This window comes from Triticum aestivum, chromosome 6B (assembly GCF_018294505.1).
Source record: "Triticum aestivum cultivar Chinese Spring chromosome 6B, IWGSC CS RefSeq v2.1, whole genome shotgun sequence".
Classification (NCBI taxonomy): domain Eukaryota; kingdom Viridiplantae; phylum Streptophyta; class Magnoliopsida; order Poales; family Poaceae; genus Triticum; species Triticum aestivum.
Genome location: NC_057810.1, coordinates 320,633,006 through 320,777,184, shown reverse-complemented (window position 1 = coordinate 320,777,184; position 144,179 = coordinate 320,633,006). Strand labels below are relative to the sequence as shown.

Sequence of the window (144,179 nt, the reverse complement as noted above, 5' to 3'; positions counted from 1 at the left end):
ATGGTGAAGCAGCTGGTGATGACAAGAAGAAGAAGAGGGCAAGAACCACTACTGCTAAAGTTCTTGGAAAGTCAACAATGGTGAGAGATTCTGAAGAGGAAGAGGAAGAGGAAGAGGATGCTGCACCAGCACCCAAATCCCAAAAGCTTATTGGAGATGCAATCAAGTCAGGGGCTGCTCCTAAGCACAAATTTGCTCCCAAAGTTGCTGCTCCACCCACCAAGTCTGCACCCAAGAGAAGCACAAGGAACATCCCTGCTGAAGAGAAGAACAAGGCCCCAGTGCCTGAAGCTGCTGAAGAAGATGCTGAAGCCAAGTGTTGAGGAAGCTCAAACCAAAGATCCCAGACCACAATGCCACTCATCCAGTGGCAGAGGACATGAGCATCAGGAAAGATGCAGGTCTGAGACTTTGGAGGAAGAGTGATCCTTATGCTGTGAGAAGGAGAACTGCTGTGGATTACAGGTTCCACACCAAAGAACAACAAGACTTCTATGAGACCATTCTGCTTGACAAGAAGCCAATTGTCTGTGATATGAGATGGGTTGACTGGACATACATCAGAGAGAATGAAGATCATTTCCCAGGAGTATATGATAGCTTCAAGGCTTGTGGAGTTGATAAGTTTGTTGGACAAAAGCTCACTACATGGAATGATGATCTGATCATGCAATTCTACTCCACTGCTAATTTCTATCCAGATGTAAGGATAGTATGTATGTCTGAAGGTACAAGGTACCAATCAACTGTTGATGAATGGGCCAAGTTGATAAATGCCCCGGAAGCTCATGAGGATGACTTGTATGTGTATGCCAAGAAGAAGAAAGACCACAACTCAATGGCAAGTATGTACAAGGAAATCCCCGATGAAGCCCTAGAAACTCATAAGTTGGGCTCTATGAAATACTTGCTATCTGGTCTGCCTACTATCAACACCATCCCGAGGCATACTCTATTGCCCAAATCTGGAGATCACAGGATGATAAGAGGACATTCAATCAACTTGTTGCACATTTTTGATGTTCCTCAGAAATTCAAGGTGATGAGTCTGATTGTAGAGACAATCAAGAGGATAGCTGCTGATCAGAAAAGGTCTTGTGTGTATGCTCCACAAATCTAGGTTCTCATCAACTCAAAGATGGGCACAGGCACTTACTTGTTGGACAAGGAGCACTTACCTCTAAAGCCAGATTTTGAAGACAACACAATGGTCATGGATGAGAATGATCCTTCATCAGTACAAGCACATGAGAAGAGAGCAAAGGCAAGGGCAGAGAAAGATGCAAAGATGACAAGTGTTGAAGAGGCATCTCAGGTGTTCTTAAAGAGCAAACAAGATCAACTTGGATTTCTGATCCAATCTACCTTGAGGATTGAGAAGGGCTTGGCCACCCTGACTCAGAATCAAGAGAGTTTGGAGAGAATCATTGAGCAAAAATTATATGATCTTGATCTGAAAGTCACTGAGATACAGACTGTAGTTGAGCAGCTCCAGGAGGAAGCAGGGAAGAAGAAAGGCAAGGTAACCATAGAAGCTTTTCAATATGTGCCAAGAGGTCAGAGGTCTGCTGCAGTGCCAGTACCTGATACACGAGCTACTACATCTGCACCAGCAGCCACAACTTCAATGCTACCTCTAGCAGCCACTCCAGCAACTCCATCTACATCAACTGAAACCTTCGTCCTTGGAGTCATCACTACACCACCTCATGGATACCAAGCCTGAGAGACGCATAGCACTATGCATATTTGAACTTTTTGGTAACTTGTTGCCAAAGGGGGAGAAATATGTATAGATCATAGCCTTTGAGAGAGAGAGAGTGTTGCTTTTTGTCTCTCTTGCACTTTATTTGGTTGAACTTTATTGTATGCTTGCTTGATACATTATGTCCTTATGTGAAATACTTGGATGATCATGTGTTTGATCATATGCTACTTTAATGTGTGCTTGAATGACATTATCTCTTATATCCCTATATGATCATTCACTTTGCTTGGTGATGAGTGCATGGTTTTTAATTGTTATCATTTTGAGCGCTCCACCAAGATGTATGTGACATGTAAGAGTAGCCCATGATACTAATCGATTGTGCATTTGCATTCAAAAGCAAATCTTAAATAATGCACAAATTTAGGGGGAGCTCTTTCTTATCACATACTTCTCAAAGCGATGATGTATTTCAATCTTACTATCATTTGTCGAAGCTTTGATCTATATGTTGTCATCAATTACCAAAAAGGGGGAGATTGGAAGTGCAACTATCCCTGGGTGGTTTTGGTAATGATTAACAACATATAGCTCATTGAACTAACGCTATTTCAAGATGAATATTTCAGGAAAGTTCAATGATTGGCATGGCATGGATTAGGATGTGGACCCCTCAAAATGCTAAGGACAAAGGATTGGCTCAAGCTCTAAAAGCTCAAGACTCTACATTTTACTTTTAGTGATCCAAGATCACATTGAGTCTATAGGAAAAGCTAATACTGTTAAAGGGGGATGAGGTGTTGCTTAATGGCTTGCTTGCTCAAAATGCTTAGTGATATGCTCCAAAGCCCTCAACCACTTTCTCATATCCACATATGTCCCAAACCAAAAGTCAAACTCGGCCCCATTGATTTGATCTATCCGGCGCCACCGAGTTCATTTGACATAGCCACTGCCAGAAACCCTAGTCACTTTGGTCTTATCGATAGGGATCTCGATCTCACAGAGATGGGATTGCAAACTCCCTGTTTCCCTTTGTAACATTTCGGCCTAACCGAGATGAGCGATCAGTCCCACCAAGTTCGCAATGCAAACTCCCTGTTTCCCTTTCATAACATTTCGGTCCCACCGAGATGAGCGAATCTGTCCCACCGAGTTTGCCTGACCAACTCTCTGGTTTGCTTATTACCAAAGTCGGTCCCACCGAGTTTGTGTAATCGGTCTCACCGATATTACGTTATGCTCTAACCCTAACGAAATCGGTCCCACCGAGTTGACATGTCAGTCCCACCGAAATGCCTAACGGTCACATTATGAACTAAACCGGTCCGACCGAGTTTTCTGATTTGGTCCCACCGACTTTGGTAAATTATGTGTAACGGTTAGATTTTGTGTGAAGGCTATATATACCCCTCCACCCTCTCCTCATTCGGGGGGAAGCCATCAGAACATGCCTACACTTCTAGCATTCATTTTCTGAGAGAGAACCACCTACTCATGTGTTGAGGCCAAGATATTCCAATCCAACCATATGAATCTTGATCTTTAACCTTCCCCAAGTTGCTTTTCACTCAAATCATCTTTCCACCAAATCCAATCCTATGAGAGAGAGTTGAGTGTTTGGGAGACTATCATTTGAAGCACAAGAGCGAGGAGTTCATCAACAACACACCATCTATTACCTTTTGGAGAGTGGTGTCTCCTAGATTGGTTAGGTGTCACTTGGGATCCTCCGTCAAGATTGTGGAGTTGAACCAAGGAGTTTGTACGGGCAAGGAGATCGCCTACTTCGTGAAGATCTACCCTAGTGAGGCAAGTCCTTCGTGGGCGATGGCGATGGTGGGATAGACAAGGTTGCTTCTTCGTGGACCCTTCGTGGGTGGAGCCCTCCATGGACTCACGCAGCTGCTTCGTGGGTGGATCCCTCCGTGGACTCACGCAGCCGTTACCCTTCGTGGGTTGAAGTCTCCATCAGCGTGGATGTACAATAGCACCACCTATCGGAACCATGCCAAAAATCTTCGTGTCAACATTGTGTTTTCTTCCTCCAAACTCCTCCCCTTTACCTTCATATGCAATGATTTACATTCTGCTGCTATACTCTTAGAATTGCATGTGTAGGTTGATTGTTTGACTTGTGCTAAGTTGCTAAAATCTGCCAAGAACTAAAATTGGGAAAATGCTAGATTTTTATTTGGTCAAATAGTCTAATCCCCCCCCCTCTAGACATACTTTCGATCCTACATAGCGCCAAACAAGAGAAAACTAATAAGCTTGGTAAGCTTCTTGCCAGCATGGTGGGTATCCAGGATATTGTTTCTTGAGCTCTTTTGAAGTGGTTTCTGTTCTGGACTTGTTTTGCTGCCGCGTTTATTTTCATTGGTGGCCAATTTAGACGCCCAGTGTACGTAATATGTTGCTTTGTTCATGACATTTGCACTGGTGGTGAACTTTGATGCCCAGTGGATGTAACATTTGTAATAGCCATAATAGCCTAGTATAAGTTGCTTGCTTATTTATTTTCTTATTGTCTTGTTTATTTTTTTTGCTTGTAGTCGTTGCAGTTCTTTTTCTGCGGTAACCTTTTTATTTAGAACTAGGCCATAATAACCATGGGCAACATACTGACCATTGTAACCATTGTCATGTTGGTTGCTGTAGTGGGCTTCCTAAGGTCCGTATGATCCATGGGCCTTCTACGGACTGCAGATTCAATGGGCCTTCTATGGGTCGTTTGATAGATTGGCCAAACATGGGTCGTACATTCGTGGACCATTAACAGACCGCAATATGGGCCGTAAACGGTCTAGTATCGGAATCGTCTATTTATAGGCCGGCCATAATGGGTCGTTAATAGGTCGATGTGTACAATGGGTTTAATTCTATCGGCAGGCATAATGGGTCGTTAATGGGCCTAATTGATGACACTATGAAAATGGCCCAATGAATTAACGGGCCACAGACGGCTGACTTTAATCACGGGCTGAATTTGGCCCATAAGGGGAACAGACCAGTAACGGACTGTAAGTAATCGAATGTCGGAATTGAGCCTAATAATAAATGGGGCCTTAGAAGGCCGAAAGGTAACACGGGCTGGAAATGACCCAATGGAATAATGGGCTGCTAATGGGTATAAAGCGATACACTATTCATTCTGGGCCAATTTCACCACAGGCCTTTTTTGGCCCAGAGTTACAAAGGGCCTCATATGGGCTAAAAGATGTCATGGGCCATACATGGGCTGGAAGTTTCAACGGGCTAGAATCATATTGGACGGCCGAGATGCCTCTACTAGGCCTAATTCAGATAAGCCATAACGGGTCGTGAGTTAGCGGGTTGTAAATGGGCTATATGCAAATAGGTCGTTAACAGGCTTTCCATGGGTTGGCCTGCTTCTTTTTGACCAAGTCATAGAGGCCGGCCTTTTAACCAGAATGGACCATTGTTGGGCCAAGCCACGTGTCGATGTATCATAGGTGCATCCCGTCGATTTGATGGATGACATCTGTCCCAACACGGAGCTGACAAGTGGTTCCTCCAGCGAATGAGAATTTTACATATGGAAAAACCCCATTGGTCCCAGCTGTTAATGGGTTATCGGATCCAAACCGGAACCAGATAGCTTAACGGCGACCCGTTAAGGTGGATGCCACGTGTCAGTTACCCTTGACGAAAGCACTTCTATGACACGCCATTTATCGTCATGGAAGTGGACACTTCCGTGATGATAATTTTGGTATTGTCATGGAACACTTCTACGACAGCACAGGTATGACTATCTTGATTCTGTCATAAAATTGTCATGGATGTACATGCATGATAGAAAATGTGACCTACTATGACAAACACGTATCATCATGGAACTGCATTTTTTTGTAGTGAGGGCGTCATACTTCCGACATTTTGGCTCTGGACAAGTGGCACCGGATTTCCAGTGGGCGTCCGTCATCCAATCACTGGGACTCGTCGGACGCTCGGTGGTCATCGGTCGTCCAGCTGCGGTAGGGCTCGTCGGCTGTAGCTCTTTTGGCCGTCTGGGCTGCATCAGGTACCGTATGTCCGGTGGTGTCCGGACGTCCAGTGGTTGTAGCTTGCAGCAGATCTGTTTCTTCCGTCTTTGCTTCCACGCTTCCCTCGCAAATGGCGTAGGTGATCCTTGGCGCTTGCACTCCTACTCGTCGTCCATGGCGTTCTGACGATACCTATGTATGCACACGAGTGCAGTGTCAAGTTGTGTACCATCCTCGAAGGGGTCAAGTGAACACGTGTAAAGGATATGATTCACCTTTATGTATGTGAAGTAGAGGTTGCGTGTGTCCCTTGCCAAACGAACCCTTGACATGGTGATGTCCATAGGATGCTCCGCATCAGGAGTTTTCCTGCAAAAAAGTCTAAAACGAGAATTATATAATAGAACATATATTCACTCACTTTGAATTCCCGTCTTTGGATTATTTTATCATGCCATCTTTTAACTTTTTCCTTGAACAATTTGGCACTTTCATAGGCTTGGGTTATCCATTCATCTAATGAGCTAATATCAAATAACCTCTTTTCACCAGCAAGTTTGAAATCATAATTGAGTTCTTTAATTGCCCAATATGCATTATGTTCTAACTCAAGAGGCAAATGACAAGCTTTTCCATAAACCATTTCATATGGAGACATGCCCATAGGATTATTATAAGTTGTTCTATAGGCCCAAAGTGAATCATCAAGTTTCTTAGACCAATTCTTCGGGACATATTGACGGGTTTTTGTAATATTAACTTTATTTATCTATTCCTCAACTCAACTTGACCACTAGATTGAGGATGATAAAGGGATGCGATTCTATGGTTGACATCATAATTGGCAAGCAATTTACGGAAAGCACCATGAATAAAATGTGAACCACCATCAGGCATTAAATATCTAGAGACCCCAAACCTCGGGAGGATAACTTCTTTAAGCATTTAACGGAGGTTTTATGATTAGCACAACTAGTTGGAATAACTTCTACCCACTTAGTGACATAATCAACAACAACCAAAATATATGTATACCCATTAGAGGAAGGAAAAGGTCCCATATAACCAAAGCCCCAAACATCAAATGGTTCAATAACAAGTGAATAATTCATAGGAATTTCTTGACATCTACCAATATTACCAATTCTTTGACATTCATCACAAGATAAAACAAACTTACGAGCATCCTTGAAGAGAGTAGGCCAATAAAAACTAGTTTGTAATACCTTGTGTGCGGTTCTATCTCCCGCATGATGCCCTCCATAGGCTTCGGAGTGACATTTCCATAGGGTTTGTTCCCGTTCATGCTCAGGCATACAACGTCCAATAATACCATATACTCCTTCGTTATAAAGATGTGGGTCATCCCAAAATTAATGTCTTAAATCAAAGAAGATTTTTTTCTTTTGTTGGTATGTGAAACTAGGTGGTATGAATTTAGCAACAATATAATTAGCATAGTGTGCATACCAAGGAGTATTACGAGAAGCATTTATGACAGCTAGTTGTTCATAGGGGAAGCTATCATCAATAGGTAGTGGGTCATCAAGGATATTTTCTAACCTAGACAAGATATCAGCTATGTGATTCTCAGCTCCCTCCCTATTAGTGATATGCAAGTCAAATTCTTGTGGCAAAAGAACCCACCTAATGAGTCTAGGTTTAGCATCTTTCTTTTCCATAAGGTATTTAATAGTGGCATGATCGATGTGAACAATTACTATAGAATCAACAATGTAAGATCTGAATTTATCACAAGCAAACACAACTACTAAAAATTCTTTCTCAGTAGTAGCATAATTTTTTTGAGCATTGTCTAGAGTCCTACTAGCATAATGGATAAAGTTTAATTTCTTACCAACACTTTGTCCTAGAACAACACTAACAGCATAATCACTTCATCACACATAATTTCAAAAGGTATATTCCAATCAGGTGGTTGAACGATAGGTGCAGAAGTTAAGGCTTTCTTAAGTGATCCAAATGCTTCTACACAATCATCATCAAAACCAAACGGAACATCCTTCTGCAAGAGATTAGTAAGAGGCCTAGAAATTTTAGAGAAGTCTTTAATAAACCTCCTATAAAAACCAGCATGACCAAGGAAACTTTGAATACCTTTAATATCTTTAGGACATGGCATTTTCTTAATTGCATCAACTTTAGCTTTATCCACCTCAGTACCTTGCTCAGAAATTTTGTGCCCCAAGACAATACCTTCATTCACCATAAAGTGGCACTTCTCCCAATTCAAGACAAGATTAGTTTGTTCACATCTCTACAAAACTTGATCAAGGTTGCTTAAGCAATCATCAAAAGAAGTTCTGTAAATGGAAAAATAATCCATGAAAACCTCAACAATCTTTAAAAAATCAGAGAATATAGCAGTCATACATCTTTGAAAGGTAGCAGGCGCACTGCATAAACCAAAAGGCATATGTCTATAAGCATAAGTTCCAAAAGGACAAGTAAAGGTGGTTTTCTCTTGATCAGGTTGTGATACATGTATTTGAGAGTAACCGGAATATCCATCAAGAAAGCAAAAGTGTGCGTGCTTTGACAATCTTTCTAACATTTGATCAATAAAAGGCAAGGGGTCATGATCTTTTCTAGTGGCTTTGTTTAATTTTCTGAAATCAATTACCATTCTATAGGCAGTCACAACTCTTTGTGGAATAAGTTCATTTTTATCATTAGGAAAATAGTAATACCTCCTTTCTTAGGGACACAATGAACAAGACTTACCCATCTACTATCAGCTATGGGATAGATTATACCTGCTTCCATAAGCTTAGTATTTTAGTTCTTACCACTTCCTTCATCTTAGGATTCAATCGTCGTTGATGATCAACAACAGGTTTAGCATCAGGTTCATATTAATCTTGTGCTGACAGAGAGTGGGACTAATGCCATTAAGATCATCAAGAGTATATCCAATAGCAGCACAATGCTTCCTCATAGTTTTTAGCAATCTCTTTTCTTCATGCTCTGTAAGGTTAGCACTAATAATAACAGGATATATCTTCTTCTCATCAAGATAAGCATATTTCACAATTTCAGGCAATTGCTTTAATTCATTTAGGTGGAAGAGGGTCTCCTAGAGTTTCAACGGGCAAATTGTGTTTGAGAATAGGTTGTTGCTCAAAGAATATTTTATCTATTTCATTTCTTTCATGCAAGTGCATATCATTTTCATGTTCTAGCAGATTAGTAGGAGGTACGACAATAGATCAAGACCAATTATTTCATCCTTACTAGGCAATTCTTTATCATGAGGATGTCTACGAAACTTAGAGAAATTAAACTCATGAGACACATCACCAAAATTGACACTCATGGTTTCTTTATGGCAATCTATCTTAGCATTAACATTGTTCAAGAAAGGTCTGCCAAATATTATGGGACAAAAATCATCTTGTGGAGAACCAAGGACTAGAAAATCAGTAGGGTATTTTATTTTCCCACACAAGACTTCAACATCTCTAACTATCCCAAGTGGTGTAATGGTGTCTTTGTTTGCAAGTTTAATAGTAACAACAATATATTCTATTTCAGCAAGTGCAATATCATTCATAATTTCTTGATATAAAGTGAAAGGGATAGCACTCACACTAGCACCCAAATCCCATAAACCATGATAGCAATGATCTCCTATTTTAACAGAGACAACAGGCATGCCAACAACGGGCTTGTTCTTATCTTTAGTATCGGGTTTGGCAATTCTTGCAGCTTCATCACAGAAATATATAACATGCCCATCAATATTATTGACTAAGATATCTTTAACCATAGCAATACTAGGTTCTACCTTAATTTGTTCAGAAGGTCTAGGTGCTCTAATATTACTTTTGTAAACCACGGTTGAGACTTTAGCATGTTCCTTTATCCTAACAGGGAAAGGTGGTTTTTCAATATAAGCAGTAGGCACAACGGGTTCAACATTCTAAATGACAGTTTCATCTTTAACTATAATTGGCTCCTCAATCTTTTCTTTAATAGGGGGGGGGTGATATTTAAACCACTTCTACTTAGGGAGATCAACATGAGTAGCAAATGATTCACAAAAAGAGAGGCTACTATCTCAGAGCCAAGTCCATATTTAGTGCTAAACTTGTGAAAAGCATCGGTATCCATAAAAGATTTAACATAATCGAACTAAAGTGTTATACTTGACTCATTACCTTTGTCGAGTTCCCAATCTTTGGAGTTGCATTTAATTCTTTCAAGAAGGTTCCACCTGAATTCAATAGTTTTCTGCATAAAAGAACCAGTTGAAGAAGAGTCGAGCATGGTACGATCATCATGAGAAAGCCGAGCATAAAAAATTTCTAAGATGATTTCCCTTGAGAGCTCATGATTGGGACATGTATACATCATGTACTTAAGCCCCCCCCCCACAAGCTTGAGCGATACTTTCTCCTTCATGAGGCCAAAAATTATATATATAACTCTGATCACGATGAACTAGATGCATAGGATAAAACTTCTCACGAAATTCCAGTTTCGATTGATTCCAATCCCAATCTCCAATATCATCGCATAGCCTATACCATGTCAATGATTTTCCTCCCAAAGATAAAGGGAAAACCTTCTTCTTAACCTCATCTCTGGGTAAACCCACAAGCTTAAATAATCCACAAACTTCATCCACATAGATTAGGTGCATATCAGGATGTAATGTTCCATCTCTTGCATAAGGATTAGCTAGCAGTTTCTCTATCATACCTGAAGGGATCTCATAACAAATATTTGCAGTAGGTGCAATAGGTTGAGGAGCAACTCTTTGTGCTTCCGGTCGAGGTGAAGATACCCCGAACAAACCCCTCAAAGGATTGTTTTCCATAGTAACAAGTGACAGCAAATTTCAGCATGTAATATAAATTTTTCCTTACCAATTTCCACTTACCAAGAGCGCTTCAATCCTCGGCAACGATGGCAGAAAAAAGTCTTGATGACCCACAAGTATAGGGGATCAATCGTAGTCCTTTCCATAAGTAGCAGTGTCGAACCCAACGAGGAGCAGAAGGAAATGACAAGCGGTTTTCCGCAAGGTAATTTCTACAAACACTGAAATTGTCGGTAACAAGTAGTTTGATAGCAAGATAATTTGTAACAAGTAATAAGTAGCAATAGTAACAATAGGTGCGGCAAGGTAGCCCAATCCTTTTTATAGACAAGAACAGGTCGGAACGGTCTCTTATAGTAAGCAAAGCATTCTCGAGGACACACGGGAATTTCATCTAGTCATTTTCATCATGTTGGTTTGATTCGCGTTCGCTACTTTGATAATTTGATATGTGGGTGGACCGGTGCTTGGTTGTTGTTCTTACTTGAACAAGCCTCCCACTTATGATTAACCCCTCTCGCAAGCATCCACAACTACGAAGGAAGAATTAAGATAAAAAATCTAACCACATCATTAAACATATGGGTTGATAACCCACAAGTATAGGGGATCGTTTGTAGCCTTCTTTGATAAATAAGAGTGTCGAACCCAATGAGGAGCTAAAGGTAGAACAAATATTCCCTCAAGTTCTATCAACCACCGATACAACTCTATGCACACTCGACGTTTGCTTTAACTAGAACAAGAATAACTAGAATTACTTTGCGAGAATAAAACTACGAATAAATTGCAAGGTAATAAAAGTGGATAGCTTTTGTCAATAAGAAATTCATTTGTCCCTAGGCAATCGATAACAAGTACCGGTAATCATTCTTGCAATTTTATGTGAGGGAGAGGCATGAGCTAACATACTTTCTCTACTTTGATCATATGCACTTATGATTGGGCCCCTAGTAAGCATCCACAACTACTAAATATCATTAAGGTCGTGAAACCCAACCATAGCATTAAGTATCAAGTCCTATTTACTCCCATACGCCATAACCACTTATCCGCGTTTAGGCTGCTGTCACCCCCGCAACACCAGCAATAAGCAAACCATGAACATATTGCAACACCCTACAGCTGGGGCCCCTCACGTTTGCATGAGACGGAGGGCATCGTAGGACAACACCATAAATAAAATATACAATCATACCAACCAAGATCACGATTAACCCACAGGACAAAACGGATCTACTCAAACATCATAGGATAACCATAGATGAATGGGAAATAATATATGGAGTTGAGAACCATGTTTAACTAGAGATTGCAGTGGGGGAGAAGGGGTGTTACACCACTGCATAGAGGGGGAGATAGTTGGTGTTGACGGTAGCAAGATTGTTGATGTAGATCGCCGTCACGATCCTAGCCCCGGCGGCACTTCGGCGCCACCGGGAAAGAGGAGGAGAGAGCCCCCCTCCTTCTTCTTCTTCCTTGGCCTCCCCCATGGGAGGAGAGTTCCCCTTCTGGTCCATGGCCCCCATGGCGACGGAGGGGCGGGAGCCCCTCCAAGATTGGATCTCCCTCTCTGTTCTCTTCTGTTTTGCGCTCCCCAGATCTGGCACTTCACCGTTTCTTAAATTCCCGGAGATCCATAACTCCGATTGCGCTGAATTTTTTCACGATTTTTTCCATAAATTATATTTCTTGTGCTAGAAGAAGGGACCCAACCGACCTTCAAGGAGGGCATAAGACACCTGGTTGCGCCTGGCACCCCCTGGCACGCCCTGGTGTATCTTGGGGGTTGTGGGCCCCCATTTGCGTTGATTCCACCTCCCAAAAGTCACATATATTCCAAAATAATTCTCCGTAAATTTTATCACGTTTGGACTTCGTGTGATAAGGATTTTTTGGGAAACAAAAAACATGCAACAAACAGGAACTAGCACTGGGCACTGGATCAATATGTTAGTCCGAATAAATCATATAAAATGTTGCCAAAAATATGTAAAAGTTGTATAATATTGGCATGAAACAATCAAAAATTATAGATACGACGGAGACGTATCAGCATCCCCAAGCTTAATTCCTGCTCGTCCTCGAGCAGGTAAATGATAAAAAAAGATAATTTTTGATGCGGAATGCTACCTATCATAAACTTGATCATATATCTAATCATGGCATGAATATTAAGACATGAGTGATTCAAATCATTAGTCTATAATTTGACATAAAGACATCAATACTCAGGCATCCCAACAAACAATCGTGTCTTTCATAAGATCAATGCTAAAGAAAGCTATCCCTACAAAATCATATGGCCTTTTCATGCTTTGTCTTCTTAACACAAAGTATTTATCATGCACAACCCCATTGACAAGACGAGCAATTGGTTCATACCTTTTAACGCGCTTCAGGTTTTTCAACTCCCACGCAATACATGAGCGCAAGCCATGGATATAACACTATAGGTGGAATAGAGTATGATGATAAGGGTAAATATAGAGAAGACAAAAAATTAAGAAAGTCTCACGTCGACGCGGCTAACCAACGGGCTATGGAGATGCCCATCAATTGATATCAATGCGAGGAGTAGGGATTGCCATGCAACGGATGCACTAAGAGCTATAAGTGTATGAAAGCTCAATATGAAAACTAAGTGGGTGTGCATCCAACTTGCTTGCTCATGAAGACCTCGGGTATTTGAGGAAGCCCGTCATCAGAATATACAAGCCAAGTTCTATAATGAAAAATTCCCACTAGTATATGAAAGTGACTACATAGGAGACTCTCTATATGAAAAACATGGTGCTACTTTGAAGCACACGTGTGGTAAAAGATAGTAACAATGCCCCTTCTCTCTTTTTTTCTTTTTTCTTTTTTTCTTTTTCTCTTTCTTCTTCTTTTTTTTCTCTCATTGTCCAGAGTCTCATCCCGACTTGTGGGGGAATCATAGTCTCCATCATCCTTCCCTCACTAGGACATGCTCTACTAATGAATAATGATGATCATCGCACTTCTATTTACTTATGACTCAAAAGAAATAAAAATTACAACTCGATACCTAGAACAAAATATGACTCTATATGAATGCCTTTGGCAGTGTACCAGGATGTGCAATGATCTAGCATAACAACGATATCAAAAAACGAACAAGCCATGGAAATATCATGCTAGTTATCTTACGATCATGCAAAGCAATATGAAAATGAATACTCAAGTCATTAAAACGGAGGCGGTGGAAGTTGCATGGCAATATATCTCGGAATGGCTATGGAAATGCCATAATAGGTAGGTATGGTGACTGTTTTGAGGAAGATATAATAAGGCTTATGTGTGACAGAGCATATCATATCATGGGGTTTGGATGCACCTGCGAAGTTTGCACCACATCTCGAGGTGAGAAAGGGCAATGCACGGTACAGTAGAGGCTAGCAAATTGCGGAAAGGTAAGAGTGTGTATAATCCATGGACTCACATTAGTCATAAAGAACTCATATACTTATTGCAAAAGTTTATTAGCCCTCGAAGCAAAGTACTACTACGCATGCCTCTAGGGGGATAGATTGGTAGGAGAAGACCATCGCTCGTACCCGACCGCCACTCATAAGGAAGACAATCAATAATAAATCATGCTCCAACTTCATAGCATAACGAGGGACTATACGTGCATGCTTTGGGAATCACAAACCTCAACACCAATATTCTTACTAACCACAGCCGTTTACTAGTACCTCCCACATATTCCATTTCTATATCGCAAAACTATTGCAAGGAATCAAACATATCATATTCAGTGATCCATAAGTTTTATGTGGGATTTCATGACTAACCATGCAATTGACCAATTCCTGTTGACTCTCCAAACAGATATAAGTGAAGTAAGAGAGTTTAGTTCTTTCTACAAAAGATCATGCTCTAATAAATACAAATGAAGCAAAAGAGCATTCTACAAATAACGGTTTTCTATGTGAAGACAAACAGGCAATCCAAACTTCAAATGATATAAGTGAAGCACATGAAGCATTCTATAAAGCCATACTCAAAAGATATAAGTGAAGTGCAATGAGCATTCTATAAATCAACCATGGAATATCTCATACCAGCATGATGCATAAAAGAAAAGAAAAATGAAAAATAAACACAAAAGACGCTCCAAGATTTGCACATATCACATGAACAAAACGAAGACGAAAACATACCGATACTTGCTGAAGAAAGATTGGATGCCTTCTGGGGCATCCCCAAGCTTAGACGCTTGAGTCTCCTTGAATATTTACTTGGGGTGCCTTTGGCATCCCCAAGATTGAGCTCTTGCCTCTCCTCCTTCTCCTCATATTGAGACCTCCTCGATCTTTGATCACTTCATCCACACAAAACTCAACAGAAAGCTCGGTAAGATCCCTTAGTATAATAAAGCAAATCACTACTCTAAGTATTGTTGCAAACCAATTCATATTTTGTTTTTGCACTGTAGCTATTGTATTATAACTTTTCCATGGCTTATACCACCGATAGTTTCATCAAAACAAGCAAAACAATGCATCAAAAACAGAATATGTCTTAAACAGGACAGTCTATAGAAATGCGAACATATACCATACTTACGGTACTCCAAAAATTCTGAATAATTACAACAAAATAAACAATTTGTATAGCAAGACTGTGCAAAAAAATTCAGAACCATTTGACGTTCCAGTAAAAAAGGAAAATTCATGCGCTATAGCCAAAGTTTCTGTTCCTGCACCGCACATACTAACAAGCAGTCTAATCATCCTAAAGGAAAATCTTGGCACATGATATAATACAATGGATTTGTACAAGGGGATAATTATTTTTGTTGAAAAGTTTCTGTAATTAAGATTCACAAAGTTTCCATGGGCATGAACAAAGTTCAAGGCTAGCTTCCACTTTCACAATGCTCATCCCTCTCACTTTCACTTTTCTTTTTGTGAAGTTTCAAGTTCCTCTATATTTTTTTGTTTTTAAACTTTATAAAAGCACTCAACAGAAATAAATGACTCTCTAAAACTTCCGGTTTGTCTCCCTGGTAGCGCTTTCCTTAAAGCCATTAAGCTAGGCATAAAGTGCTCAAGTAATGGATCCACCCGGATCCCAAGGTATATCAAAGACAATTTGAATTAACAATGATTTGGCATTTAGTAGTGAGCACAAAGCAACATATATCAAGCAACTATAAAGTCTAACTCTCTTCCTATGATCAGCATGTCATACAAGAAAAATTAATGCACATCAAGTAAAGGCCAATACATAGCATAAGCAGTTTCTTGCAATTTTATCATGTTGGAAACATAAAGAGGTGGAGATGTAGTTCCTATCTCATAATATTTGCAAGTAGGAGCAGTAAGCACATGCATATTACATTCATCAAAATTATCATGTGCAACGGTAAAAGGCAACCCGTCAATATAATCCTTAATAAGAACAAACTTCTCCGATATAGTGTAGTTTGGAGAATTCAAAAAGATAATAGGACTATCATGTGTGGGTGTAATAGCAAAAATTTCATTCTTAATATAAGGAACCACAACAAGTTCATCTCCATAAGCATAATTCATATTGGCATCATGGCCACAAGCATCAAGTTCATCAAAAAGGGATATTTCAAAAGAATTAACGGGGTCATAGCAATTATCATAGCATTCATCCTTCCGTAATAATGAATGGAAATTAAACAATGTATGAGTTGAAGAGTTACTCTCATTAGAAGGTGGGCATGGGTAGCTAATTCACTCTTCCTTCTTTTGTTCTTCGCTCTCCTCATCATTATTTTCATCCAATGAGCTCACAACTTCATCAATTTCTTCTTCCATAGACTCCTGCAAAATATTAGTCTCTTCTTGGACAGTAGAGACTTTCTCAATAAACACATCAACATCGTAATTGTATTTATAATTATCATAGCAATATTTAAGGAAAGCAAAACTTTCAGGTCTATAAACTGAATCATCACAATCTTCAAATTTTTCAAACAAAGATTCAATTTCATATGCACCCATAAAAGCAACAAATTCTTCTATTCGTTCCACATCATAGTAATCATATCTACCATTAGCATAAGAAGCTAAGGTTTTATTATTGTTAAATTCACATGAAAAGGGAAGGTGTGGAGCATTCATCCTAGAGCAACAAGTAAAATCATATCTCTGGCATAAATTCCAAGCATACCAGTGCAACATATCAATTTGATCCCATAAAAGTTTCCCTTTTTGTGTCAAGCGATAATCCCTAAATTATTCACGTTGATCCAACGTGTCTCCCATTCTCATGTTGAATGGGTTTTCTCAGGATTATCATAGTAGTGCATAATATTTTTCACATAATGAGCATCGAGGGTTTTAGGAGGTTCCCCATCTCCACGAGTAGCAAGTACTCCCTCCGTAAACTAATATAAGAGTGTTTAGAACACTACTTTAGTGATTTAAACGCGCTTATATTAGTTTACAAAGGGAGTACCACTAAATTTTTTGGTGTTTCGTGTTCCATATCCATAACTAAAGATAGAGAACAACTTAGAACAGAAATTAAAAACTACTTACTGATAAAGCAAACAAGCACACACGAGAATATTCACCCCACGCTATTGCTTCCCGGCAACGGTGCAAGAAAAAGGTCTTGATAACCCACAAGTATAGGGGATCGTATGTAGCCTTCTTTGATAAATAAGAGTGTTGAACCCAAGGAGGAGCTAAAGGTAGAACAAATATTCCCTCAAGTTCTATCGACCACCGATACAACTCTACGCACACTTGACATTTTCTTTACCTAGAACAAGAATAACTAGAAGTACTTTGCGAGAATAAAACTATGAATAAATTGCAAGGTAATAAAAGTGGATAGCTTTTGTCAATAAGAAAGACATTTTTCCCTAGGCAATCGATAACAAGTACCGGTAATTATTCTTGCAATTTTATATGAGGGAGAGACATGAGCTACCATACTTTCTCTACTTGGATCATATGCACTTATGATTGGACCCATAGCAAGCATCTGAAACTACTAAAGATCATTAAGGTCATGAAACCCAACCATAGCATTAAGTATCAAGTCCTCTTTACTCCCATACATCATAACCCACTTACCCATACGCTGCTGTCACCCCTGCAACACCGACAATAAGCAAACCATGAACATATTGCAACACCCCACAGCGGGCCCCCCCATGTTTGCGCGAGACGGAGGGCACCTTTGGACAACACCATAAATAAAATATAAATCATACCAACCAAGATCACGATTAACCCACAGGACAAAACGGATCAACTCAAACATCATAGGATAACCATAGATCATTGGGAAATAATATATGGAGTTGAGAACCATGTTTAAGTAGAGATTACAGCGGGGAGAAGGGGTGTTATACCGCTGCATAGAGGCGGAGAGAGTTGGTGTTGACGGTAGCAAGATTGTTGATGTAGATCGCCGTCACGATCCTAGCCCCGACGGCACTCCGGCGCCACCGGGAGAGAGGTGGAGAGAGCCCTCCTCCTTATTCTTCTTCCTTGGCCTCCCCCATAGATGGCAGGAGAGTTCCCTCTCTGGTCCATGGCCTTCATGGCAGCGGAGGTGCGGGAGCCCCTCCGAGATTGGATCTCCCTCTCTGTTCTCTTCTGTTTCGTGCTCCCCAGATCTGGCCCTTCACCGTTTCTTAAATTCCCGGAGATCCGTAACTCGGATTACGCTAAATTTTTTACACGATCTTTTGCATAAATCATCTGTCTTGCGCTAGAAGAAGGGCCCCAACTGACCTTCGAGGAGGGCATAAGACACCTGGGTGCGCCCTAGTGTATCTTGGGGGCCGTGGGCCCTCGTTTGCATTGATTCCACCTCCCAAAAATCACATATATTCCAAAATAATTCTCCGTAATTTTTTATCGCGTTTGTACTTTGTTTGATATGGATTTTCTGCGCATTGGATCAATATGTTAGTCAAAAGAAATCATATAAAATGTTGCCAAAAATATGTAAAAGTTGTATAATATTGGCATGAAACAATCAAAAATTATAGATACGACGGAGACGTATCATGGATCCAAATCAACCCCTTACAGAATAGCGCATAAACTAGGGTTTAAGCTTCTATCACTCTGGGAACCCACCATGTAATGTAGTCGACGTTCACATAACACCACTAAGGGAATCACAACATATATATCATCAAAATATCGAACGAATATAAAATTCACATGATTACTTATGACAAGACTTCTCCTGTGTCCTCAAGAACAAAAGTAACTACTCACACAACATATTCATGCTCAAGGTCAGAGGGGTATTGAATAGCATAATAGATCTGAACATATAATCTTCCACCAAATAAACCGGCTAGCATCAACTACAAGATGTAATCAACACTACTAGTCACCCACAGGTACCAATCTGACGTTTTGATACAAATATTGAACACAATAGATGAACTAGGGTTTTGAGATGAGATGGTGTTGTTGAAGATGTTGATGAAAATTGGCCCTCCCATGATGAGAGGGTTGTTGGTGATGAGGATGGCTTCGATTTCCCCCTCCCGGAGCGAAGATCCCCGTCGAAGAGCAAAAGGGCTCCTGCCCAAGTTCCACCTCGAGACGGCGACGCTCCGTCCTGAAAGTCCTCTCCTTATTTTTTTCTAGGGCAAATGACCTTATATACCAGAAGATGGACACCAGAGACTGGCTAGGGGGCCCACTGCCCACCAGGGCGTGTCAGGGGGGCGGGCGCACCCTGGTGCCTAGTGGGTGGTACTTCCTGAGCTTGCTTTGGTTTTTCCCTAGAAGAGGAAAGGGTGATGCAGCAATGTAGAGATAAGTATTTCCCTCAGTTTGAGAACCAAGGTATCAATTAGTAGGAGACAACACACAAATCACTGAATACCTACACAAACAATCAAACAACTTGCACCCAACGCAATAAAGGGGTTGTAAATCCCTTGACGGTTAATTGCAAAAGTGAGATCTGATAAAGATAGATAAATGATAAAGTAAATATTTCTTGGTTTATAGATCGGAAAGTAAAACATTGCAAAATAGTAGATCAGAAACTTATATGATAGAAAATAGACCCCGGGGCCATAGGTTTCACTAGAGGCTTCTCTCAAGATAGCAAATAATATGGCTGGTGAACAAATTACTGCCGAGCAATTGATAGAAAAGCACAAAGTTATGATGATATCTAAGGCAATGATCGTGAATATAGGTATCACGTCCATGTCAAGTAGACCGAAACGATTCTGCATATACTACTATTACTCCACACATCGATCGACTCCTACCTGCATCTAGAGTATTAAGTTCATGAAGCATAGAGTAACACATTAAGTAAGATGACATGATGTAGAGGAATTAACTCAAGCAATATGAGCTGCCCCTACTGTCAGTGGGAAAGGACACCACAAGATTGAACCCAAAGCTAAGCACTTCTCCCATTGCAAGAAAAACTAATCTAATTGGCCAAACCAAACCGGTGGTTCGAAGAGAATTACAAAGATATCAAGTCATGCATATAAGAATTCAGAGAAGATTCAAATAATATTCATAGATAAGTTGGTCATAAATCCACAATTCATCGGATCTCGGGAAACACACCGCCAAAAAAGAACTGCGAGGAGAACATGGTATTGAGAATCGAAGAGAGAGAGAGAGAAGAAGCCATGTAGCTACTAGCGATAGACCCGTGGGTCTCATGTAAACTACTCACGCTTCATCGGAAGGGCAATAGAGTTGATGTATAAGCCCTCCGTGATCAAATCCCCCTCTGGTGGGGTGCTGAAAAAGGTCCCTAGATGGGATCTCACGTGTACAGAAGGTTGCGGCGGTGGAAAAGTGTTTTCGTGGATGCCTCTGGTGGTTTGGGGATATATGGGAATATATAGGCGAAAGAATTAGGTCAGGAGGGTCACGGGGGGCCCACAAGGGTGGGGCGCTCCCTCCATCCTTATGGCCGCCTCGTGGCTCCTCCGACTTCATCTCCAAGTCTCCTAGTTGTCTTCTGGTCCAAGAAAAATCATCGCGAAGGTTTCATTCCGTTTGGACTCCGTTTGGTATTCCTTTACTGCAAAACTCAAAAACAAGGAAAAAACAAGAAGTGGCACTAGGCTCTAGGTTAATAGTTTAGTCCCGAAAATAATATAAAATATCATATTAATGCATATAAAATATCCAAAACAGATAATGTAATAGCATGGAACAATAAAAAATTATAGATACGTTGGAGACGTATCAGTCACCTGGGTGGTCCCCTCTGGTATTTCTTTTCTCCAATATTTTTATACATTCCAAGATAATTCTCCATAAAATTTCAGCTCATTTGGAGATGTGCAGAATAGGTATCTCTGACATAGCTTTTTCAGGTCGAGAATTCCAGTTACCGGCAATCTCCCTTTGTGTGTAAACCTTGCATATTATGAGAGAAAAGGAAGTAGAATTACTCCACAAAGTGTTATATTGCATAAAAACACTATAGATAACAGTAGGAAAACATGATGCAGAATGAACGTATCAAGTGGTCACGCTATTATTGTCTCGACGGTTGTACCGCGTGCTGCGGCGATTGTACCGACTTGCTAGTGGGACAATCGGGGTCTAGGGCGGTTGTACTGACAGGGACTTAGCGACCACCAGAGGTTGCTTCTGGGCAGTTGAACTGGCACTGTACCGTCCCAACAATCGCAAGTCGGGTGATTCCGATTGGTTTTGTGGGCGGTACCAGGCGGTAGTGGAATGGTTGTTCCGATAGTTATTTTAATTACCGGTACAACCAGAACGCCCAGCGGTTGTACCTGTAGGAGTGCAGTTTCACCTAGGGCGGTTGTACTGCTGACCCCAATGGTTGTACCGCCCGTGTACATTTCTACACATAACGGTTGGATTTGGAAACCCCTATGTAAGGAGGTGTTCCTTCCACCTCCCATTTACCTCTCTCTCTCTCTCTCCTCCATTGTTTCCTGAAGCTCATAATTGCTCGATCTCCTTCTCTAGCTAACAAAACTTGTTGTTTTGCTAGGGATTGAGGGAGAAGACCTAGATCTACACTTCCACCAAAGGAAATTTGATTCCCCCATACTTTCTCTTGTGGATCTTGTTACTCTTGGGTGTTTGGGCATGCTAGATGGAAGATGTCACCTTGGAGCCACATTCCATTGTGGTGTTAGGAGCGTCCAATTAAGTTGTGGAGAGAGCCCCAACCTTGTCTGTAAAGGTCCTGGTTTTGTTGCCGCCTTCAAGGGCGCCGCTAGTGGATTCATGGCACCTTGCATCTTGCGAGCGCTTGACGAGAATAGGGTGAGTCCTTGGGACGCTTGGGGAGGATCGTGCCTCCACACCACTCCAAATGGAGACGTACCTCCCCCAGAGGAGGAAACTTCGTAAACACATCTTCGTCTCCATTGACTCCACTTGCGGTTATTTTGGTCCTTTACTCTATACAAGTTTATTTCTTGTGTTTACGCCTGCTTGCACTTGTTACCTGTGTTGCTTGTCATACAGGTTGTCCGCCTAGTTGCATATCTAGACAACCTACTTTTTTGTTGAGCCTAAATTTGCAAACAAGGATAAAATTTTGTTAGTCATCTAATCATCCCCTTCTAGTCGACCATACCGATCCTTTCATCCATGCAAACCATTGCAATATATGCATGAAAGGGAAGTAATATATTTGTTGTAGGGCCAATGATAGAAGAAGTGAATCCATTGTTAAGGACGCGAGAGGATTTTGAAGTATGTTGGGTAAGGCATTTGGAGAATTCAGTTGCTCATCAGTTAGCTAAGGTAGGTGTCGTGGAAAGGTCATGGCAGATGTCCTAGCAAAAGGACTTAGTCGTGGAGCCATCACAACTAGGTAGCTTAAAGGGGTTAAACGGGACAAAGGACACCGGAGTTTATACTGGTTCGGCCCCTTGCAGTGATGGTAAAGGCCTAATCCAGTTTGAGGTGGTATTGCTTATGTCTCGATTACCAGGGAGCAAATCCGCTTGACCTAGCTTTCAATCTATTGTTTCTTGTCTTGAATTGTTGTCGGGTTGTCCCTTTATATGCACAAGTTGACGCCCAACGGCTCATGGAGTCCCGACCGGCTCATAGATAATGTGTCTGGCTCGGTGACTATCTTTACATGCCTTACAATACAAGTCTTTACATATATGGCAGTTTACCCCTACAGGCCTTAAGTCGCCTTTGGGCCTTGGGCCCTTAACTAAACCGCCATCTTTAATATCCTCGTGGGCTTCATATGATAAATCGCCATAGGTATAACCCGACCCCTCCTAGGCGGGCCATACCTAATAGTTATATACCCAACATTAGGCCCCAGATTGATTTGAACTAGTTTATGTCAATCTTCAATACTTAGAAAAAATCTTCCCGTCTTCATTTATGCGAGAATTCATAACCCGCCATGACGTCATCTTATGGATTTGTGATAACCCGCCATGACGTCACCTACCACTAATTCACACAATATCCAATATATCTCAATGGATCTTTACCTTAATAACCGTCCCGAGAATCGAGGCGCCTAGGCAGCTGGATAACCATGTTTTGGCCTCCTTGTTTTCCGCACCCACTTATTAGCCTTTTCCTTATAAATAGCCACGACCGGCCTCTTCTCATTCTTCCCCCTTTCCATCGTCTTCCTCCTCTCACGACTCTCTGCCACTTGAGCTCTGCTGCCGCCGCGAAGCACCTCGTCCTCCTCGTCCTTGGCCGCTGCATCAACCTATGTCGGACCAGAGTACATCGGCGCTCCACCGCAGTCGGATCGGCATCTGTAAGTGCTCCTCCTCCAGCGCTTTAGATCGCATTAGGGTTTCGGCTGTTCTTCGTGTTCTTCGTAGTTCTTTCTTAGTTCTTCCACCGTAGCACCCTTTGATCTAAAAACGGCATAGAACTTGTGCGGTAGTAGTTTTGTCTTTGCCTTCAATACCAGCGGACCCCTTTTTCTTGAAAAGATATCTCATTAGAGCTTATGAACTCCCCTGTACTGGTTTTAAGTCTTGATTTATCTCCTTTTTCTGAACTGCCGCTGATCCGAAAGAATAATTGTAATATGTGAAACCTGTTTGTACAATACTTAGCAAAAAAAACTGCATTTTGATAGATCCACCTAGTCATGGCGGCTCATATCACCGGTTGTAGTTAATTTTAATGCTCAACAGATTTCTCTTTTGATAGACATCAAACTGCTCATGGCGGCTTAGATAACCTGCTGTAACTAGCCATATACCATTAGGCCCCTTTGTAAGCCGCCATTTTGATTATGTGTTGTAATACTTTCCGTCCGGCTTAATTTGAACTGGCAAACTTTGTTTTTTTTCTTTTAGGCTTCCTTCATAATGCCACCTAAAACAACCACTTCCTATAACTGGGTTCCTTCCATTGTCACGGAAAACACTCTTCAAGTCTTTGTGAAAACCGGTTACTTGCCGAAGAAGTTTGTCATATCTTACCGCGCCCCCAAGCCGGGAGAAGAGAAACCTCAGCCCAAGGAAGGCGAAGTCATTATCTTTACTGATCATATGAACCGGGGCTTCTCACCGCCCGACTCTAAATTTTTCCGGGACGTTCTGCACTTTTTCAACCTTCATCCTCAAGACATCGGACCCAATTCCATGTCCAACATATGCAATTTTCAAGTGTTCTGCAAAGTCTACCTTCAAGAGGAGCCCACTGTGGAGTTATTCAGAGAGTACTTCTATTTGAACCGGCAAAATGAGTATTCAAACGGACCCAGTCTGGAGCTTGGTGGAATCTCAATTCAGCGCAGGAGGGATGTTATCTTCCCTTACGCCCGCCTGCCGAGTCACCCCAAGGACTGGAACCAGACATGGTTCTATTGCAAGGATACCTCTCCGGCTGACGAGAACCAGCTGCCCGGCTTTCGCGCCCTACGTCTGGAATCAAATCATCCTCTTCCTGACAAGTTGTCAACCACTGAACGCAAGAAACTCGCCCCTACCTTCACCAAGGTCAAGGCTCTATTGGGAAACGGCCTAAGTGGCATTAACTTGGTCCGATGTTGGGTTTCATGGCGGATCATTCCCTTAAGCCGTCGCTCTGGCTTAATGTGTGCTTACACGGGTGAGAAAAAAGATCCACTGCGCCACAGCTCCGTGGACTTAACTGACGAAGCCATCAACGAGATGACAAAATCCCCTTTGCATGAAAGCCTAGCAGAATGCGGCAAGGTGGGCCTAAGCCCTTTCTGCGCAGCTAACCCGACTCTAGGAGTAAGCCGCCAAACTTAGTTACTTAGTTTACCTTCATCCTTAAATACCTTGTTTTAACTCATCCTATATGATTTCCATAGGCTGATGATGATTTTTGGAAGAAAGAGTATGATCATGAAGCTGCCAAGAGAGCCATGAAGGCTAAGAAAGCCGCCAAGAGAGCCACCAAAAAGAGGGGAAAGAAGCCCAACGCTTCTGAATTGCTTCCACTGGACGACACCTCTGAGTCGGAGGTAGCCCTTGATTCTCTTAGCTCCTTTTTCAACTATCTTATTGACACTGACTATCATCAGGATGACACGGGAACGAGTCAGGCGGTTGAAGAAGAGGTAACTATCATTTCCTCCGACTCCGAGCCCTTGCTAAGACAAAAAATTTGAAGAGTAACCCGGAAAGTAAGCTTTTCACACCCCTTAGCTCATCTGGATCCTCATTTTCTTTTGAAGCAACAGCAGCACGAGAGCCGGCAACAGACTCAGACCAGCAAGGATTCAAAACTATCCTCCGGCTTACCGAACACTCCGAGGAAGCGTCAAAATGAGGTCACCCCCGACTTAAACTCTTTTTATCCTTTGGCGGGTATCACTCGTCAACCACTCAATTCTTCCGACTCAAATTATCAGGATACATCTCATTCCTCTCCTGGCGACTCAGTTCAATCTAATATGTCATTTCGAGACTGCTCCTGGGTAATGGCGATTTACTTATCATTTATTCATTATGATCCTTTTATACTTATACTGACTTCTATGAATCATGCAGTGGAAAAGCCAAGCCCAGCAAGAGGGCAAAGATGAATAAGCCGGTCGAAGATCCGAAAGTCAATGAACCGGGGCAGCAGACCCCAGTGCCTGAAATCTCCGTCCCTCAATCATCTGAGCCGGTTCTTGATATTCCATCAATGACTCATGTACCTCCCGTTGATCAAGTCTGTGACGACACTTTGAACCCTGAAGCACCAAGCCCTATCAAGATGACCGACACACAAGGCGATGATGTAGTGGTCACCAAGACCGGCTTTATAGAGCCGGGAAGACCTACTGTCTTGGCCAAGCACTCTGCTAAGGAAGAGCATTTTGAGCAGCGCAAAGTGCATTTTGATGACGCCAATTATGCTCAACTGAGCATTGGAAAAATATACTCTGGGCTTCTCAGTCAAGTACACAGCAGCCGTGAGCTTGAAGTTGACATGGTGAAGCAGATGCACCAAAAATTTGAGGTATAGGCCCCACAATTCTTTAAGTTATGCATATCCTGTCAGCCCCCAATTTTACTGCTTATTTTGAATATGCTGTAGACTTGATCACCATGAACATGAATAACAACCTATGAAACAATCCTTTCAAAATCCGGCTTAAAGTTGTGTAGTTCTCATGAGTCGGCTATGGCCGGTTGTAGCACCAAGGGGTCATCGTAAAATTGCAACAAGACAAGCAATATGCATTAGCCCCCAAGTGCCAAGTACTTTTGCTCGCAAAGTGCTTGGGACTTATTCACATAAGCCGCCACATAAATAGAGCTTTCGGTAGACATTAGCCCCCAAGTGCCAAGTGTTTTTGCTTGCAAAAGGCTTGGGACTTAATGTTTTGAACTAACGTTGAATTATGATTTTGATCCGGTGTATGAATAGACCACCACTGCTCAACTTCAATCAGAGCTGTCTGACTTGAAGACTCGTCTGGAGCTGCAAGAGGCTGAGACCCAGAAGGCGAATCAAAGTTTGAATTTAGTGTAGCTGAAGCGAAAAAAGTGTGGAGCGGCTTTGAAGTTGAGAAAAACGCCTGGGATGAAGAGAAAATAGCCTTGACACAACGGGCTGAGAAGGCGGAGGTGGCTCTCTAGGAAGCGACCACTGAACTCACCGGCTTAAAGTGCCAGGTGTCTCAGATGGTTTCTGCTTTCTTTGGTAAGTCACCTTATGATTATCAAATTTGAATATCTTCCTTGATGATATGAACCACTTTTAACCCATCCAATGATTATTTTGCAGGCCCTAGAAGCACCAATCTCAACCAAGATATGCTTGTGAAGCTGAAGGCGGTTTACACATTAGTGGAGCAGCTTTACGCCGGTGCTCAGCACGCATTGGCCACAATTTCTCCATCTAATGAAGCCCCCACACTCTTGGTTGATGTGTTAAGGAAACTTTACGTCCTGCCCGAGAGGTTTAGTGAAATGAAGCGATCATCTGCGAGAGCTGGAGCTGTGACTGCCTTAAGCCAGGCCAAAGCATGGTTACCGGAGTTAGACTCAGCCGATATCTCTATCGGGTATCCAAGCTTCAAGGAAGACGGCACTCCATTTGACCAAAAGGACTTTGCTGCTTGCGTGAAGGATACACGCCCTCTGGCCAGTCTGATTGCCAATGAGACAGACCTCACCAAGTATCAACCGGCTTATGACATGGGAAATCAGAAGATGCCAACACCATCTTACAAAGTGAAAGCCCTGACCCCCCCCCAATCCATAAGCACACTTTTGCTCTTGAAGTTGACCCGCCCAAGCTAATTGATGATGAAGCTAAGTTGAAGCTTTGAGTAGCATTGACTGGTCGTCACCAACCTTCCAGGACGTAGAACATGATGAAGAAGCGGAGAGGGATGATCCGGAAGCGTCAGGCCATCAAGAAGATTGATCCACTGGGCGGTTCATATTTGTGACCTTCTAAAAAACAGTTAATCATTTGGACTCCGGGAGTCATGTAATAGGGTAGCAATAACTTTGCTCTGTTGTGCCATCGTGCACATTTGTGTTATGCTCAACGCTTTTAAGCCACCGCTTTATAATCATCATCTTTACACTTATCATATTGTTTGACTCGTGCGGATGAAAATTCCAAATTATCCTGCACACAAAATAGATCACAAGATCCCTTGGCGGTTTACCGTTGGGCGGGTCATAATACCTCGCACATAACCACTGATGTTTTAAAACAGTTATGGATAAGGCTGGCTAACCCAAATTGAAATATAATAATAACAATATCATACCTGTGATATTAAATTTCACTGCCGGTTCATGATACCTTGTGCAGTAAGGGTGAGGACCCAAAGCTTCAGAAGCCAATATGTCCAAGTGCTGGATATCATCATGTAAGGGCGAGTTATCGCCTCTCATTAAACCGGGTAATAGAAACCACGGGTAAGCTTCAAATATGAGCTGTGAAAGTAAAGGCTGCATGGCCGGAATTACTTTAAACCAAAAGGCAATATAGTATCAAGAAGAACCAGAAAAAACTTCAAGAAATCAAACCAAATGTCAAAAGCGAGGCTATGCTTAGAATACGAGCAGGAGGCCGGACCATAAGGGTTAACAACTATGATTCGAATACGATCAGGAAACCCCCAAATAGTTTTTGGCATTGCACCGATCAAAGGGGTACCGACAGCTATGATTCGAATACGATCAGGAAGCCCCCCAGTGACCAAAGTATTTAACGGCTATGATTCGAACACGGTCATGAGACGGACCAAGAGGGGTTATCAGCTATGATCCGAATACGATCAAGAAGCCCCCAAATAGTTTTTGGCATTGCGCCAATCAAAGAGGTACCGACATCTATGATTCGAATACGATCAGGAAGCCCCCCGGTAACCAAAGTATTTAACGGCTATGATTCGAATATGAACATGAGCCGGACCAAGAGGGGTTCATAGCTGTGATTCGAATACGATCCAGCACCCAAGTGATCTAAGTGTTTATGGCTATGGTTTGAATACAACCAGGAAGCCAGACCAAATGGGTTAATAGCCATGATTCAAATACGATCAAGCCCCCAATGATCAAATTGTTTAACGGCTATGATTCGAATACGATCAATAAGCCGGACCAAAAGGGGTTAATAGTTGTGATTCGAATATGACCAAGCCCCCAGATGATCAAAATGTTTATGGCTATGGTTCGAATACGACCAGGAAGCCGGCCAAAAGGGGTTAATAGCTATGATTCGAATACGGTCCAGCCCCCATTTGGTGTTTTGAACTTATGATGACGAAGACACATGATTGTTGAAGATGAAACAACAGAGACCCTGCTTTATTATAATCATCATAATATATACATCGTCAAAAAATATGTACATCATAAGAGCCGGTGGCTCAAGTGTAGTAAGGCCGAAGATGAGCGATATTCCACGGCCGGCGGGTCTCCTCTTCCGACTTACGTGAGTCCTTGTGCTCTCGAATATCGATAAGGTAGTATGACCCGTTGTTCAAGTTCTTGCTGACAGGGTCCTTCCCAAGGTGGGGATAACTTATGCATATCAATTTGATCCTGGATGAGCCGAAGCACCAAATCACCTTCTTGAAAGGTTCTGGACTTAACCCGGCGGCTGTGGTAACAACGCAGGTCTTGTTGGTAAACCGTCGAATGAGTCGCCGCAAGGTCACGCTCCTTGTCTAACAGGTCAAGTGCATCCTGGCGTGCTTGTTCATTATCAGCTTCAACGTAAGCCGCCACGCGGGGCGAATCATGACGGCTGTCACTAGGGAGAACCGCCTCTGCTCCGTAAACCATGAAGAAAGGCGTGTAACCCGTAGACCTGTTGGGAGTAGTATTGATACTCCATATCACAGAAGGTAACTCTTCCACCCAACAACCCGGCGCTCTGCAACGGAACCATAAGCCGGGGCTTGATGCCTCTCGGAATTTCTTGATTGGCTCTTTCAGCTTGACCATTGGATTGAGGGTGAGCTACTAACGAAACGTCAAGTCGAATATGCTCACATTGACAAAATTCTTTCATAGCACCCTTGGACAAATTAGTGCCATTATCAGTTATGATGCTGTAGGGAAAGCCAAAGCGAAAAATCACCTTTTTAATGAATTGAACCACTGTTGTCGCGTCATACTTACTGACCGGCTCTGCTTCAACCCACTTTGTGAATTTGTCAACCGCCACCAAGAGGTGGGTCTTTTTATCTTTGGACCTTTTGAAAGGCCCAACCATATCAAGCCCCCAAACTACAAACGGCCAAGTAATTGGAATCATCCTCAATTCTTGAGTCGGCACATGAGCTCGCCGTGAAAATTTCTGACAACCATCACATTTACTGACCAAATCCTCTGCATCAGCATGAGCTGTCAGCCAATAAAATCCGTGACGAAAAGCTTTGGCCACAAGGGATTTTGAGCCGGCATGATGACCACAATCTCCCTCATGGATCTCACGAAGAATCTCACGACCTTCCTCACGAGAGACACAACGCTGAAACGCCCCAGTGACACTGCGATGGTGTAACTTGCCGTTGGCAATTGTCATGGACTTAGACCGTCGGGTTATCTGCCTGGCCAAAGTTTCATCCTCAGGTAACTCGTCCCGGGTCATGTAAGCCAAATATGGTACTGTCCAATCCGGGATAGCATGAAGAGCCGCCACCAATTGTGCCTCCGGGTCAAGGACAGCCAGATCTTCTCTGTAGGTAACTTGACAGAAGGGTTATGCAGAATATCCAAAAAAGTGTTAGGTGGCACTGGCTTATGTTGAGACCCCAACCGTCTTAAAGCATCAACCGCCTCATTTTTCCTGCGATCAATGTGCTCCACTTGATAACCCTTGAAGTACCCAGCAATAGCATCAACTTCGCGGCGATAAGCCGCCATGAGTGGATCCTTAGAATCCCATGTGCCTGAGACTTGTTGAGCCACCAAGTCTGAGTCGCCGAAACATCTCACCCGGCTTAAATTCATCTCTTTAGCCATCCGAAGACCATGGAGCAAGGCTTCATACTCAGCTGCATTGTTAGTACAGGGGAACATCAACCTTAGAACATAACAAAACTTGTCACCTCGAGGGGAAGCTAAGACAACTCCAGCCTCCGAGCCCTCCAACTGCCTGGACCCATCAAAGTGAATAGTCCAATATGTGTTATCTGGCTTCTCTTCAGGCATCTGCAGCTCTGTCCAGTCGTTGATGAAATCCACCAGTGCTTGAGATTTAATGGCAGCGCGAGGCATATATTTTAAACGATGAGGCCCAAGTTCAATGGCCCACTTGGCGACTCGTCCTGTGGCTTCTCTGTTTTGAATAATATCTCCTAAAGGAGAAGAACTAACCACAGTGATGGGATGACCAGAAAATATTGCTTAAGCTTCCGGCTGGCCATGAACACCCCATAAACGAGCTTCTGCCAATGTGGATATCTCTGCTTGGACTTAATAAGCACTTCACTGATATAATAAACCGGCCACTAAATAGGATACTCCTTGCCAGCCTCCTTCCGTTCCACCACAATGGCTACATTGACGGCACGGGTGTTAGCAGCCACATATAACAATAATGGCTCCTTATTAATGGGAGCAGCAAGGACTGGCATCTCAGCTAGCTGCCTCTTCAAGTCTTCAAACGCGTCATTAGCAGCATCACTCCAGACGAAGTTATCTATTTTCTTCATCATCTGATATAGCAGTATGGCCTTCTCACCCAACCGGCTTAAGGCAGCAATATGACCCGCCAGACGCTGAACATCATTGATACACGCCGGCTTTGCCAGGGAGGTGATGGCCTTGATCTTCTCCGGGTTAGCCTCAATGCCTCTGTTAGAAACCAGAAAACCCAAAAGCTTGCCTGCTGGCACACCAAAAACGCACTTGGCCGGGTTAAGCATCATCTTGTAGACCCGGAGATTATCGAAGGTTTCTTTCAAATGATCTTTGAAAGTTTCCTTCTCTCTGGATTTCACCACAATGTCGTCCACATAAGCATGAACATTGCGTCCAATCTGACTGTGAAGACAATTCTGCACACATCGCTGATAAGTCACCTGGGCACTCTTGAGCCCAAAAGGCATAGACACATAGCAGAAATCTCCAAAGGGAGTAATGAAATATGTCTTCTTCTGGTCCTTCACTGCCATCTTGATATGATGATAACCAGAGTAAGTATCCAAAACTCAAACGCTCACAACCCGCCGTAGCATCAATGATTTGATCAATACGAGGGAGAGCAAAAGGATTAGCCAGACAAGCCTGGTTTAAGTCCGTGTAATCCACACACATGCCCCAAGTGCCATTCTTCTTAAGCACTAGCACCGGGTTAGCCAACCACTCTGGATGAAAAACTTCAACAATGAACCCAGCCGCCAAGAGCCGGGCCACTTCTTCACCAATGGCCTTACGCCTCTCTTCGTTGAAACGACGAAGGAATTTCTTGACCGACTTAAATTTTGGATCAATATTGAGAGTGTCCTCAGCGAGTTCCCTCGGTACACCCGGCATGTCAGAAGGTTTCCATGCAAAGATGTCCCGGTTCTCATGGATGGACTCGATGAGCGCGCTTTCCTATTTTGGATCCAAGTTAGCACTGATACTGAACTGCTTGGATGAGTCGCCAGGAACAAAATCAACTAGCTTGGTGTCATCAGCCGACTTAAACTTCAGCACCAGATCATGCTCTGTAGTTGGCTTTTTCAAAGATGTCATATCCGTTGGGTCAACATTGTCCTTGTAAAACTTCAATTCCTCTGTCGCACAGACGGACTCAGCATAAGCGGCATCACCTTCTTCACATTCCAGGGCTATCTTCCGACTCCCATGCACTGTGATGGTCCCTATATAACCCGACATCTTGAGCTATAGATAAACATAACACGGCCGTGCCATGAACTTGGCATAAGCTGGCCGTCCAAACAAAGCGTTGTACGGGCTCCTGATTTTGACCACTTCAAAGGTTAACTTCTCAGCCCTGGAATCATGCTCATCTCCAAAGGCCACCTCTAGCTCAATCTTGCCCATCGGGTACGCCAACTTGCCAGGCACCACTTCATGGAAAACAGTGTTGGATGTCTTGAGATTTTTATCAGTTAACCCCATGCGACGGAAAGTCTCATAATAAAGGATGTTGATGCTACTACCTCCATCCATGAGTACCTTAGTGAATTTGTATCCACCAACTTGAGGCACCACCACCAAGGCTAAGTGACCCGGATTGTCAACCCGGGGAGGGTGATCCGCTCTACTCCACATAATGGGCTGCTCAGACCATCACAAGTAATGAGGAACTGCCGGCTCAATGGCGTCCACGACTCGCTTGTGGAGCTTCTGGTCCCGCTTGCATAAACTTGTGGTGAAAACATGACACTGCCCACTATTCAGCTGCTTCGGGTTACTCTGATATCCAGATTGCTGCTGCTGCTGACCCCCCTGGCCGGATTGCTGATTATAACCACCCTGATTACCTTGATTACAACCACCCTGATTACCTTGGTGGCCCTGGAAGCTATAATTAGAACCGCCACCTCCATAACCCCGGCCATGAAAACCGCCACCGCCTGAGCCGTCGCCTGGCCCATAATTGCTGTGAAACGAGTCAGAATTTTTGAAAGCCCTCGTAATGGAACAATCCTTCCAAAGCTGAGTAGCTGGTTTCTCCTGCGTGCCATGCTTTGGATAGGTCTCGTTAAGCAACTGCTCAAGAGTAGGACCTGGTCCACTGTTCCGAGGAGGCGGCCTCCCCTTACGACGCTGATTATTGCCCCGTGCATTGGAGTTAGCCACAAACTCCGAGCTACCATCAGCCTTGCATTTATCGTTGCCCCATGATTCGCCGGGTTATGCTACTGACCCTTGGCGTTGTCGTTCTTCTTTCCCTTCCCTGTCTTTTCATCGTCAGACTCAGGGTCTTTGGTACTATCAGAGTCGGCATATTTGATTAGAGCCGCCATCAGCTGCCCCATATCATTACAATCACGCTTGAGCCGCCCCAGCTTCTGTTTAAGAGGCAAAAAACGGCAATTTTTCTCCAACATTAAGACCGCAGAGCCGGCATTCATGTTATTAGATGAATGTATGATAGCTTTGACCCAGCGCACCTAATGAGTCGTTGATTCACCCTCCTCTTGGGCGCAAGTAGCCAAGTCCCCAATCGACATGGGCTGCTTGCATGTGTCCTTAAAGTTTTGGATAACCCGGGCCTTTAACTCAGCCCATGACCCGATGGGATTAGCCGGCAGCCCCTTTAACCAAGTACGGGCCGTTCCATCCAGCGTCACGGTGAAGTACTTAGCACACGCAGCGTCACTAACTTCCAATAACTCCATGGCCATCTCATAACTTTCAATCCACGCCTCAGGGGGTAAGTCGGCTATGTAATTAGGCACCTTTCGAGGTCCTTTGAAATCCTTGGGCAAACGCTCATTACGCAGAGCTGACACCAAACAGGGTACACCTGTAGATCTAGAGGTCATGCCCGCCTCAATCAAAGTCGTTGGATAAACCGGAAGGGGCTGGTGAGCCGCCCGCTGAGCCGGCTGCTTGGCTTCTTGACGCACTCTGTCCTGATCAACCAAGTTAAGAGCTCCATCAGGCGCCGGGTCATGCCCACGCGGCTGGTCACGGCGCTGGACGTTGCTTGAAATGGCTGGTGAGTCCATGTGCCTGCTATAACTCCGGCTTGGGCGAGGGGTCGAGTGAATCCTATCTCGACTGTAAGAATATGCCTCCTGATCCGCCAATGCTATCTGAAGAAGTTCTCTGACCCTTCGTGTTTCAACTGCCGTTGGAGAGTCGCCGTCCACTGGGAGAGCCGCCAATCGTGCCGCCGCAACAATCATGTTCTCCAAAGAATTAGAATAGTGACCCGGTGGTGTCGGTACATGCTGAGGCGGAGCGGTATTCAGACGAGGGGGTTCCGTCATGCATGATTGAACCGGCGTCCCAACCCCGGGTGCCGCAGCCCAGTTTATCTCCTGCGGGGTACTGGGCCCTGCACCAGGCGTGCGGAAGAGGTCTCTAGCCTCGTAAACCAGAGGTAGACGGGACTGGTGCCTCCTCCTCATGATTTCATTTGAAGCGTTTTGATCCATCATAAGCTGGAAAGCCTCCGACTGAATCCGTTGGGCCCGAGCATCCAAAGCAGCCCGTTTCGTGACTATCCTGACATCCTCTGCCGCCAGGTCTTCCTTGGCTAGTGCTACCTCATCACGTAACTTTGCCACCTCCGCATCATGCCGAGCTTGATTCAACGGGTTGACCACAGCTGTTAACAGAGCCGTCAATTTATCCATTAAAGCCATCAAAACCTGAGCCGACGGGCGCGCAGGGCCTCCTGCCCCGGCTGCCGTCACCGTCGCTGACCCGGAAGTCATCGCCGCTGCGGTTGAAGAATTTTGCCCAGGCTGGGTACTAGCCATGAAGATCCCGACTCTGTTTGGTGGCTCGTAGGGGTCCGGAATACTGTCGCCATCGAAATAGCCCCCAAGCCCGCCATCTTGTAGTTGATACAACGAAGTAGTCTCGCCCTTGGACGACTCACCATCAGAGTAGATGGTCATCTCACCGCCAGACATAGATCCTTCATCAAGTTTCGCCTCCATGGATGCATCCCACGAAGGCACGCTTCACGGCGGGCTAAGCTCGGGTGGGTCTCGCACGTTGAGCCGTCTCGATGATGTCGGTGTAGATGTTCGACTCAGGGCCCGGCTTGTCGATCTTGCCAAATAAGACGTGGATTCCACCGAAGGGGACCCGGTACCCGTACTCAATTGAGCCGGCCTCGGGTCCCCAGCCTGCATCGTCGATGTAGAGCTTGCCGCGACGACTCTTGGTCATCCGACCCACAGCGTATCCCTTGAGCCCTTCGAAGCTACCCTTTAAGAACTCGAAACCACCATGCGTTGGCCCCATGATGGGCGCCAACTGTCGTGGAAAGGTTATGGCAGATGTCCTAGCAAAAGGACTTAGTCGTGGAGCCATCACAACTAGGTAGCTTAAAGGGGTTAAATGGGGCAAGGACACAGGAGTTTATACTGGTTCGGCCCCTTGTAGTGAAGGTAAAGGCCTAATCCAGTTTGAGGTGGTATTGCTTATGTCTTGATTACGAGGGAGCGAATCCGCTTGACCTAGCTTTCGATCTGTTGTTTCTTGTCTTGAACCGTCGTCGGGTCGTCCCTTTATATACACAGGTTGACGCCCAACGACTCATGGAGTCCCGACCGGCTCATAGATAATGTGTCCGGCTCGGTGACTATCTTTACATGCCTTACAATACAAGTCTTTACATATATGGCGGTTTACCCCTACAGGCCTTAAGTCGACTTTGGGCATTGGGCCCTTAACTAAACCGCCATCTTTAATATCCTCGTGGGCTTCATATGATAGATCGCCATAGGTATAACCCGGCCCCTCCTGGGCGGGTCATACCTAATAGTTATATCCCCAACAGTAGGTGTTAGTCGGGAGGTGTGCAATGTGTATTGTTAATAAAGAGTAGATTTTATTAACTCAAAATGAAGCACCAAGAGGATACAAATACGATGAACACACACCCGACCTAGCTGCATAGCTAGGATGCACATGACACACACACACACACACAACATGCTAGAAAATAGCAAAGTCATATAAGACCAAAACTATGCATATGCGGGGCAAAATAAAGAAAAAACCCAAAGTGATCAGATCCGTAATCATCAAACTACAGGAAAGACCATATCCACACCAACCATCTCATTACAGCACACGTAGGACGAGGTTCTTCAACAGAACGCCTTAAGGAATGAAGCGATACTTAAGCGCCGCCGTCATCATACCCAAACACTAAAGAACAAAATTTAGGTTTTCACCCTGAGAAACAGTCCGAGCATATTCAAGCACTGCCTTCAACAAGGTAACGCCGTACGAATTCGCCATTGCCAGGTATAATCATCTCGGGTCAGACTTGGGCTTTCACACCGGAGCTCAAAACCGGGTGCTCGAGAAACACCACCATTGTAGTCACTCATGTGATGCCGCCATCACTTTTCCATGGTCCCAGTAGCTACACGCGATGCAATCGACGCAACTGCACAACCATCCCTCCGCGTCAAGCCTTCGTCAATAGTTTGCATCCCATCGCCGAAGCACCAGATTCAGAGAGTAGCCTACGTGGAACCGTATGAGGTTCGGAAGCCACGTGGAGCCGTAGGAGGTCGGTGCAGTGCAATCTTCAACCACCACCAATAGTTCGATCCGAATCTGGATCACCACCACCGGACGAGGCCCCCGCGCGCCAGCGAGTGAAGGCCGATACGACATCCAACAAGGAATGATGCCCCAAGCGCCGCCGGAGGACGCATGCACTTGCAGGGACAAATCCACACCTGGCCCGTCCGAGAACGCATCCACGTTCCGCCGGAACAAAAGTCCTCTCCTGAACCGCGACACTACTCCGGCCAGCGCACGCCTGCACGCGTCCGCCATCGCCGCCAAGGAAAGCTACCACCATGCATCCAACCACTGAGCCGCACCGTCGATCACTAGGACCTTGCGTCCCAGTGCGCGGATGCATCGCCTGCATTTGTGCCCACCAGATTCGGGTGTTGCCGCGGGAGGACGACCGCCGCCGCCGTTGGCCGCACTGGCATCGCCCGGCGGCGTCCTCTAGTTGCGGTGCAACATAGGGGGGCGGGGGGAAGGTTGGCGGCGTTAGGGTTAGGCGATGGACGCATGCTAATTGCATTTTACATATTGTATCATATGAAATCCCAGACTAGATTAAGTAATGAAGCGGTTATTCTCGAAGAAAAAAGCAGATTTGAGATGATCGAAACTACAGTGTATATCTGATGCGCATCTCTTGAAATATAAAAAACGTCTCTAAACTAAATTTTGGTTCAGTTCAATTCATTCTGTGAAAAACTGTGCAAATCTCGAAATTAAATGGGATATTTTGGGGGCTTCTGCTACACTGCACTCCCGTCTCGTCTTCCCTCGTCACCGTCCCACCTCCTGTACCAAGGTCCCCGTCAGCCCGCCTAGACCCTACGGCCTACGCAGTGATACCACACGAACACGGCAAGCACACACCGTCTTTAGTCCGATCCGGCGGACCATTGGAGGATGGCAATAATGAGAAGTACGCGGGATCTGCTGATGGAGGGTTTCGAGGGGCTCGTGCGGGACGGGTCTTTCAAGTGGCCCGTCCCCCGCCGCGGCGTGGACGACGACGATGACCCCTACCGCTCGCCCTCGGCCTGCAAGAGCACGTCCGTTGCCGGCCTCTCCCCCATGGTCAGCGCCGTCGTCTCTCGCTGCTCCCGGTAATATCTTAAAGAACTGGGCGTTGGTTTTCTTCAGTTTGGAAAGAGGAAATGTTGCTCTCGGATGTTATAATTTTCGTTATCACTTAGGCCTTGAGATTAAGAGATGCTGATTCTCGAAGCTTCTGTAGACTGTTTAATTCACGAGCTTCTTTCTTTTTGTAATGGAATTAGATCATCGCATAATCCTGGATAGTACCACTGCTCTCTAAACTGCAGACATGGCGACGTAGGTTAAAATTCTCAGAAAATATCGTTTTCTGAGCAGTGTCGTACTTTATTATAATAAGTTAGTAATACTCCCTTCGTAAACTAATATAAGAGCGTTTAGAATACTAAAATAGTGATCTAAACGCTCTTATATTAGTTTACGGAGGGAGTACCATATAACAAATTTGCCTTTTCTTAGTTATGTAATGCCTATTTTGTGTCCATTGGATGTTGAACAGCCTTTTTTGGCGCTAATTACCTTTCAGAGTTCTTGATGTATCCATTGAAGACCTGCAATATGACTTTGATATGCAAGCATCTGACTCTATAAAGCACCCAAGAAACTATGCGAGAAACTTTTTGGAATATTGCTGCTTTAGGGCACTTGCACAGGTCTCACAAGTTGCGGGATATCTTGCTGACAAAAGCCTTCGTCGCCTGACATTTGATATGATGTTAGCTTGGGAAGTTCCCTCTTCTTCAAGCCAGCTCACTGTTAAGGTAGAAGCTTTCTTTTGATTGCTTTCCCGAAATAATTTGTTGGTCATACAGAATGAGCTGGGCCTGCATTACAATCATCTGTACAAGGTCTTTTCTTGCATTAAAGTTTTGTAATAACATCCCTTTTATACTGAATTTCATCTCTCCTCATTTGTAGGTTGATGTTGATAGCACAGTTAGTTTGGAGGCTTTCTCAAGAATAGCACCTGCCATTCCAACAATCGCTGATGTAGTAACTTCTTCAAATCTCTTTGATGTGCTTTCATCAACAACTGGAGGCCGTCTTCCATTTCCTGTATATGATAAGTATCTTGCAGGATTGGACAGGTCACCTTCTGTACTGTAATGTTTTCATAGTAATCATATACTTTTCCTTGTTCAAATACCCGAGTACTTACAATTTTATCTTTTGTATACCCTCTTATTCTTTAAAACATTAAATTTTGTTCCTTGTCTTGGATGAAATCATTATTAGTTCTTAAATAAACTAAACTAAATGTAAGACAATTTTCCTAGATATCAGGTCTTGAGTGCACAATCTGAAATTTTTGTTTGGCGTTCGTGACATTGTCTTTCCTTCTGCTGTAAAGTATTTCTTGCAGAGTTTAGACATGACGTCATTCTGTTTGGCGTTCATGACATTGTCTTTCCTTGTGCTATAAAGTATTACCTCTGTCCCAAATTACTTCTCTTAGATTTGTCTAGATACATATGTATCTAACACTAAAACATGTCTAGATACATCCGTATCTAGACAAATTTAAGACAAGTAATTCGGGATGGAGGGAGTATTTCTTGCAGAGTTTAGATATGACGTCATTCAGTACTTCTTATAATGGATGTGCATGTGTAGTACTACATATCTTTTTTCTTATTTCTTATAAGATATTGTAACTCGATCAGTTTAAGCAATTATGCTGATGTATTGTTACAACTGGTCATCGCTTTATCGGTATAAATACAGAAATGGAGATATATCGTGTACTGTTGTCAATGTCAGCTAATTTTCTTGCGCACCCCTTGATGTGTATGTCTGTTCTTAATTGTTTCCCAAATGAATAAAAGCACATAATTGCATCACACATCTGATGTCCTCTGTTCTTGCTGCTTATTCTCAACAAACAGAGGCTACCTTCATATACAAAGATGGAAGTTTTTTGGGCAATCACTAACTAGGTTTTGTCTCTTAAAAGTCTTGCTTGTACGACATTTTATTAGATTCCATTATATAGTGATTCACTACCTCATTCATGCTGAGTTATAGACTCCTGGCATGCATTGAAAAGGTTGTATGTGTTAAGGAGTATTAGTATATATAGGTCTAGGTCTAAATTTCCTTCGTTGTACCCCGAGTCTATTGTACTACATATTTACCCCATGGGCTGTGCAATACAATCAAGTTGCATCCATAACATGGTATCACGAGCCAGTTTTTTCTCGCACGCGTAACTCATGCTCCTCTAGATCGAATCCTTCGGTCTCCAGCCCACCCTCCCAGTCGATTTATCCGTCTCCACCTTTGCCCATCGATCTCCGGATCAGATTGGTCCCGTCCTCTCACCTCTGTCTCGTTGGCTGCATCGTTCCCAGGTCGTCTGCTCCGCTCGACAGATCATGCCAGATCGGACCCAAGCTGGACCTTCAAATGCAATGCTATTGTGTACACTTTGCATTTGGTGGTTGTGTGTGTTCGCGCGTGGGGGCGGGGGTTAAGGAGTATTAATATAGGTCTAAGGTCTCTTTGCGTAGTTGTATTAGTATAGGTTTCCTTGTACCCCAAGTATATTGTACAAGATATTTGCCCCATGGGTTGTGCAATACAATCAAGTTTTGCATCCATAACAGTATGACGAGCAAATAACAACTATACATTTTCTTGCTTCTGTAGGTGTACAGTAATGTAACGTTGAGGCTGTAGAGCGAAAGGGCATAGTTTAAAAGCCATGTTCGTAATGTTCTTGATATCAAAGGATCGTAGTGTATAGTGTACCATGGTACAAACATGGACATGGCTTCCTTCTCCCAAATGCCATTGTGGGAAGCAGATTTTGTCATTGTTAACGATATATAACTTGTTCATATAGGCATTTAAGTGTCAATGCATATTCTGAAGTGTTATCACTATCTGAAATAGGATGGTAATTGACATTCCTTCACTATCTGAAATAAGATGGTAGTTGACATTCCTTCACTATCTGAAATAGGATGGTAGTTGACATTCCTTTTTAATTTTAAATTATTTGCCAATGATATACTCCTTTTTTAAAGTTCAATGCATCGGAAGCATGTCTATAAACTTTTATTTTCAAATAAAGTTCAGTTATGCTATTTCGTTTCCTCTTAATATAGGATATGTAAGGATGAATTTCTACTGGTTCCTTTTTGGTAAAGGTGACTCTGAATGTGTTTTGTCCATATAGAGCATTTAAGAAAATGAAGACACAGTCTGAGTCATCGCTTCTATCGGGCTTCCGATCACAGAGAGGAGAAAGGGTTCTAGAAGTCGATGGAACATTGACAACTCAACCAGTACTTGAGCATGTTGGGATTTCAACATGGCCAGGTTTGTCTGGTTTACTGATGGGGCTGATCAAGTTGATGGCATGTTTGATTACTTACAGCTTAATTTATGTTTTCGCCTTGTTCCTTTTGTTGTATTTATATCACTGGTTTCAACCTTTGGTGATGCAGGAAGATTGACACTGACGGATCATGCCCTTTACTTTGAAGCTGTAAAGGTTGTGACATTTGATAAGCCCAAATCTTATGAACTTGCAGAAGATGCAAAGCAGATTGTTAAACCTGAGCTAACTGGCCCATGGGGTTCACGGCTGTTTGACAAAGCCGTTATGTATAAATCAACAGCCTTGTAAGTTTAAAACAAAGCAAATACTCAATATTACATTAGATGAACATAGGTTGTGCTTACGGCGGTCTTTTACTAATTATTTAACATACAACTGATTGCTATTTATTTTGAGAAAAAGTCTGTTCTGTTAAGACTGGTGTTCTACTTACGATTAGCATATATATATATATATATATATATATTTGTTCTACTTATGATTACTCATCTCTGACTATATAATATTGAATGCAGAACTGAACCAGTGATCATAGAATTTCCAGAGCTGGCCGGGCACTCTCGCCGTGATTACTGGTTGGCAATTATATCTGAAGTTCTTTATGTTCACAGGTTTGTTAGGAAGTTCAACATAAGTGGAGTCGATAAAGAGGAAATAATTCTGAAGGCCTCGCTTGGTATCTTGCGGTTGCAAGCCATCGAAGAATTAGCTTTTCCAGCTTCCAATCGATACGAATCTCTTTTGTTGTTCAATCTTTGTGACAAACTTCCTGGAGGAGATGTAATACTTGAAACACTAGCCAGTACTATATCATCAAGAAGTTCAGCTCATGCCAATCAACCAGGCATGAGCATTGGAATGCGTTCCATGTCTGCCTTCGCTGTCCTGTCAAACCTGGGCATGGTATCACCAGGTAATAATAGTGAGAGACTCTTTGTTGGTGAGATAGTCGTTGGGGAAATGAGTTCCTTGCAGAAGGCAGTTACTGAGTCAATGAACAACTACAAGAAGGTTGAACTGGCCCAAGCCACAGTTGATGGAGTCAAAGTTGATGGGCTTGATACAAACCTGGTAGTGATGAAGGTAAACTAAGAACAACATAATCTCTTCATCTTTTCAATTACTTTAGATTGTTTGGCCTTTTCGAGCATTATCGCCTGTTCAATCTGGTCACTTAATTTTACTGCACTTTGGACTTGTATTTCTGGAGCCAGGTTCTTGTTTCAGTCCCTATTGTAACATTGGTTTAATTAAAATTCTCGAAACTGGAAATATACAGAGGCATATATGTTGTCTCATGGAAGTCCAGATGAGAGTGGGGAGTGTTCAGGGTTGCAATCATTCTGTCATCCTCTTTATGGTCAAAACATGTTGTTTTGAGGACTTGCATGACAAAGAGCAGGAGTAGTCTTATCCTTGGTACAATATGCGGTGGCCGGCAGCGGGGGTGCGGCCAGCAGAAATAGGGGATCTACAGCAGGTTAAGGCAGCAGCAGTACGTAAGGGGAGGCAGCAGCGGCTGTGTGTAGAGTAATGTGCCCTGCTCTTGTCCAAGGCTGCTCATCTGGCTGGACGAGATGCGTGCCCAGGAGCTGCTGCTGTGTTGCACAGCAGGAAAAAAAAAGTGCATCCACTTGCTCTGTACGGGAGCTACATGTTGAAGGGGAGCCTTGGCGCAGTGGTAAAGCTGCTGCCTTGTGACCATGAGGTCATGGGTTCAAGTCCTGGAAACAGCCTCTTACAGAAATGTAGGGAAAGGCTGCGTACTATAGACCCAAAGTGGTCGGACCCTTCCCTGGACCCTGCGCAAGCGGGAGCTACATGCACCAGGTTGCCCACTTGCTCTGTACGGAAGAGGAGATAGCTGCAGAGGAGTATAAGTGGTCAGGCAGGCAGTGCAGCCAGGAGTGTGCGTGTACTGCAGTGGACGAGCAGTTTGGGTGTCTGGTGCTCGTGCATTTGCCTGCGAGGAGAAGAGTGCGTGTGGCCCGGACATTGGGAGCAGCGTGCTGGATTCTCGGCTTTGGCGTGTGCCAGGGAGAAGATTGGTTTCTTGTGCTCTTCCATTTAGCAGCTGCTTGGGGTTCAGCTGTAGTGCTGTACTTGTTAGCTGCGCAAGAGAACTTGTTTTGTGCTGCTTCGAGGCTCTGTTTGTTAGTCGCCGACTAATCACCGAGCCGGAAATCACCAATTATGTCCAACTAATCGCTGAGGCGGAGGCATGGTGACTCGACTTGACTTGTTGACTCAAAAACCTTACTCTGAGGTGATTCGCAATCATGGAGGAAAATCAAAGAATTGAGAAGCTACTTGAGAAATTGACTCAATTGAGGGTGGAGAAAAATAAGGCTAATCTAATTTAACCCCGGAAGGACAGTTGTTTTTCCACTTTCTGAATTTCTGCACTCATTAACTGTCTCAATTTTTCAACGACGCCCATCGAGCACCATTCGTGGGATTGTGAACAACCGGATAACCACGACTTCCATGAAGAGCAACCGAAGGAGACAGAGCATGGAAGGCACGGCACCACATGAAATCTTGAGGAAAACAGAGGTCACAATGATGGGAGAAGTCGTGATGTGCTTGCACAAGGAACGGGTGAAACAATCGCCGCTCCCTGCCACCTAGCGACGAAGACCAGAAGGAAGGCGTGGACGAGCGGGAACATGGCCCACCTGAGGTAACAACAATAAGAGAAGCAAACGATCCCGTCAAGACTCACCTGGTCCACCATCTAATGATAACAGTGATGACCCTAGTCGACCGCGCACCGAAGGCCATCACACCTACCCAATGAACGTGTCGTCCTGGCAACGATACTATGGGATGTCAAGCTTTCTCCCACGAAATCACCAGCGTGAGGGTGCCACGCCATGTACAGACTCAACTTCGAGAGTGACTCACTAACCCCGTCGCCTTCCTTACGAAGTTTCCCCGGCGTTACGTGTCATGGGCGGCAATACGGCAATACCTCTGACATGGCAAACATCCAACCACCCATCTACAAGGCAACACCCTTGCATGTCTTAGGAACCTACCTTTTTACCAAAAAAGTCTTTCGCCCCGCGTTTACATATAAAGCAACAACCTCATACGGCCGAGCAAACCACAACACAACACACCCACAACCACACTCACCCAAGGCCAGATACGAAGGTGCTAGAAGCTACAACAACCACACACTGAACGACTCGAAGTAGACTAGAAGATGACAGTAAGCACTCCTCGGAGATACCAAGAAGAGGTGAAGTTGAGGGTCGACGACAGCGTGAGCTCCAAGACGGTGCCTTCAGGAAGGATACGACACCGAAGCACCGACGCCGCCTGATCCAAGGATCTAGATTTTCATCCGAAGCACGACGAAGAGAAAGGAGCAACCTTAACGGAGACTTCAGGAAGATGACGATGCCCACGGGCGCCGCTTCCGTCGGCCTGGCCGAAGCCAGACAGGGTTTTCACCTCAGCATGCATGCTCCTTCGCCTAGTGTGTGGCCAGGCATGAGTACCCTAGCGGCACACCTACACGAAACGTCAAAACGCCATCCACCACACAGCCCATGCGGCCATGGCCGCTAGCTGCACGCACCTGAGCTGCGAGCTTAGCCCACGAGCACCGCAACTCCCACCACTGAGCCGCTGCCCAGGAAACACGACGACCAATAGGGCCTCCATGGCTGCAAGCGATGAACCGACCGGAAAGCTCCGACCGCCGATAGAGCCGCCAGCAACCGGGACAATCAGATTGATCGGGGAGCCACCAGGTCGGAGAAGAAGTGACATGGGAGCGGACCACGTTGACGACAGGCACCCCTGCCGGTGACGGTGGCCCGATCGCATCGGCGCCACCCATCACTCCCAACAGCTCTCCATACGCCACCTCCTGTGGCGCCTGACCGTAGCTCCTGGCCTGGATCCGCATCTGGCTTGTACCACGTCGACGACAGGCACCCCTACCGGTGACGGGTGGCCCGATCGCATCGGCGCCACCCATCAGTCCCAACACCTCTCCATACGCCACCTCCTGTGGCGCTTGACCATAGCTCCTGGCCTGGATCCGCATCTAGCTTGTCCCTGCCACCCGCTCCATGACGTGAGGTGACGGACCGACCACACCAGCAACCGCGAAGGACCCCAGCGACCTCCACCAGGACCGCGCGCCAACAGACCGACACCAGAGGAAGTTCAGCCGCCGCTGCGACGCGACCCGCACTGCCACCATGGGCTTGCCACCACGCTGTCGCAGCCCATAACCAAGCCACGACCAGGGTGAGCGTGACCACCACCCCTGAGCCGCCAGCGGCGATCAGGGGGCAAATCTGGGCGGATGACCGGCAACCACCGCACCTACCAGTAGCTGCCGGCGCGCTGCCGTGGGCCACAGCCAAAGTCGAACCCGTCAATCACCGCCCGCCCCCGTGCCGCCCGCCGCCAGGAACCCATCAGAATGGATCTGACATGGGCCGCCGCTGCCAAGCATGCCCCGCCTCCGCCAGGCATGCGCAGCCGCCACCACCACGGGCACGAGCCACCGCCGCTAACAAGCAGTCCTCCACGTCAAGGCATAGCTGCCGGCGCTGCCGCGCCCCACACGTAGCGCCACGCCCCCGCGCGAAGAAGGCATCCTCGCCGCCCACACGGAGAGGAGAGGAGGCCCCGTCGCCGCCGCTACCAAGTGGGCTTTGCCCATCAGCGAGCGGCGGCGAAGTGGTTTAAGAGTAGGCGGCGGCTAGGGTTTCCCCCCGTCACTCGCGGGAGTGACGCGGGGGGGGGGGGGTGAGGAGGAGAGCTTCGGATTAGGAACCTATTGCCCTATCGACTGTTGGAACACCTTTTGTGAACCTCTTCATTAGAAGCCTTTCTACCACGGGGGACAACAAGGAGATAAAAGAGGATTTTAAGCTCATCAAGATGGCAGGCAATGAAAAGCTACATGACTACCTCCACCATACCGCTTGGAATGGCATTGGAATGGCACAAAGTCCCTTACCTCCCGGACGAAGAAGTAACCGAAACATTCAAGGTTGCGTGCGGTCCACAAGGATCGAGGCACCACCTCCATATATGAAGGAGACCTACCACATGAACCAACTTGTCAAAATCGTCAGAAAAGCGATAGCTATCGATGTTGCCATCACACGGAAGGCCGAAGATGGTAGGGACTGAAGTCCAAATGACCCGAACATGAGAAAGAACACCAGCAGAAATGATGGAGGAGCGACTCGAACGTCATGGTCGGATGCATTAGCAATGACTTTGAACGTTGAGGTGAGCCACATGTGCAGCGCAAAGTGTGCCACAAGAAGGGTCAATTGCAGTCAAAATCCAAGTTCTAGGGCTCAAAGGATAAATGCACCCCTTTTTGATTTGAAGAAGGCAGAGGTAAATGGTAGGAGATATGCAACTTGTGTTCCCTTGGGGCCATAGGCCAGTACATATACATGTACAGGTGCATGAAATATGCAAAAAAAACCTTATAGAATGGAACAAATAAAAGGGTACATGGCTAAAATATATAACTCAACCCCATTCCCTGTCAAAATCATGGTGGATCAACAACATTGAGTTTGGAGAGATACTCTGCTCTATTCTGGGCCTTCATAAAGAAATCCGCCAACTATAACTTGGAAGCTACATACTGAAGAGAATAACCTTATCCCACACACCCGAGCGCACAAAAGAAGCCTCAACACCATTATGCTTGGTGAGCTCATGCTTCAAGGGTTGCGCGCAGTGTTGATAGCACATGTACTGGTTGATGAGAGGAGTAGGTGTAGTGACAGAAACACCAAGATCTTCAAGCAGCCATCGTAGCCAATCCTCCTCTACTATTAAAAGAGCCATAGCTCGCAACTCAGTCTCTGAACTCGAATAGGAAGCTGACAACTTCAGTCAGTTTCTTCGTCTTCCAGGCAATGAGAGAACCATAAAGAAAAACACAGTAAGTAGAAAGGGACCGTCAATCTAAAGGATCACTAGCCCAATAGCATTCAAATAGGCCTGAAGCTGGAACGAACTGGATCGTGGGAAGAAGAGATGGCGAGAGATAGGCCCACGAAGATACCGTAGAACACACAGGAGGTGACTGTAGTGGACCAAAGTGGGAGCAGAGACAAATTGACTTAGAATCTGAATGAGATAGGAAATTTCCGGACGAGTGATGACTAGATAGACAAGACTTCCAACAAGACAACGACAACGCGTAGGATCAGACAAAGGCTCATTGTTAGAAGCACAAAGGTGGACTTTGAGCTCCATCAAATCAACCATGTGCTCAAGCAAGAAGATCTGGATATACTTCCCTTGGGAAGTAAAGAAACCGACAGAGGTAGAAGAAACCTCAATCCTAAGGAAGTAGCGAAGAGCACCAAAATCAGACATAAGAAATTGCTCACTAAGACGAGCCTTCACAAACACAATGTACTTAAAGTCGTTGCCAGTGATGATCATGTCGTCGACATATAGAAGAAGAGTCTGTCAATGAGCTGAAAGGTGGACAAAAACGCTGGATCATGAGCACTCATCGGAAAACCAGCCACAATCACCACTAAGGCGAAGCACTCAAACCAGGCATGAGGGGCTTGCTTAAGGCCATATAGAGAGCGACGAAGATTACAGACCATGCCATCAGGAATAGAATACATGACGTGCGGGAAGACCAAGACCTAAACCTAAGCTCTAATACCATGTTAGGAATATGTAACTTGTATTCCTATGTGGCCATAGGCCATATATATACGCATGCAAGTGCGCTACAATATGCAGAAAGTCCCTTATAGATCGGGGAAAACGCAAAGGGTACACAACTAAATATATATAACTCAAATAGATTATCACAATTGGTGCGAAGTTGCATATGACGGGATCCCATGGAAGAGCTTAGTGCAGGACCCTCTCAAACTACATGGAAGAACAAAGGCTGAGATCAATGTAGAGGTCGTAGGACAATGACGATGACCCCCCCTCCCCCCCAATGTACTTATGCGGGTAAACCACCTACGGATAGTTCAAAAAAGCGCTAGGCGTTAATTGTGTGTTTTGCCACCGCCTTGCGCTTTTCTGACCAAAGCGCATGCTTATCCGCAATTATGCGCAGCTATACACTAGGCATTTTGCTATCGCCTAGAACCTAGGCGCACCTTTTTTAACTATGTCTACGGGGAGTATTAGTGACTTGCAAGTCGGAGGTTGAAGCGAAGAAGATAGCAAGGGATGTCCTCGTTTGACAACGCTTGACCTGCGACTAGAATGAAATGGGCAGAAGTACCCATCATGATCAGCGAGAAAGACTGCCCACCAGGATGCCAACGCCCATGGCGACTTCCTCTAGTCGTATCCCCTATCATAGGGAGCGCGCGAGTTCACCGCGTGCTAATTGATGGGGGAGTTCCTTTAGCATGATTTCGTTGAAAACATGGGACCAGATGTAGGTATCCCACAGAGAGAGAGCAGGACTTGAGGGAGTTACATGGAATTATCCCAGGGGTGTCACACCTGCCGTCATCTTTGAGAAATCAGATAATTTCCGCAAGCTGTGCACCTTCGAGGTTGTTGACTTCAAGATGGTCTACATGGCCATGATAGTCCACCACACGTTTGCACAATTCATGGCTATATTGAATCACATCTACATGATGGTAAAGCTGCCGGGGCTGAAAGACACCATCAGGGTCCAAGGCTCCCTTGAACACACGGTTGAATGTGATCGGCGGAACTATGAAATGACCGCCGCCACTTGGGTCCTCAACGCGCGGGTGCCTCCTATGATCTTCCTGTTAGAGTACTATATATATAGCCGTGTAGCCTTTTCTATTTTCCCCATTTTATAAGAGGTTTTCTACATATTTCCTGCACCTGTCCATGTACATATGCTGCCCTATGCCCCCATGGGAATACAAGTTGCATATTTCCTAACATGGTTAGAGCCTAGGTCAATTTTTTCGCACACGCAACTCTTGCTGTGATCCCTTCGCCGCGATGTTGTCATCTTCTTGCCGGTCGTGCCTGCTCCCTTTCCCTCCGCCGCCGCCGTACCTCTCGGTTGCTGCATTGCACCACCTCGCTTCCGATCCACGCCACCCCGCCTCTGATTCATGTCCTGGACACTCCGCCGTCTGCCTCCTAATCGAATCGGCCCACCTCTCGCACGTCTCTAGGTCACGGATGTACTCTTGCACCAGGTCCTTTCGGTCGCTGCTGCCATCTTTCTCAAGTTGGTTCCTTGTGCCAGGCCCGTGTTGCCCCTCCGCCCTCTGCCATTTAGGTCGACGCCTCCCTGGTCGTTGCTGCCCAGCTGCGCACGCACGCATTTACAAGGCTGCCGCCAAGCCGCGCACGCACGCATTTACAAGGCTGCCGCCAAGCTGCGCACGCACGCATTTACAAGGCTGCTGCCCAGCTGCGCACCCACACATCTACAAGGCTGCTGCTTCCCCCCGCGCGTGCACACAATCTCTTTTGCTGGTCATGCTTCCTCCTATTCCTCGCGTGAGTAGGCAACCTGCTTGTTTGTTTCTCGTGTTAGCAAACATGGTTGATTGGTGCCATCCTCTTTTGCTGGCGTGTTTCACCCGCCGCTAGCCTTTGTCCAGCCCGTGATTCTTTTTTGCTTGGTTAAAAAAAGAGTAGAAAAATACATGTATGATGTTTTCGTCGGGTATGCATCTCCCTCCCTGCCCGCCAAATCTTGGCAGTGTTCCTTACATTGATTTTGTCTCGCACACCTCGGTGCTCGTACACTTGCGATGTCGTCTCCTTCGACGTCTTCCATAGGCAGTGGTGGTCGCTCTTTAGTAGCGCATCTCGCGACCTCCGCACATGGTGATTGTTGCTCTACACCCTCTGCCCTCGTGACTTTCACCGGTAGTGTTTGTGCATATTGCTCCATCGGCCGCGCCTCACACACGCGCCTTCTCTTGGCACTTGGTGCTTGTCTGCATGCACCCTCCTCTCCTTCATCGGCTTCTGCAGACGATTCTGGTCATGCTACACCATCTTCTGTAGTGGCTTCCATAGGTGGTGGTGGTTGCTCCTCTCGTGGTGCTGCTACATCCACTACTTCAGCTATGTCCTTCATTGAGCAGGAGAGTGCGCAACTTCGCGACCCGCTTCTCCCTCGGACTCCTTTGCCGGGTGCATCTACGTTGACCTCTTCAGTTGAGCCTCTGACTAAGTAGGAGATTACGCGACTTTGATGCCTACCAGGTACGACTTTTGGTTCTACATCAACAACTTTTGCTACTGATTCTTTTGGCACTATTAGACTATCTCTACACTAGCCCATACATCTCCATGGATTCTTGATACTGGAGCATCTTTTCATATGACTCATGATTCATCCACTTCGTCCTCCATTCTATCTATCGATTTTCCTATTCATGTTCTTGATCCTGATGGTACCATCCTTCTGGTTAATGGCCGAGGCGTTCTTACTTTGTCTTTTCATTTTCCTGATGTTGCTCATGTTCCCGGACATACCATGCAGCTCATTTCTAGTTGTCAGATTGTTGACTCTGCTTGTAGGGTCATTCTCGAATTTGACTCATGTTTTGTTTAGGATCTTCACACTGGTGCTCTCCTTGGTGCTGGCCCCCGATGCCGTGACTCCAAGGGCCTCTGGGAGCTTGATTGACGTCACCTTCCCTTCGTGCTATTGTTGCACTCTCTCCACCTTTGTTGCCTTGTCTACCAGCTCTTTTCAGTAGTGGCATCATTGCCTTTGTCACTTGTGTGGCCCGCATCTCTCATCCTTAGTTCGAAGTGGTTTTCTTGGATCCGTCTCCGGTGGTGTATTTAGATGTCAGGGTTGACGGCTTGGTAAACAGGTCAGTTACCTTATCCATATAGCGAGACCGTGTCTCAGCGTCCTTTTAACCTTGTTCACTTATGTATGGGGTCTAGCTCCCTTCGCCTCGAAAAGAGGCTGTCACTACTATATTATATTTATAAATGATTTCTCTCTACACACGTGGATATATCTTATGTCTTCTCGTAGTGAGGTCTTGTTTCTATAAGCGTCTTGCTACGATGGTTCACTCATATGCATATTGGTGTGTTCCGTGTTGACCCTATTGGAGAGTATATCTCCAAGATGTTGTGTGGAGTCCTTGCTGAGCAGGCTACTCTTGCTCAATTCTCTTGTCCTGGTGCTCATGCTCAGAGTGGCGTGGCTGAGCGCAAGCATCATGACCTTCTCGAGATGGCTCGTGTATTGATGATCACTACCTCCCTTCTGCCTCACTTTTGGGTTGGGGCTGTCTCCACTTCCACCTATCTCAGCAACATTCAGCCATTCTCCGCTCGCCTTTGATCGCTCTCCTGATTATTGGGCGCTTCATTTGTTTGGTTGTGTTTGCTGTGCGCTTCTTGCCCCCCATGAACGCACCAAACTTACCGCTTAGCCCGTCTGAGTGTCTTCTTAGGGTACAATGATGAGCATAAGAGCCGTGGTTGTTGGGATCCTGTCGGTCGTCGGATGCTTATTTTCAACACACCTATCACTCCTGTTGAGCCCTTGTCTACCCATCCCACCTACTTCTCAGACTGCCGCAGATCCATCGCCGCCATCTCTTATGGTTTCCTCATAGTTGCAGATCCTGTTGAACCCAAGCAAAAGGGAATTTTTTTAGTACGAGCCAGCTTGATGCAAGGAGGGAGGCCTACCCCCTTTCTCCCATATTGACCAATGCTCGGGGAGCATTGCGGAACCCCCCTCGCTACCCCCTTTGGAACTAACCATATCGTCTACCAGCGCCAGCAGTGTCCTCCGGCACCTTGATGGGATCTACCCGAGACAGAAAGGCCTCAGTGAAAATAGGTCATCGAAAATTGGAAGGCTCGCGACTGGGTCAAGAAACTCACCTCCGCCGTCCTGACTAGGACCAAGCACCAAACCATGTACCCATATTGGGTTCATCTTGTTCCTTAAACAGGAAATTCTTTGGCGGAAGAAGCCGCCCTGCATTGCCCGTCCCACAAGTCTTTGATGGCCGCCACCATTGGAGTAAGGAAACTATAGTTCGCCCACACGAGTCCCATTTGACTAGTCGGGTGTTAACAAACTTGGGGGCACCAGTCTCATCAGACACGATACGGGCCGGCCTTGTCATGACTCAAAGAATTGCGGGGCTGCATCTCAATGAAGGCCCAACCTTTGCCAGTGCGTATCGAGAACCGATAGGAACATGGGACCTCATTGGGCGCCATGTTCGTATTCACCTTAAGCAAGAAGTTATGGAAGAGATTCGGATCTTAGCGGATCCCGATGAAGCGCTCGCAAAGATGCATGAAGGCAGATAAGACCACCGAAATCAGGGCCCAGTGATAAAGCTAGATTCCGCAGAAATGCATCATAGAGTAGAGGAAAGTGGACAAGGGGAAATTTACACCACCTTGGAGGTGGTAGGCAAGAACCATCATCGCGGCCCTGCCGGGTGTCGAGGAGTCACCCAGGGAGAAAGCGGTGCCACAAAGCCTCCGATGCTCCTTTGTTGGAGATATTTGCACTGTGCACACTTGCAATTTCAAGTTCAAGTGTATCTATGCACCACTTCAAAGTTGGAAAATTGTTACATCTGCTCTATTAATCATCCACGGACTGGAATGTACCATCTATATCTGTTTTTGAACATGTGAATTTAGTCAATTACTCTTCCAGTTGAAATTCCAAATGAAGGCAATTTAGTTCACCGGAACTCAAAAGGTAGGGTTTGGTGAGATCTGCTTTTTAGGAGTGTAATGTGCCGCTCATGTGCTCCCCATACAGTGGTCATGAATAGACATTCCACGCCACTTGTCATGCACCCAAGCTGGCATGCTCATGATCTACAGTAACCTGCAATTTGTAACTTCTATGGCCTAGTTTAAGTAACCAGAGTTCAGTAATCTGCAATTCAATTGTCTCTTATCTACATGTGTACTTTCTTCGATGGTTATGTTTTCAATACAATTGCACCAACCATGTATGTCAAATGCCAAATTTGTGTTTCCTATGGGCATTTATGAATATAATGATTTAATTGTATCTAGGAATTGTTATCACCGGTAAGTGACCTTTGGAGGTTTTTGGTGTCGTTGGCATTGTGGGACGAGCCTTTTAAGTCATTCATCTTTTGCTTGTTATCTTCTTCTATTATCATAAGGTATGCTGCTTTGCCCATATATATTTTTATTTTCTTTATGCAATGGTTGGTTATTGTGAGGGCAGGCCTGGCGCAGTGGTGAAGTCCTCCCCACTTGTGCCAAGAGGTCCTGGGTTCGAACCAGCCTCTCTGCATTGCACTTTGCAGGGGTAAGACTAGGTTCCTATAATCCCTCCCCAGACCCCACCTTGTGTGGGAGCTTCTATGCACTGGGTCTGTCCTTTTTTTAATGGTTGGTTATTGTGTACTATCGGACATACTAACAAATAAAGGCAAGGATCATGTTCTGCTACATCTCACGGAAGGAAGGCTGCCAACATAAACTTGTGGGGACTTGCATGTGTTAATATTTGTGTAGAGAATGCGTTGCTGGTTGTTTTAGGTAGTACTTTTTTTGGTGGATAATGGAAGTCCATTTGGTTGTAACACCATTCGAGTTTGAGCACCATGACAAGAGAACTAAGCAAGTGTGCCCTACTTAGCTAGTAATCCGCCTGACAAATGGGGGATATACTCACCAGCAGAGTCTACACGAAAGACATGAATAGGGGTAGATAACTCGGTATGTACGGTGGTAGCGAATTGCTGATATACAGGAAGAACCTCATTGTGAGAAGACATAAATATTTCCAAGTTTAGTGAGAAATCATCTATAAAAGTAATGTAATATGGAGACCCCCTTTCGAGATGAAGGGAGCTTTGACCCCAAACATCTAAATGAACAAGATCAAAAGAACGCTAAGACATTAACTCCCTATGAGGGTGAGGTAATTGAATCTTTTTACCAAGCTTACAACCCTGACAATCTAAAGGCACATTTCCTAAGATAGACCCCATAAGAACACAATGAACTAAATACGAAAGATGAGAGTCACATAGATGATCGAGACGCTGATGGAAAGAGCTCCTAGACAAGGTAATGGGGGCAGAGAGACTGGCGGCCATGGCAATGGAAGGAATATGAAGCGCTCACCCACCGGCCACCTCCATCGAGCGTCGTGAGGAAGACCGAGTTAGACCGACTATAAACTAGCTTGACGATGGTGCTCGCACACGTAGGTTGCGTCGTCGCCATCTCCAGGAGACTGTCGCCACAGGAAGCCACTCACTAGGCCGCCGCTGCCACCAGTCACACCCACTCGCCTTCCCGCCCTGGTCGACACCAGCGATCATGCTAGCTTGGCCTCTTTGTCTCCTCTGTACGCACATGCCCAGCGCTCTCCTTGTTGTGAGACTAAGGCAGTTCCCAAGGCCCGTCTTATGTTTCCTCTTAGATTGGATCTGAAAAAGGAAGAGTAAACCAAAAAAAAAGTACAATGTCTTCACTGTCGGGCTATCATATCATCTCTTGTCGGCCGGTGATTTTGACAATGTTCACTACATCGGGTTCGATTGGCCACATGCGCATTCACCTGTGTGGCCTTTGTCTTCTCTTCGGCGAGGTCACATATCCGCCTCGCCCTATTGCCACTGGAGCCTAAACCGTAGGCTCCTGCCCCAGATGCTCTGTACTTGTCGGTGGTTCGTCGGGAGTACGCACTTCAGCATGGTCATTCCATTATCGACATTTCTATGTATGAAGTTCTGCTATTTGGCTTCAGCTTGATATTCTGCTGGTTGTGGCTCTTGTGCGCGTGTTGCCAAATTGTTCGTTTACGAGCTTTGTATCGGCAACGTAAGGAGTTTGAGCCACGATGTGCCCAAATCTTTTTCGCTTGTGCCTCGTGTCTCTTCTGGAGGCACTCACTGAGATCCACACCGAGGAGACTAGCCTGGATGGTGCTAGAGTACTGTAAGTTCCCTCGGAGCTCGCTCCGCACTCACCTGCTACACCACCTACTGCACCGGCTGCTTCCCGCTTCAGTGATCCGCCTCTTCTACCGTCTCCAATTGGCAGTGGTAGTCACCCTTCTTCTAGTAGTTGTTGTCCGCATTGCCCCTATTGCGTCAACGATGGTGAAGTTGAGTATGATTGCTACAAGAAGCAGCAACACATGTGACGCGGTTCTTCTTGAGGGATTTGTGGTTCTACATCAACCTCTTTAGTTGCGTCTCTAACTGCACAGGATGTTGTGCAACAATATCTGCTTGCAGCTTCGGGTTCTTCCTCGACAGGTTCTGCAAGTTCAGCTACAAAGCGACCACCTTCTCCACAGTCAGGTACATCCATATGGATTCTTGATTCTGGAGCCTCTTTCCATATGACATATGATTCTTCCTCTTTGCCATCCATTAGACCTCTAGATTCCCTGTTCTTATTGCCGATGGTACTTCTCTGCCTATTGCTAATCCAGGTACACTGAGCATTCCATCATTTTTTGTTTCCCTTGTGGCTCATGTTCCTCGGCTTACCATGCAACTCTTTTCTATTGGCCAGGTTACTTTGGTTGTCACGACATTCTCGATGATGATTCTTGTTGTGTTTAGGACCGCCATAGGGGAGCTCTGGTTGGAAGCCTATCTAACATAATACGGGAGATTGCGATGGGGAAATTCTATCTAGACTGTGCGGGATGGCTTCGATGAGAGGGAAATAGCTGCATGCATGCTATTGTGTAGGGTAGAAAGCGAATTAGATAAGAAGAATGAAGATGGCAAGACAAATGATTGATCTGGAAGGCAATGAAAAAGTATTTTTCAAGGAAGCATGAGTTGTATGTGTGGAGGAGAAAGAAAAACCCTAGGCCCTAATACCACGTTTGGGAATAACAAATTATATTTCCATGAAGCGATAGGGGGATATATATACACGTACATGTGTGGTAAATATGCAGAAAACCCATAAGGGTTATTACATGGCTAACATATACCACTCTTAACAACAATCACATAGCATGCTTCTTCAACATGCTTGATTTATGTTCTGGTTTTCACCAAATGCGTAATAACATCGCCAAGACAATCTTTCGCACGCACAATGCCAACTACAAGTTCCTAGTCATGCCTTTTGGCATGACCAATGCCCCCAACGACTTTCTAGGGCTTGATCAATGAGATCCTTCAGCTCTTCCTATGTTGTCTTTTCTGTCTTGTTTGATTATATCCTTATTTATTGCTCATCATGGTTGGAGCACTGCGTCATCTTTGATACAAGGCAAGTCGTTGGGTGGCCCGATCTTCACGATTTGGAGGTGGAACGGCGATGAACACTCGTAACTATGCGTACGAAAAGCAATTTCAAGCTCTTCCTCTTGCTCTCCTTTCTCCTCATCCATGGCTTGGTCTTCTTCCCTCACTTATCCATGCTAGATTCCTTCGCACCTAAGTATGCACAAGGTTTTGGAATTAGGTAGTAGACATGTCTCATATGAATGCATATGGAGCTCGAAGGGTAACAAAGTCACCTCGGTGTTAATGGCACGTGAGCGAGCTCTTGTCACCGGTCCACTTGGAGCTTGTGGGGTTGATGATGCATGGTGATGTCCATGGGGTGCTTCGCATCAATCTTCGTCTTGTGTTTGAGGTTATACGACAAGATACCCTCTTCCTCGAATGGTCCAAGTGCACATTCGGTGCTGCATCCATGGCGTACCTCAGCCATGTGATTTCTGCAGATGGTCTGCCCACAGATCGACAAGGTCCATCTGTGGCAGATGAGCCAACCTCACTATTGGTGTTAACACATGTGCTATGAGGCTTCGGTCTTTGTCACACCTGTGCGTGACGACACAGTGGACTAGAGAGATGCCAAGGGCATGTTGGGCCATGGGCACTGTGAGGGATGTAAACTAGAGCCAAGTGTGGCCCAGAGAAGAGGCTATTTAACGCGTGTAACTGACAAGATGAACCATCGATCAGAAGAATGAACTGGTTCCTGGTACCCTCGATATCCTCATCTTTCTGTGCTCTTCTCACCTCAAACCCTATCCGAACTATCCTGACACCTTGTGACTCTATTCCCTCTCCGACGGGTTCATCACAATTTGATAATCAAAGCCCAATCCCCCTCCCCAAAACCCAGCTTCCTTAGTTGTTCCTCTGAATCTCCCGACCTGATTCGTACATCCACTTTATTGGGTGTGATTTTGCTTCGGTGAACATCACGCAAAATCCCTTAGATAGATTTTGGATTGGCTTGGAGCGTTAACGGCGACGCAATCCAAGCCTTCTGCTCAGACATGCCATGTCCTTACAGCCATGGAGAGTGAAAATCAGACGAAGTCCTTGCTCGACACGATCCCCAAGCGCCTCAATGACTTGCCATCCTGGACCAGCGCCATGAGGCCTAGCTCTAGTTCAAAGAGAGTCACCACCGATATGCAAGGGATGAGGAAAGAAATCCACCTCATCCAAGCAGATGTCGATGAGCCCAAGACGCACACCCGCGATCCATTAGAATTAGGCTCTGCCATTGCACCCGCACCTTTGGCGACCCCGCCACTGCCAAAGATGGGCTAGCCAACGAGATGGCCGCCCCACAGCTATTGTATGCCATGCCGGTCATCTCGTAGGCTGCTCTAGCTGGTGGCCATGACTATGTCAAATTCCCGCACCATGGTTTCCTCACTTTCAATAGCACTGCCCTGCGCCTTTGGTCGGACCGTCGCCTGGCCTATTTTGAGTTGTACAAAATTTCGTAGCATCAGCGGCTGACCACGACTATGCTCTACATTGAAGAGCACGCGACAACACTGGCTCCATGTATGCCGGCAGTCCCAATGCATTTTCACACGGGAAGCCTTCAAGGAAGCTCTGTTGGAGGAATTTGGATCTGATGAAATTGAATTGTTGATGAACTGTTTGCTGCAACCGAGGCGGACCAGATTGGTGGCGGATTATTGTTGGGCATTTGAGGCATCAATTGCATTTGATTTCGCTGGCCTTTAGGCACCGAAAAGCATCATGCACGCCTTGTGTGTGCACACACCCAGGAGAAACTTGAGCACTAGCGTCCGCGCTACAGGCCGGCACCTGCGGGTCAACCGCCTACCTCTCTGCTCCCCACATTGACCCCTCCTTAGGGATGTAAAGGCACGCCGTTTAAGCCCACTTATCCGTCTAATAGTTCAAGTTTTTTCCCGGGAAAATGAACTATTGAGCTAACTAAACGGGCCTTCCGGCGCTATGTATTGCGCCATTTACATCCCTACCCTCCTCGACCACCAGTTGCACTACGGCTTCCCTCCTCGACCACCAGTTGCACTGCGGCCTCTGGACAAGTTTGGGCTCTATTCTGCTGTGGGGACAATTACCTTCGGGAGCATCAGTGCAAGCACCGAGGTGAGTGCTCACGATCAAGGTCGGTGACTATGGCGAGTTGCTCTCGGATGATGCCGTCCGCGCTCTAGAATTGATGGAGGAACCCGGTGCCGGTGCCCCATCATTGGAGTGCTGCCAGCTTTCGTGCACGCCATCACCGACTTTGAAGCGACAGGCACGATTCGCTTGCGCATACTTGTGGGCACCCAAGACAAGTTGCTGCTGCTCGACTTTGGGAACACGCACAACTTCATCAACGCAATGTTCGTTGACCATATCGGTGCCACCACCGCACCCATACCACTGGTGGGTGTCAAGCTTGCGAATGGATAGTGTCTCTGCTATGATAAGTTCGTCCTGACAATTTGGTGGTTGCAAGGCCATGAGTTCACCACCAACATGCGCGTCATGGAGCTCGGCGCATATAATGGAATTTTGGGCATGGAAGTCTCGGCGTAATAGCCTGATGAACTGCCATTGGCTAGAGAAAATGATCACGTTCATTCACCAAGGCCAAGAGGTGACACTGCAAGGTGACCGATCAACAAACGAAACGTCTTTGCTTCCCCTAGAGCCTGATACTTTGCTCAAGTGGCATGCCGGAAAGACATATGGGCGATGGCAGTGATGGAGATAACACCTTCGAGGTCATCAACAGAAGGACAACACGTGCCTCTGCCAGTTTAGGCCGTCCTCGATGAGTTCCACGTCTTTGCCAAGCCCAAGTCCCTTTCACTTCATCGCCAATACGACCACGTCATCACCCTCATGCCGGAGTTGCGCCCAACCAAGAAAGGTCCTTGAGCTCAGGGTGTGTTTGCAGGGGCTGGGACGTGTAATGTTCCGACTCAGTATGTTAGTCTGGTTGCATTATGTCGGGAGTGCATCTGGTACGATGCAAGGTCACCTTGTTTGTTTGAAGTCAGGAACTCCTGTCTTCTGTTTATGTTTGAAGTCAATGGCTCCCTAGAGTGTGACAACAACCCACCCTTTGAGAGCGGCACCACGCCACCGCACAGTGGGTCAACCTTGGAATCCCATCCCTCGTCGCTAATGGGTGTGCATCCGTGGATGCTGGGCCTCCTTGTCTGTTTGACGTCAACCTTGGGATCCTGTCCGTCCTCGCCAACGGAAGTACATCCATGACGATGCTGGGCCGCCTCGTGTGTTTGAAGTCGACAAACCCTCGTCTTCTGCTTACGTCTGGGATCCCGTACATCATCGCCAATGGGGATGCATCCGTTACAATGCTAGGGCCCCCTCGTTTGTTTGAAGTCCACAACTCCTATCTAGGCCCAGCGTCTTCTGTTTGTGTGTGAAGTCAATAGCCCCCTTGAGTACGACAACGGCCCTCCGAGAGCGATTGTGGGTTTGGGCGGCACCGTGCCACTGCACAGCAGATCAACCATGGGATCTCGTCCCTCTTCGCCAATGGGAGTACATCCATGACAATGCTGGTCCACCTTGTTTGTTTGAAGTCATCTAGGCCCTGCGTCTTCTAATCATGTTTCAAGTCAATAGCTCCCTGGAGTGCCATGATGGCCCTTCGAGTGCACCCATAATATTCAAGAAGGTCCTTGTAACTGGATTAGCTAGAACATACCGTTACTCTCATTTGCAAAATGGCAAGATCGAGCGCCGAGTTAGCGAGATGTGCGTTGCGGGGTGATCATGCACAACATGAGCCCATATGCCGCTCCCGTGCTCCTCGCGAAGAAGGATGGAACGTGGCCTTTTGTGTGGACTATCCACGCCTGACATCACAATAAAAAACAAGTTCCTTTTGCCAATTGTCGACGAACTCAACGAGCTAGTGGCTCGACCTACTTCTCGAAGCTCAACTTCCATGTCGGTTACTATCAAATCCTGATGAAGCATGTTGATGAGATGAAAATGGCGTTCAAGACGCATCACAAACACTTCCACTTCCGAGTCATGCCATTTGGGTTGACGAATGCGCTGACAACATTCCAATGACTCTTGTACTCGATCTTCGCCGAGCATGTCCGTAGGTTTGTCATTGTCTTTCTGGATGACATCTTGGTGTACAATTCCTCACTTTAGGAGCACACTACCCACTTGCATCGGCTGCTCGACAGGATTCATCCACACCAATTGTTTGCCCAGGCATCCCAGTGCACGTTCACCTAGACTGGTATCAAATACCTAGGAAATGTGATCTCTTGGGACGGTGTCGCCACAGACAACCAGAAGGCGACAACCATGCAACATTGGCCCACTCCCACCAATGCCACCGAGCTGTGAGGTTTCCTTGGCCTCATGGGCTATTACCGAAAGTTTGTGCCCATGTAGGGCATCCTTGCCAAGCCACTTACCCCGCTGCTAACAAAAAAAGGGCTTTGAAGTGGCAGATCATGCCTAGACGGTGTCGGAGCCACTCAATCAAGCGATGGTGATGAAACCCGTTTTGGCGTTGCCCGACTTCACTAAGCCATCGTCAATCGAGATGGATGCCCGTGACACCAGCATTGGGGCCGTCCTCGTGCAAGGCAGCCACCCCGTGGCATTCTTCAGCAAGGCTCTCGGTGTCCACAACAAAAAACAATCAGGAAAGGAGTTCCTCACTGTCATGATGGTCGTGGACAAGTGGTGCACCTACCTACAAACGGCTCCGTTCATGATCCTGATTGACCGCAAGTGCTTGGGCAACTGGCAGCTCGTGACAAAATTGCAACGGACGGCGATGTCCAACCTCCTAGGGCTCCCGTTCACCTTCCAATACAAGCACGATGTCGAGAACGGCTCTGACAATGCTCTGTCTCATGTGGGCAACCTCCTCTTGGTTGACACTCTCTTGGTCTGGCAACCCGGCTGGAGGCAGGAGGTAACTAACTCATACGAGACAGATGTGTCAGCAAGCTTTTGCCAACTCACACTGTGCAGCCCGAAGAAGCAACACTGCAGTGCATCATTCGCTTCCACTGGCGTGTATGGATCGGCTGCAACATCGCACTGCATGCTAAGCTAGTGAGCGTGCTGCGCAACAATGTGGTCGGCAGCCACTTTGGGTTGGTCGCGACCTACCACTGCGTCAAGTTGTTCCTGTACACAGGGCTCAAACAAGCCGTCGATGATTTTGTCCGACAGTGCTAGGCGTGCTGGTGTGCCAGCATGCCAAGTACGAACACACCAAGCCGGCCTACTTGGAACTCCTGTCGGTGCCGGAAGGGCCGTGGACGGGCCTAACCATGGACTTCGTTGAGGGCCTTCCCTAGTCTGACAGATTTGACGTGATCATGGTGGTTGTTGACCGCTTCATCATCAAGCCCGCACACTCAATGCCACTTTGCCACCCCTTCAGTGCACAATAAGTGGTGCGGACGTTCTTGGTCGCGATCGCAAGCTTCACGCCACGCCCAAGTCGATTGTCTCGGACTGTGACCGCGTCTTCACCAGCGACATGTGGCCAGAGATGCTCGCCTCCGTTGGCACCCAGCTGCGGTAGTCCACAGTGTATCATCCACAAACAAATGGTCAAAGTGAGCACGTAAACCAATGCCTTGAGATTTACCTTCGCTGCGACCTCCACGACACTCCGGGCAAATGGGGGTGCTGGCTTCTGATGGTGGAGCTTAGGTACAACTCCACATTTCACTTGATCGCTCAATTGTTCCCCCTTCAAGGTGCTCTATGGGCAGGAACCAAACCTTAGTGCCACCCTCTCTTGGCCGACTGCTTCTACATCAGCGATCGACGACACGGATTGGGAGCAGCAGACCGAGCTCATGCGCACCCAGCTGCTCTGAGGTCAGTGCCGCATCCAGCGCAAGACTGACCACAACCGTGTTGAGCGCATGTTCATGGTGTGGGATGCGGTCCTGCTCAAGCTGCAACCCTACGCCCAAAGCTCTGTTGCCTTGCCACAAGCTCACATGCAAGTACTTTGGGTCTTCAAAGGTGCTGCAATCCGTTAGGCAGCTCGCTACAAGCTTGATCTTCCGGACGACAGCCACATTTACTCCGTCTCCCAGCTGAAGCCATTCATGCCGGACTACACTCCAGTGTTTCCCGAGCTGGTGCGCACCGCCGATCTGACAGTCGGCGACCTGATGAAACACGACAATGGCTTGGTCGTCCAACTCAAGGTGTGGTGGTCTACCCTATCACCGAGACTCAGTCAACTCGGAGGACTATGGCGTTCTCAGGCTCCGCTTTCCGACGGTAGCAGTCTGGACAGGGGCTCCATCTGAAGAAAGGGAGAATGTCACACCTGTGCCCGATGACACAGGTGGACTAGAGAGATGTCAGGGGCATGTTGGAGGATTTAAACTGGAATTGAGTGTGGCCCAGACAGTGAGGCTATTTAATACTGGTTAACTGGCGAGATGAACCATCGACCTGAGGAACAAACTGATTCCTCGTCCCCTAGCTTTCCTCTCATCTTTCTGTGCTCTTCTCACCTCAAACCGTATCCCCACTACCCTGCCAACTTGATCCCCTCTCCGACGGGTTCGTCAGTCTTGCAGGTTACCACCGCAAGTTTTATCAGGACTTTCGCAGTATGGCAGCGCAGCTCACCAAGCTACTGAAGGAGGGATTTAGTTAGTGTGAAGAAGCCAAGGCTGTGTTCCATGAGAGCACCCTCGGTACAGCCCCAGTCCTGCAGATGCCAACTTTCAACTCCAGCTTTATCGACGAGGGTGATGCTTCAAACTCTGGTCATAGCGCCGTTCTTCACCAGGACAATGGTCTGTTGACTTTCTAGAGCCGGCACATAGCAACACTGCGTCCTGCCAAGCTGGCAGCCTATGAGAGGGAGCTAATGACGGGAACATGCATTCACCGACTGTACTGACCACTATAGTTTGAATTTCACCCTGGAGCAGCGGCTCAGTTAATCCCACAACATTAATTGGTGAATAAGTTGTTTGGCTATGATTTCATGGTGGAACACCATCATGGGCGTCGTGGGCATCTGAAGATACCAAGCGTTGTGCTCTTGAAAAAAAAGATACCAAGAGTTGCTTAGTAAAAATATCCAGTAGAAGTTCATGGATACGATGAATCTTAATATCAGCTTGTCAACTAATTGATGATTTTTCATCCGTTCATATTAGTGATGTTCCTATGCTTCTATGCTGAGACAGGGGATGGGTAGTCTATTTTCTTGTTATGGTCATACTGTTATCAGCAACAGTCATGCTGCTGACAAGACTAACTAGTCAAGGAAAGCCAATGACTGAGGTCAAGGTGACATCTCCACCTTCAATGAACACTATGGAGCAGCTCTTAGCTGTTCAAAATGCTATTTCCAAAGTTGAAGAGCTTGTCCAGGATGCAAATATTGTTCTTCTGAAGATAAGAGCTCTACTGCTGGCTTTTCCATCTCAGGTGATTATATCTTCTTAGTTTTCACCATTCCATCTTAAAATTTATTTGATTTGCAGTTTTGCTTATGTGCTGTCTATGCTATATGGATAATGTTGTAGTAAGAAGGTAACATGCACTGTAGATTGTGGTAGATGTATTGTCCAAGGGGATGTCTAAGTTACACTTTAATTTGCAAATTTATACTTAATTTGGTGCAGAAATAATGAAAGCACCATACAACTACGTGCTTTGTTTCATGAAATTATTATGAAGTACTGATGATTAAGCTGGAAGCGTGTGCAAACTAATTTACCTGCATGGGGTTTTTCTTTCCTATGGAATTAGCAGATGAAATACACCAGGCAGATATGCCCTTTTGTTGTTTCCAATTATTCAAATGATTGAATCTGTAATTGCTAGTAACTGATCAATTAGAACCCCATTGATTCACTCCTCGTATACGTAACTACACATTTATCTTTGCAACCAAGGGGAGGTACACCACTGTTCTCCTGCCACTGAGCTTGCTACCCCTTTAATTTCTACCAATGAACTTTCCCCGAGACATGTAACAGGATACAAGTGAATTTGGGTATCAGAGGGGATAAGGACTTGGGGAAGAAGTAGAGCGAGTAGTTGGGGGAGGATCAAATTTCACTATTCATTCGATAATTCTCCTGTTACAGCTCATGGCATATAAATAATGCACCCAAGTGACACCCTGGCCCACACACAACTACTACGCCACCACTAAACACCACCCCTTAAGGAACACGCCTGATGAGCTAACACACCTGTAGCTGGGCCTGGTGTGACATCCCCTGTGCAGCAGTTGGAAACCACGCTTGAACATTGGCATAGTCTTCCCAAGTCGTCTTCTCTGGCAGCGAAAGACCGCTTGAGAACACCTGAAGCAGAGCAGTGTTGCCTTTCTTCAAGAGGCGACGATCCAGGATTGCCGCCGGAGAAACTTCAGAGATATCAAGCTCCGCAGCTGAAGGAAATTTGGAGAAAACGGTCGAATGATCAGGCACATGCTGCTTCAACTGCGACACATGGGACACAGGATGTAGAAGGCAGTTCTACTTCATAAGCCACTAGACCAATTTTGTGAAGTATTTTGTAGGGCCCAAAACACTTGACAGAGATCTTCGGATAGGGTCTGGCAGGCACAGACTGTTGAGCATAGGGATGCAGCTTGTCATAAACTTGCCCCCCTTTTGGAAGTTCCTATCAGTGTGTTTTCATCAGCATAGTGTTTCATATGTAACCGAGCCTTGTGATGTTGCCGCTGGAGAAAATCATTGCACCAACTCGCCCTGGAGCAAGGATTCTGCATCTTCAGAAGTAAGATCAGTCAGAGAAGAAAGAGAGAAGCCCACACTACAACCTTGAACTAACAACTTGGTTTAATTTGCAACGTTGAACTTCGAAACCGGTTGCACAATACCCCAAACTAACCACGTGGTGCAAAACTCAACCCTCCTCTCGGTTTTGCCTCGGTCAAGTGGTTTTGACCGCGTTGACTGCTGACTGGGCAGCGCCATGTCAGCAGTCATGCCAACTCAGCTAGGACTGAACTGAATCTGTTTTTTTTCAACAAATTTTTACAAAGTTGTCCCTGAACATTTGCAAAAACACCCCTAGACTATATTCTTAAAGTGCAATTGGGTCCTCATGCCCGCACTGCCGCACCGCACGCTGGCAGGCTGTGAGCTGCTCACGCTGGAGGTGTGGACTGCAGCGACCGTCCGGCGGCGTGGACATCACTGGTTGACGGTGGTGCAGTGGGTGGCAGACTGCAGTGTGGTGGGGTGTGCACGTGCGCCGGCATTCAGGTGGAGTCCTCTCCTTCTCACCTTTGGTTGCTGTTAAAATATGTGCCGAATATGTGTACGTGTTGTGCTGCAGTTAGATTTGTAATTAGTGTTAGGTTAGGTGTTTGAGGCGAACATGTTTAGCCTAGGCCTATTATATAAGGGCACCGTGGGGTAGCCAAATAGGCTAGACATAAGCTTGTAGGTTAAACAAAGATCACGAGAGGGACGGTGCGGCACCAATCTGAGTTAATCAATGCTTGGAGAATACATGCAGTGCTTAGTGCATGACAGCTGGTGAAGTGGAAAAAAAATATCAAAAAATGGCTTCCATTGCCGGAATTTTGGTATAACTCTTACTACAACATATCGCTGGGCTGCACCCCATTCAAAGCTCTATATGGAATAGACCCAAATTTTTGTACAATGCCTGCTTTGGAGGATGAACTACACTCTTCGCTGGCAGTGGTTGCAGCTGATCGTGCTGATTTTTTTGCTTTACTGCGGGAACACCACCAGGATCTCGTCAAGGCTCAGGATGACAAGCACCACCAGGATCGTTAGTTCGCTGTCGACGAAGATGTGCTCCTCAAGCTTCAACCATACGCGCACTCGTCGCTCGTCAGTCGACCGTGCTCGAAGCTTGCTCACAAATTCTACAGCCCATTCAAAGTCCTGGAACGAATTGGAGCTGCAGCTTATCGTTTGGATCTTCCGCCCTCAAGTCTCATACATCCAGGGTTCCACATGTCGCAACTGAAGCCATTCACCGCCAACAGCAGCTCATGGTTTGAAACCATAGAACGGCTCTCAGACGCCACCTCTTATAGTGCACACCCTCAAACATAGGAGGCCTCATGGAAGCAGCAAAACCACTCGGGGTAAATTGCCTATAATAAGGTTTTTGGATTGTTGGAAATATGAGCAATTTACCATATGATTTTATTAACAAAAACAGTAGATCAAACATGACTATCATAGCAGATATGAGACAAGTCATGCAATCTGACAGAGAGTATGCAAATGGCATCTGAGGTACTGAATATGAACAGAACATATGTAGAACAGAAGCTAGAACAAGAAAGTGTGGCAGGATCTTAAACAGAAAGAACACAAGGACGTACGAAGCAGCGGCAGAAGTATTGGACTTGGGGTGGACTTCCTCGCCGGCCATATCATCGAAGAGGTTGTCGACGTCGGGGAAGAAGTCGTCGTTTGGGAAGCGCTCGTCGGCGTCCATGGCTTCCGTGATGAAGAAGTCAGTAGTCGCGCAAAGGCTCCCCAAAAACCTTATCACCTTTCTCCCGTACAGGACTCGGAGTGGCGGTGTTTCGGAGGCCTACTGTCTCGGCCTGCGGTGCACGAGACTTTATAGTAGCTCAGAGCTTGGAACTCGGTGGCGAGAGGAAGATGATGTTCTGGTGTGTCTCTCTGGAGAGGATCGACCTCTCTTTTATAGGCATAGGAGAAGGAAGCGAACAGGCAGCGACGGGAGGTGAAGGAAAAGAGGGACATGAAACGAACAGCCAGCAGCTGAAGGGTGCAGCGTTTTCAATCTCCACTACAGCAAAACTTTTCAACTCCCGTGTGACCTTTCGTATACCAGTCGTGCGTGGCAAAAATTTAGACATCGACTCATTCCCGCAACCCGCGGCGCGTCGTGACGAGGCGTGGCGAGGCGGGCAGCAGAGGAGGAGCGCGCGCGAATGTCTCTTGTTCTCATGCTCATACATGTGGGAAAACATCCTCCCTTATAAGGAGGTCCAACTCCTACCAAACTAGCAATGTGGGACTAAACTTCAGTCCCACCTCTTGCCTTGCACGAATGGGCTAAGTGGGCCTCTAGGATTTATTAGGAATTTCTGAAAAAGCTATTGGTCTGGCCTAAAACTAGACTAAATTCCAGCAGTTTGCATGTCATGTTTTTGGCCAAGCAACATATGTGAATGGGCAGAGGCAATGTTTGATACTAGAGAAGCCATTTTGCTTACGGGATAAATTCCTCAGATTTTCGGCACATCAGAATACCGTATCGGATATCGAGGCTGAGATCAAGTTGGCTTTTGACTCCAGAAGGCATTTTTCTGCTTTTGGGATGGCATGATCAAAACTCCTATGAGGAGGCAATGCAGCTAGTTCCTGAAAAATATCATTATATTGGAGAAGTAGTTCGTGAACCATGGCGTAAGAGCTCTATGTACCTCTGTCATTGTATGAGTCGCTTCCTTTTTGTGTATGGCACCCCAACTCCCTTTGGCAGCATCTACAAATTAAGAACTTAATTTGAAAGCTACATTCGACCCGGATGCTTCTAATAACCTTCTCATCTCACTTTTTGGGGACATCAGGCAGAGGGACGTGGCCTTCTGGCCAAGAGTATATCAGAACAATGAGTAGTTCGCATGCAGTGTTAGGGAATGTTTTGGTGGGTTTCCGGCATGTACCCGTTTTAAAACATGCCAACATGTATATATTTCCCTCTTGTAGATGAAAAGGCAGCGCTCCTGCCGGTTGCTAAAAAAAAGTTAGTTCGTGAACTACAACAGAATTTATGGTGTGTTGTTAGAGGAGCAACCTTATTGTATTGCATAGCCCATAGGGCAAATATATAGTACAATATACTTGGGGTACAAGGAAGGAAATCTGGATTAGTACGACTATGAAAAGTAGATTGGACCAATATAATACGGAAATGCCTAATGGAGCTCGAGCTCCATGTAGACCTTTATTTGGAAACTTCAGAATTCAAATTTTAAGTTTCAAAAAATTCTGAAAAAATATACGCATATACATATTGATGTATAGTACTCCCTCCGTCCCAAAATACTTGTCGGAGAAATTGATAAAAACGAATGTATCTAGAACTAAAATATGTCTATATACATCCATTTCTCCGACGAGTATTTCCGGACGGAGGGAGTACTTGTCTGTGAAGTTCCATGACGGATTAATTGTTTATGCGAGCTACACAAACATAACAAAACCACGTATTTCTAGCATATGTACTATTCGTTATAAAATCACATGATTTTGTTTTTTCCCCGTATTGGCCGCATAAAAACATATTTTGTGATGAAATTTCACACGCATCTAATATACTCCCTCCGTCCGGAAATACTCGTCGAAGGAATGAATGCATCTAGATGTATTTTAGTTCTAGATACATTCATTTTTATAACATTTGGCCTCGTCTTTAATCCTATCAATTAGCGCATCTATCGAGGGTCTTGCATTGTCGAAGACGCATTCGTTCCTCTGTTTCCAGATCATCCAGGGGACGAGCGGTGTGTTGCAGAGCTTTCGTAGTGTAGGAGGGGTTTGTGCCTTCGCACGCAGCCACCATTCCATCATGGTAATTTCGTTGGCTGGCGGTTGGGCAGGTATATGCGCTCAGTCCAGGATGATGTGCCAAGTCTGCTTAGCAAATGGACACGCCAGGAGCAGGTGTTGGATGGTCTCCGGGTCTTGGTTCGCAAAGGAGGCACCTAGGGTGGTGCTGCAGGCCACGGCGGGCCAGTCTCGACGCCGTCCACTCTTTAATATAATACTCCTTAACAATCCCCTCATGTTTTACCAAAACAAAATAGTGATAATCCAAAATCCTTGTCTTCAGAGTGTCATTGTAGCATCAAGAGTCTTCAAAAACCTGTTGTGTCTAGCCAAAGAAGGGATAACAAGAAGATGATGCATCAAAGACAACACATCAGTAGAAGACACAAGATAAGTTTGAAGAGAAGATGGGTTGTCAAAAGACGATGACACATCAACAGAATGTGTCATAGCCCAAGAAAACCAACGCTGGAAGAAGCTTGGCGGCAAGAGAACGGGCGTAGATCGGCAATGCAGAAAGAGGCCACGAAAATCTATGGAAAGGACAAGGACCAAAATAGGCTGACGGATAAAGGTATGGTGGACTCGCATGACATGACACGAAAAAGGGCAATGGACTTGGTGGATGAAGCGGAAAGTATAGAAAACTATAAAGCACATACTAGACCAGATGCGATGGTAGCGGAAGAAAATAATGGCGGCAAGAGCCAAAATCAAGCAGAGCTCTGGTGTTGTGCACCTGACTGTGAAAAGGGTGGTCTCTCTGATCTAGAAGAGTCAGCAGCAGGATGGGCAGAACCCGTTGAAGAAGCACCTGAAGCTATAAGCAGACGCTTGCTCTCAATTTCTGGTAAGCTCTCTCTGGGAAGAGGCTCGCTCTTCAGGAAAAGGAAGCTTCTGTGTGACTGCCTGTGGGCTTGGGTGTGCTTTGTGTGCGCCGCGAGTTATGTAAAGGATTCAGCTGTAAGATGGACGCCATTGTTCAGTGAAGAGAAAACGTCTGCATCTCTCCTCTGAACACATCCCCTCTCTCGCTACCTACTCACGATGGGAATGGGCTGACGTTACCCATTGGGATACTGGTCTGGCCCATAATTTCAAGGCCGATGGGTCTTCTGGGTGGCTTCATAAGAAAATTGGGCCAGGGGAGCCACCCATCTGGGTTGGCTTCATAAGAAAATTAGGCCAGGGGAGCCGGACACCATCGGCCCACCGGAGCAAGCTGGTCGACCCAAATTTAGTTACCCAAGGTTGTAGTCTACTGTTGCAATGCACATGCCTTTGCAAGGTTGTTACCCTGGTGCTTATATAAAAGGAATAGGACAATTTATTACCATATATGTTGTGTATGTTTTCTCTCCATTTTATCTACTAGCAAACATGGAAGCTTAATTAAGCGTGGAGAAAATTTAGGCCTCAATATGGTACATGGTCAGCCATGTGTTAAATATCCTATTATTTTTTGCCAAGGTTTGAGAGGTGACGCACCTTTGTTTCTTCTCTTGCTAATTCATACACCATCTCTTGCTATTAAGTTCTAGTCCAGCTACCTTGTTTTTTTTATATTACCATCGTTTTGATTGGAATAATATGTGATAGTGGTTTCTTATGTTGTGTTGTGGCCTATCTTGTTCAAAAACTTGCCTTAGATCATGTTATTTAGCTTGAAACTAGCTTGAGATCGGCTCGAAATTGTTACAAGCTGAGCATGAGCCACTCTCTACAGCTTGACCTTGAGCTTCGCTCATATTTTGGTACAAGTTGAGCTGAGCCTAGTCCAGCTCGCTCGAGCTCTACTCATTTGCAGCCCCACCCATGACTGCTTCTATTTCAGAATGACAAATATGCTACCTTATGGTGTAGATGATTCATGGTATAAACAGAAACAAAGCTGCCTATCTCCTTTTTCTTTTTCTTTGAACAATTAGATTCTAAATATCTTAACTTAGTAAAATTCCTTACATCTAAATCATGCTAGTTCAAATAATGCTGTTGTGTTAATTTTTTTTTGAGAACATGTGTAAATGCTCTTTCTTGTGCAATCTAGTATTAAAGTGGGATGGACCATGTTGCCTAGTGAGACACGAGGCCACTTAGTATTGTACCATTTGGTCGGCTCCATGTCCCTGAACAGAACAGAGGTGCCATCAGGAACCAGGTCTAGGCTGGAGCAGGCTGGCCAATTCCCATCCTGACTACGTACTCACCCCAATTCTTCCTGTCTACCTCCAATTTCTGTGAGAATCCTTCCCTGGTGCCTCGTAGAGAGGGAGTCGGTAGATGTCCCATCCTTCAGGCGGCTCAACAGCACCTGCCCAGATCCAAGCGCGACCCCGGTGATGATGTCAAAGGTGCAGGCATTCCTGTGCTTCCATAGCATCCAACACGTGACGAGCACAACGCTTGCAATGCCTTTCCGCTGTTCCTTCGGCATCCTTTGCTTTGCAGCATGCCACCAGTCGAGAAGGGATTCACTGATATATGTCAGGCATGTATCCCTGTGTAGCTAGGTAGAGCTACGGGGGTCACATGCAACAACAACAACAAAGCCTTTAGTCCCAAACAAGTTGGGGTAGGCTAGAGCTGAAACCCATAAGATCTCGCAACCAAATTATTTTCTATTGCAATCAGCTCGAACGCAAGTTTCTGCGCCACATTAGCCCATGTATAGTGAACGGTGATGATAAAAAACACAACCGTAAAGAGACCCCGTATTGACCCTAATGAACCCCAGTCAATCTCACTCTAGCTCCACCTCTACGGCTACGGATGTGCTGGTCCATGCCTGTGTTCTTTTCTTGTTGTTAACGGAAAACCTACACGGCAGATTATATTACGTTTAGAAATAGAGATACATCATCCAGTATGACAAACAATGTTCTGAGCAGTCACCACCTTAGAGCATCTCCCCCAAGGGCTTGAAATAGCGCCGCTTGAGGGCTAACCGGCGATATATTCGGCGCGGGGGGGGGGGGGGGGGGGGGGGGCTCTGGTTCCCAGTCGACCCCCCAAGTTCGCCCCCTCCCCCCAGCCGCAGAGTTCGGCCCAAATTCGGCGCAAATTCGGCACACTTCGGCACAAATTCAACAAAACTATTTTTTATCACATAGTTCATCACAGAAATCAATACAAATCAAATAGTTCAAAGAAGCAAACTCATAATTCAAACACAAATTAAAACACATCGAACTAGGCTTTGCCCTTGAGCCTCTATAGGTGCTCCACCAGATCATGCTGCAGTTCTTGATGCACCTGTGGGTCTCGGATCTCCTGATGCATATTGAGGAAGGCAGCCGATGCTGTCGGGACTTTGCGATCAACAGTTGCAAGAGGACCCTACCTGAAATATGGTATAGTGTCAAACACTGGCTCTTCCTGCTCGCTCTCAGTGATCATGTTGTGCAAGATGACACAACAATTCATTTTCTCCCACATTTGAGATTTCGACCAGGTCAGAGCGGGGTACCGAACAATAGCAAATCGAGATTGGAGCACACCAAATGCCTGCTCAGACATCCTTCCTGCAAGCCTCCTGACACTTGGCAAAGTAGGAGTTCTTGCCTCCTGGCACAGGGTTTGAGATAGTCTCCACAAATGTGGACCATCTCGGATAGATGCCATCATTGTTTTTAAGGCGTCCCTACTGGCCTAGGCATCAGGGCGCCCCCAGGAGCCAAGGCGTCGGCCTTGCCTTACCTGTGTGTCTAAGGCGTCCGCCTTAGTCCATAAGGCGTCCAAGGCGTCCGCCTAGGCACCACTCTGCCTGCCTTAGGCAAATGAGGACGCCTTAGACAGGCTGGAAGGTTCAGGCGGGAAACAGAGATCTGGGAGGGAAGAAAAGGGCAGGAAAGTCTATTCAGGAGAGCCTGTGCTCGGCAGTTGTGGCATAATCAACAAATTGGAGCGTCACAGTTTCCCGTTGCCAAAAAGAGACCATGGTCATTCCTTATAATCGTGCCCGTCCCCTCTGAACTGCTATTCTCATGAAAACAACCCCGGTCAATCTCAGTCTAGCTCCACCTCTACCATTACTGGTGCGCTGGTCCATGTGTAAGACTTGATGAAGCGTCATACCCTCCAGAGGAGAGCGCCCACAATTATATTGATCGAACGAGAGGAGAGCCTCTCGTGAGGATTATAGTGTTTGGGTTACAGAAGACTAGATAGAAAAACTTAAAAGGAGACCAACTCTATCTATCTCTAACCCAATTTATTACTCTATGAGAATAACTTGTAGTACAAGAGAGAGAGAAAGAGACGGACATAACAGGACGCATTACAACGTTTAACACTCTCCCTTAATCACAACTACGCAAGTTGAGATTATGCTTAAACTCCTCCAAGCCTTTGACTGGTAATGCTTTTGTGAACCCATCTGCAAGCTGGTCCTTGGAGGGAATGAATCTGATCTCTAGTTGTTTATTTGCAACCCTTTCTCTGACAAAATGAAAATCTATCTCAATGTGTTTAGTCCTGGCATGAAACACTGGATTAGCAGATAAGTATGTAGTGTTAGGAATAAGCAACTTGTATTCCCATGAGGCCATAGGCCGATATATATATACATATACATGTGTGGAACATGTGCAAGAAACCCCTTATACAACGGGATAAATACAAAAGGGTACATGACTTATGTTATAACTCTTAACACCCCCCCTCAAACTCATGGTGGATGAACAACACTGAGTTTGGAGAGATAAAAGCCATGTTGTGCTCTAGTCTGGGCCTTCATTAGGAAATCCGCCAACTGTAACTCGGAAGGCACATACTGAAGAGCAATAACCTGATCCTGCACACGAGCGCACACATAGAAAGCATCAACACCAATATGCTTGGTTAGCTCATGCTTCACAGGATCGCGCGCAATGCTAATAGCACCTGTACTGTCAGATAAGAGCAGAGTCGGTGTAGTGACAGAAACACCAAAATCCTGAAGTAACCACCGTAACCAAGTCACCTCTGTCGTCAAAAGAGCCATTGCTCGCTACTCAGCCTCGGCACTCGAACGGGAAACTGCAATCTGTTTCTTCGTCTTTCAGGTAATGAGAGAACCACCAAGAAAAACACAGTAAGTAGAAAGTGAACGGCGATCCGAAGGATCACTAGCCCACGTAGCATCCGAATAAGCCTGAAGCTGTAAAGAACTGGAGCGAGGAAAGAATAGACGGTGAGAGATTGTGCCCCAAAGATATCGGAGAACACGAAGGAGATGACTATAGTGAACCGATGTGGGAGCAAAGACGAACTGACTCAGAATATGAACCGGATAAGAGATATCCGGACGAGTGACAGCTAGATAGACAAGACTGCCAACAAGATGACGATAACGCGTCGGGTCAGGGAGAGAATCACCATCAGTAGCACGGAGGTGAACATCGAGCTCCATAGGAGTCTCAACAATGCGCTTGTCAGTAAGAGCAGCACGAGCAAGAAGATCCTGGATATACTTTTCCTAGGATATAAAAAAGCCATCAGAGGTAGAAGAGACTTCAATCCCAAGAAAGTAACGAAGAGGTCCAAGATCAGACATAAGAAACTACTCACTAAGACGGGCCTTTACAAAGGCAATATACTCGGGGTCATCCCCAGTGATGATCATGTCATCAACATAGAGAAGAAGAAGAGTCCGACCACGAGGAGAAAGGTGAATAAACAATGCTGGATCATGAGCATTTGCTGAAAAACCAGCGGCAGTGACTACAGAGGCAAAACGCTCAAACCAGGCGCAGGGGGCTTGCTTAAGGCCATAGAGAGAGCGACGAAGACAACATACCATGCCATCAGGAACAGAATACCCAGGTGGTGGCTGCATGTACACCTCCTCACGCAGCTCACCATTAAGAAAGGCATTCTTAACATCAAGCTGAGATATAGACCAGTGGCGTGCAGAGGCAACGGCAAGAAGTGTACGAACAGTGGTCATATGGGCCACAGGAGCAAAAGTCTCGTCATAATCACGACCATGCTCCTGCTGAAAACCACGAGCCACAAGACGAGCTTTGTGACGCTCAAGAGAACCATCGGAGCGAGTCTTAACCTTGTAGACCCACTTACAAGTGATGGGACGGACTCCGGGAGGAAGGGAAACAAGATCCCAGGTACCAGTGCGTTCAAGAGCAGCAATCTCCTCTGCCATCGCAAACTGCCATTCAGGATGAACAACAGCCTGACAATAAGAAGTCGTCTCAAGAACAGCAGCACCAGCGGTGGGAAATCCAAAGCGATCAATAGGAGGACGAGGACGAGAACGCAGGCCATAAGTAGGTTGAGAGGAAGATGACGACACATCCATAGAGGCATCCACAGGTCGTGAACGACGAGTGTAACATTGAGGAAAAGATGGAACAATAGAAAGAGGAATCGCCATGGTGGAATCGGGGGGTGGCGACGAAGAAGTCACCGGAGATGAAGGTGTAGAATCCGGTGACATGCTAGGCGAGGAGACCGGGGAAGATGGTGGCAGCAAATCGACTAGAGGTGGAGAAGCAGAGGGAGTGGAACGAATAGGCACAGGCTCGACGGGGGTGATAGGTGAGTCAGGAAAAGTGAGGAAAGAGATATCCTCCACTGAAAAGGTTGAGGAAGATGGACGTGGGTAGAAGCGACGAGACTCATCAAAAGTCACGTCTCGAGAGATACGCGTCCGACGACCGATAGGATCCCAACAACGATAGCCCTTATGCTCATCACTGTAGCCTAAGAAGACACTCAACAGACTGAGCGGTCAGTTTGGTGCGTTCGCGAGGGGCAAGAAGAAAATAGCAAACACAACCAAACAAGCGAAGCATCGAATAATCGGGAGAATGATTAAAAAGACGCTCAAAAGGAACACCACCCTGTAGAGCAGCGGAAGGCTGTAGATTGATAAGATAGGTGGAGGTGGAGACGGCCTCAGCCCAAAAATGAGGCGGGAGAGAGGCAGCAATCATCAATGCATGAGCCGTCTCAAGAAGATGACGATGCTTTCGCTCAGCCACACCATTCTGAGCATGAGCACCAGGACAAGAGAATTGAGAGAGAGTTCCTTGCTCAGCAAGAACACCACGCAACATCTTAGAGATATACTCGCCAGCGGAGTCAGCACGAAAAACACGAATTGGTGAAGAGAACTGAGTATGAACCATGGCAGCAAAACGCTTATAACTTCAATCGAGAGCGGGACCGGTAGCTTCGAGGATGCGATCCAGAGGGCAGGGGCGGCTCGATCCACACAACCGGGAAGGAGATGAGCGGTGGGTTGACCGGCTGCTAGGATGGGGGAGAAAAAAGCAGCGGCGGCGCCACAACGGATCAATCGCACGAGTTGCAGCGTGCAAAAAAATTGACCTAGCTCTAATACCATGTTAGGAATAAGCAACTTGTATTCCCATGAGGCCATAGGCCGATATATATACATGTACAGGTGTGGAACATATGCAGGAAACCCCTTATACAACGGGATAAATACAAAGGGGTACATGACTTATAGTATAACTCTAACATGTAGCACCAAGGTTATCACACCAAAGACAGGGATGCAGAGTTTGCGGAACTCCAAGTTCCTTCAACACACATTGTAACCAAATAATTCCAGCTGTAGCATTTGCCAATGCTTTATGTTGTACCTCAGTACTTGACCTGGAAACAGTAGCTTGTTTCTTTGCACATCATGCGATTAAATTAGGTCCATAGAAAACAGCAAACCCACCAGTTGATCTTCTATCATCAAGGCAACCAGCCCAATCAGCATCAGAGAATGCACTCACACGAGTAGAAGAGGATTTGCTGAAAGTTAAACCAAGATCAACCGTGTGCTTTATATACCTTAGAATACGCTTTGTTGCAGTCCAATGAGCAATGGTGGGTGCATGCAAAAACTGACAAACTTTATTTACTGCAAAGGAGATATCAGACCGAGTGAGAGTTAAGTACTGCAATGCACCAACTATACTCCTGTAACTGGTGTTGTCCTCCTGATTCAGGGTTCTCCCTGAGTTAAGGTCAATGATTCTGAGCTAGATAACGGTGTTGGTGAAGGCTTGCAATCCTTCATACCAACTCTGTTCAACAAATCATTTGCATACTTCCCTAAATGCCATCTCTGATTTTCTCAACTTCAATGCCTAAAAAGAAATGCAAGTCTCCTAGATTCTTTAGAGCAAACTCTGAACTCAGATCCTTTAACAACCTTGTTATTGCTTCATTGGATGAACTAGTGACAATGATATCATCAACATATATAAGGACAAAAATGGAGGTTGAACTTGTTGTAAATGAACAATGATGTATCAGACTTGGATGGAACAAACCCTAATGTTTGCATCTTTGTACTCAACCGAGAATACCATGCTCTGGGGGCTTGCTTTAATCCATATAAGGCCTTGTCAAGCTTACAGACATGAAAAGGTGCATTTTTATCCTCAAACCCAGGAGGTTGTTTCATATACACCTCCTCTTCCAGAACACCATGAAGAAACGCGTTCTGCACATCTAGCTGTCTGAGACTCCATCCCCTGGAAACAACAATGGATAACATAAGACGAATGGATGCTGCTTTGACAACCGGACTAAAATTGTCCTCATAACCAATCCCGTATCTTTGCTTAAATCCCTTTGTGACGAGCCTTGCTTTATAACGATCAACCGTGTCATCTGATTTTCTCTTAGTCCTATAGACCCATTTGCAATCGATCAAGTTTTTACCTCCCTGACGAGGAACCAAATGCCAGGTCTTATTTTTCTGCAGGGCAGAATATTCCTCCTCATTGCTTGTTTCCAGCGAGCATCACCAAGGGCTTCACGGAAGTTAGTAGGTTCACCAGATAAACAGGCAAGACCAAACTTGGAAATATTCTTGTAATTAATATGATTGATTACTCCCCTCTGGAGCCATGTGCGTGGTGGTGTGACGATGGCAGTAGGAGCAGAGGGATGATCAAATCCAGGCGGAACAACAGGGTAGTCAGGTGCTGATGGAGCCACAGAAGATCCAGCAAGTGCTGCTGGCGAGGTGGCTGGCGATCCGGAGGCCGATTCGCTGGTCACGTCTCGCGTGCCAGGAGACAGACGCCCAGATGGGCCAGGTGAGAGGGCCGAGCGGCCGACAGCCGGCCCACTCCTGATTGGGTGGTCGGCCACCCGGGCACGAGCCGCACACGAGGCGGGCGGGGAGGCGGCCTCCACGCGATCTGTGGGCCCAGCTGGCTGGCGTGGGGAGGCGGTGTTGGACGCGACGCGGGTGGCGTCTGGTGGCGCGGAGTCCAGAGAGGATCGCCCTGGTGTGGCTGCCGCAACAGCTTTCACGGATCCCGTGGCAGATCTTGATGCAGTCTGCAGCAGCAAGGACCCCAAGGCAGGTTCGGTGCTGTTTCCTGCGGCAGCACTAGAACACATAAAATGACGCCCAAAGACACTGTTTGGCACCAAATTGGCACTGTTTTGAGCTGGATTTTCTTCTGTGTTCAGACCTGCATCATCACACTCAGCCATAGGATTAGAGGGATTAGTCAAAATTGGTTCATTGCAATTATTATCACCCTCAGAATCGACGCTGAAAGTTGAGAAGTAAAATAATTTCTTTGCAAAGGAGTGCACCAACATTAGGATGAAGTTTTTCGAAGGGAAACTGATTTCATTAAAGATAACATCACGAGAGATGTAAACTCGTCCACTTGACACATCAAGACTCTTGACCCCTTTGTGTTTCGCACTATAGCCAAGAAAAACGCATTGGATTGAACGAGACATAAGCTTGCGTTGGTTGTAAGGATGAAAATTTGGCCAACAAGCACGAAGCAGGAGTGTCATTATTAATAACACGACTAGGCAAGATGTTGATGAGATGAACGGCTGTAAGAAAAGCTTCATCCCAAAACTTGAGTGGCATAGAAGCAGCAGCAAGCAAAGCGAGTCCGACTTCAACAATGTGCCTATGTTTTTGTTCTGTAGAACCATTCTGTTGATGAGCATGAGGACAGGAAACATGATGAGAGATTCCTATTTGCTGGAAAAAGGAATCTAATTTTTCGTATTCACCACCCCAATGAGATTGCACTGCAACGATTTTGCCATTAAATTGTCGTTCAACAAGAGCTTGAAAATTGTGAAAGACTTGAAACACATTAGACCGTTTCTTAAGAAGATAGATCCAAGTATATTTGCTAAAGTCATCAATAAAACTAACATAATAGGTGTCTTCCAACAGAGGAAGGAGCTAGACCCCAAACATCAGGAAAAAAAAGTTGCAATGGTTTAACAGAAACATAGTAGAGACAGGATATGGCAATTGATGACTTTTCGCTTTCTGACATGAATCACAAATAGTTTCAGAACGATGCTCACCGACAGCTGGGAGCTTATTTCTGCTAAGTACTTGATGAACGATAGAAAAAGCGGGGTAGCCAAAACGGTGATGCCATCTATCCAATGAAAGTTTGATGACACCGAGCACTTGTTTATTGAGTCTCCTAAACTTAGGGATCAACGGGTAGAGTCCGTCCACGCATCTACCTCGGTAAATGATTTTCTTCGTGGCCTGGTCCTTAATCAAAAAGAAGTATGGGTGAAACTCTAGAAAAACATGATTGTCAAGTGCAATGCGATGAATAGAAAGAAGATTCTTAGAGGTACTAGGAACATGCAGAACATTGTTTAGATGAATATCTCGAAGTGGGGTTTTAATAATTGAATGACCAATATGACTAATCTCCATACCTGCACGGTCGGCGTTGTGAACTTGATCATGGCCATGGTACCTCTCATGCTGGTGATCTTCTCCAATTCACCGGTTATGTGATCCGTAGCGTGTCGGCATATACCAGTTGGTATCTACTCCATAGGAAGTGTCCACCATAGCAGCAACTTTCTTCTTCCTGCAGTTATCTTCGGCATAGCACCACTTGCAATCTTTTGCAATATGATTATCTTTCTTGCAAATTTGAGAAATTCCATCAAACCCTTGGGGAAAGGAGGAGGCGCCACCACGACTCTGGTTGTTGTAGTAGGGGCGCTGCTGGTTGTTGGAGCCTCCACCGTAGCCACCATAGCGACCACCTTGACCATAGCCATAGCCTCCAGGTTGGCCACGGTAGAAGCCACCACCATAGCTACCATAGCCGCCAGATCGGCCGCCCTGACCGTTGTTGTTGCTGCGGTAGCCGCCGCCGCCGCCGCCCTGGCCAGGGTAGCTGCCTAGGATGGATCTGCCGCCGCTGTTTTGTCCTTGAGGGAAGCCCCCACCATCTCCTTTTCGTTGACGCCCCCTTTGAGAAGCGACGGCCGCGCCCAACCAAGTTTGCAGAGAACTTGAATCCACCGGCGCCCGTACCATGGAAGAGTTCTACTGGTTGATCAAAGTTGCTCACCATGGAAAAAAGCTCGTCAACCGAGACGTCGTTGGTGCGGACATCAAGTGCAGAGACGATGGGCTGGTAGTCCATGTCCAAACCAGCGATGATGAAGGAGATAAGCTGATTGGGAGTGATGGGATCGCCGGCCATGGCCAGCTCGTCCGCGAGGGATCTCATGTGGCCGAAGTAGGCAGCCGCAGATTGGCTCCCCTTCTGCGCGTTCATCAGGTTGATGCGGGACCTTGATGTGGAGGCGAACATGCTTATCAGGGCATCCCAGATCGCGTGAGCCTTCTCGTGAGAGGCGACTTGAATCAGGACCTCCTTGGAGAGATTATTGAGCAAGTAGGCGAGCACCTGCTGGTCCTCCCTTGCCCAGACGGTGTACTCAGGGTTGATGACGACTTGATCCTTGCCGGCACTGTCTTTGGTGGTGATTGTTTTGGGTGGTTCGGGATATGTTTTGTCTAGGTAGCCATACATGCCCGCAGCTCGAATCTGCGATAGCACTTGAGCACGCCATAGGATGAAGTTGGTTCTAGTGAGTTTTTCTGAAACTTGGGAGTTGAGGGAAAAGTTTGTGGTGGAGCTAGAGGAGGACGCCATGGCAGGAGGTTGAGGAAGGTAGCTAGATGTGTTGGAAGAGAGGGGCTTTGATACCATGTAAGATTTGATGAAGCTTTGTACCCTCCAGAGGAGAGCGCCCGCAGTTATATTGATCGAACGAGAGGAGAGCCTCTCTTGAGGATTACAGAGTTTGGGTTACAGAAGACTAGATAGAAAAACTTAAAAGGAGACCAACTCTATCTATCTCTAACCCAATCTGTTTCCAACTCTATGACAATAACTTGTAGTACAAGAGAGACAGAAAGAGACGGACATAACAGGACGCATTACAATGTTTAACACCATGCATCTATTTGTGCTGCCTAGCCTAAAAGACATAGGTAAACATGTTCCCCTCAAGCCCCTCAAACTGGGACGGGCATGACTTTTGGTTGCTGTGCTCAATGTTGAACTTATACAGTCTATCCAGCTTCCAAAAGTACATTTTGCTCCTATACAAATTTCTATTCATCAGTTTGATCCTAAACAAATTGAATTTTATGGGCAGTGCCACAATTTTAACCTTAAACGTATTCGATACCAGAGTTCGATCGGATATTTCACTTACTCTTGCAATTTGCAGGCCACAGACAAAGCTATCCTTGCGCTGTTATTGATGGCTATTGTCCTTGCCTTGCTGCCCACAAGATTGCTTATCCTGGCGATGTTTCTGGAGGTGTTCACGAACCACTCTCCGCTAAGGAGAGCAAGCACAGAGAGATGCACCAGAAGGTTGAGAGAGTGGTGGTTCAGCATACCTGCAGCGCCAGTAGTGGTGGAGAAGGATAACAAAGAAGATAAGAAGACAAAATGAATTTGTGTGTATAAACTGTGATTCCGTGTCTAGTTTGGCTGATGTGGTGATGGATCACCAGCGCACCGCTGTGTACAATGTCTGAGGATATGATAAATGAACTACAGTTAGTATTTCAATAAGAATGTTAGCTCCTTTTTGCTCCTTTCTGTGCTCTACCCTGATATCTCAAAACTAGTCTATTTCATGGGAATGTATTATGCATGTGCTCTACCCTGATATCTCAAAACTAGTCTATTTCATGGGAATGTACTCCCTCCGTTCCTAAATTAAGTCTTTTTAGAGATTGCACTATAAACTACATACGGATGTATATAGACATATTTTAGAGTGTAGATTCACTCATTTTGCTCCGTATGTAGTCCATAGTGAAATCTCTAAAAAGACTTTATATTTAGGAACGGAGGGAGTATTATGCATGTGCATGTGTTTGGGTTTCAGTGTATATTTCTGGTGTTTTGTGTATCCTTTTGGTGTTTGATCACACATTTATTAAAGTTCGGTAATGCAAGCAATGGAGCATGCGTGAGCAATTCTTAAACTCATAAACGTGGCATCTTGTGAGGGTCCCCATATGAAGGGTGCATTCTTCTTACTCAAAGCATTCTTCTTACTCAAAGCATGTAACTGTCACAACCCTAGAAGAATGCTTTTAACTAGTTGCATCAATGAGCATCATGCATCATGTTAATCTCAAGAAACTTGAACTGAGGGAATTTTCAAGCCTCAGAAAAATTTAAATAAAAGAAGGGCAAGAGCCCTAAAAATTTCATTCAAAGATTCCAAAAATTCCTTCTTTAATGTTTGATAATTTCGGCAAGGGTTTTGATTCAAACCAAAAATAGTGAACATTTTTAAGGAATTATGTTGGGACTTTGAGTTAAATCAGTAGCTATTTGAATTTGAGTTATATTCATATAATTAGAATATAATTTTGAATAACTATGAAATGATTTATTTGTCTTTGGATAATTCCATTGTGCAGCATAAAAATATTCAAGGGAATTTTGTCACTGGTTTTGAATTTGTATAATTTGAAAATAGTGGTAAAAGAAATAAATAAAAACAAACTAAGTAGAAATAATAAAACACACACACACACACACAGAGAAGCGCTTACCTGCGGCCCAGTTACTATGCATCCACCAGACGCCGTCTTCAACCTCTGTCGGTAGGCAGAGATGTGTCAACACGCGCGTGCCCGAGCCTCGCCTCTCCCTCGGGCCTACCTGTGCTAGAGTGACCCTCGCAGCCTCCTCTGTGACGTGGAGCATCCCAAGGTCATCCCCATGGACCTACCTACGTCTCCCACGACACCACTTGGACCAATGACAAGAGCTCGAGCAAAGGCTATCGAAGATAAGGTAAACTCACTCCTCTCCGAACTACCACTCTCCACATATGAGACATGGCTGCTACCTCAAGCGGAGACCCTATGCGTGATCAGGTACTTGGAAGTAGGCCATGGAACAACTACACCCAACGGACAAGACGGCGTGGACACCGAGTACATGGAGTGAGAAGAAAAGTAGTCTGGAAGTCTCCAGCCGTTGGACGACCGACCCCGACCGGACAACCGACGCCTGAAGCTCCAACTAGCCGGACAAGGCCGAGCCAGCGAACGCTACAACGGTCGGACGTCCGACGTTCGTCGGACGACCGACACCTCCTAGCACCCGGACGGACGAGCCCCACCGGACGACCGGCACCACCACACCCGAGACAAAGCATTGGAAGTATGGAGATCTCCGGACGACTGACGGACCGGACGCCCGACCCCGACTGGACGTCCGACAAATCCTAACCAGAGCCAAAACGTCGGACTCACTGCCAGTCCTAGACGTCCGGAACCTCGGGAGCCATCGGACGACCGGTGACGGTAGGACGTCCGACGCCTGTGTGTTGACAGCGTGTTGGGCCGAATCCCATGTTCCCCTTCGTCCACTTAGACTATAAATAGACCTCCTCCCTCTTTCTAAGGTTAACAAAGGATAAGCTCATTTGAGAGATAGAGCTTTGCTCATCCACTTGGTTACTTCTCCATCGGAGTCCACGACCTCTTCAGAGAAGATCCTCCAAGCGGATTTAAGACCCCATCACAGGAAGACCTGTTGTAGGGTCAAACCCTAGGAAGGATCTTTTCACACTTGGAGGGGGAAAAGGAGGAAAACACTCAAGAACACCAAGAACAAAACTCTCAAACAAACCCAAATATCACATCCACTAGAGTAGCATACATGAGATCCACAAGATTACAAGATCAATACAAGGAGGGTAGCACTAGGTAAATTCTTCCCACTAGGTGAGGTCTTGATGATCTTCTCCAAGAGGAGGCCTTGACAATCCAATGGATTCTTCCCTAGGTGGGGGCTTGATCTCCTAAGAGGAGGGGATACAAGGAGCAAAGGCTCACAATGTTTAGTCTAATCTTTGCTAACCCTACAAATGACCTAGGAGATGTCCTTATTTAGTTTAGGGGCGAAACAAGTCAAGAAGAGAGGGGTACAAGGCCAAAAAGGCCATAAACGTGCGGCTGGACGGAGGGGGCCGGGCACCCGGGCTGCTCAGCGGCCGGCTGGCATGTGGCCGGGTGTCACATCCCTAGCTTCTGGTGCTGCCTAGTGTTTGCATCATGTTTAAATTTTTGAACTTGAACTGGGGAAATTTGGAAGCCTCAAAACCCTAAATAAAAGAAGGGCAAAAAACCCTAAAATCTCATTCATTGTTCCAAAATGCTCTTCTTAAATGTTTGATAATTTTGGCAAAGGGTTCTGGTCCCAACCAAAATATTGAACATTTTTAAGGACTTAATCTTGGGACTTTGAATTTAAATCATTAGTTATTTGAATTTGAATTATATTCATATAATTAGAATATAATTTCAAATACCCCTGAAATATTTTATGAGCTTTTGGAAAAGTCCATCTAGCAAAACAAAAATATTCAGAGGAGTTTTTGGCATTGTTTGATTTATTTTTAAATTCAAAACAGTGGCAAAACAAATTTAAAAAAAATAGAAAACATAAACAGGAATTAAAACAGAGCACATACCTGGCGACTTACCTGTGAAGCCCACCTGGTAGCCCAACAGGACCGGCCCAGCGCGGCCCAGCCCACCCTTTTCCTGTCGTCTTCCTCCCCTCGCACCGAAGCAGCTCGGTGGCGAGCGCCGACGCCGCCCTGTCCACCTCCTGCTTGCCACCGAGGCGCCCCGACGCGTCTGGATACGCCCGTAGCCCCCTCTGTCTCTCCCCTCGCTCTCTGCTCTCTCTCGACCCCTTCCCCCTCCTCTGCTCTCTCTCTCGCACAGCCCGAGCAGAGCTCATCGCCGCCATTCGCCGTTGCCGCACCCAGAGCCTCCCCCTCGACCCCTCGGTGTGCCCAGTAGCTCGGCTACCTCGCCCTCATCCTCTCCGCCGAGTCAAGCGACCTCGGACGCCCTGCATCGCCGTCATCGAGCCGTCTTCTTCACGCACGGCCGCCGGATGCCGCTTGTCGATTCACCGCCTCCGACGCCTTCCCGAGACCACCGAGCTGCTCATCGACCTCGCTGTGAGCCTCCGTGCAGAACCCCTCTCTTTCCCCTCGCGTTTGCGAGCTCTAGGCCATAGCTCCATCGCGGCCGAACTCCGGCCGCCGCTGACCTCGTCGCCGCCGTCACTGCAGCCACTGGAGCTCCCACCCGAGTACACCATCGTGCTCAGAACGTCTCCACGAGCCCGTTGCATGCCGCAGCTCGCCCTCCCGTGCCCTCTAGTGGTCGCCCGTGTCTCACCCGAGCTCCGGCGGCCGCAACCGAGCTCGCCGCCGTCGACTTCGGCCACCCCAGGCCCGGAGACCACGACCATCCGACGCGCCATTGCGCCAGCTCTCCGTAGGGCCAAAGGGCGCACTGAACGGTGCAGTATAGACGAAACCCGAGCCACCCCGGTGCGTCTCCGCCGCAGTTTAGGTCGTCGCCGTCGAAACTCCGGCGGGAGCTGACGTGGCTCCGTCATTAGGAGCTAACCCAGCTAGTTAAACAACCTACAGCCACTGACAGTGGGCCCCACCCCTGGTCAAACCCCAGTCAGCGCTGGGTTTGACCGGGATTAGTTCCTGTGTCACTGACGTGTGGACCCCGCACGTCAGGTTTGACCTGGACCTGGCCGTTGACTCGCTGACATCATGCTGGCGTCAGGCTGACGCGATTATTTATTTCTGGATTTAAAATAATTCAGAAAATCTAGAAAATATCCCAAACTTCAAAAATTCATAAAAATTCAACCGTAACTCCAAATGAAATAATTTATATATGAAATCAGAAAAATTCAATCTATCCATCTGTACCATTTTCATGCATGTTAGAACAACTTATGACCACTGTTTAGGACAATTCAATTAAATGGCATTTAAACTCTCACATATGGAGTTTGAATTTGAACCTAGTGTTCAAACCAGCCCCATTTAACTTGTTGCTAAATGCATTAGCCCAAATCACATCATATTGCCATGTCACATTCATGCATCATATTGTCGCATTGCATTGATTGTGTTCTTCCTTGTTTGCCGGTAATTGTCCCCTCTCGATAGACGTGTACCGGCGATGTGATCGATGACACCGATGAAGAGCTATATTATCTTCAGAAGTGCCAGGCAAGCAAAAACCCCCTTGTTCATTCCGATACAATCCTACTCTCTCGCTCCTGCTCTCTTTTACTGCATTAGGACAACAACGATTCAACTGTTACTTGCTGCGGTAGCTGAACCCCTTTATCCTCTGCATGACCTGTCATTGCCACAGTAAATAGATGAAACCCACTAGTATGAGTAGGAGTTGTTTGAGCCATGTTGTGCCTACTCATTCATGTTTGTTTGTCATGCCTGCTATTGCTTAGAGTTGAGTTAGGTCCGATTCATCGGGGATGAATCAGAGGTGTGTGAACATGTCCTACTGTGTGTGAGCTAAGTGGTGAACACGATTTGGTAAAGGTAGCGGTGAGAGGCCATGTAGGAGTACATGGTGGGTTGTCTCAGCCGTCCTTAGGAACTGAGCTCTGTGTTTGTGATCCATGATTCAGCTACTACCATACATTGGGCCCTGAAATATGACCCCGCTCGACTTCTTATTCACCCAAGTCCTCTGTCCAGGAGTTGCAAGTAGTTTCTGGTGTTTGTAGTATGCTGGAGGCCGTGCACAGCGCTGACCGGAGGGGTGGGCTGTGATGCGGTAGGCACGTGGCCGGGTATACCGGGCGCCCGTTTGGTGTCACGGAACCCTGTTCACATCGTTTGGGGCTGTGAGCGAAACTCCGGCCGGATCTCCTCATGGATGGAACCCGAATAGGCGATAAACCTGGACTAGAGACTTGAGTGTTTAGGTAGGTCGTGGTCTACACCCACGTCGGTTTTCGCTTGAAGTCTGCCGAGCACATGTCGTGTGCAGACGCTAAGTGGTGGAAACATGTATAAAGAAGTACACCCCTGCAGGGTTAACATCATCTATTCGAATAGCCGTGTCCGCGGTAAAAGACTTCTGGGTTGCTTATATCAGTTCATAGACAAGTGAAAGTGGATACTCTAAAATACGCAAGATAAGCGTGAGTGCTATGGATGGCGTTCTCGTAGGGAGACGAGAGCGGATCCATAGTGGTGTATTGATATGGTGAATATGTGGACTCGTGTGCGCCACCTCAAAAGAGTTACTTGCAGTCGTAGTTCAGGATAGCCACCAAGTCAAAGCTGGCTTGCTGCAGTTAAACCCCACCATCCCTTTGTTGATAAGGATGCATATGTAGATAGTTCTGATGTAAGTCTTGCTGGGTACATTTGTACTCACGTTTGCCTATTTTATGTTTTTGCAGAGAGACTTCAGTCTCACTAGTAGTTCCGCGTGGACTTCGACGTTTAGCTTGTTACCTCAGCTACGATCTTGTGCCCTCGGCAGGATCTGGTAGATAGTCAGGCTTCTCAGCCTTTTTCATTTATAGATGTCTGTACTCAGACATGATAGCTTCCGCTTGTGCTTTGATTTGTATGCTCTGAATGTTGGGTCATGAGACCCCTGTTTGTAATATCTCGCTCCTCGGAGCCTAATGAATACTTACTTGTGTCATAGAGTCATGTTGTGATGCCTTGTTGTATTTGCACATATCGAGCATATTGTGTGTATGATTGAAATGCTTGGTATGTGTGGGATCTGACTATCTAGTTGTTTATCTTTAGTAGCCTCTCTTACCGGGAAATGTCTCCTAGTGTTTCCACTGAGCCATGGTAGCTTGCTACTGCTCCGGAACACTTAGGCTGGCCGGCATGTGTCCTTCTTCGTTCCTGTGTCTGTCCCCTCGGGGAAATGTCACGCATTGAGTACCGGAGCCCTGTTAGCCCGCTACAGCCTGGTTTACCGGAGTCCTGCTAGCCCAGTGCTACAGCCCGGACCCACTTGCTGATGACCGACACGTTCGATGCTGGGTCATGGATGCCTGTCCCTGTAAGTCTGTGCCACTTTGGGTTTACGACTAGTCATGTCAGCCCGGACTCCTTATCATATGGATGCTAGCGACACTATCATATACGTGTGCCAAAAGGCGCAAACGGTCCCGGGCAAAGGTAAGGCGACACCCGTGGGAATACCGTGCGTGAGGCCGCAAAGTGATATGAGGTGTTACATGCTAGATCGATGTGGCATTGAGTCGGGGTCCTGACAGCGTTGGTATCAGAGCTTGACTGCCTGTAGGATTACCAAGCCAAACTGGTCGAAGTTGAGTCTAGAAATTCTTTAGTTATATAAGGGAATTGATTGTGGGATGGAACGTAAGGCTCTTTTTACTCCTTATACTTGTGACGCCCCCGATTCAATCGTACACTAATCATGCACGCAAACGTGTACGATCAAGATCAGGGACTCACGGGAAGATATCACAACACAACTCTAAAACATAAATAAGTCATACAAGCATCATAATACAAGCCAGGGGCCTCGAGGGCTCGAATACAAGTGCTCGATCATAGACGAGTCAGCGGAAGCAACAATATCTGAGTACAGACATAAGTTAAACAAGTTTGCCTTAAGAAGGCTAGCACAAACTGGGATACAGATCGAAAGAGGCGCAGGCCTCCTGCCTGGGATCCTCCTAAACTACTCCAGGTCGTCGTCAGCGGGCTGCACGTAGTAGTAGGCGCCTCTGGTGTAGTAGGGGTCGTCGTCGACGGTGGCGTCTGGCTCCAGGGCTCCAGCATCTGGTTACGACAACCAGAAAGAAAGGGAAAGGGAAAAAAAAGGGGAAGAAAGCAACCGTGAGTACTCATCCAAAGTACTCGCAAGCAAGGAACTACACTACATATGCATGGGTATATGTGTAAGGATGCCATATCAGTGGACTGAACTGCAGAATGCCAGAATAAGAGGGGGATAGCTAATCCTGTCGAAGACTACGCTTCTCGCAGCCACCGTCTTGCATCAAGTAGAAGAGAGTAGATTGAAGTCCTCCAAGTAGCATCTCCAAGTAGCATCTCCAAATAGCATCTCATAGCATAATCCTACCCGGCGATCCCCTCCTCATATCCCTGAGGTAGAGCGACCATCGGTTGTATCTGGCACTTGGAAGGGTGTGTTTTATTAAGTATCCGGTTCTAGTTGTCATAAGGTCAAGGTACAACTCCAAGTCGTCCTGTTACCGAAGATCACGGCTATTCGAATAGATTAACTTCCCTGCAGGGGTGCACCAACTTACCCAACACGCTTGATCCCATTTGGCCGGACACACTTTCCTGGGTCATGCCCGGCCTCGGAAGATCAACACATCGCAGCCCCACCTAGGCAAAACAGAGAGGCCAGCACCCGGTCTAAACCTAAGCGCACAGGGGTCTGGGCCCATCGCCCATAGCACACCTGCACGTTGCGAGGGCAGCCGGAAGCAGACCTAGCCTAGCAGGCGTTCCAGTCCAATCCGGCGCGCGTCGCTCCGTCGCTGACGTCTGAAGTGCTTCGGCTGATACCACGACGCCGGGATACCCATAACTACTCCCACGTAGATGGTTAGTGCGTATAGGCTCGTAGCCAACTCAGATCAAATACCAAGATCTCGTTAAGCGTGTTAAATATCCGCGAACGCTGAACAGGGCCAGGCCCACCTCTCTCCTAGGCGGTCTCAACCTGCCCTGTCGCTCCGCCACAAAGATCCACACAGAGGGCCGTCGGGACAAAGGTCCTTTCAGCCCCCAATCCGTGAATCACTCGCGGGTACTCTTCGAGCTGACCCGACTTTAGTCACCATCTGTATAGTATGTATGTATTTATAGTATATACCCGTGATCACCTCCCGAGTGATCACGGCCCAATAGTATAGCAAGGCAGACCGACAAGAATGTAGGGCCAATGATGATAAACTAGCATCCTATACTAAGCATTTAGGATTGCAGGTAAGGTATCAACAGGTGTAGCAACAATGTCAGGCTATGCATCAGAATAGGATAAACGGAAAGCAGTAACATGCTACACTACTCTAATGCAAGCAGTATAGAAGAGAATAGGCGATATCTGGTGATCAAGGGGGGGGGGGCTTGCCTGGTTGCTCTGGCAAGAAGGAGGGGTCGTTAACTCCGTAGTCGAACTGGGCAGCAGCAGCGTCGGTCTCGTAGTCTACCGGAGAGAAGAGGGGGAAGAAACAATGAATACAATGCAAACAAATGCATATCGATGCATGACATGACAAGTAACGATGCTAGGTGTGCCCAATCACGGTAGTAGGTGATACCGACGAAGGGGGGAAACATCTGGGAAAGTATTCCCGGTGTTTCGCGTTTTCGGGCAGAGGAGCCGGAGGGGGAAAGTTGCGGGTTCGATAGGTTAGAGGTGCGTGGCGGACGAACGGACTGCGCATCCGGATTCGTCTCGTCGTTCTGAGCAACTTTCATGTTGAAAATATTTTAATCCGAGTTACGGATTAAAAGATATGATTTACTAAAGATTTTATTAATTTCTGAAATTTAATTAATTATTTAATTAATTTGGAAAATGGATTTATGACGTCAGCATGATGTCATGCTGACGTCAGCAGTCAACAGAGTTGACTTGGTCAACCTGACAGGTGGGTCCCGTTAGTCAGTGACTGTTAACTAATTAACCTAGTTAGTTTAATTAACAGATTAATTAGGTTAACTAAACATGATTAATTAAGTTAATCAACTTAGTTAATTAATTAATTAATTAGCATTTTTATTTTTATTATTTATTATTATTTTTTTAACGTTCTGGGGTGGGACCCCCATGTCATTGGCACATTATCCTAATTAACCTATTAATTAGTTTAATTAGTTAATCAGGTTAACTAATGTTTGATTTGATTAAATTAAACCTGATCAATTAAGTTAATTAATTATCTAATTAATTAATTAATTAATATACATTTTTTTCATTTTTTTTAATTCTTCCAGGGTGTGGGCCCCGGCGTTCAGTGGCACAGGGGCCAAACGGGGCGGGTAAACGGGCGCGTGAACGCCAGCCCGAATGGGCGCGGGTGTGCGGGCGCTGGAGCGCACCGACGGCCACGGCGGGGCTCGTCGGCCGGTCGTTTCCGGCGACAGCAACCGATGCGGCGGGGCGTGTCGGGCGAGCGCACCGCGGTAGGGTAATGGCGACGCAGGCGACGTGGTCGGAGGGGGAAGGATCGGGGGCGACGGCGAGGCAGCGCCGGGCGATGGCTGCGAGGAGGGGCTCCGTGAAGGAGGTCCGGCGAGGGAGGAGAGGCCTCCGAGCGGCGGGCAGCGGCGGGAGCGCCGCGGGGTCGTGAGAAGAAGAGGGGAGGGAACGAGGCTCACGGCGGGGGCCGGCGTGCGCGGCCACGGCGGGGCTCGCGCGATCGCGGGCGAGGGAGAGAGGGGAGGGGCGCGTGCTTACATCGAGGAGTAGGGGTTCGGGGGCAGCGGGCTCGGGGGCGGCCAGGGAAGACCGGCGAGGAGGAGGGCGAGGAGGCGTTCGGCGGCGACGGGGCGTTCCGGCGGGTGGCGTGGTTCCGGCGAGGTGAAGGACGGGGACGGCGATGTCTGGCGATGGCCACGGCGGGACGGCGCGCGTCCACGGCGTCCGGCGAGGAGGGGGGGTGAGGACGACCGGCGGCGGTCGGGATCCGAGGGGGGTTCGAGCGTCGGGGGGGTGGGGGTTCGTCCCGATCCCGATCTGGATCGGGGAAGGGACGAGGGTCGTGGGAAGGGGGAGAGAGGAGTGGGGGTCGGCTAGGGTTCGGTCGGGGAGTGGGGGGGTTAAGGGAGTGAGGGGGCCGGATGGGCCGGTGGGCTGGCCGGATGGGCCGTTTGGCCCAGTTGGCCAGGGGGTTTTCCCCCCTCCCTTTATTTATTCGATTTTTTTTCTTTTCTGTTTTAATTCATTTTAAAATATTCAGACACTTTATAAAAATGTGTGCACTCCACCATAATTACCGATGTAATATTTGACAACCACCAAACTTTTTAGTTTTAATTTTTGAAAACTTTTATTGTTATCATTTATTTGAATTTTGAATTTTGGACCGGTTTTGAACTAACTCAAGATTAGCAACTATAATTGAGGTGACGTGGCATCACTAGTAGAGGATCACTGTAGGTTGATTTCCCGGGCGTCACAATACCTTATGGCCTTCTGATCTGAGTCATCATCTTCTCTTCTACGGGGATTAGGAACTAGGCTATCTCTTCTTTCTATCAGGATCACGTGTTACTAATCCGTAGACTTATAAGATTGTTGGATTTAAGCTTGAGTTCAGTTCCTACGACTTCTGTATGTTAACTGTTGATCTCGAAACCTTGATATTGTGCTTCTGAGTGGTTATGCCACCATTTTTGTGAAATGTCTCAAATCTTTTCTGAGCATTTACAGCCGTTATGCTGTCCGAGTCATCCCAGGTTTCTAAATAGTCTCAAGCAATTTGCAAATTCCTTCCTCCCGTTTTGATGTTCCTTTGGGCCAGATTAACCACACTAATCGGTGAGTTGAGGTACTTTATTGCCTTGACATATATGTTGGAGCTAGTATTATGACCCTAGGTGTCTTAGGGGTTCATCTAGTAATTTAGCCATGATTTGTGTCCCAGTGTGATGATTCTGGCCATCATTCTCGTAAGCATCCCGTGATGCCACTTAGTTAGTAGGCATTTCACTTCTGGGTTTTCGAACCGAGATTCACCCTACTTACTTCATGTTGATAGTAATTGCTAGCTCCCTTAGGTTATTAGTAACCTTTGCGATAGTCCTTGAAGTCCGTGGTATCTTCTTCTTCCAAATACCATGAACTACTTATGGCAGAAGTTCCTCGTTGAACTGAACAATCACAACCAGAGTGCTCTTGATGAGTTCTCCATTATATATTGTGGCTCTGCCAGTTCTACCTTTCTGCATGGGTTATCTGGAAGAAATATGTTGAACTTCGTTCGACATGCTAAACCATGCATCCACAACTCAGAAAATCGTATGTTCCTTTGAGTTGTCCCTCTTTAGTTGTTTTCTGGCCCTCGTCTATCAATTGATAGTCAGGAGTAATTGTGCATTCGTGTTATCAATGCTTATTATTCTTGTGGTCCGTCAAGCCATTCTATTCCAGAATGACTAGGAGAAACAAACTCCAGTACCTTATCCATTTCCAGGATTGGGTCAAAGTAGTTGTATTCCGCAGATCAAAATGCCAATCCAGCTTTTGTTCTGTTCTACCTTGAAGTATTACCCTCTTTATGTCAAGAAAGTCATAGGAATTACACATCATCTTATGAATTCTTGGTGCACTGATACTTCTCGCCATCATTATTCATTTCTCGGTCCCCGTGTTGTTGAACCAGAATGCCGACAAGTGAATCATGGTGTGTGAAATCAATACTGCTAGCAACTCTGTTGCTTGGTAGTTAAATGGACAATAAATTCATTCTTAGCATGTTGGTTATTGAATCATCATTCTAAGATTGATCGTGCTACCTAGTCCATTCTCCTGGTTCACTCCTCGATCGATGAGTTAGGATTATTTCAAATCCTTGCTCTATTGATCATATCGTCTTGCCCTGAAAAGCAGGATTGTCCTCGATCTTAGTAACATATCGGTGGTTCGTGATTTTCGGAATATCTTCTCGAAAGTATTACCAGGTTGTCACCTGACCGCTATGTTGAGTTCGTGATCAAGTTGGTTTATTCCTGTAAACCACCCCTTCTCCAAGAGTCTGTGTTGGATACCCCTGAGCTAGATGGTTAAGCTGAACAGCAACTTGGAGAGTTGGAAGATAAAGGCTTGCCTAATTTAGTTCATGTTAAGGGATATCTTTCCGTGTATGTGTGTATGTTGAAGAAAGATGATGTCTTCATCGATTGGTCCCTGTGATCAGTTGTTGGACCTATTATCTTGTTAAAACTTTGATTTGAGTGTGGGCTATTCTCAAATCAAATCAGAACCAACGATGTTCGTAATGTTGTCTTACTCGTGGTTGACTCCTCGAGCATGCACCATTATATCTTATGGGTCTGACCAATGCTATCACCTGTTCACATAATTAGGGAATTCCATCTTCATGGAAATCTCGATGAATTGTTGTTGAGCCCATCAACATCATTTTATCTTCTCCAAGATCTTGTTGGACAATAAGTTAGTGTTGGAAACTTTTGAAGCATTTTCTTCATGCTAGCTCATGAAGTATTTGTTTGATGAAAGGAGTGACTTCCTCTTATACACGTGCATTTGGTGAAAGTTGCCGCCATGAATTTGAGAAAGTTAGTTTTGCTTCCTCTGGAATCATCACAAGTCAGTCATGCACACGTGCGAAGTATTCTGTGGTCTGGAGACTTGCAACCTTCATTCCATATGTGTCCCGAGCACACCAAGCCACTGATTGATTTGTTCAAGGAGAAGAAGTTCCCTCATAAGAGCTAATCATATGACTTATGCAAGGACTTCGTTATCCACGGTGATGGTTTCCCAACCTGAACTCGGTAGTGTTTTATTATAAGACTACTATGTGGTCATGCTTGTCTGGGACAACGTGTTCACATGTGTGTAGCAGAACCAGCTCATGTTTTAGAGCTTGCTATCGTAGTTCATTTCCCGAGAATCTCGCAACGTCATCTCGTCGAATTGTGTTGCAAACTTTCATTTTTCTTCCTAGACTCGATGAGTCTGGAATATCCTGACACCAACCAGATCTGAATCTCAGGCAGATATGATGGTTGGAACATTTCCCAAGAACTATAATAATGGTCTCTCTGTAACCGGTAAAGTGGATGTCGTGGCCAACACACCCAGCCGAAAGACCTATTATTGTAGTATCTTGATTGAAGAAGTTGGCCACCTCCCCATAAGGATTTCGTAGGATTTACCTCCCTAGTTGTTCCTTATGAATTTTTGTGTTTCCGAAGTCCGACCTTTACTTGATGTTCTAGATACCAGACCATTTCTATGAATGGGTTACACTAGCACATCAAGGAGAACATTAGAAGCGGAGTGCTAAATGTCTCTCGGTCGATCATCCAGATTTTATTTCCTTGGCCCCGCCAAGGGTGAAATCTGAGAAAGTGTTATCTTTCTTTGCATCTGCATCATCCATCATCATTCATCATGGTAGCAAGTTGTGTTGCCAGGATCCTTGACACGGATATTGGTAAAATCTTGATGATTATGGAAATGCTCAAGTTCTTGAGAGCACGCGCAAGTGCTAGGTTTGATCGTCGGCATTAACTATATAGTGCTCTCAATTTCCTTGGCAATGCTATGACCTTTTCAAACAGGGAATTCACTCTCTATTGTTGGGTTCTTCCCCAGTTACCAGAATCATTTCCAGCATTTGCATTTTGTTCCCAGCTTGCACCGCCAATGTGCCATTCTACCATGGGTCTCTTCCATTTCTGGTGGTAAGCAAATTCATCCATTACGTTGTCTTCAACAAGGTAATCCACATCATCCAAGTCCGAGTATGCCATCCTACCGACCCCCGCCAATCGATTGCTGTGATTTGCCTTAGGCTGATATAGAGAGTCTCAATGATCTCTATATCAAAGGTAATTCTTTTTGCCACTTAAGGTAATAATCTACGAATCACCCTCCTCCAGGATGTCCCGCTGTGGCATCATGGAAACTCAACTCCTCGCTACGTTGACAATCGTTTACCACCTTTTTAAGTGTGGAATTGTTGTCCACCTAGTGAACCTTCGTCATCCATTTCTTTCCACCCCTCTTGATGTGTATCTCGTGTCTCAACCCGAGAGATGGTTCTATGTCTCATTCCGTGAGTTGTTCGACCTTCGAGAAGTTCGATCCTTCTAGAGTTTTCTTTCCCCTCTCGTTGTCATGTCGGTTGGCATTCTCGGAGCAAGACATCAAGACAATGATGGTGATCGAATCAATGTTCTTATGAAGGGCAACCTGGATCGTGAAGATTGTGTTAGGTTGCGTTCCCCTTCGTCTTACCCTACACTTGAATCTCGGGTCGAGATTCTTGTTTAGTGGGGGTGAGTTGTCACATCCCTAGCTTCTGGTGCTGCCTAGTGTTTGCATCATGTTTAAATTTTTGAACTTGAACTGGGGAAATTTGGAAGCCTCAAAACCCTAAATAAAAGAAGGGCAAAAAAACCCTAAAATCTCATTCATTGTTCCAAAATGCTCTTCTTAAATGTTTGATAATTTTGGCAAAGGGTTCTGGTCCCAACCAAAATATTGAACATTTTTAAGGACTTAATCTTGGGACTTTGAATTTAAATCATTAGTTATTTGAATTTGAATTATATTCATATAATTAGAATATAATTTCAAATACCCCTGAAATATTTTATGAGCTTTTGGAAAAGTCCATCTAGCAAAACAAAAATATTCAGAGGAGTTTTTGGCATTGTTTGAATTATTTTTTAATTCAAAACAGTGGCAAAACAAATTTAAAAAAAAATAGAAAACATAAACAGGAATTAAAACAGAGCACATACCTGGCGACTTACCTGTGAAGCCCACCTGGTAGCCCAACAGGACCGGCCCAGCGCGGCCCAGCCCACCCTTTTCCTATCGTCTTCCTCCCCTCGCACCGAAGCAGCTCGGTGGCGAGCGCCGACGCCGCCCTGGCCACCTCCTGCTTGCCACTGAGGCGCCCCGACGCGTCTGGATACGCCCGTAGCCCCCTCTGTCTCTCCCCTCGCTCTCTGCTCTCTCTCTCGACCCCTTCCCCCTCCTCTGCTCTCTCTCTCGCGCAGCCCGAGCAGAGCTCATCGCCGCCGCTCGCCGTTCCCGCACCCAGAGCCTCCCCCTCGACCCCTCGGTGTGCCCAGTAGCTCGGCTACCTCGCCCTCATCCTCTCCGCCGAGTCAAGCGACCTCGGACGCCCTGCATCGCCGTCATCGAGCCGTCTTCTTCACGCACGGCCGCCGGATGCCGCTTGTCGATTCGCCGCCTCCGACGCCTCCCCGAGACCACCGAGCTGCTCATCGACCTCGCTGTGAGCCTCCGTGCAGAACCCCTCTCTTTCCCCTCGCGTTTGCGAGCTCTAGGCCATAGCTCCGTCGCGGCCGAACTCCGGCCGCCGCTGACCTCGTCGCCGCCGTCACTGCAGCCACTGGAGCTCCCACCCGAGTACACCATCGTGCTCAGAACGTCTCCACGAGCCCGTTGCATGCCGCAGCTCGCCCTCCCGTGCCCTCTAGTGGTCGCCCGTGTCTCACCCGAGCTCCGGCGGCCGCAACCGAGCTCGCCGCCGTCGACTTCGGCCACCCCAGGCCCGGAGACCACGACCATCCGACGCGCCATCGCGCCAGCTCTTCGTAGGGCCAAAGGGCGCACTGAACGGTGCAGTATAGACGAACCCGAGCCACCCCGGTGCGTCTCCGCCGCAGTTTAGGTCATTGCCGGCGAAACTCCGGCGGGAGCTGACGTGGCTCCGTCATTAGGAGCTAACCCAGCTAGTTAAACAACCTACAGCCACTGACAGTGGGCCCCACCCCTGGTCAAACCCCAGTCAGCGCTGGGTTTGACCGAGATTAGTTCCTGTGTCACTGACGTGTGGACCCCGCACGTCAGGTTTGACCTGGACCTGGCCGTTGACTCGCTGACATCATGCTGGCGTCAGGCTGATGCAATTATTTCTTTCTGGATTTAAAATAATTCAGAAAATCCAGAAAATATCCCAAACTTCAAAAATTCATAGAAATTCAACCGTAACTCCAAATGAAATAATTTATATATGAAAAATGATCAGAAAAATCCAATCTATAAATCTGTACCATTTTCATGCATGTTAGAACAACTTATGACCACTGTTTAGGACAATTCAATTAAATGGCATTTAAACTCTCACATATGGAGTTTGAATTTGAACCTAGTGTTCAAACCAACCCCATTTAACCTGTTGCTAGATGCATTAGCCCAAATCACATCATATTGCCATGTCACATTCATGCATCATATTGTCGCATTGCATTGATTGTGTTCTTCCTTGTTTGCCGGTAATTGTCCCCTCTCGATAGACGTGTACCGGCGATGTGATCGATGACACCGATGAAGAGCTATATTATCTTCAGAAGTGCCAGGCAAGCAAAAACCCCCTTGTTCATTCTGATACAATCCTACTCTCTCGCTCCTGCTCTCTTTTACTGCATTAGGACAACAACGATTCAACTGTTACTTGCTGCGGTAGCTGAACCCCTTTATCCTCTGCATGACCTGTCATTGCCACAGTAAATAGATGAAACCCACTAGTATGAGTAGGAGTTGTTTGAGCCATGTTGTGCCTACTCATTCATGTTTGTTTGTCATGCCTGCTATTGCTTAGAGTTGAGTTAGGTCCGATTCATCGGGGATGAATCAGAGGTGTGTGAACATGTCCTACTGTGTGTGAGCTAAGTGGTGAACACGATTTGGTAAAGGTAGCGGTGAGAGGCCATGTAGGAGTACATGGTGGGTTGTCTCAGCCGTCCTTAGGAACTGAGCTCTGTGTTTGTGATCCATGATTCAGCTACTACCATACATTGGGCCCTGAAATATGACCCCGCTCGACTTCTTATTCACCCAAGTCCTCTGTCCAGGAGTTGCAAGTAGTTTCTGGTGTTTGTAGTATGCTGGAGGCCGTGCACAGCGCTGACCGGAGGGGTGGGCTGTGATGCGGTAGGCACGTGGCCGGGTATACCGGGCGCCCGTTTGGTGTCACGGAACCCTGTTCACATCGTTTGGGGCTGTGAGCGAAACTCCGGCCGGATCTCCTCATGGATGGAACCCGAATAGGCGATAAACCTGGACTAGAGACTTGAGTGTTTAGGTAGGTCGTGGTCTACACCCACGTCGGTTTTCGCTTGAAGTCTGCCGAGCACATGTCGTGTGCAGACGCTAAGTGGTGGAAACATGTATAAAGAAGTACACCCCTGCAGGGTTAACATCATCTATTCGAATAGCCGTGTCCGCGGTAAAGGACTTCTGGGTTGCTTATATCAGTTCATAGACAAGTGAATGTGGATACTCTAAAATACGCAAGATAAGCGTGAGTGCTATGGATGGCGTTCTCGTAGGGAGACGAGAGCGGATCCATAGTGGTGTATTGATATGGTGAATATGTGGACTCGTGTGCGCCACCTCAAAAGAGTTACTTGCAGTCGTAGTTCAGGATAGCCACCAAGTCAAAGCTGGCTTGCTGCAGTTAAACCCCACCATCCCTTTGTTGATAAGGATGCATATGTAGATAGTTCTGATGTAAGTCTTGCTGGGTACATTTGTACTCACGTTTGCCTATTTTATGTTTTTGCAGAGAGACTTCAGTCTCACTAGTAGTTCCGCGTGGACTTCGACGTTTAGCTTGTTACCTCAGCTACGATCTTGTGCCCTCGGCAGGATCTGGTAGATAGTCAGGCTTCTCAGCCTTTTTCATTTATAGATGTCTGTACTCAGACATGATAGCTTCCGCTTGTGCTTTGATTTGTATGCTCTGAATGTTGGGTCATGAGACCCCTGTTTGTAATATCTCGCTCCTCGGAGCCTAATGAATACTTACTTGTGTCATAGAGTCATGTTGTGATGCCTTGTTGTATTTGCACATATCGAGCATATTGTGTGTATGATTGAAATGCTTGGTATGTGTGGGATCTGACTATCTAGTTGTTTATCTTTAGTAGCCTCTCTTACCGGGAAATGTCTCCTAGTGTTTCCACTGAGCCATGGTAGCTTGCTACTGCTCCGGAACACTTAGGCTGGCCGGCATGTGTCCTTCTTCGTTCCTGTGTCTGTCCCCTCGGGGAAATGTCACGCATTGAGTACCGGAGCCCTGTTAGCCCGCTACAGCCTGGTTTACCGGAGTCCTGCTAGCCCAGTGCTACAGCCCGGACCCACTTGCTGATGACCGACACGTTCGATGCTGGGTCATGGGTGCATGTCCCTGTAAGTCTGTGCCACTTTGGGTTTACGACTAGTCATGTCAGCCCGGGCTCCTTATCATATGGATGCTAGCGACACTATCATATACGTGTGCCAAAAGGCGCAAACGGTCCCGGGCAAAGATAAGGCGACACCCGTGGGAATACCGTGCGTGAGGCCGCAAAGTGATATGAGGTGTTACATGCTAGATCAATGTGGCATTGAGTCGGGGTCCTGACACCGGGCACCCGGGGGCCCAAGTCCCGGGCACCCGTGGGTGGCGCTGGAGATGGCCGGGCGGGGCAGCCGGGCACCTGGGTGCCCAAGTCCTGGGCACCCGGGGGTGGCGCTGGAGATGGCCGGGTGGAGCGGCCGGGCACCCGGGGCAGAGCCCAGCGGCTGGGCAGAGGGGGGCCGGGCACCCGGCCAGCCAAGGCCCGGGCACCCGGGGGCGCGGCTGTATGTGGCCAGGGGCCCGGGCACCCGGGGGCTGCAGGTGCCGGGCACCCAGGGCGTCCAGGGGGTTTGCCCCTTCTCCTCCTTCTTCATCCTTCTCGTTCTCTCCTTCCTTCTCTTCCTTTCCTTGCTTCGAGGTCACTTGAGTCTCCGTCCTCTCCTTCTCACCATCGTCTTCTTGGTACCTAAGCACACACAATGTTTCCAATGATGGTAGAATCCAATTCTCATGTGAAATCGAGCGAAACTCGAAGAGGAGAGAGTCAACCTCGTTCTCGATGGCGCGTGCACGTGCTCGTGTCATTGGTCCACTTGGAGCTTGCGGTGGTGATGGAGTGTCGTTGCGAGTAGTCGAGGGATGCTCCGCATCATCTTCCCCCCCTGGGAAAGATCCGTCCACGAATCGTGCTCTTCATCACCATGGTACTTGGCCAAGTCTTTGACGTTGAAGATGTCACTAACGTTGTACTTGTCGCGTGGGATGTCGACCTTGTAGGCGTTGTCGTTGCAGCGTGCGATCACCTTGAATGGTCCGTCGGCTCGTGGTAGTAGCTTGGACTTGCGTTCCTTGGGGAAGCGGTCTTTGCGGAGATGTATCCATACTTGATCACCCGGTTGGAACACCATCGGAGACTTGTTGATGTTGAGCTTGGCGGAGAGGCGTTGCACTTGGCACTCGATCATGGAACGTGTTTCTTCATGCATCTTCTTGAGGTAGGCGGCTCTTTCACTTGCGTCCATGTTTGCTCGTTCTTGAAGCGGTAGAGGAAGGATGTCCAATGGCGATAAAGGGTTGAAACCGTAGACGACCTCGAAGGAGGACTTGCCGGTTGTAGAGTGTCTTGCACGATTGTAGGCGTACTCGGCGATGGGTAGGCACTCCTCCCACTCCTTGATGTTCTTCTTTATCAACACACGTAGGAGAGTCGCAAGCGTCCGGTTGGTGACTTCCGTTTGGCCATCGGTTTGAGGATGGTATGCCGTGGAGAATAGTAGCTTGATCCCGAGCTTGGCGCATAGAGTCTTCCAAAAGTAGCTTAAGAACTTGATGTCTCGATCCGACACAATTGTCTTTGGCACACCGTGCAACCTCAAGATTTCCCAACAAAAGAGATTGGAAACATGTGAAGCGTCGTCTATCTTATTGCATGGGATAAAATGAGCCATTTTAGAGAAACGGTCCACAACAACAAAAACGGAATCCTTGCCATTTTGAGTTCTAGGTAATCCAAGCACAAAATCCATGCTAATGTCTTCCCAAGGTTGATGTGGAATACGTAAAGGCATATGTAAACCATGGGATTGAGAGTGTGACTTAGCTTTGCAACATGTAGAGCACTGGTTGGTGAAGCGGGCAACATCTCGAAACATCTTGGGCCAATAATAGTTGTTGGAGAGCGTGGCGAAAGTCTTGTCGCGTCCGAAGTGTCCCATGAGTCCACCTCCATGAGCCTCTTGCAAAAGGAGCAAACGAAGAGAACACTTGGGAATGCAAAGTTTGTTAGCTCTCATAAGATAACCATCTTTGATATAATATCTTTCCCAAGAAGTATGCGTCACACACTTAGCATAAGGAGTAGCAAAAGTCACATCACCCTCATACAAATCTTTGATATGATCAAATCCTATGCCATTCAATTCAAGTTGAGTAAGTAACATGCATTTGCGGGAAAGGGCATCCACCACCATGTTTTCTTTGCCCTTAATGTACTTTATCACATAGGGAAAAGATTCAATGAATTCACTCCATTTAGCATGCCGTTTATTCAACTTGGTTTGACCTTTGAGGTATTTAAGTGTTTCATGATCGGTATGTATGACAAACTCATGCGGTCTAAGGTAATGCTCCCACACATGTAACACACGCACTAAAGCAAACAATTCTTTGTCATAGATGGGATAATTAAGTTGAGCACCGGAAAGTTTTTCACTAAAATAAGCAATAGCTCGTTTTTCTTGCATCAAAACGCCACCAATTCCGGTACCACTTGCATCGCAATGAACCTCAAAAGTTTTGTCAAAGTTGGGTAAAGCAAGAATCAGAGCATGTTTAAGCAAAGATTTGAGCTCATCAAAAGCGGTTGATTGCAAAGGTCCCCAAACAAAAGGAGCATTCTTCTTGCTCAAAGCGTGCAAAGGAGCGGCAATAGTGCTAAAATCTTTCACAAAGTGACGATAAAAACCCGCAAGGCCAAGAAAACTTCGCACTTGTTGCAAATTGGTGGGTTGGGGCCAATTTTTAATTGCTTCAATTTTAGATTCATCAACATGGACACCCTTGGAAGATACAACAAAACCCAAACCACTTTGTCAACACCAAATGTGCACTTTTTCATGTTGGCATAAAGACTTTCCTTGCGAAGTGTTTGCAAAACAGCCCTAACATGATTAAGATGCTCTTTCATGGTTTTGCTAAACACAAGAATATCATCGAAGTAAACCACAACAAAGACTCCAATATAAGGGCGAAGTACATGATGCATGAGACGCACGAAAGTACCGGGAGCCTCCGATAAACCCATAGGCATGACTAACCATTCATATAAGCCAAATTTGGTTTTGAAAGCGGTTTTCCATTCATCACCCTCTTGTATGCGGATTTGATAATAGCCACTTTTAAGATCAATTTTTGAGAAAAAGTTGGCTCCACTAAGTTCATTAAGCATATCATCTAAGCGAGGAATGGGATGCCTATAGCAAACGGTAATAGCATTTATGGGTCTACAATCGGAACACAAGCGAAAACTACCGTCTTGCTTGGGCACAAGTATAACGGGAACGGCAGAAGGGCTTAAGCTTTCACGTACATGACCGTTGTCGATGAGTTGTTGTACTTGCCGTTGAATGTCCTTTGTCTCTTCGGGGTTGACGCGGTAGGGAGCCTTGTTTGGAAGAGGAGCGCCGGGGATGAGGTCGATTCGATGCTCAATGCCTCGAAGAGGGAGACCCGGAGGTAGCTCATCGGGGAAAACATCTTGAAATTCCTGCAAAAGAGATTGAAACACCAAAGGTAGCTCGTGAGCGGTGTTAGTTTTTGGTTCTCCATCCTTGCACACAAGGACAAAGTGCATCACACTCAATGGGTTCTCACACACTTCTCTCATCTCACTTTTTGTGGCAAATAGTATGAGGTTTTTCTCTCTAGGCGAAAAGGCGCTCAAGTTTGGCTTGTGGCTCTCACTCACGTTTGGGTGGCTCACTTTCTCACTCTTCTCTCCATGATGGGTGGCTTGCTTGTCGGCTATCACTTGACTAGGAGACATAGGTCGTAGCACATATTTCTTCCCTTTCATCTTGAAGCTATAGTGATTGGTACACCCATTGTGGATAACACCACGGTCGAATTGCCATGGTCGACCAAGAAGGAGGTGGCAAACGGTCATTGGGACCACATCACACTCCAAAGTGTCCTCATATGCACCAATTTTGAAGGAGACTTGGACCGTATGCTCAACTCGGATAGTGCCGGAGTCACTTAACCATTGAACCTTATAAGGGTGCGGATGCTTCCTCTTGACCAATTGAAGCTTGGAGCATAGTTCTTCACTTGCCAAATTGTGGCAACTACCTCCATCGATGATGACCTTGACGGACCTTCTGTTGATGCCGGCCTTGGTGTGGAAGATGTGGCACCGTTGGTCTTCTTCTTGGTGGTGTTGAAGCGTCAAGACCTTGGAGACCACGAGAGAGGGACTTGAATCATTGTCACAAAAGACTTGGTCATCTTCATCTTCGTTCACGCGCCGATGCATGGCCACGTGCTTAATGGCTTCCATTTCTTCTTCACTCATTGAGTCATATATGCCGTCATCGTTGAAGATCATTGTTCGCTTGTTGGTGCATTGGAAGGACTTGTGGCCTCGGCCGCCACATGTGAAGCACTTGATTGAACTTGTCCTGACGGGATCATTGGGAGGCGCCGAAGATGAAGGAGTCTTGGATTTGTAGGTGCTTGCCGGAGGACGAGTCGAGGAAGGTGCCACTTGCTTGGAACTTGACTTGTCGCCGGTACTTGGTGATGCTCGAGTTGATGTAGGAGGTGCCGAAGTCGCGGGAGCTTGAGAGTAGGAGCCATAGGTCTTGGACGAGTACTTGGCGTATTTGAAGTCATCTTGCACTTGTCGCTCAGCCTTGGTCGCTTGATGAACTAGCTCAAGAAGGTTGGAGTATGGTTGGAAGTCGGCGATCCGCTTGATTGGGTGGTTGAGGCCGTTCAAGAAGCGTGCCATTGTTTGCTCGTCATCTTCTTTGACATTTGGCTCGTATCATGGCAATCTCCATTTCTTGGTAGTATTCTTCCACCGTCTTGGTGCCTTGCTTGAGGAGTTGCAACTTCTTGAAAAGATCTCGAGTGTAGTGAGTAGGCACAAAGCGGGCTCTCATGACTTCCTTCATGGCTTCCCAAGTGGTGATTGGAGGTTCGCCTCTTGTATGTCGTCGCTCGATCACTTGTTCCCACCAAATGAGGACGTAGTCTTGGAACTCGAGGGAGGCCATGGCTATCTTATTTTCTTCATCGTAGTTGTGGAGGCGAAAAATCTTGTCCACCTTCAATGCCCAAGAGAGATATTCTTCGGGATTATTGCTTTCGGAGAACTTTGGCATGGTGAACTTGAGCTTGCCGTAGTGGAGTTCTTCATCTTGATAGCGGTTGTGATATTGCTCTTGCCTTGGAAAGTCCTCAAATGCTCGTTCCTCATGATGTCGCTCTTGGCATGGAGGAGGGTTTTGAAGAACTTGTTCCACTTTGTGTCGCTCTTGTCTTGGAGGAGGGCGAGGAATGTGCGCTTGGTTGCGCCTTTCTTGTTGTTCTTCGCGTAGGGCGGCTTCTTCTTGTATCTCGCGTCGAAGAGCTTCCTCTTGTTCTCGCACTTGGCGGTTGCGGACTTCAATGGCTCTAGTGGCCTCTTGTAGAGCTTGTTGTGCTTCAAGTGCTTGAGCTTCACGGACGAGGGCTTGTGCTTCACGTTGCTCTTGTGCTTGTCGAAGTGCATCACCGTCTTGAGGGGCTTGAGGTGGTACTTGTGGAGGTATTTGCTCTTGCTCCATTGCTCCATGAGGGACTTGGTGTCACATCCGTTCACGTGCTCGAACTCGGTCTTGTAATCCATTGCCATGGAATGGATTTTCTTGAGCTCGGTGAGCTTGATGATGATCACGTCGAGGAAGGCGAGCTCATGGTGGACTTGCATCATAAGAGTAGTAGTCCGAAGATTGCCGACTTGTACGGTGACTTGAGTGGCGCCGTCTTGAAGAAGCCGATGAGGAAGACGGGCGTCGAACGATCATGTTGCGGAGCTCTTCCATTTGTGTGTTGCATTTGTCGTCGATGTTTTGACGAAGGTCGGAGGCGAGTTGTTCCAAGCGTTCACCCAATGCGACGTTTTCTTGATGAAGCGCTCGTTGCTTGATGAAGAAGTGGTTCTTGGAGACAAAGCCGGAATCATCACCTTGCTCCTCGAAAAGTGGGTTCGACGACGAGATTGGCCTATCCATCATAACCAAGTAGGGTGAGTAGGAAAGTGAGAGAACAATACCAAAGTTACCTTCTCCGAGGATTGAAGATGTAACAAGTGTCACTCAATGTAATGCCACAATAGGAGAATTGGAACCGGGTTTGTTTCTCACACCTACAAGTAAGAGGCTCATGGAGTAGCTCGGTTAGGATGGTGGCAAAAATTTCAAGCAAATGTTAGTCAAGATATCGATAAGGTTGAGAAGGCTCACAAAAATGCAAGTAAAGCAAATAGATCAAACCCAAAGGTATCACTAGGCACGCACGCACGGAAGATAGATGGGATCCGCACAACCAAGGAGTGAGCTCGAAAAGTGCAACCACGGAAAATGCTCTTGTTGTGCGAATGCGCGAGAGACACTAGCTCGATTGCTCAAATGTGCAAGATACACTTGTGCACCTACCTATGAGAGAACCGTGCCATCTTCAATCCCAACTATGATATATATGCGATGACCAAGATGATATAGGTATGTAAATGGCTCAACTCTATTGCTTACAAGCTCTTTGTTTCTCCTCTTTTGCTTAAAAGCTTTTCTTCTTCTTTTTTTTTCTATGCTTGATGCTCGAGCCGAGTATGATTTGAGACAAGTATGTATGATATGCACGGGAGAGACTTATGGCATTAAGATGATAACACGATCACTACGGTGCACAATAGCGTGGCCCGGCAATTCTCAACTTGCTAGTCTCAATGGGTAAGCGACGCAAAGTGGCCCGGGCTATCAATGCAAAAGCAAGGTAAGGAGTAAGTGTCGTTGAGGTTACCGTCCTTTCTTATGGTTAGCGGTGAAGATGTCTCCGAGTTGATGATGGTGATGAAGATGTCACACGCTCCTAAGTAGCCGAAACACCTTAGGAAACGAAAATGGCAACACGAAATCGGTCAACTGTGAAAGGTGGGTGTTTTTGTGATGATTTTTTTGGATGGGGCTAATGGTGGTGGTAGTGGGATGAGTGGATGGGGGATGTCAAGAACTTCTAAACGAGCTAAAGAACACGAAAAACGGACTTGGGAGGTGGAAGTTATGGCCAAATGGTGTTGGTAGTGGGCTGATTTGGGGGTGCGGTGCCCGGGGTGGTAGGTGCGGGTGCCCGGGGGTGGCTGGGCGAATGGCCCGGGGGTGCGGGTGCCCGGGGGTTCGAGGTGCGGGCACCCTGTGGTGACCGATTTGGGCGGAAATCTTTGGGGAAAGGCCAAATTCGGTGGATTTTGTGGTAGGAAGGGTGGTGATTGTTGGGGAGGGGCTAGATCCACTTGCCAAACATCAAATCCATGGACCCAAAACAACCAAATCTCACAAGATCCAACAAATTGCAAGAAAAAGTTTTGGGGCTATTTTTGTGGGGATTTTCGGATTTGGACGAAAAACAACAAAATCAAGCTAGCAAATGGGGGGATGGGACTCCAAGATGTGAATAAACCTTGCTCATGATAGCAAGATGTTGTAGGGTCAAACCCTAGGAAGGATCTTTTCACACTTGGAGGGGGAAAAGGAGGAAAACACTCAAGAACACCAAGAACAAAACTCTCAAACAAACCCAAATATCACATCCACTAGAGTAGCATACATGAGATCCACAAGATTACAAGATCAATACAAGGAGGGTAGCACTAGGTAAATTCTTCCCACTAGGTGAGGTCTTGATGATCTTCTCCAAGAGGAGGCCTTGACAATCCAATGGATTCTTCCCTAGGCGGGGGCTTGATCTCCTAAGAGGAGGGGATACAAGGAGCAAAGGCTCACAATGTTTAGTCTAATCTTTGCTAACCCTACAAATGACCTAGGAGGTGTCCTTATATAGTTTAGGGGCGAAACAAGTCAAGAAGAGAGGGGTACAAGGCCAAAAATGCCATAAACGTGCGGCTGGACGGAGGGGGCCGGGCACCCGAACTGCTCAGGGGCCGGCTGGCATGTGGCCGGGCACCCGGGGGCCCAAGCCCAGGGCACCCGGGGGTGGCGCTGGAGATGGCCGGGCGGGGCGGTCGGGCACCCGGGGGCCCAAGTCCCGGGCACCCGGGGGCCCAAGTCCCGGGCACCCGGGGGCCCAAGTCCCGGGCACCCGGGGGTGGCGCTGGAGATGGCCGGGTGGAGCGGCTGGGCACCCGGGGCCTCAAGCCCAAGCACCCGGTGCTGAGCCCAGCGGCTTGGCAGAGGGGGGCCGGGCACCCGGCCAGCCAAGGCCCGGGCACCCCGGGGCGCGGCTGTAGGTGGCCAGGGGCCCGGGCACCCAGGGGCTGGAGGTGCCGGGCACTCGGGGCGTCCAGGGGGTTTGCCCCTTCTCCTCCTTCTTCATCCTTCTCGTTCTCTCCTTCCTTCTCTTCATTTCGTTGCTTCGAGGTCACTTGAGTCTCCGTCCTCTCCTTCTCACCATCGTCCTCTTGGTACCTAAGCATGCACAATATTTCCGATGATGGTAGAATCCAACTCTCATGTGAAACCGAGCGAAACTCGAAGAGGATAGAGTCAACCTCGTTCTCGATGGCGCGTGCATGTGCTCGTGTCATTGGTCCACTTGGAGCTTGCGGTGGTGATGGAGTGTCGTTGTGAGTAGTCGAGGGATGCTCCGCATCAAGACCCCTCAAGACCTCCTCAGGAGACGAACTACCGCCACTTGTATCGGCCCTTGTTGGATTTGGATCATGTATCTCTTTGTGTTTCAAGGATCTAGCATATGTGTAATCAAATCTTGTTGGTTTGAGTGATTTCTCTCCTCGTGTTTTCTCTCGTGTTCTCCGTGTTCTTCGTTGGATCCCCTCCAATCGTGAAAGATCGGGCATCTAGGGTTCTACCCTACATCATCTTGGATCAGAGCCAGCTTGCTCATGATATTGGTATCATGAGCCACGTTGATCACGAATTCGGAGTCCCTACCCTTGTTTTCTAGCCTAGTTTTGTTGTGTTCTTCCCCAATTTTGAAAATCCCCTCAAAATTTTTCTTTCCTATGGAATTAGCAGATGAAATACACCAGGCAGATATGCCCTTTTGTTGTTTCCAATTATTCAAATGATTGAATCTGTAATTGCTAGTAACTGATCAATTAGCATACTGAGCCGTGGAACCCCATTGATTCACTCCTCGTATACGTAACTACACATTTATCTTTGCAACCAAGGGGAGGTACACCACTGTTCTCCTGCCACTGAGCTTGCTACCCCTTTAATTTGTACCAATGAACTTTCCCTAAAGACATGTAACAGGATACAAGTGAATTTGGGTATCAGAGGGGATAAGGACTTGGGGAAGAAGTAGAGCGAGTAGTTGGGGGAGGATCAAATTTCACTATTCATTCGATAATTCTCCTGTTACAGCTCATGGCATATAAATAACGCACCCAAGTGACACCCTGGCCCACACACAACTACTAGGCCACCACTAAACACCACCCCTTAAGGAACACGTCTGATGAGCTAACACACCTGTAGCTGGGCCTGGTTGACATCCCCTCTGCAGCAGTTGGAAACCACGCTTGAACATTGGCATAGTCTTCCCAAGTCGTCTTCTCTGGCAGCGAAAGACCGCTTGAGAGCACCTGAAGCAGAGCAGTGTTGCCTTTCTTCAAGAGGCGACGATCCAGGATTGCTGCCGGAGAAACTTCAGAGATATCAAGCTCCGCAGCTAAAGGAAATTTGGAGAAAACGGTCGAATGATCAGGCACATGCTGCTTCAACTGCGACACATGGGACACAGGATGTAGAAGGCAGTTCTACTTCATAAGCCACTAGACCAATTTTGTGAAGTATTTTGTAGGGCCCAAAACACTGGACAGAGATCTTCGGATAGGGTCTGGCAGGCACAAACTGTTGAGCATGGGGATGCAGCTTGTCATAGACTTGCCCCCCTTTTGGAAGTTCCTATCAGTGTGTTTTCATCAGCATATAGTGTTTCATAGTGTTCCTACCGAGCCTTGTGATGTTGCCGCTGGAGAAAATCATTGCACCAACTCGCCCTAGAGCAAGGATTCCGCATCTTTAGAAGTAAGATCAGTCAGAGAAGAAAGAGAGAAGTCCACACTACAACCTCGAACTAACAACTTGGTTTAATTTGCAACGTTGAACTTCGATACCGGTTGCACAATACCCCAAACTAACCACGTGGTGCAAAACTCAACCTCCTCTCGGTTTTGCCTCGGTCAAGTGGTTTTGACCGCGTTGACTGCTGACTGGGCAGCGCCATGTCAGCAGTCATGCCAACTCAGCTAGGACTGAACTGAATCTGTTTTTTTTTCAATAATTTTTTACAAAGTTGTCCCTGAACATTTGCAAAAACACCCCTAGACTATATTCTTAAAGTGCAATCGGGTCCTCATGCCCGCACTGCCACACCGCACGCTGGCAGGCTGCGAGCTGCTCACGCTGGAGGTGTGGACTGCAGCAACTGTCCGACGGCGTGGACATCACTGGTTGACGGTGGTGCAGTGGGTGGCAGACTACAGTGTGGTGGGGTGTGCACGCGCGCCGGCATTCAGGTGGAGTCCTCTCTTTCTCACCTTTGGTTGCTATTAAAATATGTGCCGAATATGTGTACGTGTTGTGCTGCAGCTAGATTTGTAATTAGTGGAAGGTTAGGTGTTTGAGGCGAACATGTTTAGCCTAAGCCTATTATATAAGGGCACCGTGGGGTAGCCAAATAGGCTAGACATAAGCTTGTAGGTTAAACTAAGATCACGAGAGGGACGGTCGGGCACCAATCTGAGTTAATCAATGCTTGGAGAATACATGCAGTGCTTAGTGCATGACAACTGGTGAAGTGGAAAAAAATATCAAAAAATGGCTTCCATTGCCGGAATTTTGGTATAACTCTTACTACAACATATCACTGGGCTGCACCCCATTCAAAGCTCTATATGGAATAGACCAAAATTTTTGTACAATGCCTACATTGGAGGATGAACTACACTCTTCGCTGGCAGAGCTTGCAACTGATCGTGTTGATTTTTTTGCTTTACTGCGGGAACACCTCCGCCGCGCACACAAGCGCGTCAAGGCTCAGGACGACAAGCATCACCATACGCGCACTCGTCGCTCGTCAGTCGACCGTGCTCGAAGCTTGCTCACAAATTCTACAGCCCATTCAAAGTCCTGGAACGAATTGGAGCTGCAGCTTATCGTTTGGATCTTCCGCCCTCAAGTCTCATACATCCAGGGTTCCACATGTCGCAACTGAAGCCATTCACCGCCAACAATAGCTCATGGTTTGAAACCATAGAACGGCTATCAGACGCCACCTCTTATAGTGCACACCCTTAAACATAGGAGGCCTCATGGAAGCAACAAAACCACTCGGGGTAAATTGCCTATAATAAGGTTTTTGGATTGTTGGAAATATGAGCGATTGACCATATGATTTTATTAACAAAAACAATAGATCAAACATGACTATCATAGCAGATATGAGACAAGTCATGCAATCTAACAGGGAGTATGCAAATGGCATCTGAGGTACTGAATATGAACAGAACATATGTAGAACAGAAGCTAGAACAAGAAACTATGGCAGGATCTTAAACAGAAAGAACACAAGGACGTACGAAGCAGCGACAGAAGTATTGGACTTGGGGTGGACTTCCTCGCCGGCCATGTCATCGAAGAGGTTGTCGACGTCGGGGAAGAAGTCGTCGTTTGGGAAGCGCTCGTCGGCATCCGTGGCTTCCGCGATGAAGAAGTCAGTAGTCGCGCAGAGGCTCCCCAAAAACCTTATCACCTTTCTCCCGTACAGGACTCGGAGTGGCGGTGTTTCGGAGGCCTACTGTCCCGGCCTGCGGTGCACGAGACCTTATAGTAGCTCAGAGCTTGGAACTCGGTGGCGAGAGGTAGACGATGTTCTGGTGTGTCTCTCTGGAGAGGATCGACCTCTCTTTTATAGGCATAGGAGGAGGTAGCGAATAGACAGCGACGTGAGGCGAAGGAAAAGAGGGACACGAAACAAACAACCAACAGCCACAGGGTGCAGCGTTTTCAATCTCCACTACAGCAAAACTTTTTAGCTCCCGTGTGACCTTTCGTATACCAGTCGTGCGTGGCAAAAATTTAGACATCGGCTCATTCCCGCAACCCGCGGCGTGTCGTGACGAGGCGTGGCGAGGCGGGCAGCAGAGGAGGAGCGCGCGTGAATGTCTCTTGTTCTCATGCTCATACATGTGGGAAAACATCCTCTCTTATAAGGAGGTCCAACTCCTACCAAACTAGCAATGTGGGACTAAACTTTAGTCCCACCTCTTGCCTTGCACTAATGGGCTAAGTGAGCCTCTAGGATTTATTATGAATTTCTGAAAAAGCTATTGGTCTGGCCTAAAACTAGACTAAATTCCAGCAGTTTGCATGTCTTGTTTTTGGCCAAGCAACATATGTGAATGGGCAGAGGCAAGGTTTGATACTAGAGAAACCCTTTCACTTACGGGATAAATTCCTCACATTTTCGGCACATCAGAATACCGTATCGGATATCGAGGCTGAAATCAAGTTGGCTTTTGACTCCAGAAGGCATTTTTCTGCTTTTGGGATGGCATGATCAAAACTCCTATGAGGAGGCAATGCAGCTAGTTCCTGAAAAATATCATTATATTGGAGAAGTAGTTCGTGAACCATGGCGTAAGAGCTCTATGTACCTCTGTCATTGTATGAGTCGCTTCTTTTTTGTGTATGGCACACCAACTTCCTTTGGCAACATCTACAAATTAAGAACTTAATTTGAAAGCTACATTTCGACCCGGATGCTTCTAATAACCTTCTCATCTCACTTTTTGGGGACATCAGGCAGAGGGACGTGGCCTTCTGGCCAAGAGTATATCAGAACAATGAGTAGTTCGCATGCCGTGTTAGGGAATGTTTTGGTGGGTTTCCGGCATGTACCCGTTTTAAAACATGCCAACATGTATATATTTCCGTCTTGTAGATGAAAAGGCAGCGCTCCTGCCGGTTGCTAAATAAAAGTTAGTTCGTGAACTACAACAGAATTTATGGTGTGTTGTTAGAGGAGCAACCTTATTGTATTGCATAGCCCATAGGGCAAATATATAGTACAATATACTTGGGGTATAAGGAAGGAAATCTGGACTAGTACGACTATGAAAAGTAGATTGGACCAATATAATACGGAAATGCCTAATGGAGCTCGAGCTCCATGTAGACCTTTATTTGGGAACTTTAGAATTCAAATTTTAAGTTTCAAAAAATTCTGAAAAATATACGCATATACATATGGATGTATAGTACTTGTCTGTGAAGTTCCATGACGGAATAATTTTTCATGCGAGCTACACAAAAATAACAAAACCACGTATTTCTAGCATATGTACTATTCATTATAAAATCACATGATTTTGTTTTTTCGTATTGGCTGCATAAAAACATATTTTGTGATGAAATTTCACACGCATCTAATATACATCTATAAGTACTTGTGTATTTTTTTCAGATCTTTTCGAAACTAAAAAAGTTGAATTTTGAATGTTTGAAAATAGAGGGCTCCATGGTGTCCGAGAGCAAAAATCCACTCTCTATTTCTTTTTTTGAGAAAATGCAAAATGATTTTTGCATTTCACTGCATTGAAAAGATAAGAGAGAGTACATGCCTCCTAGGAGGTTATATTTACAGAGTCCTAGCGCATGATCAGTGGACATCCCAGGAGGCGAGCAAGACAACCCGCAGAGACAACCCGCAACCCCTGTGCCCCAGCTTTTGCCCAACATTTGGCCTCGTCTTTAATCCTATCAACTAGCGCATCTATCGAGGGTCTTGCATTGTCGAAGACACATTCATTCCTCTGTTTCCAGATCATCCAGGGGACGAGCAGTGTGATCGATTGCAGAGCTTTCGTAGTGTAGGAGGGGTCTGTGCCTTTGCATGCAGCCACCATTCCATCATGGTAATTTTGTTGGCTGGCGGTTGGGCAGGTATATGCGCTCAGTCCAGGATGATGTGCCAAGTCTGCTTAGCAAATGGACACGCCAGGAGCAGGTGTTGGATGGTCTCCGGGTCTTGGTTCGCAAAGGAGGCACCTAGGGTGGTGCTGCAGGCCACGGCGGGCCAGTCTCGACGCCGTCCACTCTCTAATATAATACTCCTTAACAATCCCCTCATGTTTTACCAAAACAAAATAGTGATAATCCAAAATCCTTGTCTTCAGAGTGTCGTTGTAGCATCAAGAGTCTTCAAAAACCTGTTGTGTCTAGCCAAAGAAGGGATAACAAGAAGATGATGCATCAAAGACAACACATCAGTAGAAGACACAAGATAAGTTTGAAGAGAAGATGGATTGTCAAAAGACGATGACACATCAACAGAATGTGTCATAGCCCAAGAAAACCAACGCTGGAAGAAGCTTGGCGGCAAGAGAACAGGCGTAGATCGGCAATGCAGAAAGAGGCCACGAAAATCTATAGAAAGGACAAGGACCAAAATAGGCTGACGGATAAAGGTATGGTGGACTCGCATTACATGACACGAAAAAGGGCAATGGACTTGGTGGATGAAGCGGAAAGTATAGAAAACTATAAAGCACATACTAGATCAGCTGCGATGGTAGCGGAAGAAAATAATGGCGGCAAGAGCCAAAATCAAGCAGAGCTCTGGTGTTGTGCACCTGACTGTGAAAAGGGTGGTCTCTCTGATCTAGAAGAGTTAGCAGCAGGATGGGCAGAACCTGTTGAAGAAGCACCTGAAGCTATAAGTAGACGCTTGCTCTCGATTTCTGGTAAGCTCTCTCTGGGAAGAGGCTCGCTCTTCAGGAAAAGGAAGCTTCTGTGTGACTGCCTGTGGGCTTGGGTGTGCTTTGTGTGCGTCGCGAGTTATGTAAAGGATTCAACTGTAAGATGGACGCCATTGTGCAGTGAAGAGAAAACGTCTGCATCTCTCCTCTGAACACATCCCCTCTCTCGCTACCTACTCACGATGGGAATGGGCTGACGTTACCCATTGGGATATTGGTCTGGCCCATAATTTCAAGGCCGATGGGTCTTCTGGGGTTGGCTTCATAAGAAAATTGGGCCAGGGGAGCCACCCATCTGGTTGGCTTCATAAGAAAATTGGGCCAGGGGAGCCGGACACCATCGGCCCACCGGAGCAAGCTGGTCGACCCAAATTTAGTTACCCAAGGTTGTAGTCTACCGTTGCAATGCACATACCTTTGCAAGGTTGTTACCCTGGTGCTTATATAAAAGGAATAGGACAATTTATTACCATATATGTTGTGTATGTTTTCTCTCCATTTTATCTACTAGCAAACATGGAAGCTTAATTAAGCGTGGAGAAAATTTAGGCCTCAATATGGTACATGGTCAGCCGTGTGTTAAATATCCTATTATTTTTTGCCAAGGTTTGAGAGGTGACGCACCTTTGTTTCTTCTCTTGCTAATTCATACACAATCTCTTGCTATTAAGTTCTAGTCCAGCTACCTTGATTTTTTATATATTACCATTGTTTTGATTGGAATAATATGTGATAGTGGTTTCTTATGTTGTGTTGTGGCCTATCTTGTTCAAAAACTTGCCTTAGATTATTAAAACAAGATCATGTTATTTAGCTTGAAACTAGCTTGAGATCGGCTCGAAATTGTTACAAGCTGAGCATGAGCCACTCTCTACAGCTTGACCTTGAGCTTCGCTCAAATTTTGGTACAAGTTGAGCTGAGCCTAGTCCAGCTCGCTCGAGCTCTATTCATTTGCAGCCCCACCCATGACTGCTTCTATTTCAGAGTGACAAATATGCTACCTTATGGTGCAAACGATTCATGGTATAAACAGAAACAAAGCTGCCTATCTCCTTTTTTTTTGAGCAATTAAATTCTAAATATCTTAAAAGGGCAGCCCCAGTGCATGCAGCTCCCGCTTGCGCAGGGTCTGGGGAAGGGTCCGACCACTTTGGGTCTATTGTACGCAGCCTTTTCCTAAATTCTAAATATCTTAACTTAGTAAAATTCCTTACATCTAAATCATGCTAGTTCAAATAATGCTGTTGTGTTAATTTTTTTGAGAACATGTGTAAATGCTCTTTTTTGTGCAATCTAGTATTAAAGTGGGATGGACCATGTTGCCTAGTGAGACATGAGGTCACTTAGTATTGTACCATTGGGCTGGCTCCATGTCCCTGAACAGAACAGAGGTGCCATCAGGAACCAGGTCTGGGCTGGAGCAGGCTGGCCAATTCCCATCCTGACTACGTACTCACCCCAATTCTTCCGGTCTCCCTCCAATTTCTGTGAGAATCCTTCCTTGGTGCCTCATAGAGAGGGAGTCGGTAGATGTCCCATCCTTCAGGCGGCTCAACAACACCTGCCCAGATCCAAGCGCGACCCCGGTGATGATGTCAAAGGTGCAGGCATTCCTGTGCTTCCATAGCATCCAACACGTGAGGAGCACAATGCTTGCAATGCCTTTCCGCTGTTCCTTCGGCATCCTTTGCTTTGCAGCGTGCCACCAGTCAAGAAGGGATTCACTGATATATGTTAGGCATGTATCCGTCTGTAGCTAGGTAGAGCTACGGGGTCACATGCAACAACAACAACAACAAAGCCTTTAGTCCCAAACAAGTTGGGGGTAGGCTAGAGCTAAAATGCATAAGATCTCACAACCAAATTATTTTCTATTGCAATCAGCTCGAACGCAAGTTTCTGCACCACATTAGCCCACGTATAGTGAACGGTGATGATAAAAAAAACAGCCATAAAGAGACCCCGTATTGACCCTAATGAGCCCCATTCAATCTCACTCTAGCTCCACCTCTACAGCTACGGATGTGCTGGTCCATGCCTGTGTTCTTTTCTTGTTGTTAACGGAAATCCTACATGGCAGATTATATTATGTTTAAAAATAGAGATACATCATCCACTATGACAAACAATGTTCTGAGCAGTCACCACCTTAGAGCATCTCCCCCAAGGGCTTGAAATAGCGCCGCTTGGGGGCTAACCGGCGATATATTCGGTGGGGGGGGGGGGGCTCTGGTTCCCAGCCGACCCCTCAAGTTCGCCCCCTCCCCAAGTCACAGAGTTCGTCCCAAATTCGGCGCAAATTAGGCCCAAATTCGGCACACTTCGGCACAAATTCAACAAAACTATTTTTTATCACATAGTTCATCACATAAATCAATACAAATCAAATAGTTCAAAGAAGCAAACTCATAATTCAAACACAAATTTAAACACATCGAACTAGGCTGTGCCCTTGAGCCTCCATAGGTGCTCCACCAGATCATGCTGCAGTTCTTGATGCACCTGTAGGTCTCGGATCTCCTGATGCATATTGAGGAAGGCAGCCCATGCTGCCGGGACTTGGCGATCAACAGTTGCAATAGGACCCTACCTGAAATATGGTATAATGTCAAACACCGGCTCTTCCTGCTCGCTCTCAATGATCATTTTGTGCAAGATGACACATCAATTCATTTGCTCCCACATTTGAGATTTCGACCAGGTCAGAGCGGGGTACCGAACAATAGCAAATCGAGATTGGAGCACACCAAATGCCTGCTCAGACATCCTTCCTGCAAGCCTCCTGACACTTGGCAAAGTAGGAGTTCTTGCCTCCTGGCACAGGGTTTGAGATAGTCTCCACAAATGTGGACCATCTCGGATAGATGCCATCATTGTTTTTAAGGTGTCCCTACGGTGTCGCTTAGGCGACGCCTAGGCGTCAGGGCGCCCCCAGGAGCCAAGGCGCCGGCCTTGCCTTACCTGTGTGTCTAAGGTGTCCGCCTTAGTCCATAAGGCGTCCAAGGCATCCGCCTAGGCGCCACTCTGCCTGCCTTAGGCAAATGAGGACGCCTTAGACAGGCTGGAAGGTTCAGGCGGGAAACAGAGATCTGGGAGGGAAGAAAAGGGCAGGAAAGTCTATTTAGGAGAGCCTGTGCCTCGGCAGTTGTGGCATAATCAACAAATTGGAGCGTCACAGTTTCCCGTTGCCAAAAAGAGACCATGGTCATTCCTTATAATCATGCCCGTCCCCTCTGAACTGCTATTCTCATGAAAACAGCCCCGGTCATTCTCAGTCTAGCTCCACCTCTACCATTACTGGTGTGCTGGTCCATGTGTAAGACTTGATGAAGCGTCGTACCCTCCAGAGGAGAGCGCCCACAATTATATTGATCGAACAAGAGGAGAGCCTCTCGTGAGGATTACAGTGTTTGGGTTATAGAAGACTAGATAGAAAAACTTAAAAGGAGACCAACTCTATGTATCTCTATCCCAATTTATTTCCAACTCTATGAGAATAACTTGTAGTACAAGAGAGAGAGAGAGAGAGAAAGAGACGGACATACAGGACGCATTACAACGTTTAACACTCTCCCTTAATCACAACTACGCAAGTTGAGATTATGCTTAAACTCCTCCAAGCCTTTGACTCGTAATGCTTTTGTGAACCCATCTGCAAGCTGGTCCTTGGAGGGAATGAATCTGATCTCTAGTTGTTTATTTGCAACCCTTTCTCTGACAAAATGAAAATCTATCTCAATGTGTCTAGTCCTGGCATGAAACACTGGATTAGCAGATAAGTATGTAGCACCAAGGTTATCACACCAAAGACAGGGATGCAGAGTTTGCGGAACTCCAAGCTCCTTCAACACACATTGTAACTAATTAATTTCAGCTGTAGCATTTGCCAATGCTTTATGTTCTGCCTCAGTATTTGACCTGGAAACAATAGCTTGTTTCTTTGCACACCATGAGATTAAATTAGGTCCATAGAAAATAGCAAACCCACCAGTTGATCTTCTATCATCAAGGCAACCAGCCCAATCAGCATCAGAGAATGCACTCACACGAGTAGAAGAGGATTTGCTGAAAGTTAAACCAAGATCAACTATGTGCTTTATATACCTTAGAATACGCTTTGTTGCAGTCCAATGAGCAATGGTGGGTGCATGCAAAAACTGACAAACTTTATTTACTGCAAAGGAGATATCAGACCGAGTGAGAGTTAAGTACTGCAATGCACCAACTATACTCCTGTAACTGGTGCTGTCCTCCTGATTCAGGGTTCTCCCTAAGTTAAGGTCAATGATTCTGAGCTAGATAACGGTGTTTGTGAAGGCTTGCAATCCTTCATACCAACTCTGTTCAACAAATCATTTGCATACTTCCCTAAATGCCATCTCTGATTTTCTTAACTTCAATGCCTAAAAAGAAATGCAAGTCTCCTAGATTCTTTAGAGCAAACTCTGAACTCAGATCCTTTAACAACCTTGTTATTGCTTCATTGGATGAACTAGTGACAATGATATCATCAACATATATAAGGACAAAAATGGAGGTTTTGAACTTGTTGTAAATGAACAATGATGTATCAGACTTGGATGGAACAAACCCTAATGTTTGCATCTTTGTACTCAACCGAGAATACCATGCTCTGGGGGCTTGCTTTAATCCATATAAGGCCTTGTCAAGCTTACAGACATGAAATGGTGCATTTTTATCCTCAAACCCAGTAGGTTGTTTCATATACACCTCCTCTTCCAGAACACCATGAAGAAACGCGTTCTGCACATCTAGCTGTCTGAGACTCCATCCCCTGGAAACAACAATGGATAACATAAGACGAATGGATGCTGCTTTGACAACCGGACTAAAAGTGTCCTCATAACCAATCCCGTATCTTTGCTTAAATCCCTTTGTGACGAGCCTTGCTTTATAACGATCAACCGTGTCATCTGATTTTCTCTTAGTCCTATAGACCCATTTGCAATCGATCAAGTTTTTACCTCCCTGACGAAGAACCAAATGCCAGGTCTTATTTTTCTGCAGGGCAGAATATTCCTCCTCCATTGCTTGTTTCCAGCGAGCATCACCAAGGGCTTCACGGAAGTTAGTAGGTTCACCAGATAAACAGGCAGGACCAAACTTGGAAATATTCTTGTAATTAATATGATTGATTACTCCCCTCTGAAGCCATGTGCGTGGTGGTGTGACGATGGCAGTAGGAGCAGAGGGATGATCAAATCCAGGCGGAACAACAGGGTAGTCAGGTGCTGATGGAGCCACAGAAGATCCAGCAAGTGCTGCTGGTGAGGCGGCTGGCGATCCGGAGGCCGATTCGCTGGTCACATCTTGTGTGCCAGGAGACACACGCCCAGATGGGCCAGGTGAGAGGGCCGAGCGACCGACATCCAGCCCACTCCTAATTGGGTGGTCGGCTACCCAGGCACGAGCCGCACACAAGGCGGGCGGGAAGGCGGCCTCCACGCGATCTGTGGGCCCAGCTGGCTGGCATGGGGAGGCGGTGTTGGACGCGATGCGGGTGGCATCTGGTGGCGCGGAGTCCAGAGAGGATCGCCCTGGTGTGGCTGCCGCAACAACTTTCACGGATCCCGCGGCAGATCTTGATGCAGTCTGCTGCAGCAAGGTCCCCAAGGCAGGTTCGGTGCTATTTTCTGTGGCAGCAGTAGAACACATAAAATGACGCCCAAAGACACTGTTTGGCACCGAATTGGCACTGTTTTGAGCTGGATTTTCTTCTGTGTTCAGACCTGCATCATCACACTCAGCCATAGGATTAGAGGGATTAGTCAAAATTGGTTCATTGCAATTATTATCACCCTCAGAATCGACGCTGAAAGTTGAGAAGTAAAATAATTTCTTTGCAAAGGAGTGCACCAACATTAGGATGAAGTTTTTCGAAGGGAAACTGATTTCATTAAAGATAACATCACGAGAGATGTAAACTCGTCCACTTGACACATCAAGACTCTTGACCCCTTTGTGTTTCGCACTATAGCCAAGAAAAACGCATTGGATTGAACGAGACATAAGCTTGCGTTGGTTGTAAGGATGAAAATTTGGCCAACAAGCACGAAGCAGGAGTGTCATTATTAATAACACGACTAGGCAAGATGTTGATGAGATGAACGGCTGTAAGAAAAGCTTCATCCCAAAACTTGAGTGCATAGAAGCAGCAGCAAGCAAAGCGAGGCCAACTTCAACAATGTGCCTATGTTTTCGTTCTGTAGAACCATTCTGTTGATGAGCATGAGGATAGGAAACATGATGAGAGATTCCTATTTGCTGGAAAAAGGAATCTAATTTTTCATATTCGCCACCCCAATCAGATTGCACTGCAATGATTTTGCTATTAAATTGTCGTTCAACAAGAGCTTGAAAATTGTGAAAGACTTGACACACATCAGACCGTTTCTTAAGAAGATAGATCCAAGTATATTTGCTAAAGTCATCAATAAAACTAACATAATAGGTGTCTTCCAACAGAGGAAGGAGCTAGACCCCAAACATCAAGAAAAAAAAGTTGCAATGGTTTAACAGAAACATATTAGAGATAGGATATGGCAATTGATGACTTTTTGCTTTCTGACATGAATCACAAATAGTTTCAGAACGATGCTCACCGACAGATAGGAGCTTATTTCTGCTAAGTACTTGATGAAGGATAGAAAAAGCAGGGTGGCCAAAACGGTGATGCCATCTATCCAATGAAAGTTTGATGACACCGAGCACTTGTTTATTGAGTCTCTTAAACTTAGGGATCAACGGGTAGAGTCCGTCCATGCATCTACCTCGGTAAATGATTTTCTTCATGGCCTGGTCCTTAATCAAAAAGAAGTATGGGTGAAACTATAGAAAAACATGATTGTCAAGTGCAATGCGATGGATAGATAGAAGATTCTTAGAGGTACTAGGAACATGCAGAACATTGTTTAGATGAATATCTCGAAGTGGGGTTTTAATAATTGAATGACCAATATGACTAATCTCCATACCTGCGCGGTCGGCGTTGTGAACTTGATCATGGCCATGGTACCTCTCATGCATGGTGATCTTCTCCAATTCACCGGTTATGTGATCCGTAGCGTGTCGGCATATACCAGTTGGTATCTACTCCATAGGAAGTGTCCACCATAGCAGCAACTTTCTTCTTCCTGCAGTTATCTTCGGCATAGCGCCACTTGCAATCTTTTGCAATATGATTATCTTTCTTGCAAATTTGAGAAATTCCATCAAACCCTTGGGGAAAGGAGGAGGCGCCACCACGACTCTGGTTGTTGTAGTAGGGGTGCTGCTGGTTGTTGTTGGAGCCTCCACCGTAGCCACCATAGCCACCACCTTTACCATGGACATAGCCTCCAGGTTGGCCACGGTAGAAGCCACCACCATAGCTACCATAGCCGCCAGATCGGCCGCCCTGACCGTTGTTGTTGCTGCGGTAGCCGCCGCCGCCGCCCTGGCCAGGGTAGCTGCCTAGGATGGATCTGCCGCCGCTGTTTTGTCCTTGAGGTAAGCCCCCGCCACCATCTCCTTTTCATTGACGCCCCCTTCGAGAAGCCACAGCCGCGCCCAACCAAGTTTGCAGAGGGCTTGAATCCACCGGCGCCCGTACCATGGAAGAGTTATACTGGTTGATCAAAGTTGCTCACCATGGAAAAAAGCTCGTCAACAGAGACGTCGTTGGTGCGGACATCAAGTGCAGAGACGATGGGCTGGTAGTCCATGTCCCAACCAGCGATGATGAAGGAGATGAGCTGATTGGGAGTGATGGGATCGCCGGCCATGGCCAGCTCGTCCGCGAGGGATCTCATGTGGCCGAAGTAGGCAGCCGCAGATTGGCTCCACTTCTGCGCATTCATCAGGTTGATGCGGATATTGTTGATGCGGGACCTTGATGTGGAGGCGAACATGCTTATCAGGGCATCCCAGATCACATGAGCCTTCTCATGAGAGGCGACTTGAATCAGGACCTCCTTGAAGAGATTATTGAGCAAGTAGGAGGGCACCTGCTGGTACTCCCTTGCCCAGACGGTGTACTCAGGGTTGATGATGACTTGATCCTTGCCGGCGCTGTCTTTGGTGGTGATTGTTTTGGGTGGTTCGGGATAGGTTTTGTCTAGGTAGCCATACATGCTCGCAGCTCGAATCTGCGATAGCACTTGAGCATGCCATAGGATGAAGTTGGTTCTAGTGAGTTTTTCTGAAACTTGGGAGTTGAGGGAAAAGTTTGTGGTGGATCTAGAGGAGGGCACCATGACAGGAGGTTGAGGAAGGTAGCTAGATGTGTTGGAAGAGAGGGGCTCTCGTACCATGTAAGATTTGATGAAGCTTCGTACCCTCCAGAGGAGAGCGCCCGCAATTATATTGATCGAACGAGAGGAGAGCCTCTCTTGAGGATTACGGAGTTTGGGTTACAGAAGACTATATAGAAAAACTTAAAAGGAGACCAACTCTATCTATCTATAACCCAATCTATTTCCAACTCTATGAGAATAACTTGCCGTACAAGAGAGAGAGAAAGAGACGGACATAACATGACGCATTACAATGTTTAACACTATGCATCTATTTGTGCTACCTAGCCTAAAAGCCATAGGTAAACATGTTCCCCTCAAGCCCCTCAAACTGGGACGGGCATGACTTTTGGTTGCTGTGCTCAATGTTGAACTTATACAATCTATCCAGCTTCCAAAAGTACATTTTGCTCCTATACAAATTTCTATTCATCAGTTTGATCCTAAACAAATTGAATTTTATGGGCAGTGCCACAATTTTAACCTTAAACGTATTCGATACCAGAGTTTGATCGGATATTTCACTTACTCTTGTAATTTGCAGGCCACAGACAAAGCTATCCTTGCGCTGTTATTGATGGCTATTGTCCTTGCCTTGCTGCCTACAAGATTGCTTATCCTGGCGATGTTTCTGGAGGTGTTCACGAACCACTCTCCACTAAGGAGAGCAAGCACAGAGAGATGCACCAGAAGGTTGAGAGAGTGGTAGTTCAGCATACCTGCAACGCCAGTAGTGGTGGAGAAGGATAACAAAGAAGATAAGAAGACAAAATGAATTTGTGTGTATAAACTGTGATTCCGTGTCTAGTTTGGCTGATGTGGTGATGGATCACCAGCGCACCGCTGTGTACAATGTCTGAGGATATGATAAATGAACTGCAGTTAGTATTTCAATAAGAATGTTAGCTCCTTTTTGCTCCTTTCTGTGCTCTACCCTGATATCTCAAAACTAGTCTATTTCATGGGAATGTATTATGCATGTGCTCTACCCTGATATCTCAAAACTAGTCTATTTCATGGGAATGTATTATGCATGTGCATGTGTTTGAGTTTCAGTGTATCTTTCTGGTGTTTTGTGTATCCTTTTGGTGTTTGATCACTCTGTTAATGATAGTTTTCAAAATCCACTTTTATCATTATATTCTCTTGCATCAACCCACCACCAATGCCATTATCACTAACATCACAATGCCTTCAAATGTTTATTAAAGTTCGGTAATGCAAGCAATGGACCATGCATGAGCAATTCTTAAACTCATAAACGTGGCATCTTGTGAGGGTCCCCATATGAAAGGCGCATTCTTCTTACTCAAAGCATTCTTCTTACTCAAAGCATGTAACTGTCACAGCCCTAGAATAATGTTTTTAACTAGTTGCATCAGTGAGCATCATGCATCATGTTAATTTCAAGAAACTTGAATTGAGGGAATTTTCAAGCCCCAGAAAAATTTAAATAAAAGAAGGGCAAGAGCCCTAAAAATTTCATTCAAAGATTCCTTCTTTAATGTTTGATAATTTTGGCAAGGGTTTTGATTCAAACCAAAAATAGTGAACATTTTTAAGGAATTATGTTGGGACTTTGAGTTAAATCAATAGCTATTTGAATTTGAGTTATATTCATATAATTAGAATATAATTTCGAATAACTATGAAATGATTTATTTGTCTTTGGATAATTCCATTGTGCAGGATAAAAATATTCAAGGGAATTTTGTCACTGGTTCTGAATTTGTATAATTTGAAAATAGCGGCAAAAGAAATAAATAAAAACAAAACAAAGTAGAAATAATAAAACACACACACACACACACACACACAGAAGCGCTTACGTGCAGCCCAGTTACTATGCATCCACCAGACTCCGTCTTCAACCTCTGCCAGTAGGCAGAGGCGTGTCAACGCGCGCGTGCTCGAGCCTCTCCCTGGGGGCCTACCTGCGCTAGAGTGACCCCCGCAGCCTCCTCTATGACGTGGAGTATCCCAAGGTCATCCCCATGGACCTACCTACGTCTCCCACGACACCACTTGGACCAATGACAAGAGCTCAAGCAAAGGCTATCAAAAATAAGGTGAAATCACTTCTCTCCGAACTACCACTCTCCACATATAAGACATGGCTGCTACCTCAAGCGGAGACCCTATGCGTGATCAGGTACTTGGAAGTAGGCCATGGAACAACTACACCCAACGGACAAGACGGCGTGGACACCGAGTACATGGAGCGAGAAGAAAAGTAGTTTGGAAGTCTCCAGCCGTCGGACGACCGACCCCGACCGGACGACCTACGCCTGAAGCTCCAACTAGCCGGACAAGGCCGAGCCAGCGAACGCTACAGCGGCCGGACGTCCGACGTTTGTCGGACGACCGACACCTCCTAGCACCGGACAGACGAGCCCCACCGAACGACCGGCACCACCACACCCGAGATAAAACATCGGAAGTATGGAGATCTCCAGATGACTGACGGACTGGACGCCCAACCCAGACTGGACGTCTGACAAATCCTACCAGAGCCAAAACGTTGGACTCCCTACCAGTCCCGGACATCCGGACCCTTGCGAGCCATCGGACGACCGGTGACGGTCGGACGTCTGACGCCTGTGTGTTGACAGCGTGTTGGGCCGAATCCCATGTTCCCCTTCGTCCACTTAGACTATAAATAGACCTCCTCCCTCTTTCTAAGGTTAGCAAAGGATAAGCTCATTTGAGAGATAGAGCTTTGCCCATCCAGTTGGTTACTTCTCCATCGTAGTCCATGACCTCTTCGGAGAAGATCCTCCAAGCGGATTCATGACCCCATCACGGGAATACCCCTCAAGACCTCCTCACGGAGAAGAACTACCGCCACTTGTATCGGCCCTTGTTGGATTTGGATCATGTATCTCTTTGTGTTTCGAGGATCTAGCATATGTGTAATCAAATCTTTTTGGTTTGAGTGATTTCTCTCCTCGTGTTTTCTCTCGTGTTCTCCGTGTTCTTCGTAGGATCCCCTCCAATCGTGAAAGATTGGGCATCTAGGGTTCTACCCTACATCATCTTGGATCAGAGACAGCTTGCTCATGATCTTGGTATCATGAGCCACGTTGATCACGAATTCGGAGTCCCTACCCTTGTTTTCTAGCCTAGTTTTGTTGTGTTCTTCCCCAATTTTGAAAATCCCCTCAAAATTAGCCCCCATTTTTTTATGATTTGTTGGTGTGATGAAGTTTTGTCGGAGTTGATCCATGGATTCACTTTGCCTCGAGTGGATCTAGCTTTTCCCCACCATCTCCACCTTTTCCATCCACAAAATCGGCCAATTTTGCCCAAATTTTGCCTCCACATCTCGAAAACCCGAGTTCATCCCGTGCCCGAAATCGCCCAGGCACCGGACGTCTGACAGGGACCGGGTGTCTGACAGCGACGGACGTCAGACGACTAGCGGTCGTCCGACCACCACCGGACGTCCGACGTTTCCTGATGAAACTGAACTTTGTCAGTTCGACCACTACCATCGTTCCACTCCGCACTCCCATACCACTTCCGTAGTGCCACGCCATACACGAAATTTTGATACTTCAACCTACCAAACCACCAATGCTCTCAGCACTGACCATTGCTTACCCGTTTCGCACTCCGACAAATTTTGACACATTTCGATCTTTTAGATTTGAGTTGCGGTTTCCGTTTCCTAACGTGTTTCGGCTACTTAGGGACGGTTCGACGACATCACCGCCGCTCATATTCATCATCGACATCGACCACTACACAATTTTGACACCTTGACCGTAAGCGAGAACAATAACCTCTATATCATCTTGGTATCGTGGTATCCTTTCATGGTACGTTCTTGCCATTATACTGATCACCCCTTAGCCCATTTTTGCGTACCTTTCCTATCGAGACTAGCCATTTGAGTATTGTCGGCAAAGTTACTTGTGCACATTAGTGATCATAGCATATATCATCATTGTGGTGTTAATATCTTGGTATCATCTCTTGTGTCGCAAGGTTTCCATCGCATATACACAATTGCTAACTTAGTTCGTGAAGTTTTGCATGAGTTGTCATCAAAAGAGCTCAAAAGAGGAAGAGCCAAACAAGCTTTTAAGCAAAAGGGGAAAAGATAAGCAAAGAGCTTTTAAGCAAGAACCATAGCATCATACAACATTAAGATTGTCATACTCGATACATCTTGGATCATATCATTAGAATACCATACATATAACATACTTGGGATAGAAGTCATTGCGTTTTTGCTTAGTAGGTTGTGCACAAGTTTCGTATCTGCCTATTGTGCAATCGTGCTAGCGTCTCTCTAGTGTTGTGCAACAAGAGCATTTTGCGTGGATCCCACATTTTAAGCTCATTTTTGGTTGCATGACCCCATTTATCTATTTGCGTGTGTGTTTCCATGTGCCACATATTGCTATTGGTCTACTTGTTGTAATTGCGAATTGCGAATCTTTTTCAACATCATTGAGTCTTACTAACAATTGCATCAAATTTTGTGCCACCATCCTAACCGAGCTCCACCATAAGCTTTACTTGTGTAGGTGTGAGAACCGACAAGAATTGGTACCAATTGTGTTATTTCCTTGTTACACATTTGAGTGATCATTGATCCATCTTCAACATCGGTCAAGGTACATTTGGTATAAGTTCTTCTCTTTCTCCCACTCACATATTTGCTTGGAATGATGGATAGGCCAAGTTCTTCTACCAACACACTCTTCATCGAGCAAGACGACGACATGACCTCCTACGTCACCAAGAGCCACCTCTTCGGTGCACAATGAGCTTTACATCAAGAACTACAAGCAATGAGCGACCACATCGACAATCTCGCCGCCGACTTGCGACTCTCTGAGCAACGTACAAGAGACTACTTTGACAACAAGCTCGACGAACACAAACAAGAGAACGACGCAAGAATGGACGAGATTCTTGCCTTGTTGGTCAACCGCTCTTCTACCTCGTCGTCCTACTCAAGATGGAGTCGCTCAAGTCGACACTCCGACGGCACCATCTCCGGCTCAAGTACACCGACATCGAACACTCTACGTCGAGTCGCGCGCCAAGACCGTCAAGCAAACCGCAATCCTCTACACGGAACCGATTCTCAAGAGCAACGTCTAGCACAAGAACATCGACTTCGTCAAGCTACCTTCGCGCAAGCACAAGAAAGGCAACATTTACGACAACAATAGGAAGAGCGAGCGTGCCAACACCAAGATGAGCAAGACGCCGAGCCTGCCCGTCAACAACAACATAAACTTGAGGCACAACGTGCCATCCAAAACGTGACTCGCGCCATCGCCGACCGCAACCGACATATGCACGAACAAGAAGAAGCACTTTGTGAAGAAGTCCAAGACATGAACTATCAAGCACGATCTCATCGACAAGTTCCACAAGCTCGACAAGAACCCCAAGTTCGCCAAGAGCTACATGAGGTTGACAATACTCCACGCCAAGATCAACATGAGGTTGACAATCCTCCATGCCAAGAGCAACATCAGGCTGACAACCCTCCACATCAAGGGAGACATCATCACCCTCGACCACAACACAATGAAGAGCAACACTACGGTAAGCTCAAGTTCACCATGCCCAAGTTCACCGGAAGCAATGATCCCGAAGAGTACCTTTCATGGGCATTGAAGGTCAACAAGATCTTTCGTTTGCACAACTATGAGGAAGAGAAGAAGATCGCCATGGCATCCCTTGAGTTCCAAGACTATGTACTCATTTGGTGGGAACAAGTCCTTGAGCGACGAGAAGCAAGAGGTGAACCACCAATCACCACATGGGATCAAATGAAGGATGTCATGAGAGCATGCTTTGTGCCAACATACTACAACCGTGACCTCTTCAAGAAACTCCAACTCCTCAAGCAAGGAAAAAAGACCGTTGACGAATACTACAAGGAAATGGAGATTGCCATGATACAAGCCAATGTCACGGAAGATGATGAGCAAGCTATGGCCCGTTTCTTGAACGGACTCAATCATCCTATCAAGAAGATTGCTGACTTCCAACCCTACTCCAACCTCATCAAGCTAGTGCATCAAGGTACCAAAGCGGAACGCCAAGTGCAAGATGATTTCAAGTACGCCAAGTACTCTTCCAAGAGCTACGACTTCTCCAACAACCAAGCTTCAACGACTACAATGACTCCTACCTCGACAAAAGCGTTACCAAGCAATGTCGACAAGTCAACTTACAAGAAGACTTTGACAACTTCAAGTCGTCCTCCTACTACAAGCAACTTCAAGCCGAGAGCATCATCATCATCTACTCCAACCGATGAGACCATCAAGACAAGTTCCATCAAGTGCTTCACATGTGGCGGCCGAGGCCACAAGTCCTTCAAATGCACCAACAATCGCACCACGATCCTCAACGATGATGGAGCCTATGACTCCATGAGTGAAGAGGAAATGGAAGCCCTTGAGCGAGTGGCCATGCACCGGCAAGTGAACGAAGATGAAGATGATCAAGTCTTTTGTGACAAAGATTCGTGCCCCGCTCTTGTTGTCTCCAAGGTTTTGACCCTTCAACATCAACAAGACGAAGACCAAAGATGCCATATCATCCACACCAAGGCCAGCGTCAATGGAACGTCCATGAAGGTCATCATCGATGGAGGGAGTTGTCATAACATGGCGAGTGAAGATCTATGCTCCAAGCTCCAATTGGTCAAGATGAAGCACCCGCATCCCTACAAGGTCCAATGGCTAAGCGACTTCAGCACTATCCAAGTTGAGCATATGGTGCAAGTTTCCTTCAAGATCGGAGCATACGAAGACACTTTGGAGTGTGATGTCGTTCCGATGTCCATTTGCCACCTCCTTCTTGGACGACCATGGCAATTTGACCGAGGCGTCATCCACAACGGACGGACCAATCACTATTGTTTCAATATGAAAGGAAAGGAGTACATGCTACAATCTATGTCTCCAAGTCAAGTGATCGCTAACAAGCAAGCCACCCATCATGGAGAGAATAGTGAGAGAGCGAACCACCAAAAAGAGAGTGAGTGCCACAAGCCAAAATAGAGTGCCTCCACGATGAGCGATAAGAAAACTCTAGCCCTTTTTGCCACCAAAAGTGAGATGAGAGAAGTGTGTGAGAACCCATCAAGTGTTATGCACTATGTCGTTTTGTGCAAGGACAAGGCACCAAAAACTAATGCCTCTCACAATCTACATTTAGTGTTGTCTTCTCTTTTGCAGGAATTCCAAGATGTTTTCTCCGATGAGCTACCTCCGGGACTACCACCTCTATAAGATATCAAACACCGCATCGACCTCATATCCGGAGAACCTCTTCCTAATAGAGCACCCTACCGCGTCAACCCCGAGGAAACCAAGGAGATCCAATGGCAAGTACAACAACTCATCGACAATTGCCATGTGCGAGAAAGCTTGAGCCCATGTGCCGTACCGGTAATCCTTGTTCGTAAGAAAGATGGCACTTACCGCATGTGTTCCGATTGCCGCCCTATGAATGCTATCACCATTAGATATCGTTACCCTATTCCACGCTTAGATGATATGCTAGATGAGCTTAGCGGAGCCACCATTTTCTCTGAGATTGATCTTAAGAGTGGCTATTACCAAATTCGCATACAAGAAGGTGACAAATGGAAAAACCACATTTAAGTCCAAATTTGGCTTATATGAATGGCTTGTTATGCCAATGGGTTTATCCGAAGCACCCGGTACTTTCATGCGAGTTATGCATTTTGTTCTTAGGCCATACATTTTCGGTGTTGATAAGCTTGTTTTCTTGGGTTTTGTAGTATCTTCTAAGGGTGTGCATGTAGATGAATCTAAGATCAATGCTATTAAAACTTGGTCACGACCATCCAACTTGCAACAAGTGCGAAGTTTCCTTGGCCTAGCAGGTTTCTATCGTAGATTCGTTAAGGACTTTAGCACCATTGCTTCTCCTTTACATGCTTTGAGTAAGAAGAATGCACCTTTTGTTTGTGGACCATCCCAAGATACCACATTTAATGAGCTTAAGAATTTGCTAACACATGCTCCTTTGCTTGCATTACCCAACTTTGATAAACTGTTTGAGATACATTGCGATGCTTGTGGGTACGACATAGGAGGTGTGTTAATGCAAGAGAAGCGCCCCATAGCTTACTTTAGTGAGAAACTTTCTAGAGCGCAACTCAATTATCCCATATATGACAAAGAGCTTTATGCTTTAGTGAGTGGGAACATTATCTTCGCCCTCATGAATTCATCATCCATACCGATCATGAAACTCTCAAGTATCTTAAGGGTCAAACTAAGTTGAACAAGTGTCATGCTACGTGGAGTGAATTCATAGAGGATTTTCCTTATGTCATCAAGTACATTAAGGGCAAAGAGAATGTTGTAGCGGATGCGCTTTCCCGCAAATGCATGCTTGTTACTAAACTAGAATTGAATGTCATTGGCTTCGACCACATAAAGGACCTATATGCTCATGACCCTACTTTTACTATTCCTTATGCTAAATGTGTGATGCATACATCTTGGGAACGCTGTTACATCAAGGATGATATCTTATGAGAGCTAACAAACTATGTATCCCCGAGCCTTCTCTTAGTTTGTTACTTTTGCAAGAAGCTCATGGAGGAGGAATAATGGGACACTTTGGACGCGACAAGACATTTGCCACACTCTCCAAGAACTACTTTTGGCCCAAGATGTTCTGGGACGTCTCACACTTCACCAACCGATGCTCGACATGTCGCAAAGATAAGTCAAAAGCTTAATCCCATGGTCTCTATATGCCACTTCCAATTCCATATCACCCATGGGAAGATATTAGCATGGATTTTGTGCTTGGTTTGCCGAGAACTAGAAATGGCAAAGATTTTGTGTTTGTTGTTGTGGATCGATTCTCTAAGATGGCTCATTTCATCCCATGCAACAAGATAAACGGTGCTTCACATATTGCAAATCTTTTGTGTAGGGAAATCTTGTGCCTCCATGGAGTGCCAAAGAGTATCATCTCGGACCGCGACGTCAAGTTTTGGAGCTACTTTTGGACGACCTTATGTGCCAAGCTCGGAATCAAGCTCTTGTTCTACTCGGCATACCATCGTCAAACTTACAGCCAAATGGAGGCGACGAACCGAACACTCTCCATGCTACTACGAGTGTTGATCAAGAGGAACATCAAGGAGTGGCAGGAGTGTCTACCCATCGCCGAGTACTCCTACAACCGAGCAAGACATTCAACCATCGGCAAGTACCCTTTAGAGGTCGTCTACATTTTCACCCGTTGTCCCCATTGGACATTCTTCCTCTATCACTACAAGAGCGCCTCAACATGGAAACGAGTGCGGAAGTGAGCTACCTAAAGAATATGCATGAAGATACAAGGCACACAATCAAGCGCTAAGTACAATGACTCGCTACCAAGCTCAACATCAACAAGCAACCCATGATATTCGACGTTGGAGATCTGGTGTTTCTACACCTTCACAAGGAATGCTTCCCCAACGAACACAAGTTCAAGCTTCTACCTCGAGCCGACGGACCATTCAAGGTGCTAGCACGCTACAACAACAATGTATACAAGATCGATCTCCCACGCGACAAGTACAACGTGAGCGACGTCTTCAACATCAAGGATCTCTCTCCCTACCATGGTGATGAGGCTTTCGATCTGAGGTCGGATCTTTCCCAGGGGGGGGGGGAGATGATGTGGAGCATCCAAAGGTCATCCCCATGGACCTACCTACGTCTCCCACGACACCACTTGGACCAATGACAAGAGCTCGAGCAAAGGCTATCGAATATAAGGTGAACTCGATCCTCTCCCAACTACCACTCTCCACATATGAGATATGGCTGCTACCTCAAGCAGAGACCCTATGCGTGATCAGGTACTTGGAAGTAGATCATGGAACAACTACACCCAACGGACAAGACGAAGTGTACACCGAGTACAAGGAGCGAGAAGAAAAGCAGCCTGGAAGTCTCCAGCCATCGGACGACCGACCCCGACCGGACAACCGACGCCTGAAGCTCCAACCAGCCGGACAAGGCCGAGCTAGGGAACGCTACAGCGTCCGGACGTCCGACGTTCATCGGACGATCGACACCTCCCAGCACCCGGACGACCGAGCCCCATCGGACGACCGATACCACCACACCCAAGCCAAAACATCGGAAGTATGGAGATGTCTGGACGACCGACAGACCAGATGCCCGACCCCGACCGAACATCCGACAAATCCTGACTAGAGCCAAAACGTCGGACTTCCGACCAATCCCGGACGTCCAGACCCTCGTGAGCCATCGGACGACTGGTGACGGTCGAACGTCTGACGCCTGTGTATTGACAGCATGTTGGGCCGAAGCCCATGTACCCCTTTGTCCACTTAGACTATTAATAGACCTCCTCCTCCCTCTTTCTAAGTTTTGCAAAGGATAAGCTCATTTGAGAGATAGAGCTTTGCTCATCCACTTGGTTACTTCTCCATCGGAGTCCACGGCCTCTTCGAAGAAGATCCCCCAAGTGGATTCAAGACCCCATCACGGGAAGACCCCTCAAGACCTCCTCACGAAGAAGAACTACCGCCACTTGTATCGTACCTTGTTGGATTTTGATCGTGTATCTCTTTTGTGTTTCGAGGATCTAGCATATGTGTAATCGAATCTTGTTGGTTTGAGTGATTTCCCTCCTCGTGTTTTCTCTCGTGTTCTTGGTAGGATACCCTCCAATCATGAAAGATCGGACATCTAGGGTTCTACCCTACATCACTCTACCTCTTCCCCGTCTCTCTGGTCACTCTCCCTCTCCATAAGCCTCAAACTCGAGCTCACCGCAAGTACCGAGAGCAAGCCATCATCATTTGCATGGTCGCCGTCGTCCTCTCGCCGCGCCAGCATGTCCAGGAACATCGCTAAGCTCCGTAGCATCTCCACGCAGACGCACGCAAGTCCGAGAGCTCTGAACCCTCGTCATCGACCTGTCTTCCTTGCGCTCGGCCGCCGGACGCTGCCCTTCGATCCGCCTTCTCCAAAGCATCCCCGACCTTGCCCTCATGCTAGTTAGCCTCGCTGTGAGCTTTCGCGCCGAACCACTCTCCTATTTCTCCCGTTTAAATTGCCTAGACGGCCTCCCCGCCATGGCCGTGAGCTCGCAGCCGCTGACCCTGTCACACCGTAGCCGCAGCACGCACAATTCTCCCCCGAGCGCGTCATCATGCTCGTCGCATCTGCAGGTGCCTAACAAGTCGTTAGCCAGCATGTTTGCTTGCTGCAGGAGCGCGCACGGCTGAACCCGAGCTCCGGCTGCCATCGTGGTCGACGCCATACTCGACTCCAGCCGCCCCAACACCTGCCACCACCACCACCACCATCGGACGCCCCTCGCCATGGCCGTTCCAACGCGCCTAGCCACACATCCTCCCGACACCGGAGTTGTCCGGATGGCGAACGCTGCCGTGTTCTGCTTACGCCGACGATTAGCCTGTCGTGTTCTGCTTACGCCGGCGATTAGCCGCCGGCTTAATGCATCATTAGCCACCGGCTAAATGCATCATTAGCCGCTAATTAATCCCCCCATGCCACTGACAGTGGGTCTTGCAGGTTTAATTAACTAGCTAACAAATAATTAGTGTAAGTTAATCAAGTGAACCCCACATGTCAGTTTGACCATGCTGAAGTCACCATTGACCCGCCCCACCTGTCAGTTTTGACCCTGCTGAGTCAGCAGTTTACCGGGCCCCACGCTTGAGCAGCTGTGTCGGCCTCCGCTAACGTTAGCTAATACAATAAAGTTCTCCACCCAGATCGGGTTGTTGGTGTACACCACCGAGAGCACCGTGAACCTTCTGTGGGTGTCCACTACGGCGTACATGGTTAACGGCCGCTCGTTGTCGGCAGCCGCTGGGAGCGCCATTGGAGCCACGCAGGATAACCTCTCAGAATTTGTCATCGTGGGTGTGCTTCTTGCAATACTGGGGCGCAATCGAAAGGTTGAAGAGACACAAGGGTTAAATGACCGCTGTAATAAATGGGGGCCAACCGGCCTGTAATCGTGATGTCTTGTCACTGCGTTCCTAGTGGAGGATTCCAGTGCACGTTTGAGCACCCCACACGTATGGGCTCGAAGAGGCGCCAAATGTATCATTGGTGAGCCTGTTCCTGCGTAACCACGCAGGTTACCGCGCGCAACTGCGCAAGCTTCCTGCCAGGCTAGTTTGTCCACACGTCGGCTAGAAGGGGGGCAAATCATGGGCATTTATTGGCAAAAAGCTTTGCAAAACAAAGCATGTGGAATGACTTAGAGCCGCACACACGTTTGACAATAAGTTTACCCGTGGGTGATGAAGTCAAATTTACACAGAAGGGTAATGATGGACACTCGAGTGCGATAATTATGCGCTCTATAGGGCACACAATTGAAGAAACCAACTGCGTGCAATAATGTCGAAGATCACTGTCGAGTCCGCTATATAGATTATTTGCAATGAGATCGGCAGGGGAAACACATTCGAGAATGGTAAACAAAATCTAAGTCAATTGCATATTAATGTCAAAATAGTACTACCAATATACGAGTTTCATACGATGCCATTTCAAAGATTGTACCACAAAAGCCCAAAATATTACAAGGTTCAAATTCCAGAGTTATATGGCTCAAATTCGAAGATTACAAGGTTCAAACTGATATTAGAAATGAAATTCATCTCATGTAGCTACGAACGCCCGCGCTGATCAGCTGAATATGGACATAAGAGAGCTTCAAACTGATATTACCACTTGTAACGCTTATTTCGAAACCTCATCATTTCTGCAAAGGGATCAACCACTGACAAGTCATGTATGGGCTTGACATAATGACTTCTGATTACTCTGTCAACTGAAGTTCCAAAATGAAATCCAGCTTCTTCAGAGTCTTTTCCATTCTACTATAGCCACCGACACAGATCAACAAACCATTCATTTTTGCAAAATAAATATAGGGCAAACCTTATTACCTTTAGCACCCTTGCTTTGACAACAAAGAGCCTGGCGAATAAAATCTCCGGCAAGGTCCCTTGGTAGGAGTTCAAAGTATTTTTCGAGAGATGCGGATCAAGGCATTCAATGTGTTGGTATATTGTATCACATTATCAACTACCGGGCCTAATCTTATCTGCAAAAGAAGAGAATGTACTAGTGCCTACATGCAGTTTTGAACACTACTATTGGCCTATTTAGTTTGCACAATTTCTAAATACACTAATAGAGTGACGTGCTATCTTCGATCCTACATGATTAAAATGGGCATTTGATTACAATCTAGAAATTGTAGGCCTCTTCACAAGAGGTTGGAGTGGATGGAAATTTCCCTATGAAAACTAGTATAGATGAATCCAAAGTAGAAATACTTATGGATTATAACCATATGAATCAAGCAACCAATATAGGGGAAAAATATGTATGTACTGAAATCTTACAAAATTCCTGCAAAAATCATGGTAAGTTGTCATTGTAAACTTGGGAAAAGCTACCAAAAATTAAGCTTGCCTTACGATTAACATTTAACAGGAAAGGAGCATCACCTCAATATATAGCTTCTCCAAGCACAGAAAGCATCTCAGGCAACTAACAACTTGGTCCAGGTTAGGGTTGATAGATTCTAGTGCCAAGACCTTCACTTCATGTAGATTCAGGGTCAAGCTTGTTAGAATCACTTTCTGGATGACAGGCGAACATTCACCTTCCAAATTAGAAATAATTTTAATTTCAAGAAGGAGAAGAAGAAGGCGACTGTTGTACCTGAACGGGTGTGGATCCAATAACAGGTTTGGAGTATTTGATAGACGAGTAGCCTGTCACTGTCAATTTCGATGCAGAAATGACATTGATTCTTGTTAGACCTTGTTGATCAACTACAAGTAATCTCTCAAGTGAAGGTGTGTCCTCAATGACCATAATGTGATACACCTTATGGATCTCTTCTTGCAGCAAGCAAGACACATAAATAGTCTGGAGAGTCATGGAGGTGATGTGGAAGCTACTCAACCCATTGATTGCCTGAAGACGAAGGTTCTCGAGTGCAGTACAACAGTGGAGCAGGCGCTCCATGTCATCCTTTGGGATGCAAATGACGACGAGTGATAACCCACAAGTATAGGGGATCGTTTGTATCCTTTCTTGATAAATAAGAGTGTTGAACCCAACGAGGAGCTAAAGGTAGAACAAATATTCCCTCAAGTTCTATCGACCACCGATACAATTCTATGCATACTTAATGTTTGCTTTACCTAGAGCAAGTATGAAACCAGAAGTACTTTGTATGTGTAGTAGGCTAGGTTTGCAAGATAATAAAGAATGTGAAAATAAAATTTAGGTGTTGTTCTAATAAAAGTACAATTAAGTTAGTATAGCGAGTGTGGAAAAGTGGTGGTAGGATTTGCGGAGTTGTCCCTAAGCAATTGACTACGTTACTAGACCGATAGCAAGTTTTTATGTGGGAAAGGCCACTGCTAGCATGTCATCACTTACTTGAAATTCTAAGCACTTATGATTGGAACTATTAGCAAGCATCCGCAACTACTAATGTTCCTTAAGGTAAAACCCAACCATAGCATTAAGATATATTGGTCCTCCTTCAATCCCATATGCATCAATTTCTATGTTAGGAAGAGGTTTCCGTCACTCTTACCCTCCAACGGATAGTCCTATCAACATACAACTAACCCCATGGTGTGATCCACAGGCCCGCTCATATGATGGGTACCAAAGGACAACAACATAACCACAAGCAAATTAGACCAATCATAGCAATTCACCAATCACTGATAGGAAAAAAATCTACTCAAGCATCATAGGATGACAACACATCATTGGATAATAATATGAAGCATAAAGCACCATGTTCAACTAGAGGGTACATCGGTTTGCGGGAAAGTGGACCGCTGAATATAGATGAGGGATGGTGATGAAGATATTAGTGGATGATGGAGGTGTTGGTGTAGATCCCCGTCACACGATGCATGCCCCGACGGTGTTCCGGCGCCACCGGGAGAGGGGGGGGGGCAGAGCCCCCCTCCTTCTTCTTCCTTGACCTTCCCCCTAGATGGGAGGAGGGTTTCCCCTCTAGTCCATGGCCTCCATGGCGGTGGAGGGGCGGGAGCCCCTCTGAGATTGGATCTATCTCTTTGTTTCTCTTCTGTTTCACGGCCCCGTTTTCTGGCCTTTCACTGTTTCTTAAATATACGGAGATCTGTAATTCTGATTGGGCTGAAATTTTAACATGATTTTTATCCGGACATAAGCTTCCTTGCGGCCTAAGGACACCTCAAACTGACATACGGGGTGGCCACAAGCTTGCCAGGTGTATTTTTTTACTATACCTGTTGACATAGCATTATAGACTGTATTGTTACTCTTGCTGCCCTAGGTAGGGGGCACCCCCCTTGAGCTTGTGGCCCCCTCGGGCATCGTCTCCATTGATTCCGCTTCCCAAAAATCAGATATATTCCAAAAAGAATCTCCATAATTTTTATCGCGTTCAGACTTTGTTTGATATGGATATTCTGCGAAACAAAAAACATGCAAGAAATAAGAACTAGCACTAGGCACTAGATCAGTATGTTAGTCCAAAAAAATATAAAATGTTACCAAAAGTATGTGGAAGTTGTATAATAATGGCATGAAACAATAAAAAATTATAGATACGAGGGAGACATATCAGCATCCCCAATCTTAATTCCCGCTCGTCCTCGAGTAGGTAAATGATAAAAAACATAATTTTCGATGTGGAATTCTACCTAGCATAATCTTGATCATGTAATCTAATCATGGCATGAATATTAATATATGAGTGATTCAAGGCAATAGTCTGTCAATTTGATATCAAAAGAATAATAGGAGACATGCATGTAATTCATCATTGCCTTTCATAATAATGGAGCTAAAGGAAACAACCTCTATACACTTAATTATGGTAAGCATGACACGCCCAGTCTTCCCTGCATAAAGCATAAATCATGAGCACCTTGGTGTCAAACCAGACAATTGGATTGTACTTCTAACACACTTCAGCATTTTCAACTTCACTCAATATATGAGCATGAGCCATGGATATAGCACTATAGGTGGAATAGAATGCGGTGGTAGGGATCAATAGGAGAAGGAATAAAGTCTCACATCAACTAGGCGGATTAACGAGCTATGGAGATGCCCATCAATCGATATCAATGCGAGGAGTTGGGATTGCCATGCAAAGGATGCACTAGAGCTATAAGTGTATGAAAGCTCACAAATGAAACTAAGTGGGTGTGCATCCAACTTGCTTGCTCATGAAGACCTCAGGCATTTAAGGAAGCCCGTTATTGGAATATACAAGTGAAGTTCTATAATGAAAAAATCCCACTAGTATATGAAAGTGATAACTCAAGAGACTCTCTATATGAAGAACATGGTGCTACTCTGAGGCACAAGTGTGGTAGAAGGATAGTAACATTGCCCCTTCTCTCTTTTTCTCTCATTTTTTATATTTCCCCTTATTTTATTTTATTTTTGTTGGGCTCTTTTTAGCCTTTTTTCGTCTGGAGTCTCATCTCGATTAGTAGGGGAATCATAGTCTCCATCATCCTTTCCTCACTGGGGCAATGCTCTAATAATGATGATCATCAGACTTATATTACTTACAACTCGATACAACTAATACATGATGACTCTATATGAATGCCTCTGGCAGTGTACCAGGATGTGCAATGATCTAGCATAGTAAAGATATAAAAAAAAGGACAAGCCATGAAAATATCATGCTAGCTATCTTACAATCATGCAAAGCAATATGACACTGAACGCTCAAGTCATGTATATGATGATGATGGAAGTTTCATGTCAATATATCTCGGAATATTACATTTATAGCTCTAGTAATCAAACGTACCATACTCAGTGATCTACAAGTTTTATGTAGGATTTTATGACTAACCATGTGAATGACCAATTCCTCTTGACTCTCTAAATAGATATAAGTGAAGCAAGACAGTTTAATTCTTTCTATAAAAGATCACGCTCTAATAGATATAAGTGAAAGAAAAGAGCATTCCACAAATGACGGTTTTCCTATGTAGAGAAACACATAATCCAAACTTCAAATGATATAAGTGAAGCACATGAAGCATTCTATAAAATCATACTCAAAAGATATAAGTGAAGTGCAAAGAGCATTCTATAAATCAACCTAGGACTATCCCATACCAGCTTGGTGCATAAAATAAAAAGGAAAAATAAACACAAAAGACGCTCCAAGAATTTAAGCATATCATGTGAACAAAACAAAACAAAAACGAGATATACCGATAATTGTTGAATAAAGATGGGATGCCTTCCGGGGCATCCCCAAGCTTAGACGCTTGAGTCTCCTTGAAATTTTACTTGGGGTGCCTTGGGCATCCCCAAGCTTGAGCTCTTGCCTCTCCTCATTCTTCTGATATCAATACCTCCTCGATCTTCGAACACTTCATCCACACAAAACTTAACCGAACTTTTCATTAGCAGGGTTAGTACATATAACATCAAATCCCATCATGTAGTGTGATACGTCTCCAATGTATCTATAATTGATGAAGTATTCATGCCATGTTCACAACAATTATATATGGTTTTGGTATGACTTGAATGGAACTAACCCGAACTGACGCTGTTTTTAGCAGAACTACCGTGGTGTTGTTTTTTGTGCAGAAATAAAAGTTCTCCAAATGCAACAAAAAAATTTGACGTTTTTTGGACCAAAAGAGGCACTAGAAGCTTGGTGGGAGGGCCAGAAGAGCCACGAGATGGGCACAACCCACCAGGGCGTGCCTGGAGCCCAACCTGTGTGCAGGTGTATCATGCTCACTTCGAGGCCCATCTTCACATGAAACCGACGCTAAAAAATCCTATAAATACAAAAACCCCTAGAAATAACCCTAGATCAAAAGTTCCACCACTGCAAGCCTTTGTAGCCATGAAAAACCAATCTAGACCCTATTATGGCACCCTGCCGGGAGGGGGAAATCGTCACCGACGGCCATCTTCATCATCTTGGCGGCCACCATGATGAGGAGGGAGTAGTCCACCCTCGGGGCTAAAGGTTTGTACCAGTAGCTATATGTTTAATCTCTCTCTCTCTCTATCGTGTTCTTGAGATGGCACGATCTTGATGTATCGCGGGCTTTGTTAATATAGTTGGATCATATGGTGTTTTCCCCTCTCTATCTTGTTGTGATGAATTGAGTTTTCCCTTTGAGATTTCATTTTTATCGGATTACATTTATGGATTTGGGAGCACTTGATGTATGTCTTGCTATGAATACCTATGGTGACAATGGGGTATCATATTGATTCACTTGATATGTATTTTGGCACTCAACTCATGGATTCCCGAGGTGACATTGGGGTAATCTATGCATAGTGGTTGATGCACGTTCTCGTCTTTGTTTCTCTGGTAGAAATCTTGGGGCACTCTTTGAGGTTCTTTGTGTTGGATCTTTTTGATAGAAAGACTGCAAGGGAACCCCGTACAGTATAATTGGTGCAACAAATCCAAATTGCAAGTACCATGCCTTGAACCTGGGTGGGTGGGAAGGCATCAACCCCTTACCACCACTAGGCTATGCCTTAGTCTGCTCTTTGTGTTGGATTGAGTATTATGAATCTGAAATTGTTTGATGCATATCGTATAATCAACTCATGGATACTCGCGGTGACATTTGAGTATCTAGGTGACATTAGAGTTGGTTGATGTGTATCATATGGTGTTATTTTAGTACGAACTCTTGGATAGATCAATCAGAAAGGATAACATGGTGTTATTTTAGTACGAACTCTTAGATAGACCGATCGGAAAGGATAACTTTGAGGTGGTTTCATACCCTACAAACAATTTCTTCTTATGTTCTCCGCTAGATAGGAACTTTGGAGTGATTCTTCATCGCACCTTGTGGGATGGTTATAAAATCCAATTATATTAGCATTGTTTAGGGATTGCACTAGTGAAAGTATGGACCCTAGGCCTCATTTTCAAGAATTGCAATCCCGTTTGTGCTCACTTTTGTTACTTGCTAGGTTGCTGTTCTTTATTGTTCCTATTACAAAAATCAATATCTACTATCATTATTATGCTTGTATCACCATCTCTTTGCCAAACTAGTGCACCTATACAAATTACCATTGTATTTGGTGTGTTGGGGACACAAGAGACTTTTTCTTATTTGGTTGTAGGGTTCTTTGAGAGAGACCGTCTTCATACTATGCCTCCCACGGATTGATAAACATTAGGTCATCCACTCGAGGGAAAATTGCTACCGTCCTACAAAACTCTGTGCTTGGGGCCCACCACGAGTCTACAAGAACAAGTTGTGTAGTAGACATCAAGCTCTTTTCTAGCGCTGTTGCCGAGGAGGTGAGTGCTTGAAAAGATATATCTTTATATCTTGCAATTGAATCTTTTAGTTTCTTTTTTTATCACTAGTTTGGTTTGTAAAAGAAAACTACAAAAAATGGAATTGAGGTTTTTCATATTATTCATCTTTATCATGTCTTTCTTGAAAATGATGGAAAGGAAAATTGTGCTCAATTGATAGAAGAATAATTCAATGAAATGTTTGGCATAAATGATGGGCATGATTGCAATGTTGTTAGTATGAATTGTTTGATTATCCACTATTTTGGAGGGTGTTGAATCTTATTGTGATAATTATGAAAGTGGATTTGGAGAGGCCATGACTTTACTTAGTGATGAATCCACTATTTTGGAAGAGGTTTTAATTGACCATGACAACAAAGTTGCTATCTATGATGATTATGGTTATGACATGTATGGTATAAAGAATAATGATAACCATGAAACTTGTCATCATGATTTTAATTTTCAATCCCATGATAGTTATTTTGTCGAGTTTGCTCCCACTACTATTCGTGAGAATAAATTTGCTTACATGGAGAGTAATAGAATTTCTATGCTTGTGGATCATGAAAATAATGATTTATGTGATAGCTATATTGTTGAATTCATTCATGATGCTACTGAGAATTATTATGAGAGAGGAACATATGCTTGTAGGTATTGCAATAATATCAAGTTTCCTCTTTATGTGTTAAAATCTTGAAGTTTTGCTTATTTTGCCTTCCTATGCTAGTTGATTCTTGCTCCCATAAATTGTTTGCTCACAAAATTCCTATGCATAGGAAGTGGGCTAGGCTTAAATGTGCTTGTGATGTGATTCATTATGCTCTCTTTATGTTTCAATTCTTATCTTTTATGTGAGCATCATTGAAATCACCATACCCAGGTTAAAAGGCATAAAAGAAAAGCGCTTGTTGGGAGACAACCCAAAATTTAACCTACTGTTTTTGTGTGTTCACATGATTAAGTTAATTTATAATCATTTTTTATACCTTTTCTCAATAAAGTGTGAAGTGAAGCCTTTGGGATAGTGTGGATGATAGTTGACTTGATTCTGTGCAAAAACAAAAACTTTTACACTCAGTCCAGGAATTTTAAAAATTCACTGGAACATGCATTTGATCTGATCTTTTTACAGATGATTGATATACAAATTACCTACATTGTCCTAAGTTTTCGGAATTTTTGGAGTTACATAAGTATGTGAAAGTTCATACTACTATAGACTGTTCTGTTTTTGACAGATTTTGTTTTCAATGCATAGTTTGCTTGTTTTCTAGTTTCTACGGCTTATATTGCGCAATATAAATTTGTGTAAATGATAAGGTACAGTAGGAATTGTGTGAGAATAATTATGAATCTTGTCTTTGACAGTACCAAAGTGAATGATTTGTCTTTATCACACTAACCTATCTCACGAAGTTCCGTTAAGTTTTGTTTGATTGGAATTTTCAAGTTTTGGGTGAGATATTGATATGAGGAGAATAAGGAGTGGAAAGACTGTAACCTTAAAGATGCCCAAGGCACCCCAAGGTAATATCCAAGGAATATCCAAACAACTAAGCTTGGGGATGCCCTAGAAGGCATCCCCTCTTTCGTCTCCAACAATATCGGTAACCTTACTTGAGGCTATATTTTTATTCGTCACATGATATGAGTTTTGCTTGGAGCATAATTTTATTTTGTTTTGATTTTCTTTTTGTTATTTAGAATAATGTTTTTTATCTTTTGTTTCAATAAAAATGTCATGTATAGCCTTTGCCATGCTTATTTTGCAAGTCTCTATGTGGCTGTTTGAAAACAGAAAGTTGCATGCTAGTGCGTGAAT

At 46.0% G+C, this 144,179-nt stretch overlaps 1 protein-coding gene and 1 long non-coding RNA gene across 4 annotated transcripts; both read left to right on the top strand.

Moving 5' to 3' along the window:
* Window positions 1-37,442: 37,442 nt before the first annotated feature.
* Window positions 37,443-81,803, top strand: LOC123137070 (uncharacterized). Of its 3 annotated transcripts, XR_006467722.1 has the most exons (10): window positions 37,443-37,795; window positions 38,272-38,506; window positions 38,664-38,833; window positions 40,927-41,069; window positions 41,198-41,375; window positions 41,607-42,174; window positions 53,119-53,231; window positions 63,539-63,782; window positions 65,470-65,599; window positions 81,428-81,681. XR_006467722.1 is itself a non-coding variant. In XM_044556630.1 (9 exons), the coding sequence occupies exons 1-9, from the start codon at window positions 37,596-37,598 to the stop codon at window positions 81,656-81,658; spliced, it is 2,082 nt and encodes a 693-aa protein (XP_044412565.1). In that variant the 5' UTR covers window positions 37,446-37,595; the 3' UTR covers window positions 81,659-81,803. The 3 variants fall into 3 exon arrangements, 2 of the variants coding, with proteins under 2 accessions (XP_044412565.1, XP_044412566.1); XM_044556630.1 differs by lacking the exon at window positions 65,470-65,599 and having other exon boundaries at window positions 37,446-37,795; window positions 81,428-81,803; XM_044556631.1 differs by lacking the exon at window positions 65,470-65,599 and having other exon boundaries at window positions 37,482-37,766; window positions 81,428-81,803.
* A 40,076-nt stretch (window positions 81,804-121,879) lies between these two features.
* Window positions 121,880-124,016, top strand: LOC123137069 (uncharacterized). The gene is made up of 2 exons (XR_006467721.1): window positions 121,880-122,171; window positions 123,501-124,016. It is a non-coding gene; the product is annotated as an uncharacterized lncRNA (long non-coding RNA).
* Window positions 124,017-144,179: the final 20,163 nt, after the last annotated feature.

Bases quoted from the DNA above. Each gene is read 5' to 3' on its own strand.
- LOC123137070 (XM_044556630.1), top strand. From the start codon at position 37,596: ATGGCAATAATGAGAAGTACGCGGGATCTGCTGATGGAGGGTTTCGAG. The intron at 37,796-38,271 runs GTAATATCTTAA...ATTACCTTTCAG, and splicing joins GTCGTCTCTCGCTGCTCCCG to AGTTCTTGATGTATCCATTG. The intron at 41,376-41,606 runs GTAAGTTTAAAA...TATTGAATGCAG, and splicing joins ATGTATAAATCAACAGCCTT to AACTGAACCAGTGATCATAG.